Below are 144,179 nucleotides of genomic sequence, written 5' to 3'. Positions count from 1 at the left end.
CTTACAGCAAGGGGAACCGCCAACCTCCTATGGTCTCCTTCTGTAGACTCTGTAGGCTCCCTGTAGAGGAGACCACCTTCCCAATAAATCCTATGGTTCCCGGGAGGTTCACCCTCAGGCTGGGAGCAGGCCTGTCTCCTTAGGCCTTCCAGAGATTAACACTCACATTGGCCCTTACTGAATACATCCCTGTCAGGACCACCTTCTACTAACAAGTATTTTAGTTCAGGATGGTAATTTGGATCAACTTCTTCAGATAACACCTCTACCTCATCAGGTCCAGGTGTTTGACCAACTACCTCCATCTCAGTGGTAGGTGAGTTGGGAGAATGTTTTCTTTCCTTCTCTTGTCTTTTTGGAGTACTTTAGCGTTGGATGAGGAGGAGTCCGAGGTGGCCCATATCCTGGACATTAAACCTAGGAGGCTTTCACCTTATTATCACATAGAACGGAAGGGCTACATCCCCGAGGACAGAACCTGGGAGCCTTTAGTTCACATTCATTCCCTGGCCTTGCCGCATGCTTTTCATGCCTCCAGGGGGTTGCTGCTGTCTTTGGGGGTGAATGCTGTTAGAACTTATAGAAGGAGGAAGCCCGGTATACAATAGACTAAGGGTAGTTAGCAATGTATACTTTGTCTGTGCCGGGGAGGACAATGATCCATATTTATAGAATGAGACAAAGCTATAATATAGATGCCAGAAAGCACAGAACTCCCAGGTTTGGAGTACCACAAGGGGACCAGTCACAGTTAAAAGATAAGTATCAGGTATCTCTCTGTATTTTAACCAGAGATACAAATTTATGACACATTGACGCTAACTATTGTAGGGTATTACACCCTTGATTTGATATGTACCGTTCTGTGTTTTGTGTGTTTATTTTGATACACTGTTAACTAGCTAGCCAAGCTTGTCACGTAACTTCTGTTCGAGTTTGTTCTTTGTTATAAATTGTTTGTACTGTGGACCGCATTATTTAATTAGTTTTTACCTTTGTGACCTAATAAACCTGATACTTATCTTTTAACTGTGACTGGTCCCCTTGTGGTACTCCAATCCTGGGAGTTCTGTGTTTTCTAGCATCTATATTATAGCTTTGTCTCATTCTATAAATATGGGTGAATGCTGTTACATCTAGGGGGCATCGGACCCTCCACATCAGTCACACCAGTAGGCGCGCATTTCCATCTTCTCGCCGCATGGTTGTGCCCTTTTGGCAGCGTTGGCGTTTGGCATAGCGATGAGCTGCTGTGGCTGTCTCTGCTGTGCAACCGCAAAGGCTCCATCAACTATCCCTGTGTTGTAAGCATTAGTCTGGTCTAAGAATGCCTGAGCATAATCTGGAGCTCTCAGCACTAGAGCTGTACACAGGGCATCTTTCTGCCCCTGAAATGCTTTTTCACAGTCCTCATTCCACTTGACTTTTTAAGGTGAGTGGACGAGGACACAATATTCAGAGGAGAAGCTATGGTCTCATAGTACTCAATGAAGTTCCTGTAAAATCCTGTAAGTCCTAAAAGTCTCTTACTTGAGTTTGAGTAGTAGGGGTGGCCCAGTCCTGTACAGCTGGTACCTTGCTGGGTAAGGGCTTGATCTCACTTCCTCCTACCTCATGTCCTAGGTAGACCACTTTACTCTGACCAACATGGCACTTGCATGCCTTCATAGTTGTTAGGACTGATTTTCTAAACTCTGATCTGGTGGACTGATGTATAGAAGGACAACCTATATCATGACTGGGACAACTGTGGGAGGTGTAGCCAAACCAGTTAAAGGTAGCAGTGACAAGGGTGTAGGCTAAGTCTCAAGAGGTGGTGAGCTTGTAAAGAGTCCACAATGAGTACACACAATAGGAATCAAAGATTACACTTAGACAGTATGTATTAAAATACAGTTATTTATTTATGGCCAAACAACACTCAGAACGATGACTACTAACAGGTAGAAATATAATGCAACACTAATAATAGATCACATATATACAGTCACTGGTTGAGAGCGTAATAGAAATGAAACCCCTTTAAAATAAAGTACAGATTAGAATATGCACCACGGTCCACAGAAAGTTCCAACAACGTTTGTGAAGCTGGAAAAAATGAAGGTTGTGTCTCTGTTGTCCAGTGAACAGTTCCAAGAGTTAGAGGACAATGTAGTATAACTAATAGAAGTGTTGCCAACGTTCGGAATGCTTGCGCCAGCAACCTATGGTACAACCAAAGTATTGTAAAGTTTGTAAAAGTTAGGAAAACATTTAAAGGGAGTATATGGGCAGATAGGAACCACTGGAACCTATGCCCATACTCTGATTCTTCCCCAGACTTGGCAGGTATATGGACTCGTGTCAGGTAAGCTGTTTCGGATGGTGGTCACTGCAGCACGGCGATGCAAAGGGCCTCACTTGTCGCGGTCAGACATTCCCTACTATCTCGGGTCCGCTTGTAGCTAGGACACCAACATTTGCTGAGGTAAGTCTTGTAGAACAAGCTGAGGATCCCCCAAGTTCCAGGTCGAAACTCGGAACAGCGACTTTGGCAGCAGAGTAGCCCAACCTCAGACCTGGTCAGCCACAGGATGGTCCCGGGACACTTCTCACTTCCCTCCACTCCAACAGTCACAGCTCCCTCGCAGAAATGCTGAAGATCACAAGCAAGACAGGGCTCCACCAAGAGAGCAGCAGAACTTGGTCATCAGTCAGGTCGCTGGTCTCTTCACGGGTCTCACAGCTGGACAGGAGTCTTGGCTCCTTCAGGTTACTCCAGGATCTCTGAAGATGGGTGCAGAGGTCCACTTCTTATCCTAAAAGCCAGGTAAGCCTCCCACCAGCCAATAGCAGGGCTAGCCACACCCACACACCCCAGCAGTAGTCCAATCAGGAGCACTGATGGGAACACTCATGTATAACACTCAGACACACTGAAACCAGTTTGAGGATTGGGATCGGACAGTCCCAGCCCACATCCTGCCAGCAAACACACACAGCCCTCCGGTAGCCTGCCAAAACCTCCTGCTTTCCCGGGCACTGGAAGCCCTTATAAGGATGTTCCTGCCCTCACATGCCAGGAGAAAGACTAAGCTAAAGAACAAGATAGTATGAGTAGTGGTAAAGCAGTAAATCCCTATTTCTCATTGGGTTTCTAGGTGCTACTAGCACCGGCACAATTAGCACCACGCTAATAGTGCCGGAAATGGACAGAAAGTGGTCATTATTACCTCCAGAAAAAAGCTGGAGGTAAAGCTCCAACTTTCTGCCCAAATCGAGATTCAGCAGAGCAGTAAATGTGGCAGTAATAGCATTACCACCATATTTTAGCACTTTGCCCAACTTGTGATGAGGCCCTATGTGTCTTTTTAAAATCTGTTTGCCTCCAAGGGTAAGGCTATTACAAAGTGACCATTCACCCATAAGCACATATTTTACCCAGAGGTCAAATGAAAAAATAAATCTGCTAAGGAAGGACATTAGGGCTCTGGGATGATCAGATATTAAATTAAGAATAGAGCAATCAATAATTTTAAAATCAAGATTTAGGAATTGGGCAAGAGCACATAGATATAATTAAATGCAGCAGGATGCAGAAATAATGTTGAAAGCTATGGCCAGTAACAACTCTGCAGCTATTTGGGCGTTACTAAAAACAGCTGGTGGAAACCAGCAGTTGGCTCTACAGGTGAATTCTATCCCAGAAAAAATCTGGATGGGCTATTTCTCCAACCTGTTTGCTTCTGACTTAACCCAAGGCATATTAGACAAAAATGAAAATAAGCATGAATGGAAGTCTCTCATTTTTCATTGATCTTTGCTAATGAGGTTTTTAATTTTCTCAACAACTTTCTTGAGTCTTTGTTCTTAGGTTTATACCATTTTTTTAAAAATGTTTTCGATTTTTACCTGTAATTATCTACCTGTATGTTACCTTGCTTCACTCTTGGAGACGATACCCCTCTTGAAGTTATCATTATTTCAAACTGTAAAATAACATCTTCACATCTTAAGCGCCACTCTTCACTAAGAGTTCTGAGGGGTTTGTAGGGACTTCATACCAGACTGATTTAATATATTTATCATCGGCGGTCAAAGCGTCAGATAATCCGAGTAGGCTGAAGGTTCGAATAATATTGAGCTTTCTGACACATAAAATGCAGGGAAATGGGACAAGCGCAAAAAAGAGGGAGCATTACTTAAATAAGCATTGACTGTTACCCCCTTATGAATGGACCAGTTCTTGGCTGATATTTGATGATTAATAACTGCTGCTTCACCCTCCATGTGCACATTAAATCCACTCAGAGGCTCTCTTGGCATAGCCTCCACAATCAAATTATCGCTCAGCATATTAACAGCTTCCACAATCACACTTAACATCAAAGAAGTTTCATTCTGTTGATTATACCCTGGGCCACTGGTGGAATGTGCTTCAATTACTGCTATTGTCTCCTCTTTCTTTCCACTAGTTGCTAATAGATCAGCCGCCACCTGTGCCACTACTTGCACTTCCAAAAATGCACCAGGAAGCACTGGAAGCACTGGATTCACAGGAATGAATTCTCCAGAAGTTGCCACAGATCACTGCCACACGACCTTGCGAAAAGATTGGAAGACTAGAAGACTCCAAAGAGGGACGAAAATCTAAGAAGCTCAGAAAAAAGAGTGAAGCTCCCTGGTCCAAGAGAGCAGTCTCTGGACTGCTTCTGTCCAGCAGTTCCCCAAACTAGAAGAGTGGGCCTAGCGACAAACACGTACACCAGCGTCAAACCGCACTGATGGAAACGGTCAGAGGTTACATTGTTATTGTTACAGAAACAAATCAAAGTGTAGAATGCCTGAATATCCTCTGTATCCATGCTTTGAAATGAATGAGCCTTTATAAACCCTCTCACTTTAATGACTACAAGTTATAGCTGGCTGAAATGTGTGAAAGAGAAAACCCCATTCTTCAAGGAAAGGAAAAACTTGAGATACACGGGCAAGAAAAACGTAAAGGCAAAAAGAAGAGAAAATGCAATCTTTTTATTTTAGTTTCTGTAAATAAATTAAACAAACATTACAAATAAATTTCCATGTGGGAATATCGGCCTTATGAGGAGGGGAAATCTTCTGGGTTATTTAATGTTACTGAAACCTGCATTCACTAAATATGATATATTGTGCACGGCTGTTTCAACTCTATAATGTATTCTCGTAGAAATCGCCCTAAAGAAAAATGATAAATCCAAACTGTGCTCATTTGTGCAGCCAAGTTTTACAAAAATGAACTGAAAATATATTTCAAATGCCAAGAATGCAGAAGCTGTGTTTTAAAAGGAAATAAACAGTATACATTGAATGACATTACACTACCTTCTGCTTAATTAAGTAAAACTACAGCAATTACATATAGACTGGTTTTGCATTTTGTATGTCACGTTAAATAGAAACATGTTCAAATGCAGTTGAAAACCTGGCCTTTATTAACCAAAACAGTTCCCAAGATCAGAATTCAGAGTTCAGTTTTCTGGCAGAATAAAATCACACCATCAAACTAATCCATTAAGTTGAACTGGGCACAAGTATGAGGCATTCAGAGCAAATGCTAAGCTCAGAAAATATATAACATGTAAAGCCTTTGCATTTAAAAATCCTCACTTTTGCAGTGTCTGAAAGGTTGTATGATAGATCGAGATAATAATAAATGGATCTGTTTCTTAAGTCAAACAATGCATCAAAAGGCTAAGTTTCAAGGCAGATATAAACCTTTTTTCTGTTTAATGGCAAAGATACCAGGTGAATAAGTCAGCCTTTAAGTTAATATTTAGCTTGAATTAACACATATGAACATGGACAATAGAGAGAGCTGTTGGAGAAATCTGCAATTAAATGGAGTGTTGCTACAGGAGGAGTGCTCAGTGGGGTTCTACCTTGGATGTAGCTGATGGGAATCCCCTTGAGAATTAATTTTTGAGGGGGAGTCTGATGCAAAAACCTTGCCCCCCAAAGGACCAGATTTCCTGAGAAGGGTTTTGAAAGCAAGGGACAGTCTGGGAACAGTGCTTACCTGGCTGAACAGCCCATGGGCTATTTATGTCACTATCTGCCCAGTGCCTTTCAAGGACAAACCAAAATTGAGTATAACAATCCCGGTGCATTTAGATATATGTCCTATGAATTTTCTGAAACCCCTGTTAGAAATTGAAACCCATTCATGGGAATCTTTTACCAACTAAGCCTATCAATGGGTATTGGGCTGTATGGGAAATTTTGTGGCAGTGTATTTAAAATAGTGTGCCCCAAATTTCATGATTTTGCAGGGCACATAATATTCTTGGACAGTAGCCAAATAAATGAATGCCCAAGTTATCACAGGGATATTGTATGCCAAAGTTTGTGTAATTGTATCCACGTATTTGAAGGGATTGTTCAACTTTATGACCCGTGGAAACCATCATTTACATCAAAAATGAAATCCTGAGTCAAGCTCTAACCTTAACATAAAGTGGATGGAAGATTAGAGTGTCCACATTATTCCCCAGAAAATAATGTCAATTTAAATATCCAATGTATTTTTTTCCAAATAGCATTGCACAGAAAATAAAGGATTCTGCAGTAAGTGGATTCTACTGACCAGCAGAAATGAAGTGTTGAGTAATGTCCTATCAGTTAAATTCTCATTGTTGTGTGACACTGTAAATTACCATAGATTTTATGCTCTACAGAAATCATAGCTTCCATTCTAAACGAGAGCTTCTGGTCAAAACAGTGCAATTTTACGTCTCATCACATCGTGCATTTTACGTCTCTGTCTGAACTGGAAACCAACCGTACAGTGCAGTTAGAGTAGAGTTATCTCTAGAATAGGAAAGTTACATGTGAAACCAATGTATGTTCTTCTCTGATTCAAACACTTGTCTAAGGGGTTACGAAAACCTAAGTGATACACATATCGTAAAACTTCTCAATGCCAACATTTATCAATGCCGTTTGAAAAAATAAGTGAAATTCATGTTGTACATTGCTGATGAGACTATTAAAATATTTTCCATTGAAATATAATGCAGACAAGCAGCAGTAATGTGAAGGTTTATCTTGGAGATGATTACATACATTTGTCTATGATATTTATACAGACTTGTTTTACTTGAATGGATGTTTGTGTAAAATGTTAATAAAATGTCAGTGGAAAAACAGCAGACATTTGTAAATAATATTTTTGGTGACCTTCCTAGAATAAAGTTAGTGGACCACCTTTAATATTGATTAACTATTTCAAATCATGCTGAATATTCAGATCAGAAACAGCTTGTTTCTTGTCCCAGATTTTATTTTTGTGGGGGGTTCAGCAGGTTGTCGTGATAGGGGGTGTTAGATCAATAGGCATCTCTCCATATATTTGGAAATACTATATATATTTAATCAATTATAACACCCTGTGGAACAAATGGTGGAAACAGCTCTCAATATCACTTTTCATGTCTACAACCCCAAGTGTTATGGGTATTTGGATGGGGACTCCAGATCTGTACAGGCACCTTGGACCTCCTCATCCTCCTCCACCTCAAATTTTTGGAGTATCTTAAGTAATTCAGATTTTCTAATCTTACTAACACTGTGGAGTCCTCTTTCCTGACATAGCCCGCCAAGGGCACAGACCTTCAGTCTCTGCTGAAAGCTCATGTTCAACTGTATTGTATGACAATTAAAAAGGCCTGACAGTATTTCTTACTTTGACTGCACAGTATATCATTTTGGATGACTAAGCTTCAGGCAGAGTCTGTATCAAATCCAACTTCTGCCCGTCAGTTTGAATATATGACTATGGCTCTGCAGGAGTAGAGGGATGAGTAGTGGCTAAAACCATCTACTCAGCCCCCCACTACTATTAAAGTAGCATTGGAATCATTCATGAAGGTGGTAGAGACATAGGCCAAAGGTGTACCTCCTTCACCTTGTCTGGTAGTGCTGGCTGAAGGCAGGTTACATCTTTAGAAGGTTGTGATCTGATCAAAATGGCAACCCAAACAGCAATAGCATAAAGACTCCAAAACAAAACAATATTCTATCAATTCTATCAAGGTTCTAAGAAAATATAGACTTATAATTCTTCTATAAAGATGCAAATAACTAATTAACAACACAAGCTGCAAAAAACACCTTTCTAAATAAACACAGAACAATTAAGCAGTTGTATAATAGCACTCTGGGTAGATGAGGAGTGATATTTAAGGATCTCAATTTGCACAATGTCAATATTCAAGAATGTGTTTTGTTGTGCTATAACCCAAAATCGTTGCAGGGAAATATAAACACAGATGTTCTAAAACACATGTGCTTCTCCCAACTTAATCTTCTCTTATCAGTCGAAAATAAATAACACGCACATGGAAAAATTCCTACATGAGAAACGTTATCTATACATTTCTAGTCTTGAGCAAAATAATTATGAATCTTGATCAACAAAAAAAAACCTTTTTAACAAAGAATCAAAAAAATCTTTGTTTTGTTTATCTCCTGATCACCTTTATCTTTGCATCTTCTTTTTTTCATTGGTGATCTCTTTTTTATCTTCCTTTGAATTCGTTTTTTGTAATTTATTTCTTTTTAATTTTTGACTTTGTATCTTTCGTCCACCTTTATCTTTTTATCCTTTGTAATTGGTGATCCATTTTTTTTATCTTGTCTTTTTATTATTATCTTTTTTTTCCATTATCATTTTCAGAAACACACATCCTACAAAACTGTGTCATTGGCTTCAGTCAAAGGCAAAAATGAGCAAAAATAAAAACAAAAAACAAAACAAAAAAAAAACACTTTCGGATAAGAATCAATTTGTGATAAACATTGTCAGTGATAAAAATAGTCTTTGTAGATACAGTCTGTAGTAAATAATAGTTTGTGATAATAAAAAAGCACACAGGAAACTGTTCTTGGTGGTACTTCTCGATTCAGGGACTCCATGGGACTTCTTTCGGGGTCATCATCTCCACAACTTTTGGGTTTGTCAACTTCACATCTTTTGAAGTCCTCATCTTCACCCCTTTCTTCGTTCTAAGGGGCTTTCCAGGGGACTCCATCCAGTGGTATCCTCCAGGGACCAGCGCTCAAGGATCCAGCACTAACAGGGAAAAATATTATTTTTATAGAGTAAAACGAAAAGACAACTTAAGTATCAAGCACATCAAACCTTTTACTTTCCTTTCTCACTGGAGCATCTGAAACCAAATTTAATTATGCACATTCATGCAAATTATAGAAATAGTATGCCATGCATCCAAGACATTTTCTCACTAACTACTGAAAAATTAACATGAAGTAATCACACTACTATCACATGGTATTTTCAGATAACAACCTCAACACAACACTCCTTCCCTTATTTGATTATATATATCTCTTCTGGGCACTGATGAACGTCAGGCAGGGTGAGTACCACTCTTCACATCCATAGAGTAAAGGGATGCGGACACCAAAATAGTGGTAAAATACACGTCTTTATTAGTGCCTTGCAAGATGGCACAAAAGTTAAAAGGCCATCAAAATGTGGCACTCCCAAAGTGCATAATAAAAGTGCGCCTTGGGAACGTTAACGCGTTTCGCGGCTCTACTCGCCGCTTGATCACAACAATGGGTCCCCATACAACCAGTGAGTTATAAACATGGTGTAGAGCAGTTTCACCGAAATGGAAGAAAGACTACATCGATAGGTACACTCTCCATGCGGCAAAACAATGGTGGCCATCTTTGCCTGGAAAAACCAGACAAATGATAAAAGGAATGGGAATGGTAATCCCGACTGATCTACTTGAGACAGTCCATACCCTTGATAATTATTAGTAAGCTATCAACTGGTGCCTTGTGTATATATTACACGATTTAACCACCATACCCTGCCGCCGTTAGTGAGCGTACTCCGACGGAGTCCTTCTGTGCCGAATATATACTTGAATACATTACATAAATCTTTACATCTTAATTGTTTCCATGACAATTGCACAGGACAAACAGATCTCCTTTGTTTTACAAATGAATCACAACTTTTGGCATAGTGCACAAATCGTGAGAACGGCTATGCTTGTCCATGAATTCGGCTTCTGCCTCCTGATTACTTCAGGTTTTCTAAACATTTCTGCTCATGGCAAAAGAGAGCAGACCACATCACAATGCTTCTATACCAGCTACCTGGTGGGTCCCTGACATGAAGTGCATTATGCGCATTGGCGACAGTGATCAGCATTGTGCAATACGGACAGCATGATACTTAGGTACGATCATGCCTGGAAATCCTACATGCAAAATACAATGGCTGCGCAGCTGAAATACATGTATTGTATTTCAAACATACGTTTCATGATGTCATGCCTGAAAACCAATCCACAGTTTACTGCTGGATATATAATCATATAATAAAGTGCATAGATCACTGTAAAGTGCATAGTGCAAAAGACATACGCTAATATACATTAATCACTGTAGAGTGCATCAGTCAATTTACAGTGCATAATACAGAAGGCACATAGTAAAGTGCATCAGTAGTTATAAAGTGCAAAGTGCACAGGTCATCAAACTAAAGCATTCCTCTATTGATTCTAGTTCCAGCCGGATGGTCTCCTATGCATACCGACTCGGCCCCTATCACAACTGCTCTACACCGCATATTTAAAATCAGACTTTGATTCGGAAATGGAATCAAATATAACACATGTGTAAACATCTAATCTAAAAAGAAAATCACCTGGTGAGTAAAAAGTGCACAATAACAAGTTAAAAACAATGTTGAAAACAATGTTAAAACCAATGTTAAAAAAGAGATTGATTACAATACTCCTCTAAAACGTATCACACAGATAAAAAATGAGCATATTACAGTATTCTTTTGGACTCGACATCTGTGGATTAAGGTTGGATTATTCCGACTTTCCTTTAAGAAGAGAAAAAGAAAAGAAAAGAAGAGAAAAGAAACGGGGGAGCATGGAAAAGAAAAAGAGAGAGGGGATTTAGACAGCTATCAATCATTGGCCTAAGAATGTGTAGAGTTCCTCGTCTATGTTGTGTCCATTTGGAAATTTACTCTCAAAGTCCAATATGCAACAAGTCTCTTTTTGTCTCAGGATGTTTTCTTTATCTCCTCCTCTGGGTCCTGTCTCAATTTTGTGAATACCAAAAAACCCAAAGCTTCCCATATTCTTGTCATGGCATTCTGCGAAATGTTTAGCCATCGGGTAATTGACATCCCTGTTAAAAATTGCCAGTATATGTTGTTGGATACGTGTCTTTAATTTGCATTTGGTGCTGCCTATGTACCATTTGTCACATGCACATGTCAGCACATAGACAACGTATTCCGTTTCACAAGTGATCTTCCCCGATATGAGAACCGTTTGGCCAGTGATTGGATGTTTAAACGAGCCACGGGTTTTGGCATATTTGCAGATGTTGCAGCGGGTGCATTTAAAAAAGCCCTCTTTTTTGTTATTAGAAAGCCAACTCGTCTTGTTGCTGTCCTCTTCTTGAGTCATGTAGCTTTGAACCAAGACATCCCTTATCGATCGATTTCTTCTGAATGTTATCTGTGGGCTGCTCCTGAGGTTTCTGTTAAGATCCTGATCCACCATGAGGACTCTCCAATGATTGTTCAAAATTCTCCGGATCTGTGGTGCCTGGGTATCAAAAGTTAAAATTAGCAGAGTGCTGTCATTTTCGATGTTTCTTTTCTCGTTGTGCTCGGTTCCTGCTATAAGACACAAACGTTCTTTAGCTCTGGCTTTGAGATATGCTCTCTTGATGACTCTTCTTGGGTATTGTTGTCTGGCAAACCCATGAGCTGTGATTCTGCTCTCTGTGTCGTAGTATTTCAAGGTGCTGTTATTTCTCCTCAATCGGATAAATTCTCCGTAGGGAACGCTCCATATAAGATTTTTCGGGTGTCCACTATGTGCATGGAGCGGTGTGCTGGTCCCTGTGATTTTTCTATGCAGTTCACTGGTTACCTTATTGTGAACAATTCTCACATTCACGTCGATAAAGGTAATCAGAGTGTGACTGTGTGTTTCCGTAAACCGGAGATTATTGTCATTGAGATTTAGCCGGTTGACGAACTCCATCCATCCCTGCTCGGTACCGTTCCAGATTATGAAGAGATCATCCTATATCTCAGCCAGAGAATAATGTTGTTTGTGTATTCTTGATTCGTGTCTGTCCAAACCTCCCGTTCTTCCCATGCACCCATTGTGAGATTTGCATAGGACGGTGCAAACGTGGTGCCCATAGCAGTTCCTTGCAACTGTTTAAAATACTAGTTATTAAAGAGGAAAGTGTTGTTAGTCAGACATAAGTCTATCATAGAGAGTACCATTTGAGTATGATCTAGATAATTGAGAGATCTGGTCTGTAGAAAATGTTGACACGCCTGCTTCCCATATTTGTGGCCAATAGATGTGTACAGCGAAACCACATCCATGCTAGCTAGTAGATATTCTTTCTCCCACGGAATGCCTTCAATTCTTGATAGGAAGTCTGTCATGTCTCTTAGGTATGATGGTAATACCAAGACAAATGGAAAAAGAACTTCATCGATGTATTTTGACATATTTTCCAATAATGAACCTATCAAGCAGACAATAGGTCTTCCAGTGGGTATCTTCATATTTTTGTGGACCTTGGGGAGGAAATAAATAGTAGGCGTAATAGATTTAGTGGTCGATAAGAATTTGCGACTCTCTTCAGATAGAAGGTCTTTTGATTCCCATTCTGTGAGGAGCATGCTGATTTTACTTTCCAGTTCTTTAATTGGATTGTTTTTGATTCTCATAAAGCATTTGCTATCATTTAGCTGTTTGTAAGCTTCTCATATGTATTCCTTTCTGTTCTTTAGGACTATGTTCCGCCCCTTATCAGAGGGTTTGATAATGCAATTTTTGAGTTCATGCAACTCTTGTAGTGCCAGCCTGTCTGTGATAGAAAGATTGTCGTTCCAGATTCTTTTCTGTTCATTTCTTCTTAGTTTTTTCATATCTTCGATCACTAAACTTTGAAATGCCTCAATGTTGTTTCCAAGGTTTGCCACAGGATTGAACTTTGATTTACATTTCAATTGACTCTTCATAGTCCAATCTGTTCTGATGTCCAGTTCATTCAGGTCTATGGGTTCGCCTTGATCTCCTGCGGCTGTGCCTTTTTCCAGGTCAACCAAATCTTTTAATGTGCTTAGCTCCTACTTGGGCCCCCTGAGCGGCGCCGGGGAGTCGGTCTTCTGTACGCCACATTTCCCACGCGCGCCGCCGGACGGGGATTCGGCGCTGGGCTATACATATATTACATGGCTTGCGGTAGCGGCCACGTGGTTATGGTTAAGTTGCTGAACCCATAGGAAGAGCACTTTTTGGGTGGCTCATAACTTTTCTCCCCCTGGATGAATCCTCACCAAACTTTGCAAAAAATGAATATGACCCACTCTGAATTCTTTGCAAAGTTTGGCGAGGTTTGGTCAATGGGGGGCAAAGTTATAGGGGGGTCCCAAAATGTCTTTTTTTCCCATAGACATAATGGAAAAAAAATTCTGTCGCACCTATAGCCCAAACCGCTGGACGGATTTTCACCAAATTTGCAGCAGTAGTGGCGAATTGGTCCCGAAAGCGTGCTTTTGTTAATTTGGTGTAAATCCGCCCAGTATTTTTTTTAAACAACCAAAACATAAGGCAAAATAATTAGTGATGTCTATGTCTGCTCCACGGACTCACTTCCCTGTTCGGTCTGCGGACTGGCCCCTGATTGGCTGTTCTGTCTGTGAACTGGCCTCTGATTGGCCAGAAAACTTGCTGACCTTTCCAAGGTCCACGGACATCGGGACGCAGCCGCTGATTGGGTGGTGAGAAAATGTGAAATGTGTCAGCTTCCCCGAAACGCCCGCCATCTTGGATTCACAGACTTTTTTGGGGTTCGCGAACATCGCAGTGAAAACATTTTAAGAAAAGCAGCATTGGACTTGTCAAACTCAGCAAACAATCTCTGGGGATGTAGGGGGAGTGAGGATTGGATTGGATATGGCCATAAGAAGACAAAAAATGGGTTGTTTCACCCCCAAAAGTCCACAAACACTCCAGATGTCCTGGGCCAGTCCTCTGGTGTCTGCAGACACTTCAGATGTCCTAGGATATTTGTACCTATTTCTGCATTACAGGGTTGTGGAAAAGCAGTGATGGATGGCTTATATCTTTTGCGCCACTCAATGAAACTGGATGTAATTTTGCAATTCTATTCTAGAACTAATCCTGAATGGTTTTGCAAAGTTTTGTGGGATTCTGTCAAGAGGGGGTAAAATTAGAGAGGGGGTCACAAAATATTGTAAAGGCATATAAATGTGGTGTCATTTGACGAATCTTCTTAACATTTGGCAAAACGATTTTGGATCTATATACAAATGTTTTTCTAAAGTTTGGTGAGATTTTCTCAAGAGGGTTGAAATTAGATGGGGGGTCTCAACATTTTTAGATGGCTTATAAGTTTGTTGCTAATTGATGAATGTGGACAACGGTTTTGAGAAAGATTATAGACCCAACCTTCAATGTTTGTGTAAAGAATGAATGAATTCATGGATTTTGTCAAGTGGGGGCTAAGTTATATGACTATTGTATGTACATACATTTTGACACTTTTAAAAAAATTAAACATTGGCGGATTTCTAACAAACTCGTGACGAGCATTGGCAAGGACATTAAAGCATGGTTTTGCAAATGTTCCCGTGTTTTATTTTTTGACAAGTGTAATAATGTAGGTACAAAGAATAGTCATATACCTTTGGTGACTGAGGTAGAGCCTGTGGTCGTGGGCAGTAGCCAGATTGCCTGGGTCATGGCATAAGTTCATGACGTGGACAATCTGGATACTGGCCATGACCTCTAGGGATGAAAAATGGTGTTAAAGTGGCTATGTCTACCTGGGACCGGCTATGTGGTAAAGTTGTTTGAAGGTAGAATAGGTTTGAAAGATAAAAAAAGTGCTTGTGGTAATATGTTCATAGGGTTTTGCAGGCTGCCATGGCAAGGGAAGAGGGGCTGTGTACGTACCCCCACCATCTCTTTCCTTGTTGGCTGTCTTGGAAAATGATTTTCCTTCCTACAGTGGGATGTTGCAGGCATCCCGCTGTAGGAAGAATAATACTTCCTTCTTACAGAGGGACGCCGCAGGCGTCCCGCTATAGGAAAAAAAATCAAGGTTTTTTATTATTATTATTTTTATTTATTTGTTACAGTTGGCGAACCAACTTTTCAAATATTGAATAACAATGCAGTGTATCAACAAGTTACATAAATTAATGCAATGCATCCCAGGATGCACACAATCACAGTGCAAATTGCAATATCCTCATATTCATGATAAAATACATTTCATTTGTTTTGATTATTCTCACTTAGTCTCTTACATTCCTGGTAGTATTATTTCTAAAAATTGCACAATGGCAATCTGAACAGTTACTCTTGAGCTAGAAAACAGCATGTTCCAAATTTGATCATAATCTACATGATTCTGTACAATAAGTTTCTTCCCAAAACATTTGGCCCTTGTTGCTTCTAATGCAGTGCACTCGATTACCAGGTGCTGTAACGTTTCCCTCTGCTCCCTGAGTAAACAGAATCGCCAATAATTTTGCTCTCTTGGTATTAGTCACCTTCTACATAAGATATCTCTTGTTTCATGCTGATTCAATCTAAATTTTAACATTTTTCGGCAATGTGACTGCGATGGAGATTTTACCAAATAATCAGCTATCACACCATACTTTTTAAGGCAGAAAGTGCTAGAATTAAAATCCCTCAGTTTTGAACATAGTGCTAAGTTACCAACCCAGAAATATTCATAGATCTTTCTTTTTGCACGATCTGGGTTGGTTAATAGCAACTCAATTGTTACCGCGGCATCAGCTGCTGCATTTAGGGTATGGTGTCGCCACCTTCTCGATAAATCATCATTCAATGTGAGAATGTTTTGAGCTAAGATATTCGAGAAGGATGGTTACACTAACCCTTCTAATAGTTTTCGCAACAGGGCACACTGTTTCCATAATACTTGTGAATGCAGAGAGGCTAAACCTAGTTTGAATCACAGTAACTTCAAAGGTGTTCCGGGCGACAATGTTAAAACTGCTTTGCAGTATTTTGCTTCCCAAGCATCCCAAAAACAATGGTCTCACGGAGCAAAGGTCTCTACCCCATACAGTAGGATCAGAACTACCTTTGACCTATAAAAGGTTATAACATGTTTTAATGTGAACTTCCCAAATTTTCTTAGTAGTATCTTTGACTGCGAGATCAACGGTTCTAACTTAGCTTTGATTTCACAGATTTGGAATTTTAAATTTTTTTGGTGTTCAATGTGGACTCCCAGACACTTATATCTTGGAACCACTGAAAGTTCACATTGATGTAAAGACCACCTCAAATTGTGTTTCTTTGAGTTTTTGTTGCAAATTAAGATTTGCGATTTGGTGGTGTTCACAATTAAATTGTTGGCAATCGTATACATTTCTATTTGATTCAGCATATTTTGTAACCCACTAGGTGTCTGAGAGAGCAAGACTAAATCATCTGCATATAATAAATAGGCTATCTTTTGGTGACCAATGCGAGGGGCATCAGTAAAGCAATTCATCAAAGCCGGACCCAAATCTAGAATGAAGAAATTGAACAGAAATGACGCAAGGGCGCAGCCCTGCTTCACACCTCTGTGTGTTGCAATCCGGGGAGACATTTTGCCTTCCAAATTTAATTTGACTCGCATGGAGGTATTCATATGTAATTTCATCACCAAATTCACTAAAGATGGAGGACAATGATGTTGCTTAAGTTTGTCTACAAGTAATGATCTGTCAATCTAGTCAAACGCTGACTTAAAATCAATGAAGCCTAAATACAATGGGCTACCACCATCCATTTGTTTTGATTGTATTATAGAAAGGGCTATGATATTGGTGATCATTCCCATACCTTTTACAAATCCCAACTGGAGCGGATCTTTGAGTTGACTATCAGACACCCACTTATTGAGCTCCTTCAGAATGAGTCTGCAGAATATTTTACTCGGGGCATGTAACAAGGAAATCGGACGATAGCTCTCTGGTAATTTACGATCACCTTTTTTATAAATTGGAATTTCGATTGCTTCAGTCCAAGACTTTGGTAGTGTTTGCTGTTTATTAATGGCTGAAAATATTTTAAAGAGAATTGAACCCCAGATTTCGAAATGTTTTTTCATTATGAAGTTAGATATACCATCAGGGCCCACCGCTCGTGAGTTACTAGAGGACATGATTAATTGTTTTATCTCGACCAGATCTAATTGCAGATGAAACTTTAGGTCTCCCCGGGGCGATGCCAATGGTTGAGAATTAAGGGGTAGCGCATATAGCTGCTCAAAATGGTTCACCCACTGATGTACATCCACCACTGAAGATTGCATATTCATTTGATGATTATTGGTGGCCTGATTGAGTGATGTTTTAGCACTCTGAGTTCCCGCTTTGGATACCAGGGGTGCTAATGGCCTTTATCCCCCATTTCAGGGGCTGCAATGGACGATAATGGTCCGAAGCCCTCCTTATTTATTTATTTATTTATAATGCACCAATGCCCTCAGACATAAGGCTGTGTGGTTACAGTATTTGTTGAGGAAGATGAGGTGGAGGAAGACAGCTTACTACTTGCTGAGAAAGGAACAACCTTTCTGAGAGGATTGACGTCATTGGATTTGGTGTGGTGGCACATGGAGGTGGTCCCGTAGGTGTACTGTCCAGGTAGTCTGTGACTGAGTAAAAAAATGCACTCAGTGCATTTCACTCTGGTAGCTTTAGCCTTTGGTAAACGACCAACAATAGCAAAGAACTGGCACGTCCATGATTCTATCTTGGTGCTAGAAGTAGGCACTTCCTCTACCTGATCTTCTTGGTCCTCTTCATTGTCTTTGAAAGTACTGTGCTTTTTTTTGTTGTGAAGGTCCTCTAGCTGGTGGTGGCTCTTGGGGAGGAGGGATGGCAATAACTGATGCCATTTTTAAGATAAATAGCGGTTTTGATAAAATTCTTCCAAGTATGTACTATGTACTAGATTGGTAATGAATAATGAGTACGAAAAGGCGTAGGAGGTGTGCAAGGGAACCATTAAAGTTGAAAGTTCCTAGAACAGTAGAAAATGAAGTTCGGAACTGTCCGTGAAGCACGGATCTTATCGTGAAGTGCGGACAGGTTCTTGGACACGTCATCATGCCGCGCGCCAGCGTATGGTCATGTTGCACTGTCTGGAAGGTCCGCAAAGAAGTCAGATGTTCGTAGACGTCTACGGATGCAAAACTAGTTGAAATAGTTGCAAAAAGTGCATAGAAGTGTTAAAAATGATTCTAGAAGGTGCAAAATAGCAGCGTTTTAAGGTGACACTTTGTAAATTGGACACAAATATTGTTATATTCGTTAATTATGATATTCGTAAATTGTAGAAAAATAGCGTGCACTGGTAAAAACCTATGAAATTCACTGAAAAAACATTGTTAAAGGGGCATTATGGTTAAGTTGGACTAATAAAAACCTATGAAATTCAGTGAAAAAACTTTGTTAAAGGGACGTTTTGGTTAAGTTGCACTAATAAAAACCTATGAAATTCAATTAAAAAACGTTGTTAAAGGGATCTTATGGTTAAGTTGCACTAATAAACACCTATGAAATTCAGTAAAACAAATGTTGTTAAAAGGACGTTATGGTTACAAGTAAAATCACCACCATGCACTGCTAAGACTAACACCCACGACATCAAATATGACATCACAAATATCATTGATGACATCACTGATGACATCTCATGTGCATTTAATTTTCATACAAGGGGTTGTGAATGTAATGGTGGCAAAAAAGTATCAGGGATTATCGGGCGATGTGTAATAAACTACATACTTCATTACGCAGTGTAGTGTTCTAAAGAACATTCCATTGCAGTGTTCTTTCCAGTACAGGAACCTACTCATACAGAAATGTAGGTATTGGCTGCAGCATACACCACAGAGGTGGTATATTTGTAATTTTCCAAAGTTATATAATAAAACGGTGAATGCTTCTGTATTAGACTTTTTCATACTGTGAAACGTGAAAAGTAGCTAATAATGCATCACTTACTACATATTTCTATTAATACACACAATACATAAATAGACTACAATGCATACAAATATGGGGCTCATATATGGAGAGTAAATTAAGCAAACAAGAGGCAGTATCATTAGCAACTGTGTATAATCTACATGATTGTATTCATGCACACAAATGATTGCTGTGTTTCAGGCCTGCTTCTTCCCCTATATATCTACATCGTAAGATACGATTAAATTCTAAGGAAAGTAGTGTAAGAACATGGGAGAACAGCAATTTCTATACATGTAATACCTTTTGAAATGTAAGTTTCTGACTGTCAGTAAATAAAACCACCTGGCCTAGATATGGCAGTGAACAAAAAAGAAGGGGCTAGACATGTGATGTCATCAGTGATGTCATCAATGATGTTTGTGATGTCATCTTTGATGTCCTGGGTGTTAGTCTTAGCAGTGCACAGTGGTGGCACGAGTTATGGTTGCTTAGCTTACCATAAGTGGCGAATTTCCGTTTTTTTTTCGATTTTGCTTGTGACCATAATGTCCTTTTAAGAACTATTTTTACTGAATTTCATAGGTTTTCATTGGTGCAACTTAACCATAACATCCCTTTAACGAAGTTTTTTCATTGAATATGTATATATATATATACATATATATATATATATATATATATATATATATATATATATATATATATATATTCTCTTTACCACTTTCAACCTTCTTTTGATATCTTCACACCTACCCACTTGCTATTGCAATTCTATTTTTTATTTACTCTCTGTTAGTTTCCACTTGCTCAAGTCTTTCAATTCATGTTCCGGGTGAAAGGGTTTAATTGGATGAACATGGACAAACTGTTCCACTGTTAATTCTCCCTCCTTTTAGCGATCTGTTGACCAGACGTGAAACCTTATCTACAATTCTATATTGCCCTTGCCATGCTGCAAGAAATTTAGAGTTTTGATGTTTCCCCTTCCCGAGATTAAATTTGTAAATCTGGTCACCTATTTCATATTTTCTCACAGATGCCTTCCTATCATATTATGTCTTTGCACCATCAACGGCCTTTCCCAAATTTTGCTGCACAAATGCAAACACATATTGCAAGTGCTTTCTCAATTCTTCCACATATTCATGAATTCTGGACGCATTTACAAGCACGCATTCATTTGTTTTGTAATATAAGTGTTGTGGCAGAACCATTTTCCTTCCTGTCAATATTTCATTGGGGCTGAAATGTGTAGATTTAGAGGGAGTCAACCTGATAGCCATCAGTACCAATAGAATCCTCAAATCCCAACTAGATCCTGCTTCAGCTACAAACCTTTTCATCCTATCAGCTGTTGATCTTTTACACCGTTCTACTCCCCCTGAAGAGGAGGGCAAGTCAGAAATGTGTAGCTTTCTGTTCACACCCAAGGTTTGCCATATTTTTGTTATCAATGCACTAGTGAAATGACTTCCACGGTCTGATTACTTTCTTTGAGGTAAACCAAATCTTGAAAAAATATGATTTACAAGTAAAGTGGATGCCGTTTGTGCACTGCAGCCTGGAGCTGGAATGCACTCCACCCATTTGGACATTAGTCAAGTTACTGCCAGCATGTACCTGTTTCCCCTTACTGATCTTCTTACGGGCCCAACATAGTTGACTTGTAAATCAGACCATGCGAGTGTCAAGTGCCTTTTCATCAATGGTGCTCTATGAACCGGTGCAACATGTTGAAACTGTGTACACACCAAACACCTTCTGGTGTAGAGCTCAACATCTTGGGATATGTGTGGCCAATAGGCTTATAGGCTGATTCATGGAATAATTAGCGTGGCGCAAGTGGGCAAAAACGTGCAAATCGCAGTGGAATAGCGAAAATCGCAGTGCAATTGCGAAAATCGCACGAAAAGCAGCGCACGTCGATTCATGGAAGGCCGTGCGCGAGAAAACCAGCGCATGTGCGATAAAAAAGTGCGCGGCGCACGTTGGCGCACAGGCCATCTAACAGCGTGCGCCAGGTCACAGCGAAAATCGCACAGGCCACAGCGAAATTCGCACATAGCGCGGCGCACGCAACAAAAGTAGGCGGAACACGGGCGTAACACTCGGAATGGGGAACAACTTGCCAAAACGTGGGCGTCACGGGGGAAGTACAGGGCACAAGTGCGCGGAACGCCCACACGCTCGCCTACAACACGTATTCATGGAATAGAATAGGGCAAAAAAGCGCACGCTCAAACCAGCGCACAGGCACAAACACGACCGCCACAAGAAAGCAGGCGGTAGCGTCTCTGCGGCTGTAAGAAATGTGCGCCAAAAGGTGCGCCAACAAATAGCACCTATATACTGCCATGATGAATGTCCCATACTGTGGCCCTCCAGGAAAAATGACGTGCAAAGGGGTACCCACAAACACGGACACCCGCTGACAAAAAATACGTGTGCGTGTATACCGGGGTGCGCGGGAAGTCTAACACGCGATTTCAGCAGGGTACGTGCATCACAGGGGTTCGCGTGAAGTTATTCACGCGATCGGGCCTGGGGGAGCGGGCTACGTGTATTTCAGGGGTTCGCGTGAAGTTTCTCACGCGATCGGGCCTGGGGGAGCGTGCTACGTGTATTTCAGGGGTTCGCGTGAAGTTTCACACGCGATCGGGTCTGGGGGAGCGGGCTACGTGTATTACAGGGGTTCGCGTGAAGTCCCTCACGCGATCGGGCCTGGGGGAGCGTGCTACGTGTATTTCAGGGGTTCGCGTGAAGTTTCACACGCGATCGGGCCTGGGGGAGCGGGCTACGTGTATTACAGGGGTTCGCGTGAAGTTCCTCACGCAATCGGGCCTGGAAGAGCGGGCTATGTGTATTCCAGGGGTGCGCGGGAAGTTCCACACGCGAATAGCCTGGGCGCGTGTATTTGAGGGGTGCGCGGGAAGTTCCACACGCGAATAGCCTGGGCGCGTGTATTTGAGGGGTGCGTGGGAAGTTCCACACGCGAATAGCCTGGGCGCGTGTATTACAGGGGTGCGCGGAAATTTCCACACGCGAATAGCCTGGGTGCGCGTGTATTTCAGGGGTGCGCGGGGAGTTCCACACGCGAATAGCCTGGGTGCGTGTATTTCAGGGGTGCGCGTGAAGTTCCACACGCGAATAGCCTGGGCGCGTGTATTTCAGGGGTGCGCAGGAAGTTCCACACGCGAATATCCTGGGTGCGCGTGTATTTCAGGGGTGCGCGGGGAGTTCCACACGCGAATCGCCTGGGTGCGTGTATTTCAGGGGTGCGCGGGAAGTTCCACACGCGAATAGCCTGGGCGCGTGTATTTCAGGGGTGCGCGGGGAGTTCCACACGCGAATAGCCTGGGCACGTGTATTTCAGGGGTGCGCGGGAAGTTCCACATGTGATTTGACAGTGTGGGTCCTCCCAGGTGTACCCTGTACACCCTCCACGGCCCTTGCAGGCAGCCCACACCACAGGGGACTACCCTGCATCCCTGGTCATGTTCCGCAGGCAGCCCACCCAACATGGGCATGCCCCCCAGCAAAGGCACATGTCTCCTTGAACTAATGAACACCAACTCATGTCCCCTTGCACCCCCACCCCCCAGCACTGTTGGGCACCTGCCAGCAGGCCCCCACCCATGTCCAACTCATGTCTCCCACCACCCCCACACCCCAGCCACCAGGGGCACCCTCCACCAGGCCCCCACTCATGTCTCCCACCACCCCCACACCCCAGCAGTGCAGGGGCACCCTCCACCAGGCCCCCACTCATGTCACCCACCACCCCCACCCCCCAGCCACCAGGGGCACCCTCCACCAGGCCCCCACTCATGTCTCCCACCACCCCCACACCCCAGCAGTACAGGGTCACCCTCCACCAGGCCCCCACTCATGTCTCCCACCACCCCCACACCCCAGCAGTGCAGGGGCAGCCTCCACCAGGCCCCCACTCATGTCACCCACCACCCCCACCCCCCAGCACTGTGGGGCACCTGCCAGCAGGCCCCCACCCATGTCCAACTCATGTCTCCCACCACCCCCACACCCCAGCAGTGCAGGGGCAGCCTCCACCAGGCCCCCACTCATGTCACCCACCACCCCCACCCCCCAGCACTGTGGGGCACCTGCCAGCAGGCCCCCACACATGTCCAACTCATGTCTCCCACCACCCCCACACCCCAGCAGTGCAGGGGCAGCCTCCACCAGGCCCCCACTCATGTCACCCACCACCCCCAACCCCCAGCACTGTGGGGCACCTGCCAGCAGGCCCCCACCCATGTCCAACTCATGTCTCCCACCACCCCCACACCCCAGCCACCAGGGGCACCCTCCACCAGGCCCCCACTCATGTCTCCCACCACCCCCACACCCCAGCAGTGCAGGGGCACCGTCCACCAGGCCCCCACTCATGTCTCCCACCACCCCCACACCCCAGCCACCAGGGGCACCCTCCACCAGGCCCCCACTCATGTCTCCCACCACCCCCACACCCCAGCAGTGCAGGGGCACCGTCCACCATGCCCCCACTCATGTCTCCCACCACCCCCACCCCCCAGCACTGTGGGGCACCTGCCAGCAGGCCCCCACACATGTCCAACTCATGTCTCCCACCACCCCCACACCCCAGCAGTGCAGGGGCAGCCTCCACCAGGCCCCCACTCATGTCACCCACCACCCCCACCCCCAGCCACCAGGGGCACCCTCCACCAGGCCCCCACTCATGTCTCCCACCACCCCCACACCCCAGCCACCAGGGGCACCCTCCACCAAGCCCCCACTCATGTCTCCCACCACCCCCACACCCCAGCCACCAGTGGCACCCTCCACCAGGCCCCCAACTCATGTCTCCCACCACCCCCACACCCCAGCAGTGCAGGGGCACCGTCCACCAGGCCCCCACTCATGTCTCCCACCACCCCCACCCCCCAGCAGTGCAGGGTCACCCTCCACCAGGCCCCCACTCATGTCTCCCACCACCCCCACACCCCAGCAGTGCAGGGTCACCCTCCACCAGGCCCCCACTCATGTCTCCCACCACCCCCACCCCCCAGCAGTGCAGGGGCAGCCTCCACCAGGCCCCCACTCATGTCACCCACCACCCCCACCCCCCAGCACTGAGGGGCACCTGCCAGCAGGCCCCCACACATGTCCAACTCATGTCTCCCACCACCCCCACACCCCAGCAGTGCAGGGGCAGCCTCCACCAGGCCCCCACTCATGTCACCCACCACCCCCACCCCCCAGCAGTGCAGGGTCACCCTCCACCAGGCCCCCACTCATGTCTCCCACCACCCCCACACCCCAGCAGTGCAGGGTCACCCTCCACCAGGCCCCCACCCATGTCCCCCTGCCCCCAGGTCCTGACGATACACAATCATGGCAGTAATGGGCAGCATACCCAGCACAAACACCCAGGCAAGGATTGCATCCACCCACATAGTGAATGCAATTACATGACACAACCCCAATGGCAAGTATGTAAATGAACACATGTCCGTCACACACACATACACAATGGCTGCAAGTGAATGTCAAAACCCATATCATGACATGTATGAAACCAAAGACAAAATAAGACAAGTGGAAGTAAAAATAAAAAATGTATTAAAGATTAAAAATAAGTAAACAAATCAAACATACAACTATGTGGATAACAAAATAAATGGTCCATGTTGGAGAACAAAAGTAAAAATCAAAAAACGAAAAAGGAATAAAAAAACAAATGTTGACCAAAGCAATATCAAGTAGAAGCAAAAGAATGAAAAACCATTTCCACATGGTGAACACAATAATGAAAAAAAGAAAATTTTCCTTCAAAAAACAAACTAAATACAGGAATGTACCAGGGTCCATGAGCCCAACACCATAAAGGAAACCTACTACTACCTAATGAAAAAAATATATACACAAAAGTGGCCATTGTCCGAGCGGTCCAAAATAATAAAAACAAATAAAGGAAACCTAACACTAACTAACTATATAACTATATACAAAGGCAGCGGGCAAGTCCTGCGGCTCACTTGTTGATGTTGCTGGCCAGGGCATCATCGAACTCCATGTCGATGTCCTGGAGGCGGGACTCTGTCCTGGCCCCGAGGTCTCGCAGGGATAACCCCATGTTCAACTCAAACTCCCTGCGAGCTTCCTCGAGGCACTCAGCCCGCCTCAACGCCTGACGCATGGAGAACTCCGCCCTGACCATGGCGAGCCGCTCCTCTTCCGCCCGCTGCCGCTCCGCACCTATCCGCTGGACCAACTGCTCCCACACGGAAGACACCACCATCCCAGGGTTGCCCTGCCCTCCGGCCGATGCCTGCCCCTCTGATCTTGATGGCCCCGAGCCATGATGCCTCCCACGTCGAGCCCGCTGCTGCCTCCGACGCCACTGCCTCTGCCAGCACGACGGCATCCAGGCTGATGGAAACCACCGACGCCGTCGTGCATGTGCCCTGCCTGATGATGCTGTCACATCTTCCATCTGCTGGGGTCCAGTTGCTGTGTTGTCCACCCCTGCTGGACCTCCGACTCCCAACTGTGGCAGGGATGGGATCCCCACCGAGCTGGCTGCATTGGTCGGGGCAGGTCCACAGGGGGCCCTGGTGGCATCTGGGCTGGAAGACGGCAAGGGGAACGACTGGTGGATAGCCTGCACAGAGGAGGAGAGGGCCGCCACATTGGCCAACACATGCAGGAAACCCCCGAACATGGCCGATCCCAATTGGGCCACGTCGGCACGGTGCACTTCGTGATGACGTGCGTGCTCCTCCCGGGAAGCACGCACGGCATCACGAATCACAGCCGTGCGCATCGCAACCCCAATCAGGACCTTCTCCGCAAGGCCAGGGGTTCCCACGTCCGCAGGTGGAGGGGAGTCAGGTGACATGGACATCCCCTCTACCTGCGGACAGGCCTGGGACGGGGCATCCCTGCTGGTGCATGGTGGTGCACTCACAGGGTCAGGGACAGCGACATGCACAGGCCCCTCCACGGTGACCTGTGCTGCCTCCTGCCCCTGGCCCTGGACTGCACCACTTGCACCAGCAGGGATGCCCCCACCAGGCCCCATGTGTGCCCCAGTGGCGGCCTCCTCCTCCTCTGTGCAAACCACCAACCTGGATGGCTCCTCACCGTCTCCCACCGTAGCAGGCCCCTGTGGGGGCTCACCCACCCCTTCCGCTGCAGCCGTGGGGGCATCCCCGCCGCCTTGCTCCACAGCGCCGTCTCCGCCCTCTTCTTCACTAGCCGCTGCGTAGAGGGAGACAAAGAACACAAGCATCAGGGCACTGTACAATGGTCCCCTAGACAGGAAGCAATAGCAGATGAGCACCACTGTCAAAGTACACTTCCATCATGTCCCTCCACAACACATGGGTCAGTCCAGGCAAAACACACACAGTAACAGGCATGGTGCATGCCATGGACATTTCCATGCATGTCCAATGGACTCTTGAAACATTCAATGATATGTAACTCACATGCATCATGGCTCATGCCTATCACATGCACACACTTCACCTCAGTCACATCCATCTGGCCCCAAACACACCAAACACAGCGGATACAAGGGTAATTTGGCTGCTTCACTGAATCTGTGCATTGTCACACACATGTGTCATGCATCCATGGCATGCACAAGTCACAGACACGCAGGTCAGGCACACAGACATGGCTACCATATATGTACCTGGCATCAGCACCCATCTCTCACCCCCACCCATGTCCAGGTACAGAGACTGGCATGCTCTCATGTTCAAAATCTGCATAGGGCTCCCCATGCGGCATTTCAACACATGCAACAACCATGTGGATCACACATCACTGGTCGCACATGCATTACCATGATGTCCCTGCACACATACATGCATACATGGCCTATGGCACACATACAGGCAAGTATCATAGAACCAGCACACCGCAACATGCCCTGTCTCACACAGTAATGTTTGGACACTTACCGCTCAACTCCAGACGGGCCTCCCTCTCAAGGATCTGGGCGTGGAGCGCTGGGTGTACGCGTTCCAGGACCCTCATCTGGATGGAACTCATGCGGCCCCGGCCCCCCTCCACGAGGCGCCGGGCCTTCACAAGGGTCCTGGACCTCAAGTCCTCCCAGCGCTTCTTGATCTTCAGGACGTCGCGGGTTGCCACCCCCTCCGCGTTGATGGCAACCACACAGTCGGCCCAGATCCTCTGCCGTCCTTCCTTGCTGGCGCGGGACGATCCAAAGAGGGCATCATACTGCCCCAGGACATGCTCCACCAGGACGCCAACTTCGGTGACAGTGAAGCTGGTGCCCCTCTGCCCCTCTGGCCTGGGGTTGCCACTGGTGCCAGATGTGGAAGTGCCCGACATGGCAACCAAAGAGGCAGGTGTGGGTGGGCAACTGGGTCCTGGGGCTGGGCTGTGGAGCGATGTAATCCCAGTCGGGAGTCTTCAGTTCCAGCAGGGGTGGACACAGCAACTGGACCCCTGCAGATGGCTGATGTGCAGGCACCAAATGGCAGGGCACGGTGGCAGCAGGCAGGCAGGCAGCAGCAGATGGCACGTGGGAGGCTGCTCGGGGCACTGGGGGGCAGTAACTCGGCCTTCTGGGCAGGAGCGTGGTCTTCCGTGTGTTTTCGCGTGGCCAGCTTGATACGGAGTGATTTGGCACGTGAAAATCCTGCACGTCAGCGTGAAATCCGAGGAAAGGCCCTTAGCGCGTAAGCGCGTCAGCACGCATACGCGATTCTATTGGACCAGAGTCCCTCAGCGCGTAAGCGCGTCTGTGACGTGACCCGCACGGGTGTTCCCCACTCAGCACGTGATGACGGGGCACACGTGGAAATACTGCACGTCAGAGTGTCATCGCGTGTAATTGGACAAAAGTGCGCGTACACGCGATTGGCCTATGTACGTGTATTTAATGAGTGCGCGGGCACTTACACACGCAAGTACGTCAGCGAACCTGTATCCCGTGGTGCGTGTGAATTTCCACACGCTATTGGACTGGGAACTGGATTCCAGGGGTGCGCGGGTCACACGCTGTATCCCGTGGTGCGTGTGAATTTCCACACGCTATTGGACTGGGAACTGGATTCCAGGGGTGCGCGGGTCACACGCTCGCCAAGAACACGCGCAAAGCATAAATTTGCGGACTTTAACAATAACAAGCTCAGACGCCAGGATGAACATACCGTTCCTAGCAGCAGTGGCAGTGGGCTACCAAAGGAGGAGGAGGAGGATAGTCAGGGCCAGAATATTCACACCCAGAACCAGCCTTTTCGGGATGCCTGATGACCAGGTGTATGGGAGGTACAGGTTTCCACCACACATTATACTGGACCTGGTGAGTGAGTGGGAGGATGACCTCACATCACCCACCCTGTGCTCCCAAGCACTCAGCCCCCTGGAGAAGGTCCTCAATGTACTGCACTTCTTAGCCACTGGATCATTTCAGCGGACAAGTGCCATAGTGGGTGGGGTGTCACAGGCCACCCAGTCACGCTGCCTACACCAGGTCTTGAACATCATCACTGCACGCCCATCAGTCCGCAGGCACATATACCTGCCCAGAACACCTGCAGAAAGGCATGCTGCCGCCCTGGATTTTTACGCTGTGGCACGATTCCCCAAAGTGCTAGGTGCCATCGACTGCACCCATGTGGCTCTACGTCCCCCCAGGGCATCTGAGCACATCTATAGGAACCGCAAGCACTGGCATTCCATCAACGTGCAGGTAGCATGTAATGCCAAGGGAATCATCACCTCAGTATATGCCAACTATCCCGGCTCCACCCACGACAGCTTCATTTACCGAATGTCCACCCTAAGCCGGGACCTAGAAGCTGGGCGGCATGGCGATACATGGCTGCTTGGTGAGTATGTATGCCACTGCACATGCATGCATGTTGGCTACTGAGCAAGGTCACAACCCCACCAATGATACCAATCACCACCTCCACAGGGGACAGTGCCTACCCTCTCAGCCCACACATGATGACGCCAATTCGGAACCCCACCACGCCACCCCAGGTAAGATATAACACAGCCCACATTACAACCAGGGGCATAGTGGAGCGCACCTTCGGAGTGCTAAAGTCACGCTTTCGCTCCCTTGACCGTTCTGGCGGGCAGCTGTTATACGCTCCCCCAGTAGTGTGCAGGATCATAGTGGCAGCATGTGTCCTGCACAACGTTGCAACACGCCGGGGCCTGGCCGTGGACATGGTGGTGGCCCCACATCCCCAACCACATGCACAGCCGCTGCGCATGGGAGGGGAAAGGGCACGGGGGAGGCAGCCCGTACACAGCTAGTGGCTAATTACTTCACATAGAAATCACACCCCTGTGCAGTGCACACTGCCCTGCCACATTCCATCTGACAATCAATGATGACTCAACCTGACACTGATCCTGAATGTCTGGAGAATGAACCGGGAATACCATGTCAGCCTGAGATTGTTCACCTGGAAGTGTCACAATGTGTGCATCCCTACCCACACCGACACCACCAATGCAGTTTTGTGAAGTTACACATTGAAGCAGCTAAAATGAATACCCACTTGCAAAATGCAACAAGAGGACAGTGCCATGTCAGCCAACCCAACCCCAGCACCGCCACACGACACACCGTGCCATGTCATGCTAATTGCAGGTAAACAAAGTAATCCCCACAACATGACATCAGTCTCACTATGTACAGTGTCCCTATTAGAAACCTGCAACACCTGAAATGCTCACAGCAATGCCGGACCAACAACATACTTGAGCATGTACTACCATTAACATGACATCACAAATGTTACATATTAGTAGTCTCACCACCTGGAAATGCCTGCACTCCCACCACTACCAACTGTGCAGTGTTGTCGCCATGTAGAGTTGTAGGTGCACTGCTGCCAACATGGACCCCATCTCCAGACTAGAGGTCCTTGTGTGGACATGAGGAAGGGACCTGCAAATTGGGAGGTAGACACAGAAGAAGAGTTACACATCAATGCAACATGCAGTGTACAACACAACAGCAATATGCACTAGGAATGTATACACAGTATTGACTACAGACTGGCCACACAGCTCATGGGAGTCCAACGTCACTGTGTAATTCACTGTCACTTGGGCACACCCTTTGCAAGCCCATGGAAACGGGAAGCAGGAGGGGTGTGTGTGACTCAAACCCAAGCATCTGAACCAAATACATTACAAGCCTGCATGTGCCCAGCCACAATGCAGCGTATGCCCACAGGAACCACGGAAGCCAACAGATCGTCCCAAAAAAATTGGGAATAAAAGAAATCAAAATAAAAATAAAAATAAGAAACAATCAAAAATGGCCATTGATGGGCCCGGGGGGGTTGGGGAGGCCACCCAGGAGGTCCGAGGACAGGATGCACACCAGAACCCACCTGCGTGGATCCTGGGAAGATAACACACCTCCATGGGCTCATGGCCCACACGGCTACCCTATTGTGGGAGTATCACTGCTGTCGCTATTATCACCCTGTGCAGCTGCATCCGGAGGTAGTTGCACTATGGGAGGCAGCCCACGCAAGGCCCTAGTCTGCTCCTCCATGGCTGCAAGCATGCGGGTGTGGTAGGTCTGGTTCTGGAGGATGAGTGTGCGGAGGTCCCCATGCAACAACTCACGGGATGCCCGGACCTCCGCCCTCGTTGCCTGCATCTCAGCTGAGAGCGTACGGGTGAGACGCTCCAGCTGCTGTTCTGTCCTTTGGTGTGTTGAAGCCTCAAGCTCAACAAGAGTCGTCCTGAGGTGAAGGAGCTCCTTCCTCAGGGCTTCCCTGTGGCCCTGGGACTCAATGGAGATGGCCTCCTGCAGAGTCGCCAGTGCCGCCCGCCTGTCCCTGTTGGACCCCAACATGTCCTCCCTGTGTGACTGGCAGATGGAGTCGGTTGCCTGCTCTAGTCGCTCCATCAGCCTTTCTGGGGGGACAATGGAAGTGGCCACCCTATCCATGGCCTGAGCCATCATCTCGGATGATGCAGCCTGTTGGGTTGCCATACCGTAAATGGATTGCTCCCATGCGGTATTGCTGGGTGGCGTACGGCCACCACGTCGGCGGGCACCACACCTGTCTGGGGCAAGGCGAACTGCGCCTTGCTGTGCCGGCACTGCCTGAGGCTGCAGGACTGCATTCCCCCTCTGATCTGCTGGCCCAGGAACAGGATCAGATGTCGCGGAGTGTGACCCTGCATCCGTAACCACCGAAGGCATAGCTGCCAACACTGACATCCCCATGGAGGGTTCTGACCCTGGTGCAGGTGGGTGAGACAGAACAGAATCCCTCCCTGGAACACTCACCTGCGACGGCACGTAGGTCTCATCCGAATCAACACCTGAGTACAGCTCGGGGGAGGTGCAGCCAGAGACACCCCTTGAGAGCACGACCTGCAGCACTTGTGGGTTCTCCCCCACCACCACACCACGTCCCTCACTGGTGGTTGGTCGGCCCTCGGACCCCTCCTGGGTCTGCACCATCTCCACAACCCCAGCAGTATCAGGTGCGTCTTCCCCTGCAAAGACATGAAAACAAAGAAATGGAAACAGGCATTAGCACCATGGCACACAATGAGGGCTGAGAAGCAAGAGAAACAGTACTTGATTGACACATGTCCCACATGACTAAAACCCTCCCATGCATGCACCCTCACTGCGTATGAAGTGCAGGCAAATGGCACACACTGATGACACCAAGATGGAAGATGAACACATTTTCTGCATGCTGCCTGGCAGTGGCATCACACATTGGCCTGTGATTGCCAGGTGAAACACACATGCCATCACACAGATGGCATGTACCATTGCTATTGAGTGAAGATGGAGAGGAGGGCAGCACCTATTCATTCAGTCCAGTTCCCGCATGTAATTGCTTTTCTAATTCTAACAGGTCAGATTTTTCACCTGGAGCTGCCAGTCTGAAATGGTCCAATTGCACAGGGACATGTGTGTACAAATGATATCCAGGTAACAAAGTCACTCCACTTTACCATACCCATGTCAGACATGTGACTAGTGGACAGCGACATGCCTAGTGAAAGTGGTGGAATGCAAACAAACTGACTGAATGAACAGTGAAAAATAAGCAAATATGTTGTGGCAAGGTGACACTTCAAGGGCAACTGGCGTGCAGTTGGGCTAGATGTCTACTGTTGGCAGAAGGGATACTGCTATGGCCAAATGCAGCTGCGCAGGAAGTATTGCATGAAGCACATGGCTGACCCATACGACTCAGGCGCACACACTCTCACCTGGCACACAAACAGAAGCCCTCACACACACACCATGCACATGGATGACACACACATGCATGTGCACTCACCGGACAATGCCTCGTAATCAGCCAGATTTCCCACGCCTTGGATCTGTTCCTCCGTGACGTAGGTCCCAGCGACTGACTCATGTGGAGTGAGTTCCATGTCTACTACTGGAGACCCACCTCCAGTCACTAGAGTTGCGGCATGACTTGAGGCCAGCTTACTCTTTGCCCTGCGCTTTAGGTCATTCCAGCGCTTATAGCAATCATTGGCTGTGCGCCTCACAATTCCAAGGGCACTTACGATGTCCGCAACGGTCTGCCAGTGTGCCTGCCGTTGTGCAGGTGTGGTCTTGGATCCTGCAACAATGACCATCTCGTTGTCATGTCCGGACACATACTCGACAAGTGCATTCAGTTCGTCATCCGTGAAGCTGGGCTTCCTGGACGGGCCGGACTGTGTAGCCGTGTCTGGGGCATCAGCCTGTGCCGGACGAGCATTCTTCCTCTTCCGCTTGGAAGGTGGTGGTGATCCTGAGTGTCCTGCGCCGCTCTGGACACTAGGGGCAGGAGCCCTGGTGGACTCTGTATCAGGAGTGTGGGATTGCACACTCAGCATGGGAGTTGGTGCAGGCATTGGCTCTAGTGTGATGGTGTCAGGGGGAATGTCAGCAGCATGGACTAGGACCGACACTGTCCTGGCTGGGTGTGTGAGGGCTGGGGTGGATGGAGCCGCAGCTGCCCCTGCAGCCTCTCCATCCTGCCTCCTTGGTGCAGCAGATGACCTTGCTGCCCCAGATCCACGTGGCATGATGGCATCAATGTGCACCAGCGCACGTGTCGTAGCCCTGCTGACCTGGAAGTCAGCCATGGAGTCAGCCAGGTCTGGTGCCACAATGGGCTGGTCCAACAAGGGCTGAGCATGGATGGTGTCAGCCACATCAGCCTCAATGGGAGGGGGGCAGGGGGGGGATTATGGGTGCCCGTGACTGGTCCTCCACACATGGGGGGACAGGCTCACCCTGCAAGTTACGACCACGTCCCCTACCGGATCCACCACGGCCACCACTTGTGGCTCTTCCACCTTTGCCACCCTTACGGAATCCTCGCCTCCCAGCCATGGCACTGATGTTAATGTGCGTATGGGAGTGGATGTAGACTATTGTCCTGGGCAATTGGGGGTCAAAGGGGTTGGGTACCAGATGGTAATTGTACCCTAGTGCTCTAGCAAGGCTGAATGTAACCCCTGGGGAAAGATGACGGGTCACGCAACGCACAGGAGGCCCAAAAAAGGGAGATGACGTGCACGCAACCCCTCCTAGACCACGTGTGCAGAAAGAAAAACCTGCACTACGCTGTGGCACCCAGAAACACAAGAATGAACGTATGCGTGTCACACGCAGCCTAGAATGACCTCTGAAGGGGTAGGCTACACACGGGGCAAGCACAGATGTTAGATACGTGCGTGACTCACCGTCTGCCTGGTAAACGAGCGTGTAAAAGGAGCACGTTTGGTTGGCAACACCCCCGCCAAAAGAAGATTTGTACGCTGTCTGAGGAGACAGGACAACAGTAGAAGGGAACACTGTTTGAGGGAACAGGCCCAGGTAAACCAGTAAAAGCGAAAGAAGAGAAAAAGCTGTCAGAGGTAACAGGGAATACGAACTTGAAACGCCGTGAAGTAAATCGCTTGTGAAACGACAAGAAGTACAGAATGCACCCACTCGCTCTCCACGAAAAGCACGTACAAGGAAGTGGTGTTCTACGCGTACCTTTTATACAGGCCCACACGTCCAGCGTCACTTACGCGGCGTGTACGCGCTAGGGCCATTTCCACCAATTACACGCTTTGTCACTTCTGCGTGTAGGGACATTTCCTCCAATTACACGCTTTGTCACTTCTGCGTGTAGGGCCATTTCCACCAATTACACGCTTTGTCACTTCTGCGTGTAGGGCCATTTCCACCAATCACACGCGATGAGACTCTGACGTGCAGTCTTTCCACGTGTGCTCTGTCATCACGTGCTGTGTGGGAAACACCCGTGCGGGTCACGTCACAGACGCGCTTACGCGCTGAGGGCCTTTGGTCCAATAGAATCGCGTATGCGTGCTGACGCGCTTACGTGCTAAGGGCCTTTCCTCGATTTTCACGCTGACGTGCAGGATTTTCACGTGCCAAATCACTCCGTACCAAGCTGGCCACGCGTAAGCACACGGAAGACCACGCTCCTGCCCAGAAGGCCGAACTACTGCCCCCCAGAGCCCCGAGCACGCTCCCACCTACCATCTGCTGCTGCCTGACTGCCTGCTGCCCACGTGTACTGCCATTTGCTGCCTGCACATCAGCCAGGGGTGCTGTTGCTGTGACCACCCCTGCTGGTACCGAAGACTCCCGACTGGAATTCCATCACTCCACAGCCCAGCCCCAGGACCCAGTTGCCCACCCACTCCTGCCTCTGGGGTTGTCATGTCGGGGCAAACACCATCTGTGACCACTGACAACCCCCGGCCAGAGAGGCAGAGGGGCACCAGCTTCAGTGCCACCGAAGTTGGTGTCCTGGTGGAGCAAGTCCTGGGGCAGTATGATGCCCTCTTCGGAAGTTCCCGCGCCGACAAGGAAGGACGGACTCGGATCTGGACTGACATCGTGACTGCCATCAACGCGGAGGGGGTAGCAGTCCGGGACTTACAACATGTCAGGAACCGCTGGGAGGACTTCAGGTCCAGGACCCTGAACAAGGCCCGGCGCCTCTTGAAGGCAGCGGATGCCAAGGGGCGCCGGGGCCACTTGTCGGAAGAACAGATGGGGGTCCTGGAACGCATATCCCCAGCGCTCCACGTCCAGGTCCTGGAGAAGCAGACCCGTCTGGAGTCGAGCGGTGAGTGTACATGCATCCTGATTGTGAGCAGTGCGTGTGGTGATTATTCGGTATTGTGCAGGTTGCACATCTGTTTGTATGGGGTCGAGTATGGGTGGGGGTGTACATGGCCGTGGGGCTGACACATGCGAGGGCTGTAATGTGTGAGACATGGATGGTGCTTGTGTGTGTAGGCTTGCATGGCAAATGCAGTTGTGCGTGCACACATGTTTGTATGTATGTGTATGTAAGTAGACATGTCCGTGATGTCACGCATGTATGTTGTATTGGGCTGCATGTATGAGCACTGTGTACATGTGCATGTGTGTGTATTTGACAAGAGTGCAACAGTGATGCAACATGGATGCATGTGACTGCGGTATGTGTAAGCCTGATTGGCAGATGTGACATGGATGCCCGTCTGAACAGTGCGACACTTGGCAGAGGTGTAGACATGCATGCAAGTGTGGTGGTGTGTGTACATGTGTGGTGCACTTCCTGTGTTGCATGTGATGTCTGGGTCACCTTTGGCTGCTCATGCTGTTGTATGTGTATGGATGGTGGTGGCAGTTGCGATATGGCTGTGGTATGGCTCATGTGTGCGAGTTGCAATGACATGTGTGTTGGGGATTGTGATGACATGTCTGAGGTTTGCCAATGCCACTCATGTGCAACTGTCATGTGTGTATGTGTCCATTGTACAGTGCCCTGATGCCTGTGTTTTGTTTCTCCCTGTCTGCAGCGTCAACTGATGAAGAGGGCGGAGAAGGTGCTGTGGAGCACAGCGGCGGGGATCCGACCGCCAGCCGGAGACGCAAGGCCCGGCTCCCCTCTCGTGTTGTCATCTCGTCGGGGAGTGAGGAGTCCGGTGCCGCCTCCCAGGCCGCAGCTGCTGGGGGGATGTCCAAGAGGCGGAGGTTGGAGTTCGACTCCTCGGCAGCAGAAGGGGCAGCTGGGACCCCACAGGGCCCAACAGGGGAAGATGGCACGGAGTCATCCAGGTTGGTGGGGGGTCTGGTGGAGGAGGAGGCCGTGCAAGCACCAGAGACGGGGTCTGGAGGTGGGGATCCCACTGGTGCTAGTGGTGCAGTCCAGGACCAGGGACAGGAGGCAGCACAGGCCGCCGCGAAGGTGCCTGTGTGCAATCCTGTCCCCGATCCTGTCCCTGCATCATCTTGCACCAGCAGGGATGCCTACGTCCAGACCCGTTTCCAGGCAGGGGATGAGCTGATGTCAGCTGGCCTTCCTCTGCCTGCGGACGTGGCTATCCAGGTCCGGGTTGAGCATGTCCTGGCTGGTGTGGCGTTGCGTCAACGGGCCATGCGAGGTGACCTGCAGTCTTTTCATGGAGAGACTGCACGTCATCTCGAATGGCTTGTTGACCACGTCAGCCTGCTGGGACAGGTCACCCAGACCGGATTCCTCCGTCTGATGGGGCTTGTTCCGACCCCCTCCTCAACTGGACCCCCTACGCGCCAGTCGTCCTCTGTGCCATCTTCCCACCCATCAGTCACCTGGGTGCCCTGTGGAGCTGCCTCTGACAGTGCGGCCAGGCTGGTGGAGGAGGCATCCCTGCCACAGTCGGGAGTCGGACGTCCAGCAGGGGTTGCCACATCAACAACTGCACCCCAGCCGGCGGAGGATGTGCAGGCAGCAGGAGGCAGTGCACGGGCAGAGGCAGAGCAGCAGCAGCAACATGGTGGGAGCCATGAAGGCTCGGGGCCTTCGACATCGGAGGGGCAGGCATCGGCCGGAGGGCAGGAGGACCCAGGACAGAGAGTGTCTTCCGTGTGGCAGCGGTTGGGCTACGCCATAGGTGCGGAGCGGCGGCGGGCGGAAGAGGCGCGGCTCACAATGGTCAGGGCGGAGAACTCCATGCGGAGGGCCCTGAGGCGGGCCGAGTGCCTCGAGGCAATCCGCAGGGGGTTGGAGGAGGACACGGCGTCGTCCCTGCAGACCCTCTGGGCCATGGAACTGGACCGCCTCCGGAACATCAAACAGGATTTCGATGATGCCCTGGCCCGGAACACCACGGAGTGAGCCGCTGGACTTGCCCGCTGCCTTTGTATATAGTTCTTTAGTTTTAGGTTTCCTTTGTTTTTTCTTATGATTTGGAGTCGACGGACACTGCTCCACTTTTTGTATATAGTTGATATTTAGGTAGGTTTTTTAGGAGGTTTCCTTAGTTCAGTTGTGATGATGGACCCTTGTTATTTTTGTACATAGTTCTTTGTTGCATGGAGAGTTTTTACATTTCACTTTGGACAAAATTTTATGGATTTGATTTTCTACTTTTGTGTTTTTATGCGGACATGCAGCTTATTTTTTCACATTTACATTGTAGTTATTTTTCTTTCTTTACCATTCGTATTTTTGTCCAATACATTTTTTTTTCCATTGTTCACTGTGTGGTTTCATCTCATTGGTTTCATGCATGTCATGTTGTGTGTTTTCCCATTCAATTTGAAAATCTGTGTGTGACGGACATGGGTTCATTTGCTTCATGAACATTGGGGGTGTAAAATGTGTTTTCATTTCCATGTGGGTGAATGGGTTACTTGGTAGGGCTTTTTGGCTGTGGAGGCTGACCATTACGCACATGATTGGGGATTGTGAGGACCTGGTGGGGGCTGCACATGGTGGCAGGGGGGTGGGGGTGGTGGGAGACATGAGTGGGGGCCTGGTGGAGGGTGACCCTGCACTGCTGGGGGGTGGGGGTGCAGGGGGACATGAGTGGGGGCCTGGTGGAGGGTGACCCTGCACTGCTGGGGGATGGGGGTGGTGGGAGACATGAGTGGGGGCCTGGTGGAGGGTGCCCCTGAACTGCTGGGGGGTGGGGGTGGTGGGAGACATGAGTGGGGGCCTGGTGGAGGGTGACCCTGCACTGCTGGGGGGTGGGGGTGGTGGGAGACATGAGTGGGGGCCTGGTGGGGGCTGCCCATGGTGGCAGGGGGTTGGGGGTGCAGGGGGACATGAGTGGGGGCCTGGTGGAGGGTGACCCTGCACTGCTGGGGGTGGGGGTGGTGGGAGACATGAGTGGGGGCCTGGTGGAGGGTGACCCTGCACTGCTGGGGGGTGGGGGTGGTGGGAGACATGAGTGGGGGCCTGGTGGAGGGTGACCCTGCACTGCTGGGGGGTGGGGGTGCAGGGGGACATGAGTGGGGGCCTGGTGGAGGGTGACCCTGCACTGCTGGGGGGTGGGGGTGGTGGGAGACATGAGTGGGGGCCTGGTGGAGGGTGACCCTGCACTGCTGGGGGGTGGGGGTGGTGGGAGACATGAGTGGGGGCCTGGTGGGGGCTGCCCATGGTGGCAGGGGGTGGGGGTGGTGGGAGACATGAGTGGGGGCCTGGTGGAGTTTGACCCTGCACTGCTGGGGGGTGGGGGTGCAGGGGGACATGAGTGGGGGCCTGGTGGAGGGTGACTCCGCACTGCTGGGGGGTGGGGGTGCAGGGGGACATGAGTGGGGGCCTGGTGGAGGTTGACCCTGCACTGCTGGGGGGTGGGGGTGGTGGGAGACATGAGTGGGGGCCTGGTGGAGGGTGACCCTGCACTGCTGGGGGGTGGGGGTGCAGGGGGACATGAGTGGGGGCCTGGTGGAGGGTGACCCTGCACTGCTGGGGGGTGGGGGTGGTGGGAGACATGAGTGGGGGCCTGGTGGAGGGTGCCCCTGCACTGCTGGGGGGTGGGGGTGGTGGGAGACATGAGTGGGGGCCTGGTGGAGGGTGACCCTGCACTGCTGGGGGGTGGGGGTGCAGGGGGACATGAGTGGGGGCCTGGTGGAGGTTGACCCTGCACTGCTGGGGGGTGGGGGTGGTGGGAGACATGAGTGGGGGCCTGGTGGGGGCTGCCCATGGTGGCAGGGGGGGTGGGGGTGGTGGGAGACATGAGTGGGGGCCTGGTGGGGGCTGCCCATGGTGGCAGGGGGGTGGGGGTGGTGGGAGACATGAGTGGGGGCCTGGTGGAGGGTGCCCCTGCACTGCTGGGGGCTGGGGGTGCAGGGGGACATGAGCAGGTGTGCAGGGTAGTCCCCTGTTTTGTGGGCTGCCTGCTGGGGCCGTGGAGGGTGTACAGGGAACACCTGTGAGGACCCACCCAGCCTAATTGCGTGTGATAATTCCCGCACACCCCTGTAATACACGTACCTGGCCAAATCGCATGTGAGAATTCCCGCGCACCCCTGTAATACACGTACCCAGCCGAATCGCGTGTAGAACTTCCCGTGTACCCCTGTAATACACGTACCCAGCCAAATCGCGTGTGATAACTCCCACGTACCCCTGTAATACACGTACCCTGGCCAATCACGTGTAGAACTTCCCACGCACCCCTGTAATACACGTACCAAGCCAAATCGCGTCTGATCATTACCACGCACCCCTGTAATACACGTACCAAGCCAAATCGCGTGTGATCATTCCCGCGCACCCCTGTAATACACGTACCCAGCCGATTCGCGTGTAGAACTTCCTGTGTACCCCTGTAATACACGTACCCAGCCAAATCGCGTGTGATAATTCCCACGTACCCCTGTATTACACATGCCCTGGCTAATCGCATGTAAGACTTCCCGCGTACCCCTGTAATACACGTTCCCTGGACAATCCCGTGTTGAACTTCCCGCGTACCCCTGTAATACACGTTCCCTGGACAATCGCGTGTTGAACTTCCCGCATACCCCTGTAATACACGTTCCCTGGACTATCGCGTGTTGAACTTCCCGCGCACCCCTGAAATACACGTACCCTGGCAGCCTGGCTAATCGCGTGTATAACTTCACGCGTACCCCTGATATGCACGTTACCCGCTTTGCGTTCCTTGTTTGGCAGCCCTGTAAACTGGTCCAGGGTTAGCGCAGCCCTTTGCGATGATTTAGCGATTTTGATGGCTTTTCCTTGCGTGAGGGCGTTCTTGGGGGCGTTACTGGCGCTGCTGCAGGGTCGCTGCGATACTCTGCGCCACGGCTGGTTTGGGAGCCTAAAATCCATGAATACGCTGTGCGCGGAAATCGGTTTTAGCGCACGTGCCTGGCGCAGACAATCGCACGCGGACACTCTGCGCCAGCCGCTTGCGACACTTTTCTGCGAAATTCTATGAATTACCCTGTTAATCTTTTAAAATGTTCAAAGGTTTTTGTGGATCTCTGTGTCCTGCAGTTATGCCATTGTGGGAATGATTTAACATCAATCCCTGAAATGACAAAGGTACTATCCATTGTATTTGGCCTGTCACCGATTCTCTGATCATCAGTCCGTCTTGTAATCTAATTTTATTTTTGTTTTTAATAACACTATCGATTCCTATTTCCCTTTGCAGTCCTCTTGAGTCAGAGGATTTTGTTCTGTGTCTAGCAAATGTTTCTAAAATAGGCCTAGAATAAGGTCTTCCACTTTGATCAGGTCCTTCTCTGGAGTATCAAAATTCCATTGTGCCACAGGCTGCTCAACTGCTTTTGGAGTCTTGGAGCACGTTATCATATCTATCTGTATTTCACCAAGCAGGTGTTCAATAGGAAATATTTACCCCATTACAGCTCCAATTTTGGCTAACTGATCTGCTTTATCATTTCCCCCCCTTATCCTCACCTGGTGTTTTCAAATGACCACATATTTTCCTCCAATGGATTATCAGATCATTTTCTGATACAAGCTTGTCTATAGATTGAATCATCTTGCCATGTCACGACAGACCTAATTCCAGAGGAGGAGGTATCGCCATTATCTACAAATGCGGCCTTGCCATGAGACTAGCGACTCAGATCGACATCACTCTCTGTCAAAATGCCCTTAACTAAGGCCCGAACCCTGAACATACATTTGATGTACCGTCCTCCAGGTCCACCTGGAACCTTCGTGGATGACATTAACTCTATTCTAACTAACAAACTCAAAAGCTCCACCCAAGTACTCTTACTGGGAGACATGAATATGGGTTACAATGACCAATCTGACCAGCCTGCCATAATTACAGCCAACACCTTATCAGAATTTGAATTACCCAAAGATTTAACACTGCCCCTCATAACAAAGGCAGAATACTCGACTGGGTGGCAGACCACAACTGCCAGGCCAATATCCTTTCCACCATACCAGTAGCCTGAACGGACCATCATCTTGTGTCTTTTATGCTCTCTACCAATATACCTCCACCAAGTATGACGCTCAGGTCCCCACCTACATTAACCATAAATAACAAGAGTATTACTTTGGAAAGGCTTATCCTGATTTTACTCCCCACTCTTAAGTCACTCCCTGACAACACCAACCCTGAGAGTTTGGTTGAAGAATAAAATAAAATCTTGATCACCTCCTTGGACCAGTTCACCCCCGCCACATTAAGATGAAGCAAGCAGAAAACTCATCTGAACAAACGGCTCACACCTTTTCTAAAAAACTTAAGACAACAAAAAAGAAACTGTGAAACCACCTGGACAAAACATCCTTCTGAAGCCAATAAACTCAAACTTACCCAACTGTCTTCCCACTACAAAAAAGAAATATGCCAAGCTAAACGAATATCCTTTGACTCACGCATATCAAACGCCAAATCCAACACAAAGGAACTCTTCACTATTCTTAAAGAAATAAAGACTCTTATAGCACCACCTGACACATGCTTGAGAGATAAAAAATGGTGTGAAGATATCCAAAATGCCTTAGCCAACAAAAATATATTCTTTAAAAATATATACATACAATAACTACTTTGCAAAAGAAAATTTAATGTAAACGAACCACCTTAAATTACCCCCATTCCTCCATCGCTACGGATAAGGCCACCATAGACTAATCCACGCGATTCAACTTTACTAAGGTCTCTACTCTTGAAGTGGAAAGAATTATTCTCTCCCTTAAACCCTCAAATTGTCAGGGAGATCTTTGCCCGGCACAGCTTATCAAGGATGCTGCCCGTGACCTTCACCACTGGCAGCATTCCTACCTACCTTAAACAATCCTGGGTACTCCCATTATTAAAAAAAACGACCCTCGACCCTTCTATTCCAACCAACTATAAACCCATTACCATGGTGCCTTTCCTTCTAAAAATCCTGGATAAGGTAGCGTATACTCAAATTCAAAAACATCTCGAACAACAACACCTATTAGGAGCTAGGTAATCTGGCTTCCGCCCACAGCATGGCACAGAAACTGCCCTCATAGATCTGAAGACCCAAATCGATGAGCTCAAAGATAGTGGCAAATCAGCACTACTCCTCCTTCTAGACCTATCTGCTGCCTTCGACCTAGTCGACCATACTATCCTCTGCAACCATCTAAATACAGCAGCACATTTTTCTGATGACACTGTTATTTGGATTAGATCTTTCTTAAATGGCAGAACAATGAGGGTCTTATCGCCGCTAGCGGCTGCAGACCCCATACCTATCACTTGCGGTGTTCCTCAGGGTTCAAGTGTCTCGCCCACACTCTATAATATCTTCACCAAGCACCGTTTTGATGATCTGGACCATCTTGGTATCACCTACACTAACTATGCAGATGATACTCAGATCCTCCTCCCGCTTTGAGGGGATTATGAAAAGGATTTGGCCTTGGTGAATAGAGTGTATATCATTATCCAGGGATGGATGGCCAAACATGGTCTATGCCTGAATGATGATAAAACTGAACTCATCATCATGGGAACCCCATCTAATTTGAAAAAACTGGGCTCCAAATACTCATCATTCATTATCGATGGTAACACTATAAAAGTCGAACACAAGGTAAAAACACTTGGCCTTTACCTTGACTCAAACCTTTCTTTCACTAAACAGGTCAACTACCTAGCATCATTCACAGCCTACACGTGCAAACTTATACGCACCAGCAAACCGTTCCTCTCAGACCATAGCTGTATTACCCTAGCCAGAGCCCTTATCCTGTCACGCTTAGACTACTGCAATGCCCTCTACCTAGGATCCTCCAAAGACACCATAAAAAGAATTCAAATATTGCAAAATAATGCGTTAAGAGTGTCCCAAGGCATATCCAGAAGAGACCACATTTCAGAGATTTGTCGACAGAATAACTGGCTTCCAACCAATGATGAAATTCTCCTAAAAACCTTATCGCTCACTTATAAATCCCTTAACAATGCCGCACCCATATACCTGGCTGAGAGATTTCATAAGCAGACATCCTCGAGACCAGTAAGACTCATCAACAGAGATCGACTCTCCATACCTAGCTACAAACGCTCTACAATTGAAGGCAACAGCTTCCCGGTAAAAGCTGCCAAACTTTGGAACATGATGCCTCCCAGCCTAAGAATAGACCACACATACCACAAGTTCATATTGAATGCCATCACATGGCTAAAATCCAATAGCCAGCATCCATAACCACTACCCAGTGCTCTTACTGTTATAATAATATCTCCGCTAATAGCCGGACACTAGACTTATTCTTGTATATATTCTCTCAGGAACTTGTCCTCCTAATGTATATCATGCCTGTAAAATTGCCCTCTTTGTAAATATACCTGTAATCTATCTTTGTATGTATCTGATTACCTCTGTATAACTAAGCTTTGCATATAATTGTAACTGTTGCGCCCTGTTATCTCAGGGTATGAAGCGCATTATAAATAATAAACAAACAAACAAAGAAACAAGTGGCTTCTTGTTTTAGGTGAGCATGCCTTTCACTTTCCAGCCAGATAAATACTCTACAAAAATATTTTGTGCATAAACAGAATCAGTTACTAGAACTATTTCTTTGAATTTATTTTCTACTGCTGCCTTATAAATATCGGCCACTTGGCTACTTTTGGGACCTATCCTGATGCTTACTCTTAGAATGTTGTCACATTTAAACCATATGTTTCCCATTTCCGCTACTAGCTCTTTTTCTTTATAATTTTCTAAATGGTATGCGCATCCATCTACATACACAGTTGGTAAATCCTTACATGTTTCTTGGTTGAATGCTTTGTGTGGGTATTGCTCAAATTCATTCAAGCTTGTTTCTAGCTCAATATCATTAGGTGCACAATACGGCTGCACAATCCTGCAACTCTGCTAGTTCTTGAGCAACTGGGCTCTTTTTATTTTGTGCATATTTCACTTCACTGAACTGCTAATGTCCAGGAAGTAATTCTTGACCGGGCCAAATTCCCTGTTCCGAATCTCTTACTTTGCAGAAACTGCAGATGCTGGTGATTTGTTTCAATAATCACCCACTCCCCTTGAATTATGGGGTGGAAATGTTGTAACGCCCAGACAGTGGTCAGAAGTGCTTTTTAACATTGACTCTCCTCTGGGGTGCTGTAGCCCACCCTGCACATGGTGGCCCTCTGCCAACTATTATTTCATTTGTGCATTGTGTTTGTCGGTTATCTTCGCGGCACCGATGAAATCACCACACAGGCAGGGCCTTACATCATGGCCGCCCTGATTTCCTTCCCCAGCTGATGTTTGTGGCCTGAGCCTGTTCCCGGTCCCACTGGTGGCTATATCACTACCAGCCAAGCACTGGGAGGTGGGAGCCAGCTCTTGTGATCGAAGACCTGCTTCCAAGGCTCCTGTCTGCTCCCTGTCTGCTGCTGTTCATTGTGTGAGGACCCGTGTGTACCACCCATAGAAGCATTGAGGTTGCCCTTCCCTCACCTGCCAGCGGAGCCTGATGTACCATGCCTTTTCTGCCCCCTCCTTGGGTTAGGTCCCTCTGTTTACTCCCTCACCTCTCTCTATCCCTCCTGTTCTCTCACTGCACACCATGTTGCTGCACCGTGTCATACACCTCTTACTGTTAGTGCAAATTCAGCTTGTTCTAATTTACTTCTACCAACTTGAATTCTGCCTGTTCCCAATCACTGGTGCAAAGATGAATCTAGTCTACTCTAAATGCCTGTTGCCATCTTGAATTCAGCCTGCTCACAATCACTGGTGCAAAGTTGAATCTAGCCTACTCACAGTGCCTTTTGCCATCTCGAATTTAGCCTATTCTCAATCACTGGTGCAAAGTTGAATCTAGCCTACTCTCAGTACCTGTTGCCATCTCAAATTCAGCCTATTCTCATTCACTGGTGCAAAGTTGAATCTAGCCTACTCCCAGTGCCTGTTGCCATCTCAAATTCAACCTGTTCTCAATCACTGGTGCAAAGTTGAATTTAGATGGCTGTAGACTTGTTATAAACCCCCCTCGCACTACTTCACCCATGGCATGTTCTGGTTCTCCCATCTTCTCATTCTCTTATTATCTATCTCCACATGATCGAATGCAGCCGCCTTGTAACATGAGGTCAGGATTTCCCATATCATGTATCTGGACTTTACCATTTGTAACTCCATGCCTTGATGTAGCCGCCTTGCAACATGAGGTCAGGCTTTCCCATTTCATGTATCTGGACGATACCATTTGTAACTGCATGCCTTGATGTAGCCACCTTGCAATATGAGGTCACGCTTTCCCATTTCATGTACCTGGACTTTACCATTTGTAAATGTATGCCTCGATGTAGCCACCTTGCAACATGAGGTCAGGCTTTCCCATTTCATGTACCTGGACTTTATCATTTGTAACTGTATGCCTTGATGTTGCCGCCATGCAACATGAGGTCAGGCTTTCCCATTTCATCTACCTGGACATTCCCATTTCTAACTGCATGCCTTGATGTAGCCGCCGTACAACATGAGGTCAGGCTTTTCCAATGCATGTTCCTGGATATGACTGCACTTGTAATTTGTTTGTAACTACATTCTTAAGCTTAAACTGCCCAGGTGCCTCTGGGTTTGGTGTGCTATATAAATGTCTAAATAAATAAAATTTAAAAAAACTAAATGTGGTCTCTACCTGTGACAATGCTTTGCAAGCATATGCAGTAGTTTTGTTATTCACATCATGTTTTTGATATAACACTGCTGACATGCATTGATCGGTGAATCGTATTTCTACAGAGAAATCCTGGTTTTTCACTGGATATGACAAACATGGGGATTTCATTATTTCATTAGACATTTTTTAGCCTGGCTACTGCCTCATTTTGTTCTTTTTCCCATTTCCAGGGTATGCCCTGCTTCCATAATCTCGTTAAAGGATTGTGATCTCTGCATAATTCTCAATACATTCCCTGTTGTAAACTGTCATTCCTTACAAACTCTTTACACTTTTCAAATGAGTGTGATCTTTTACTTTATGAATCACCTGCACCTTTTTCCTTTGTGGGTTTAATCCATATTCTGTCACTTCATGACCTAGGAAGTTTACCCTTTTTTTACACCACTGTGCTTTCTGTAAAGATACTTTTGCCCCAGCCTTCTGTAGCTGACTAAGCACATTTCTAATCACACTGAAGTGGCTTTTCAGATCTTCATTTTTGATTAGCACATCATCCACATAAACTATTGCCCCTCTCTCAGCTGCATCCGGGAATGCCTTGCTTAGGAATGTCCCAAACTCAATCCCACTATTGACATACCCCAAAGGTGTCCGGGAACATGCATATTGTGATTTGTCAACAGAAAATTCAAACAAATTTTGAATATCAAGCTAGTGGCACACACCAGCTGTAAGCTCCAATGTGGTAAACACCTTTGACCCATGAAACGGTGCAAGATTCTGATCGATAAATGGAAGGGGCCACATTGAAACAGGCACCTTTTTGTTTAATTCTCATAGATCTGCACACAAGCGCATTGGACATTAGGTTTTAGCACACCTAATATAGAGGTATTTGATGTACTATGAATACGCCTAATGATTCCTCTAGATTCTACATGTTTGATCATCTCAGCTAGTGATTCCAAACAAGCCAAGTGTAATCTATATTGTCACACAAATACTGGCCCCCTACCATGTCTTTCTGGTAGTGTGGCAACATGCAAATCCGCTAACCCACAACCATATGCATCTTTGCCAAAAACTTGTTTGAATTCCAAAAATATTTTTCTCAATTGCTCTTTTTCTTCTTCATGTGTGCAAGCATCTTCAGCTACAGTTTGCTCCTCTACCATTTTAGAGAACTCTTGGAAGTCCTCCAAAGTAAGAACCCCTGTACTTTCCTCTAATTGTTTGGCAGTATCCCTTTGTAGGGTCGCTACACTTAAATATTTTGGAACATTGACCTCCATTTCAATATACTGCTTTTATCTTTTAGACTCACTTAATTTGATTAGAATACAATCATCTTGATGACAGCACACTGTTTCACTTGGCTCATAAGGGTACACAGAATGAACTTTAAAGATTCCTTTAGGCTTGGAATCCAAAGATTCTGGCAACTCACCCTGTGCTGTAAGTGGTTTCAACCCAGCACTGCACCTAAATCAATGCCTAGTGTGTGATGGCCATTCGAACACTTATTTATATATTTTTATGTCTAAAGTTATTTTATTTCTGAATGATGTACCCTTATATCACACCCCTCTCTTTGAATCCCCCCGGTCTCACTGAACCAAGGAGTAGGTTGTTTTGCAAAGTTAAAAGATTTATTGGATGGATTTGAACAAAATATATATCACACTTTTATGGATTTGAACAATATCTAGATATCACACTATTAATATTTATACAATGATCAGCAATGGGTGATATCACAACAATCAATAATCTCTTTAATCAGTAGGGGTATGGATGAGAAGAATAAGGTAGCATGGAATAAAACTTTGTGTGGGTTCAATGAAAGACAATGATAGGAAATTAATGCAGCACAAAAATAATACATTTGTGTGTCAATCAAATGCAATATAATCACTCTTTCCCCCTGATACTACTCAATCCACCCTAATATGCAATTTAGAGATGGAAGAAGAGAAAACAAGTTTCAGGAATATACAATCTCAAAAAATGCAGTTTCACTCCCAATTCCCCCCAGCAAGCTTAGAGAGAAACAGGAATGATTTCAAAACAGGTCAGATGCTTTTGAATGTGATTTTAAAGGATTGGGAAAAACACTAAAAATGGATCTAACTCTCTAAATTGGATTCAAAACTAGTGGGAGCCGCTTTGGATAGCTTCAAGTACACACTAGCAAGGATGGTTGGATGACTGGCAGATCAGAAACTGAATTGAGAGGTTGAATGCAAGAAATAGCTATTTTACATGTGGTGAAATTGAGCCAAATGCAGATTCGCTGCAAACTTTTCAGCACACGAGAAACGCGATTACAGAAAAACTGTAAGGAGTTGGAATGCGGTTTTAGATTAGTTTGAAAGCTGAGGGTGTTAGCTTCAATCTGACACTTATATGTACGGTTCAAAAATTACAGAGGTTTTAGAAAAGGACGATTTTTCTCAAAAAGAGTCAAGATTTTCAAAGGAAAGATGCGCTTTTGAATTACAAACAAGAATTTCTTAACAATAGGGGAAGCTACGAAGATGCAAAATACCCAACGGACAGCCACCAGAACAGCGGCGCCTCTGCTCTGACTTTTGCCCACCAAGACACTTGTCTTTCTTCAGCAAATACATTAGCGCAAAGATGAATTTATCACTACAATTAACAAAGGACTATATGGATGAGGGAAAGATTCAGAAAAGACAAAAGAGATTCTACAATGCAGTTCTGGATATGTTAGACTGGGTTGGATAGGATTACTTAAGGATAAGAGATTGGCTATGGACAATTCTATGCTAGATACTCACAACTATGGTTTTGGAATAGGCCCATCAGGATCTGGTCAAAGGTTTTACCGGACAGGATTCAGGCACCCGGTTCTGCACTCAGCACGGCACTCTGTTCTCTGCACGGCACTCTGGACTGGATATGATGGGTTTGTTCTGGGTTACAGCTCTGCTCTACTGGTTTGGATCTCTGGGTTCTGGCAAGAGTTCTTGGAAAGAAGCAGAAAACAGCACAGCCAGGCTGTTCAATTTTTGATGTGCCCCTTGGAAGTCTGGGGTTAAAATCAGGTTGTAAGATTTTAAAGGCCAGCTGAGAAGGGTTCAGCTTTGAAATTGGGTCTTCTGCTTTCAGAGTTCTGGGGTCTTTTATCTGGGTTCTCCTGCAGAGCGCTTCACCAGTAAATCAGTTGATGGGTGAATGTGTGTGTGTCTCTAGGTCCTAAACAGTCCCTATTTATGTATTGTCCAAAGGGGTAGGGAGGCTGATTATACTAAGCCCACCCTCTAGGGATCCGATTGGTCAAAGAATTTCTCCTTTCCTGATTCGAGAAGGAAATCTAGTGTCATAGTGATGCTGCAATTTACAATCCAGGGAAAAACCTCCCCTTTGTTTCTACACAGAAAACCTATTTTTCATAGAAAGCATATCTACAATATCACCAGCTTGCTAATAATACATATTTACATCACATATTTAATAAAGCACGTCTCTGTCTGTGTCCCATCTTCTTGACAGTTTTGGTTCAAAACTGACAGTTATTCGCGCTTTTGGTTGGTTACCCAGTGTCAGATCTTTACACATTTTTCCACATACATGCGCAAGACATCCAGGCATAATCCTGTAAACTTTCATATTCCTAGCATGATCACAAAATCTCTTTTCCTTTGGTTCCAACAATGGCAAAGTTCATCATCTTTTCTTCCATCATGGGTGGATCGACAAGTTCTCCTCGCCCAGTCCTGATGTGGGTATGGAGCGATACCCCAGGCCCCTTGGATATTTGTTTCCGGTCCCTGGGTGGTCCTCCTTGGTTTTAGTCTTCATGGTTTCCAATTCTCAGATGACAAAGCAAAAACATAGTTGTAAACATTTCCCCACCACTATTAATGTAGTGGGGCGGACACATACATTTTGACAAATCAGGACACATTTTTCGATTGTAATTTATGGACTATATATGGAATATTTTATAGTTGGAATTCTAGGGAGCTGGAGTGACCCAAGTATCTCCCACATCTTTGTCATTACTTCGTTGGTGAAGTGGCTACCTCGGTCTGACTCGATCCTTTGTGGTATTCCAAAACGCAAAAAAGATGTAGTTGATCATCAGGTCAGCTGCTGTTTCTGCCTTGCAGTTTGGGGCCGGGAGACATTCCACCCACTTAGTAAACAAGCATGTCACGGTCGACATGTACTTGTTTCCCCTAGAGGAGCGAATCATGGGCCCGATATAATCGACTTGTAAATCTGACCAAGGCAGTGTCATCCCCCCCTTTTGGAGAGGCGCATGGCGTGTGAGGGATATTGGCTGAAATTGTGCACACACAAGACACCCCTTCAAATATTGGTTGAGGTCCTGCCCCATGTGTGGCCAGTAAGCAACCTCTCTTAAGATTTCCAGTGTTGTATGAAACCCCCTATGACCGACTGTGGCCGCATCAGGTGCATGACTTAACATCAGGCTTCGGAATGAGGTAGGGACCACCCACTGATAATGGCCAGCTAGGGATCTCCTTACCAACAAACCGTCTTGGATTCGGAACATTTTTTGGACATTTCATCAACACTCTGAAGTCCTCTTTCCCTATGTAATCGGTATCCTTCAGGGAAAAGTTCTCAGGGTCCTCAATGTCTTGATAGAACTTACCAATTATTGGATCCCCTTTCTGAGCCGTAATCAAATCAGCATCTGGGGTCTCCTTACTCCATTGTGCAGTTGAGAGTTCATTGTGAGCATTTGTCTAGGACCTAGTGATAGCAGTAACCTGGATCTCCCCCAACAGGGACTCGATCTCAGGTAGATCCCCTTGGATGGCTCCGGTTTTGGCCAGCTAATCAGCTAAGTCATTTCCAGTATGTCTGGTCCCTCTACTTTAGAATGACCTTTAATCTTTTTCCAGTAGATGGTCATCCCATTCGAGGTGACCAGATCATCAATATGTTGGATTAATTTCCCATGTTTCAATGGTTTATTATTAGCACATAGCATGCCTCTGGTTTTCCAGTTATAATCCGAATCTGTGATTATGACCAGTTCGTGGAGTTGATGTTGGACAGCAGTCAGGATGGCTTGATGCACAGCCATCAACTCTGCCACTTGACTACTTCAGGGGGCCAATCTTGTACCCAGCGGAGGGTTCTGGTGTCTCATTCACCCATGCATTCCCTACGCCGGTCACACGTTCTTTTTCCCTGTTGTTGTCAACATGGTAAGAGCATCCATCCACATAGACAGTGGGCATTCCCTCACACTTGTCTTCTTCAAAGACTTGGTGTGGGGAATTGAGGTATGCTTCCATGTTGTCCTTAATTTTTAGACTCTCGTCCTCGAGACAGTTTTCTCTGGCACAATCATGCAAGTCAGCCAGACCTTGCGCGAAGGGACTCTTCTTGTTTTGGCCATATCTGACCTCCACAGGAAAGCCTTGCATTGACAGAATCCAGGAAGTAATTTGGGAATTACTTAAATTTCCAGCCAGGATTCTGTCACTTTGGAGATATTGCAGAGGCTGGTGTGGAGTCTCCACTGTGATGTGTTCCCCCTGGCTAAACGGGTGGTAAATCTTCAATGCCCACACCTTTGCCAGGAGTGCCTTCTCACAATAGTTGAATTTTTCCTCCACAGAGGATAAAGTTTTACTCGCATAGTGGATTACTTTATTGACCTGGTCATGCTTTTGATATAATACTGCAGTCAAGCATGTATTAGAGAACTATGTCTCCAAGAAGAACTCCTTGTTTTGGATATGGTAAGCTAGTTAAGGCACTTGTGAGAGGCTTCTTTTGAGTTGTCTTACTGCCTCGGCTTGTTCTGGACCCCACTCCCACTTGACCCCCCCTTCAATAGATGAATCAGGGGTCTTGTGATCTCTACGTAGTACTCAATGAACTTTCTGCTGTAATTAGTCAGTCCAAGGAGGTTGATTAGTTCCTGCAGAGTTGTAGGGTCTTTCAATTTCTGGAGTGCTTCCACTTTCTTTTCCTGGGGACAGAGACCCTGAGGAGTAATCTCATGCCCCAAGAAATTTACACGGGTTCTACACCACTGTGCCTTTTGAAAGGAAAGTTTTGCTCCGGCAGCCCTCAACTGTGTCAGAACATAACAGATCTCCGCTATGTGTTCCTCCACAGTTGAGCTTTTGATGAGAACATCATCTACATAAGCCAGGTTACCCCTCTCACCCAGGTCGGGCATGGCCTTATGTAGAAAAATGTTGAATTCATTGCCGGAGTTGATGTATCCGAAGGGAGTCCGGGTCCATGTGTACTGCTGCCCCCCGAAGGTAAAGGCCAGCTTGTATTGGTCCTCCCTACTGACAGGTACAGTCCAGTATCTATTGGTCAGGTCTATTGCAGCGAATACCAGCGACCCCTGGATCTGGGCCTGCCCTTGGTCAATGTAGGGAAGAGGCCATCGGGAAGTATGGACCCGTTTGTTCAGCTGCCTAAGGTTGGCACAGAGTCTCCACTGGCCGTTAGACTTCAATATCCCCAGCACTGGATTATTGAAGGTGCTGTATACTGGACGGATTATTCCACCGGACTCAAGGTTCTTAATTATTTCAGTAAGAGACTCCATTGATGCGAGAGGCAAGCGATATTGCTTCACAAACACTGGAGTCCTGCCAGGGTCCGTGGGAAATGTTGTTGTGTGGATGTCGGTGCGACCACAGTCATATGAGTCCACCGCAAAGAGATCTTGAAAATCCAAGAAAACTTGTTTCACTTTTTGCTTTTGCTCCAGAGTCTCACAGGCATCAGCTAGATTGACTCTCTCTTCAACCATCTGCCTGAAGCCTGGAAAGACTTCCGGTTTTGCTATCTCAGCGGCCTTCTCCAGCTGGATGGAGAAGTCCCTGGTCAAAGTGATGATTTGGACCGGTGGCTTTGGGTGGGGAAGGCAGTCCTCGCGGACCTGGAAAATCACCTCATCCCTCCTGAAGTCACAAGTCACATCTTCCTTACCATAAGGGCAGGAAGTGTACACCAGGAAGTTCACCCCATGACGGGTAAACATCCTGTCTGGTGTTGTGTTGTCATCACTATCACTGTCAAAACAGTCCTTGGGGATTGGTCCTAACAGTTCATTACCTAAATCTATGGAAAAATGACAGTCATCAACTGCCATTCCAGTAATGGTGCCTGCGGCTAGAGTGATACTCTTTAAGTCGCTGTTATCCACCTCTATTGGAATGTGTCATGTTCTATATTGACTAGTGGTGTTGAGTTTACCCCCAACTGTTGCTGTTTGAAATAAGCATTTAGATGAATATAGGCATCAGGGTTTTTCAATTTCTGTTCTCTTTTAACTTTCACTTCCAGGGAGAATTGTCGGGTTCTTTCTGGGATGGGGACTTCCTCTCCAATCTGACTTTCAACTGCATAAGGCAGCAGTTGAGCTGTCCTAAATGCTTTCTCTGGGTCATGAAAGCCCATGGGATTATCCGGTAATGGGGACCAAGCTTTGAAGTTTATTAGGTCCAAACTAATGGCAAAGCGATTGAGAATGTCACTGCCTAAGTAAAAGGCATCAGTGACATCTCGCGCGACACAACAATTATGGACTATGCTCTTGTTGCCTATGGAGATTTTGAGCATACACCTGCTTGGCAGGAGATGTTTGGAATTGGGTGTTTCCAGATCCATTTCCCATTTATCTATAAGTTTGAATATGGGAATGGCTGGATCTTTTGGGAGTTTGCGGAACAAGGCCTCGCTGATGAAGCTCTTACCATTGTTCACACACACCCGGGTGAGAACAGAGTCCTTCCCTTCATTTAACTGAACAGGGATGAACAACTTCTCTCCAATTTGCTGAATATCAGCCAGGCTCTGAGCTGATTTCACATCTTTCTGGACTAGTGGAGTGGGAATGTCTGATTGTGGATTGGTAAAGAATTTCAGAGTGTTTCTTTCCAGTGTGGAATGCCACCTTAAACTGGAAGGAAGGTTGATTTTCAGAAATAGAGAGGACCCCCCATCACCAGTTTGTTGTCCTACTGCTATTACTGTCATGTCTGGGATTTGGTTGTTCTGGAAGTGAAATTCTACTTGGTCAGATTTTTGTTCAACCATGTGGCAGGTGCCGTTTAAACTAACATGGTTGACACTCTGTTTTAATTTTATTGGTCGGCTAGTCTGGGTCCAGAGGTCCTTGTTTACACAATCTATTAGGGGTGACAACCTTCGCAGGAGGTCATTCCCTTGTAAACTGGGGGTGCCCTCTGGAGTTACAACTATGACCGGGTGCTTCACCTTGTGTCGCCCAATTTTAATACCAAATCCGCAGTCCCCTTGACGGGAATTTCCTTCCCGTCAAAGTTCTGAAGTTGTCCAGGAAGAAGGGTGAGAGGAATTTGGTAATTCTCCCCCCCTTCTCGAATTCAGTTTATCAAAGGCTTTTTTGGACAGAAGGGTATCTTGGCATCCAGTGTCCACCAGTGCCAAAATTGTACCCTGCCCCTGTATTTGGACCCGGACATAGAATCTTCCCTCCTTCTTCGCAAGGGGGCACAGATAATGTACATTTTTCAACAACTGGTGGGTTAGTTTTCTAGTTTTGGACACTGATAGAGAAGAGATTTGGGTAGAATTCTGTTGGGAGTCTTGGGAATCTGAAAAGAAAAGGTGACAACTAGATATGGGAGAAGTTTTGGGTTCCCCTGGTTCTGGTTCTGGGCTGCCCACCCCTTTTTGGAGGCAGTCACCAGGATGGGTTTGAACCATGGGATTTTCTTGCTGTTGGTTCTGGGGGTGGATGATGGCCGGCGCTAGCTCAGTCCCCACATCTCCCCAGTCTGGATTTGGATCTTTTGGGACCCATTTTTCTTTGGGAGGAGTTCCGAGTTCCCCCATCTCTAAAGGAGAAGATCCTTTTCCCAGGATCCTCTGAGGATCCCTCTCCTTCAATTTGGAAGATTTGTACCTCCTCCTCAAAATGGGTCTGTTTGGGTTCTTTGTTTCTCCTACCCCCCTCCGTTCCTTCGGTGGCAGACTTTCAGGGGCAGGAGATTTTGGTTCTGGTTCCTGGGTTTCCAGGGGCTTTTTACAAGTGGGGAAGGAAGCTTCCTCCAAGGCTTTACTGTCATGATGCCTGCTCCCGGGGAGCCGGTTCAAGCCCTGCGTCCCCGAAAGCGGACATCCAGTCCCCAAGGAAGGACCCAGCAACCCCATATAGGGGCCCTTTGGACAGTGTCCTGGCGCCTATGGCGCCAGGCTCATAAAAGACATCAGTCCTGGCGCCATAGGCACCAGGCTCATTATGGGAGTGCTTGGGTGCACTTACCTGATGCAGACCATGCTGCAGGATCCCGGCCTCCTTGAGGCCTGAAAGGAACTATTTTACCTGTGGGACTAATTTACCATCCGGGCGTGGTCGGGGAAGGATACATACCTGATTGGAGGAAGGATACATACCTGGAACTTCTTCCAAGGCTATTTAAACCCCACCCGAACAGCCACACGTGCTTCGCGTTGTTCTGCATCTAGCAGCTGGACGCTCACCGTGTCTGCTCCTGCATCCTGACTTCTGCCACGCCTGCCAGCATCCTGGATCACCTGCAAAGGAAGAGAAGAAGAGAACAGAAAAAGGAAAAGTCCTTACCTGCTAAATCCGCATCCCAGAGACATCTCGCCGACAATCCTGAAAAGGAAGACTTTTATTTAAAAGCTCATCGCGTCGATCGCTGCAGCGCTGCATTCCACTCACCTTTACAGGGCGCCTCCATGTTCAGCAGCGATCATCCGGATTCGCAGTCACGCCCCAGTGCCTAGGGAGAAAAAGACCAGAACAAAAGGTGAGAGAGAGAAGGGAATAAGGAAAGCCAAATCTCCATGTTAAGACTTACCTGTTGATTCATTCCCTCTTCATTTCGGGTCCGCGCCGCATCCTGGCATTTCCGGACCCCGGCCCCTAAGGGGAAAAAGAGACATCAGCGTTAATGAGCGAATGAAAAGACATTACCAAAAAATGCTCATTAAAGACTTACCTGATTTCTACAAGGATTTCACCTCTCATCTCGGGCCGGTGCCTGTTCCCCAGCATTCCGTACCCTGGCCCCTATGGGGAAAAAGACACTAGCATTAGTACATTAATGCATGGAAACAAGGGGAACCTCTTATCAAAGAACTTACCTGGAAGCCAAGCAAGTTTGGTTCTCACCAATCCGAAAATCCAGTGAAGTAACTGGATACCAACGTGCCCCTGCATCAGAAGCAGGATGGAGAGCTCGTCCTTCTAGACCCTAAGGTGAGGCGCTACGAGGAATCACAGAAAGGTTTCGAGGAGGGTGAGAGGGGAAAGTGGGAGGCCGATTGCATTACCCCGCAGACAGTTAATCCCCTATTTTCGCCTACAGAAGGATACTTCTGCGAGCCAGATAAGCCAGATTTGGGGGCCTGGTCCAGTCCGTCTTCCGAACCCTGCGCATCACCTTAGAAGAGGTCACAGCAGCGCGAACCAGGCCAGCGCCTCCATGGGAGTCAGGTGAGCGTTACAGACCGCGAAGCCTTCCTACAAATTCCCACCCAGGCGCTATGGAAAGTTCTGAGACTGATCAATTAGCCCAATTACTGGGGGAATTACGGGCCGAAGTACATGCCGTTCGTCAAAAGACTAATGCCCTCAGAAGGGAATTAATAATGTCAAAGGAAAGACCTGATGACCTGGCCAGACAGCTTTTGCAAGGTCAAGCTGGGCAAACTCCTCTACCCGGTTCCGGAGGGAACCCCGCTCCTGTGGTTTCCAGTAACCCTGTGCAGATTAATCTACCTGGAAACATGCCGCTGGCCCCACCCGAACGCTTTGCTGGGGACCCCAAACGATTCGCCATATTTATGAATCAGTGTCATTTGCACTTCCTATGCAGACCTGGGGCCTTCCCTAATGATCAGACCAAGGTAGCCTTTGTATTGTCATATCTCAGCGGCTGCGCTGCCGATTGGTCAGTTCCACTGGTTACTCAAGATGACCCGATTCTCCGTGATTTTCAAAGGTTTCAAGCAAGCATGGAAAGGTTATTTGCTCGACACTCTCAGGGGCAGGCTCTGGATGACGAACTTCTATCCCTGCGACAGGGCAATCAGGACCTCCTATCCTATATTGCAACCTTTAATAGACTAATTGTGGAAACGGGATGGCCAGAGGATAAAAGAGTCACATTGTTTTATCGAGGCCTACGCAGAGAACTTAAAGATGTCTTGGCCCAAGTTGTAAATCCGCCTCAAGAATGCACAGAGTATATAGACTTAGTGGTCCAATTGGATCACAGACTTCAAAACAGAAAAGCAGATTGGTCCAGGTTTGAGACCCGGGTGTTGGTCAAGACCCATGCTAATCTCAAGGGAGTTGATGTCTCTGAGCCTATGCAAATTGGAGGGGTTAAAGGACCCTTAACTCAAAAGGAACGTGAAAGGAGGCGGCAGTAAAATTATGTCTTTATTGTGGGAATTCTGGACACTTTCTACGTGATTGCCCGGCAAAACCGCCCCGAAAGGCGGTAGGAGCCGCTGATAAAAACCATGAAGACTCTGTTTCGGGAAACGACTCCGCCCGACAAGTGTAGGGGTCCGCTTGCCGAGCTTGAAAACTAACTCTCAGACCTCGCATTTCATTGTGCCAATGGTTCTCGTAGATCCAGAACAGCCTAAGCGGTTGCATGCAATAAAGGCATACATCGATAGTGGGGCTATTGGAAACTATGTGGATCGTGAATTGGTCTCTAGGATTAACCTCCCTCTCAGTCCTAAAACCAGCAAAGATGTCATCACCACAGTCGATGGAACTGAAATTGCCTCTGGACCGGTAACACATTCCACTACTGAGGTGACTCTTATTGGTCCCGATGGCCATCAGGAGGGTGTTGTGTTTGATGTAATCAAGGCTCCACAGTTTCAGGTTATTCTTGGAATCCCTTGGTTAGAGACACATAATCCTCAAATTGATTGGCGAGCTAAGAGAATAACCTTCCCGGATTGTACACAAACCTGCTACCCAGAAAACCTGAAGATTAATCTAGCATCTGTAACCTCTGCCTCCATGAAACTACCTCCGTTATACCAAGACTTTCAGGACGTCTTCCAAAAGGAACAGGCCAACACGTTACCTCCTCACAGATCGTACCATTGCCAAATCGATCTGGTGCCCGGTGCACAACCCCCTTGTAGCAGGATTTATGCCCTTACCGAACCTGAGAACCTGCATTTGAGACAATATTTGGATCAATACCTAGCTAATGGTTTTATTCGCCCGTCAAAGTCCCCGGCATCCTCGGCTTTGTTCTTCGTGCCCAAAAAAGAAGGTGACCTTAGAACTTGTATTGATTACCGTGCATTGAACCAGATAACGGTTAAAAACCGTCATCCTCTGCCTCTGATCCCTGAACTCCTTGACCAGGTGAAGGACGCTTGCATATACACCACGTTAGATCTCTGGGGGGCTTATCATCTGGTACGAGTTAAAGAAGGCGACAAATGGAAAACTGCCTTCCGTACTAAATACGGATTATTCGAGTACCAGGTGATGCCTTTCGGATTGTGTAACGCGCCGGCTGCCTTCCAATACTTCATGAATGATGTCCTTCGGGAACTCATCGATGTTTGTGTTGTCGCATATATCGATGACATTCTGGTGTACTCCTCTTCGGAATCTGATCACAGAAAACACATCAGGACAGTACTTGAAAAACTGCGCCAACACAAACTATTTGCTAAATTGGAGAAATGTGTTTTCAATACCACAGAAGTCGAATTTCTAGGTTTCATCCTGACACCCAAAGGAGTCCGAATGGACTCAAGAAAAGTGTATGCCATCCTCAAATGGCCATCACCTAGCTCTGTAAAAGGGGTTCAAAGCATGCTCGGCTTTGCCAATTTCTATCGCAGGTTTATCCCGGAATTTTCACGCGTGGTACAACCCATTACTGCACTCTTGAGGAAAAATAAACGTTTTGAATGGTCTGAAGAAGCCGACCATGCCTTTCAGGATTTAAAAGCTAAGTTTACCTCTGCACCTATATTGAAACACCCGCATCCAGATCTCCCTTATGTCGTCGACACTGACGCATCCAGCCTAGCCATGGGAGCTGCCCTGTCCCAAAGAGATCCCGAAACCAACCAACTGAATCCCGTAGCATTTTGGTCCAGAAAATTCTCAGCACCCGAGTTTAATTATGCAATCACGGACAAAGAACTGTTAGCCATTAAGTCCGCTTTCAAAGCCTGGCGGCATTATCTGCTTGGCGCTCGACATACCATCACAGTGATCACTGATAACCGGAATTTACAGTATTTGAAAACCGCCAAGGCTCAGTCATCACGGCAGCTCCGATGGGCTTTGTTTTTCGCTGAATTTGATTTTGTGATTACCTATCGACCTGGCTGCAAAAATGGCAAAGCAGACGCCTTATCCCGAATTGGAATGGGAGAATCTGATACAAACTCAGAACCAGTACCAATAATTCCCGAACAGAGGATTCTAGGCATGACTTCGTTACAGACGCTTGAAGACATTCAAGCCAGAGTGAAACTACTCCTGGACCCTACAACCTTACAGGATTGGATACAAAAGGAAACAGATTTTACCATAGATAATGGTTTACCTTATTTCCAAGGACGCTTATTCCTGCCACATAAGGAATTACACAAACTAGTTATTTCTGGTTATCATGATACATTAATAGAGGGACACCCCGGTATTGCCAAGACAGAGGAAAAGGTGAAACGACAATTTTGGTGGCCCTCTTGGCGAAAAGATGTTAAATCTTTTGTGATGTCCTGTGGTGTTTGCGCCCAAAATAAAAGTCAAAAGAAAAGACCAGCCGGTCTTCTTCAACCTCTAGACATACCGCCAGCACCCTGGCACACCCTATCAATGGATTTTATTACGGACCTGCCTCCTTGTTCGGGGTACAATACTATTCTGGTAATTGTGGATTTGTTTCCAAAATGGCCCACTTTATTCCTTTGAAAGGTTTACCTTCAGCTTCTGTCCTAGCCAAAGAATTCCTCGAAAATATTGTTCGGTTACATGGATTCCCATCTATACTAATCTCTGACCGGGGAAGCCAATTAATTTCCCACTTCTGGCGCAAATGTTGTCAAATGGCGCAGATCGACGTAAGATTATCGACCAGCCACCGCCCTCAGACCGATGGTCAGACCGAGAGGACACATCAGACCCTTGAGCAGTACTTACGGTGTATGTTACAGCAATCTGAAAGCAACTGGAAAGACATTCTTTGGATAGCCGAATACGCATATAATAATTCGGTACACTCTGGAACTGGCCACAGTCCTTTTTATACTTTGTTTGGGCATCACCCTCGAACTTCAAACCTTGACTCACCTCAGAACCTCGGAATGCCTGCAGTAGAACATCTGCATTCTACAATTACCCAAGCCTTCAAAGAGGCAACTACGCATTTACAATAAGCCAAGAGAAAATACAAGGAGAATGCTGATCTACATCGGAGTGAAGCACCTCCGTATCAGATTGGGGATCAAGTGTGGTTAGCTACCAGACATTTACCACTCAAAGGGCCTCGAACTTTTAACCCAAAATATCTGGGACCTTATTCTATTACGGCAATAATTAACCCAGTGGCTGTTAAACTTGATTTACCAGCTAGTATGCAAATTCACCCTGTTTTTCATGTGTCACTTCTGAAACCAGTGGTACCCGGAACCCGACTACTCAAACCTCCAGAACCTATTCTAATAGATGGGGAGCCCGAATTCGAAGTGAAGAACATTTTAGACTCAAAAATGTTTAGGTCAAAACTGTTTTACCTAATTGATTGGAAGGGATACGGACCTCAGGAGAGGTCGTGGGAACCCAGCGACCATGTGCATGCACCTCGATTAGTCAGGACATTCCACCGACTCTTCCCAGACAAACCAAAGCCCCCGGAGGGACCAACCTTGGAAGGGGCCTTGGGGGGGAGTGCTGTCATGATGCCCGCTCCCGGGGGAGCCGGTTCAAGCCCTGCGTCCCCGAAAGCGAACATCCAGTCCCCAAGGAAGGACCCAGCAACCCCATATAGGGGCCCTTTGGAAAGTGTCCTGGCGCCTATCGTGCCAGGCTCATAAAAGACATCAGTCCTGGCGCCATAGGCGCCAGGCTCATTATGGGAGTGCTTGGGTGCACTTACCTGATGCAGACCATGCTGCAGGATCCCGGCCTCCTTGAGGCCTGAAAGGAACTATTTTACCTGTGGGACTAATTTACCATCCGGGCGTGGTCGGGGAAGGATACATACCTGATTGGAGGAAGGATACATACCTGGAACTTCTTCCAAGGCTATTTAAACCCCACCCGAACAGCCACACGTGCTTCGCGTTGTTCTGCATCTAGCAGCTGGACTCTCACCGTGTCTGCTCCTGCATCCTGACTTCTGCCACGCCTGCCAGCATCCTGGATCACCTGCAAAGGAAGAGAAGAAGAGAACAGAAGAAGGAAAAGTCCTTACCTGCTAAATCCGCATCCCGGAGACATCCCTCCGACAATCCTGAAAAGGAAGACTTTTATTTAAAAGCTCATCGCGTCGATCGCTGCAGCGCTGCATTCCACTCACCTTTACAGGGCGCCTCCATGTTCAGCAGCGATCATCCGGATTCGCAGTCACGCCCCAGAGTCTAGGGAGAAAAAGACCAGAACAAAAGGTGAGAGAGAGAAGGGAATAAGGAAAGCCAAATCTCCATGTTAAGACTTACCTGTTGATTCATTCCCTCTTCATTTCGGGTCCGCGCCGCATCCTGGCATTTCCGGACCCCGGCCCCTAAGGGGAAAAAGAGACATCAGCGTTAATGAGCGAATGAAAAGACATTACCAAAAAATGCTCATTAAAGACTTACCTGATTTCTACAAGGATTTCACCTCTCATCTCGGGCCGGTGCCTGTTCCCCGGCATTCCGTACCCTGGCCCCTATGGGGAAAAAGACACTAGCATTAGTACATTAATGCATGGAAACAAGGGGAACCTCTTATCAAAGAACTTACCTGGAAGCCAAGCAAGTTTGGTTCTCACCAATCCGAAAATCCAGTGAAGTAACTGGATACCAACGGGCCCCTGCATCAGAAGCAGGATGGAGAGCTCCTCCTTCCAGACCCTAAGGTGAGGCGCTACGAGGAATCACAGAAGGGTTTCGAGGAGGGTGAGAGGGGAAAGTGGGAGGCCGATTGCATTACCCCGCAGACAGTTAATCCCCTATTTTCGCCTATAGAAGGATACTTCTGCGAGCCAGATAAGCCAGATTTGGGGGCCCGGTCCAGTCCGTCTTCCGAACCCTGCGCATCACCTTAGAAGAGTTCACAGCAGCGCGAACCAGGACAGTGCCTCCGTGGGAGTCAGGTGAGCGTTACATTTACACCCCCCCCTTCCCCTTGTGCCTCCTCCCTGGGAACCGGTGGGTTGTCGGGTTTCTGCCCCCGTCATTGTTCTGGAGCACCAGGTCCAGAGTTTGAGGCAATCTGCGCCGGCATGCTCATATGAGGGTTCTGTTGAGCCCTCAGCATGCGACCCAGATCCTGTGCCATGTTTTGTTCCTGGCGCTCTAACTGTGACACCCGCTCAGGCTGATAAGGGGTTCTCATTTCTCCCCTGGCCTGATCCCGGATTGGGTTGTCTGGGCTCAGGAAAGTGGGGAAAGAAGGATGGATTGTTCTGGGGTTGAAAGTTTTGTGGGTACCTGGGGAAAAAGTTCTGTCCAGGATTTGGGGAATTTCTGCCCTCCTGGGGGAAGTGAGGAGGGAAGTTCCCTGGGTTACCTGCTGTTTGGTTGGATCCCCCCACTTGGGCTGGAGGAGTCCACACATAACCCAGGAATGGTCTGTTCCCCTTGTAGTGGGGACCTATGTAGTCAGGGGAGTGAGGGATCCCATTTGTGGGACTACCTCCTTGGCTCCCTGTCTGTGACCGGCCCGAGGGCCTTCTGGGCTTGGGATTATTCTGCTGTGCCGGCTGGTTTATAATCCCCCCATCTCCAAATCTAAAATGGGGGCAACCTTTACCTCTGCCACCTTAGCAGCAGCAGGGGTGTTGATTGTTTTGGGGCTTTTAGCATTATTCTTGTTTTCTATGGGCTTTTGCAGCTCATAATTTCGGGTGGCCTGTTCAATGACCCAGTCTAGTGATCTTTTCTCATGAAAATCTCTCACTAGCTGGGTCATGATGTACTTTGGTAGAGCGTGGAAAAAAGTATTGACAAATTCTTTGCTGTCCATGTGCACCCTTCTGGTGGTCTGCGCAAAGGCATGCTTTAATTCCTGCACACATTCTTGTGGGGTCTGATCCTCCCGACATTGCAAGTTGTAGGCTGCTTTGCAAAGCTCCTGAGGATTTCTATGCACAGAAAAATACTTCAAGATGGCTGCTCTATAGGTGGACCATCTAGAATGATTTTGGTCCTCCAGCCCTGCAAAGAAGCTGGAGAATTCTGGTGAGATGGTCCATTTCAAATATTGAATACAGCTTTGGCTGTCCTTCAAATGGAAAGTTTCCATCATCTGCTCAAATAGCTCTAAGTGCTCCCAAAGAAAATACTTAGCGTTCTTATGATAGGGCGTGATGACACTCCTTATCGCCTTGATTTGCTTTAAGGGGTCCTTAAGCAAGACCCTTTTTTGCCTTATTGGCCTTCTTCGTTCGGGTAACCATGGTCCACTCCTCCTCTGACTCAAAGGCACTGCTCCCAGAGGTCCCCGCCTGGTCTTCTAGGTTTTCCTGGATTCTGCGAGCCTGGGAATGGCTGGCAGAATGTGGGGACCTAGTCTCCTGTGTCCTGGGGCGCTCAGAGGAGTCTTCTGATTCCTCCTTCCTCCCAGGATCTGCTGAGTACTCCCCCACTGCCCTAGCTGGCCAGAGGTTTTCAGGATGCCCTTAGTGGGCCTACTCTCATGGAGTTCCCCACTAAATTTCACAGTACTTGGGTACCCATACCCAAATGCCCGCCCATCCATTCCTGGTAGGTGCTCTTCTATGAGCCCCATATTTCTGATTGGATTGAAATCTGCCATCCCCATGGCCCTTGGCTCATGTGCGCCAGTGGACATGGGGGTGGCAGAGTCCAGGGATTGAAAGAGGTGAAGGCCTCTGGTACTAGGGTTCCTGAGGTTATGCTCAGGTGTTTTGCTTTCCCAGCGAACCTCATCTCTATCAGCCCCTGCTCCCTGTTGCCATGCAAGAACCTGAGCTTTCTTTTCCTCAATCAAGGCCTTGCTCGTTTCTATCAATCACTCTTGCATAGCTACCTGCCTGTGGAGCCTGTCATTGTTCTCACAGAGAGCCTCATTTTCTCTCTGTGCTTCCTGGGTTGTGTTTGAGTTCTGGGCCAGTCTTTGCTGCAGGAGGGTTACCTCCTGAGTTCTGTCCATACTGGCCTGGTCCTGCCTTGCTAGAGCCTCTTCCACCCTCCTGGTGTGCTCTAACAATCTTTCATGCTCTTCCTGGAGGTCACCCAGTCCCTGAAGGTCCAGGTGATTTTCTTCCAGTTTCTCTTTTAAATAGCAGACTTCCTGGCCTAAGGGGTTCCTTTCCTGAGCAAGAGCCTGTCTCTGTGCCGCCAGGTCGTCCCTCTGTCTTTGAAGCGCAACAGCTTTCTGGCGCTCTTCATCAAATTCTGCCTGGGTGTCCAGGTCTTTCAGGATTAATTTATTGACCTCCTATTTCTCTCTATCTAGTTGTCTTTGCAGGGTGGCTATCTGCTCTGTGCATGCCCTGTTGAAATGTATTTGTTGCTCCAGCTTTTTCTGGCTCTGCAGTAGAGAGTCCAAACTTTCTTGGTACTCCTTCTGCAAGGCCAGAATTCTGGTATCCTGTTCTGCCTTTTCCTGCTGCAGGATACCCATGTCCTCTTTTATTTTGATTATATACTGCCTACTTTAATTTTCGGACTCCTGGCTCCTCTGTAGCCTCTGCTCAGCAGAGTCCAGGTCAGTTTGGGCCTTTCCTAATGCCTGCATTTGCTTACTTGCCAGATCTTGGCCATCGGCATATTTATCCTGTATTGCTCCAATATACAGGTATAGATATGCCGCTATTTTGGCAATCTTGCTTTGTTCTTCCTTTGCCTTAGGGGCCATATACAGTTCACTCAGGGCCATATGTAAGGGACCCTGATCTTGCCATGTATCTAATCCTGTTACAATGATCTGTTCTGTGATTGTCTTTAACCACACATTCTGATCCTGCTCTGTCAATTTACCTCTCACAAATAACTTATGCAAAAGGTGTTCTCTGGGCATATTGATCTCTACCAATGTTGCCATTCTGGAAATATTAATTTCCTTCCTGATTTACAGAAGTTTTATTTTATGTTTGCAAAACAGACAGTTTCCTTAGAGCGTTCCCTTTTGAGGGGTGCTTTTCACAGTGTAACACAGAGTGGTAGCCCAATAGGATTTATGTACCCTGTCAGTTAGCACACTGTATTAGACTGTCACAAGTGGTATATCTAATTCAGAAATCCCTCGACGAGTCCCCAACCTGTAAGTGGTTTCAACCCAGCACTCCACCTAAGCCAATGCCTAGCGTGTGATGCCCAGCTGGAAACCTTATTTATATATTCTTATGTCTGAAGTTCTTTTATTTCTGAATGATGTGCCCTTATATCACGCCCCTCTCTTTGAATCCCCCGCTGGTCTCACTGCACCAAGAAGTAGGTTGTTTTGCAAAGTTAAGAGATTTATTGGATGGATTTGAACAAAATATATATCACACTTTTATGGATTTGAACAATATCTAGATATCACACTATTAATATGTATACAATGATCAGCAATGGGTGATATCACAACAATCAACAATCTCTTTAATCAGTAGGAGTATGGATGAGAAGAATAAGGTAGCATGGAATAAAACTGTGTGGGTTCAATGAAAGGCAATGATAGGAAATTAATGCAGCACAGAAATAATACTTTTGTGTGTCAATCAAATGCAATATAATCACTCTTTCCCCCTGATACTACTCAATCCCCCCTAATATGCAATATAGAGATGGAATGAGAGAAAACAGGTTTCAGGAATAAACAATCTCAACAAATGCAGTTTCACTCCCAATTCCCCCCAGCAAGCTTAGAGAGAAACAGGAATGATTTCAAAACAGGTCTGATGCTTTTGAATGTGATTTTAAAGGATTGGGAAAAACACTAAAAATTGATCTAACTCTCTAAATTGGATTCAAAACTAGTGGGAGCCGCTTTGGATAGCTTCAAGTACACACTAGCAAGGATGGTTGGATGACTGGCAGATCGGAAACTGAATTGAGAGGTTGAATGCAAGAAATAGCTATTTTACATGTGGTGAAATTGAGCCAAATGCAGATTTGCGGCAAACATTTCAGCGCACGAGAAATGCAATTACAGAAAAACTGTAAGGTTTTAGATTCGTTTGAAAGCTGAGGATGTTAGCTTTATTCTGACACTTAATGTAGAGTTCAAAAGTTACACAGGTTTTAGAAAAGGACGATTTTTCTCAAAAAGAGTCAAGATTTTCAAAGGAAAGATGCGCTTTTGAATTACAAACAAGAATTTCTTAACACCAGGGGAAGTTACGAAGATGCAAAATACCCAACGGACAGCCACCAGAACAGCGGTGCCTCCGCTCTGACTTTTGCCCACCAAGACACTTATCTTTCTTCAGCAAATATATTAGCGCAAAGATGAATTTATCACTACAATTAACAAAGGACTATATGGATGAGGGAAAGATTCAGAAAAGACAAAAGAGATTCTACAATGCAGTTCTGGATATGTTAGACTGGGTTGGATAGGATTACTTAAGGATAAGAGATTGGCTAAGGACAATTCTATGCTAGATACTCACAACTATGGTTTTGGAATAGGCCCATCAGGATCTGGTCAAAGGTTTTACCGGACAGGATTCAGGCACCCGGTTCTGCACTCAGCACGGCACTCTGTTCTCTGCACGGCACTCTGGACTGGATATGATGGGTTGGTTCTGGGTTACAGCTCTGCTCTACTGGTTTGGATCTCTGGGTTCTGGCAAGAGTTCTTGGAAAGAAGCAGAAAACAGCACAGCCAGGCTGTTCAATTTTTGATGTGCCCCTTGGAAGTCTGGGGTTAAAATCAGGTTGTAAGATTTTAAAGGCCAGCTGAGAAGGGTTCAGCTTTGAAATTGGGCCTTCTGCTTTCAGAGTTCTGGGGTCTTTTATCTGGGTTCTCCTGCAGAGCGCTTCACCAGTAAATCAGTTGATGGGTGAATGTGTGTGTGTCTCTAGGTCCCAAACAGTCCCTATTTATGTATTGTCCAAAGGGGTAGGGAGGCTGATTATACTAAGCCCACCCTCTAGGGATCCGATTGGTCAAAGAATTTCTCCTTTCCTGATTCGAGAAGGAAATCTAGTGTCATAGTGATGCTGCAATTTACAATCCAGGGAAAAACCTCCCCTTTGTTTCTACACAGAAAACCTATTTTTCATAGAAAGCATATCTACAATATCACCAACTTGATAACAATACATATTTAATAAAGCATGTCTCCATCCGAGTCCCATCTTCTTGAGAGTTTTGGTTCAAAACTGACAGTTTTTGCACTTTTGGTTGGTTACCCAGTGTCAGATCTGTACACATCTTTCCACATACATGCGCAAGACATCCGGGCATAATCATGTAAACTTTTATATTTCTAGCATGATCACAATTGTTACAATATCAACATTTTTGTAGTCCGTTCTCTGAATATCGCACAGGGTTCAGAGTAGTTTCAAATTGTGAGTGGCCTTTTCATATTTACAACCTATAAAATACAGATTTTTCTAAATTCCTAGGTCTCAATGTTTTTTTTTAGCTATGTACCACAATACACCATTTACCCTATCAATCAGGGGCGACAACTTCTTCAGGCAATTCGTCCCTATGAGAAATGGTATTTCATTAATAGGTGCGATCAACACTTCCTGTCTAATCCGATGGTTCCCTATCTTTATGTCAGCCTCAGTGACACCTTCAATAGGTATTTCTTCCCCATTGAAGTTGTGCACAGGGGCTTCATTTTGCCTCACCTTTATGTGATTTTGTGGGGATCTCCCTTCATTGAACCTTTTGACATTATTGTTGCTTGGGCACCTGTATCAAACATTGCAAATGCATTACTTTTTTCTTCAATAGTTATAGGAGCAAAGAACCTATCTTCAACCTCTTATAATACACATAAAAAGTGTGAATTTCTGCTGATTTCAGGACTTACTTTCTTTGGCTCATTTTTACTCTTCACTAGGCAATTGGGCATATGAAATGACATCTTTCCCTCCTTTCTGCTCACTACAGTTTGAATTTTGTTGTCTGTTCTCTTGGGCTCAGAACCCATTTGCAGTGTAGCCACTGACTGCCCCTCTGACTTGGGACCATTAGTGTTCACACCCCAATCTCTTATTGTACTTTTCTCAATGTCTGGATTCTCTACACTACAACCTTTTGATGGGATATTTTCACAAGTGTCATGTGACAGCCTGTCAACTTCTGGCGCTTGACACTTATCTGTGTTTTGCATGGAGCCTGTCATTTCTGTCCCTTGGAATATCTGTGGCTCAAAATACTCATCAGGTGACTGGCCTGCACCCTCCTTTTGAGGTACTGTTTCCTCTGTATGGATATCAACAGTATTCTGACTATCAAGTGAGGATAATCTATCCATTGATTCTAAATCCTCACGTTGTGTTTTTGTTTCACATTGGATGCTCTTTTTAAATCTGCTTCTCTGTTCATTGGGTTTTTCTTGTTCATTTCCCCCTTTTGTTCTTCATTTTCACACAACTCAACAGTCTGGTTCAACTTATTTTTAAATCAGCAAGCAATTCAGAATAGTTATTCAAAGTTGATTCACAGGCATCTGCGTTTTCATCAGTGCAGAGATTATTAACCAGTCACTCATTGTCAGAACGCACAAGATCACTCCTATGACATTCTGCACCTTCAAATGGCTGTTGCTTTTGACCTGCACATAACTTTCCTTTCTGTTCAGACAACATTTTAACTTGTGCCTCAAAGAATTGAAATCTGTCCATGTCTCTGAATTCTTCTCTTTGGGGCCTGGTCCGGTAGTGATTAAACTCCCTGATTAAGCCTATTCTGGTACCTCTCAGGAGATTGATTTATATGTGTGTTACCTCTGAATTCATGTGACACAGGAGGTGGAGAACACGGAGTGACCATCCTTTGACCATGGTCGACTGGTGGTGGCAATTGGTTATATTGGAAAGGGACATCATTCATATTTTGTCCTTTATTTGGTGGGAATGGTCCCCTATGAAGGTTTCCATTTTCAATGATTCTATCCACATATCTTGGTCTTTATTGGTTGCCATATACCATTGAATTAGGGTATAATCTTACCTGGGCTCCTAGCGTCTGGTATAGGCCATTGTACATTTGATTTTGATTGTTATTTAGACCTGACATATCGTGGTGAAATCCCACTCTGGGAGAATTACCCAAATATCTAGGGCTAATGTAAGAATCCCTATTTCTGGGATCAATCAATTGGAAGATAGGAGTTTGGGGTGATGTCCTCTGTGGAGGCATGCCCCTTTGGCTAGGACTCATGATATTTCTTGCCTGAGTTTAAGTGGATTCAAGTGGCATCTTTACAGATTTTACCCCCAGAATCGCTGGCGCTGGTTCTTTAGACTTTGTTTTTGTCTCCTTATTTTAGGTCCTTCCTCTCTCTGACCAAATATCACTTCATATAGTTTGGTACCCTGTTCTATTAACCATTCTAGTGGTTTTTCCCTGTCAAATTTACAAATTAACTGTGATACAATTTCTTTTTGGAGTCCATAAAAGTATGCAGTATTAAATTCTACAGAGTTAGGGTTAAAGGCCACATCAAAGCGTGAAAATGCTCTTTTCAAATTTTGAAGGTATTGACGAGGGGACATATCTGTCTTCGCTGTCATAGTATAAGCTGCTTTTTTGGCATCCTGTATAGACTGATAAGGTGAGAGCTGATGTCTAACCTCTTTCTCAAAGCCTGCCCATGTCACATTTTACTATTCATTGAGACCACCAATGACACTAGCAGCTGCTGAATCTAGGGTTAGGTGAAAGTACTGTGTATATTGTTCCTTAGGTATCTGGAGGGCTTTATATTTTGTGCACGGTTTCTAAATGGTTTTCCATGCAACAATCACCTCCATTTTTGAATGGTTTAATTAAAGACTTGATAGATTTCATAATTTTGATAGGACTACATGGTGCATTCTGGTGTGTCATTCTGTCGCTCATTTCTATGCTCTTGTGGGCGGAATGATTGTGAATATATGCTGGTCATTCAGAGCCCACTATTGGGTTATAAACAGGTCTGGCCACAGAAATAGCTGTTGATACATTGTTTCCTTGGCCAGAGCTGTAAATTAATTCCATTCCATTGAATGTAGCGCCTTGTCGGCTTTCCTGAGAGTTGAGACTAAATATTTGCTGTTCTAAGTTCTTGCACTGTCCACCAAGCTGTTCTGCCTCATGACAGAGATTCTCCTCCCTGATCTTATTGATTATTGCTTGCAATTCATTGATTTGTGTCTGCCACTGATTAAGCGCTTTGTCTTTTTTGTCATTTCCTTCCAGTAATTTGAATATCTCCTGTTCCATACCATGGAATTCTCTGTCTTTCTCCCTGTTTCCCTCTCTAAGTGTTTGTATTTCTGAAATAGCAGTATCTTTGTCTTGACTTATTTCATCTAAAATTGCATTTAGATGCATTAGTTCTTGCTCACTCTCATTAAATTGTTTCTCTCTCTGAGCCAATTGAGTAGCCATATTGTTGCATTTAGCTTGCAATGCTGTGTCTAGCTCCCACTGTTTTAATTCTGCTTTTAACTGTTGCACCTGATTATAGTCATTGTCCAAACTGCATTGTAACTTGCTAATAACTTCACTGTCATTCCCTTGCATCTGTATGGACCTATGCAGCAAAAACCACAATTGTGTGCATAATCTGATGATGCAGATTTTCTCCTCCATGCGTTCTGGTACTTGGAAGAGCATAAGGAGGCACCCTGCACAATGCTCCCTTCATCAAACATGTTTTCAAATGCTTCCAGTTCTACCTCTGTGGTAATTCTGTTTCCATATTGTCGCATTTTCTGAGGTCCAAACTGCATGGGCATAAAACTTTGCCTCAAGATGGTTTGCCAATTCAGAAAACTCAGTCTGGATTTGGGACATGGTGACACTGCTGTGTGAATCCAATGAGTGCACAGTACTGCACTACCTCACAGCACTAATTCAATTAATGAGTACACAATATAGTTATGCTTTAGATTGCAAGGCCACGCCCAGTAACTGAAAGATTTCCAATGGCCAACGCACAAAATATGTAGGGTTTATTTTGGGTTTATATCTATCACTTTGTGGTATTAATTTACGGTGGTATTTTACAATGCTTGGTAATATATTGTGGTAACTCATTGGGGTATTTCTATAGTGGTGAGACTAAATTCAGAATATTACCTAATAATCATTTTTACCAGGGTCACAAACAACAAGCAAAATGCTATGCCCTTTTGGCTGAATTTCAACAAGTGTGAAACATGCCATTGAAATAACATTCAATCTCTTTGGCTAAACAGCTCACAACAGCTATTTTGTTGTGAGACATCTCTTATCACACTTCTTTCTTTTGATGCATATCCCATAAAGAGACTAAATGCAGCATGAATGCAATAAGACTAATAGTAACTTTGAAATTTGATTTTTATCATAAAATAGAAATATGCAAGTTACACAGAGTGAGTGTTATGCCCGTTTCATAGTTCACAATGCAAATACATTGCAATAGCTTTGTGTTTTTATCTGTGCCAAGTCTTGCCAATTGTCCTTGGCAACGTGGCACTTGGCAAGAGACATACATTTTGGAAAAATAAAACACAGCAACATTTTTCAACACATACATGCAGGATTACATACATGTTAAAAATAGACATACCTACTGTGAAGTGAATCTAAACTACCTGACCTCATTCAAAACAGCAGCCCCTTACTTAAACTGATACTTACCTAGACATGTTGCAGATGTTTCTTAATCAGTTTAGCATGGTAATCTTCATCAATCTGTCCGCCTGCCTCACCCAGGGTCACTTAGATAAGACTGCTGCAGCATTAGACAGCCTGCCAGCACTGTATTACGTCTGCTAAGTCAGCCTCTGTTACTTTGTCTCCCAGTGCCCGAAGATGACTGAAAGCTACTCCCTCTCAAAACCCTTTTTATTAAATCCCCCTGCCACTCAAGGGAAATACTTCCCCTTGAGCAGATCATTCCACTGAAACAGCACATGATTTCCTTGCTGGAGAACAAAAGATACATCTCTCCATGAGCTTCCTGCTCAATACAATGCCCTGTTTTCAGAGGAACTGATCTTCACATTTTTTTATCACCCAGTGCAAATTCAGCCTGCATGTTTAATTTCCAATTTAAAGAGCATCATGCATTTTCCAAATCTACCTCCAGCCTATTTCAACATAGACCAATTTGCACTAAATGTTATTAAGGGATTCAGTTACATGTTAACTGTGGTTGGGTTAGTTTGTTAATTTATATTAGTATTATGTTTAATGCAGCTCAGTCCATTGAAATATCATCCTGAAGCAACGTGCAATTTCAAACACGTGCTCTGTGCAATTTCAATCAAGCGCTCTGTGCATTGGAATCTATTTAATTCTGCCTGAGACTCACACTCTTGAGTCCATAAATGAGCTTCACCCCCCGTACCCGTATTGCAGTTCAGACCCACGCTAACATGTGCATTCTAAAATGATGAACCATTGAAATGTAGAGTTTCACCTATAAAATTCAAAGCCTCTACTCCTACAGGATCCTGTTTGGATATTATTTTTTCCTCTGTTCCCTGTGACACAACAGTTTCTTCTTGCTCCAGTTATTCTTATTTCTTTCCGTCCTCCTTTGCCCCAAAATTCTTCCATATTTTTACATTGTGATCTTCGCTCCTTTGATATCTCTACTTTCGTATCCTCTATAGCACTCCCCTTCCTTGCTACATTCATGTTTTCAACTTTTTGCCAACTCAGCAAGTATCTGTCTTCAATATTCTCTTACTTCTCCTCTACACTCTCTATATCCTGCTAGCCCTTTCACCCCTTTCCATAACCCTCCAAAGCAATGGCTCACTCTGGGTCCTGTCTGGAGTGCTGATGGAAAAGGATTCAATCACTCCAGATCTTGCTTTGTTTCCCTCTCTCCACTCCTCCTGTGATTCCATTCTTCTTGTTCCCCAAAACACTCCTCTTTCTCTATGTCATCACCTGCATCATCTTTTTCAGCTCCTTAACAACATTCTCTCTCCACTTCCACCTGACCCCTCTCTCTCCTCCTCGTTGTCCACTTTCGACCTATCTGATTATTTCACATCTAAGGTTACTATTCTCTGTTCGGATTTTGTTACCCTTCCTTCATCCTCCCCCATACATTCCCATTCTTACCTTTCTTCCCCCTCCTCTTTCTCTATCTTTTACCCTCTTATGGATCTTGATATCACACAGTTTCATTCACGTACCCATCCCCACTCCTCCCCAACTGACTAAGGTCCATCCACACTTATCCCCTCTGTTTACCCCCATATTCCTCCTTACCTCTCTGCTCTCATCAGTCTTTCTCTTCCTCTATTTTTCCTTTTGCTTTAAGCATGCCACTAGTGTCCCAAACTGAAAAAAATCTTCTCTCGATCCCCCTCTTCTCTCCAACTTCCATCCTATTTCCCTTCTGTCCTTCTATCAAAACTTTTGCAGCCATTTTGTTACACGAAACTATCTTCCTATATACATATTCACTCTCTTCTTCCACCGCTTAACTCTGGCTTCCAACCTGCACGCTCCACTGAAAATGTAATTCTACACGTCTTCTAATTCACTTATTTCTGCACGTCACAACACACCTTCTGCAATACTAGTTATTCTCGACATCTTGGCAGCTTTTGACACCATTGACCACCCTACTCTCCTTTCCACTCTCTCTTTCATGGGCATTTCTGGACCAGCTCTCATCTGATTTGCATAATATTCTTCTGATATAGTGTCCTGGGCTGTCTGTCTCTCTTCCCCTTGTGCCTTCTACATGGTGTTCCCCAAGGTTATGTTCTTTGCTCCTGGTTGTTCTTCCTCTACACTATTCCTCTCTCCTCACTTATTTAATCCTTCAATCTATCCTGTCACTTTTATGCTGATGATTCCAAAATCTTCTTTTACTTTTCTGAATTCTGTGTTGCTCTTCTTGCCTGAGTCACTGTTTGTCATTCTGCCATCCTATCTTGGATGTTGTCCCATTTTCTTCACTTAAACCCTGTCAAAAATAGAAGTTCTCTTCTTTCCCCCATCTTTTCATTCTCCTTGTCACTCACCTCCTTTCCTTTCTTTTCTTTTCCTTTCCTTTCCTTTCCTTTCCTTTCCTTTCCTTTCCTTTCCTTTCCTTTCCTTTGCTTTCCTTGCTCTTTTTCTCTCCCTCCCTCTTAATCTCAATGCTTTCTTTGTTTCTTTTCCTGTGTACCCCATTATAATTTACACTCATATCAAATTGTGCTTGGGGGTGGGGGTGATATTGGAGATGGCCTATTGTAAAGGGATTTCAATCAGGCACACACCCAAGTCTCGCCGTAGTGCCCAAATTAAACCTTTATTAATTTGTGTCTAGAAGTTCAATATTCTGAATGATATACCACTCATATCACTCCCTTTTCAAAATACCCCCCCACCCCCGGTCACACTGAACCAGGAATCAGGCTAGTTTGCACCAGTAAATATTTATTTATTTATTTAGAATTTAAAATCACAATATATTTTTAATAGGTAACAACAATCACCAAGGGGTGACAAGAACAATGAATGATATGTTTAATGCACTGGGAATCAGGTCATGAACACGAAAAGAATGCAGCAAAGAAACAATACTTTTGGGTTGGTTTGGAACAGATAGCACTGTGGTTAGAAGTTCCCCCTGCAACACCCCTCAACCCACCAATAGGCAATTTAAATAGATGTGAGTAGAGAGCAGGTACTCAGGAATAATGCAGACCAAACAGAATATCACTCCCATCTTCCCCTCTTAAACACAAGAGAAAAACATATTTGACTTTTAAACTGTCAGAGTGGCTTTGAAAGTGGCTGAGCAAAACACTAAATGTGGTCAAAAATGCTTAAATTATTATACATTTCTATGGGAGCCGCTTTGAACAGGTGCAATCAACCAAAAGCAATGATTTAATCAAAAGAAAGCAATTGCAATCTCAAAGGCAAAGTGGGAAATAATTTAAAGGCAATGCACACGTGTAAAACTTTTTTTAAATGTAAATTCGTGGCAAACTTTTACTATGCGGTTTTTGATAAAAAACAGGTCACATACACTGTTCTGCGTTGCAATTTTTAGTTGTGGATGTAGCTATGGATCTTAGGTATTAGTGGGAAAAATGTTTTTCTATCTTTAAAACTGAGGGAGTTATGGAGGTTTTAGTGAGAGGTGTTTTTCGAAAATAAAGACACGAATTTGGACAAGAACTTCAGTCTAAAAGCAGGAAATATGGGTGGGACAAGATAATGCAAGGTATACAATAGTTCTCTGGCTTCCTATTAATCCACTGGGATTTAAGATTTTTGGCCGTCAAGATTCTGGTCAATGGATCAGTTCTATCAGGAAGGACAGCACATCAGGCGCGCGACAGGATCAGCTAGGCTGGTCACCGGAACTGCACGGGATATGCCCTTCTTGTTTCTGGATATTTCAGATCAGTGGAATTGCGAGTTCATCAGGCAAGCATTATGATAGCAAGCCAGATAGTTTCAGGATGCTTCTCCACACCACAGCGCTCCACTGGGTTGTAAGGATTAGTTAAGGATTAATGGAGGATTAAGGCCTAGCTGAAAATGGTTCAGCTACTGCTTGGCCTGGTGATTGGCATCTGTATCTGGAAGGATGTTAATGGCTGGATGTTGAATGCTGTATCGAGTGCTTCGCTGCAATCAGAAGAGAGAGTCTCTATGTGTTGTCAGTTGTCTCTATTTATCCATTCCAATGACATCACAAAAATGGGTGTATGGGCCTAACTTAACTTGCCCCTGTGAACTGGGATTGGATCAGAGCCTCATCTCAGATGATGTCAAGTTTATGGTTTGGTTTTTACAATGCTTAGAAACCTCCCCTAGTCACTAGTATCAAAATCTAATTTTGGCCTAAATACATATTTACACATGTGTAACCTCTACGAAAATTACATACACGGATTACATATGTTATGGAGTATCTGTGCATCAAAATCCCACATCTGTGAGACCCTGTTTCGCCTTTTTGCAGCATTTTGTCCATTTTACCATAAACATATTTTCCATACTTTCTCCCATTTGCACAAATATGCGTGTTTAGCAAAGTTTAACAATTCTAGCATAAATACAGTTCCCATAACACCACATATATTGCCATTCCTGTTCAGAATATGCTACCCAGTTCCACCACGTTTTGAAATGTAGGGCCAAAAATTAGATCAACAAATCGGCCCTTTTTATATTTTTCACCACTTCTGACAGCGAGTTATAAGTCTATAAGTCTCTACAAATTGTTCATTACATATTCTTTGCAGCAAATGGTCAGCCTTTTGTCCGTCTTTGGAAGCAAGGCACAGCCCCCACCTTTGGGATTTCCTTCTGCAAGTGTAGTTTACGACCTTTTCACACGTCCGTTTCCTGGCCTGGAGAATCTGCCATTTTTCAGTCCTTGGGAGCAGACAAAAGTCTGGTCTACCCCACAATTATCATGTGTCAGTGAACATCTGCTGAGAGGAATGTCCTCTCCTTGTGTGGAAACCTGTTTTTCGATCTCTTGCTTGCCCAGCCAGCCTAAGTTAATTCTTAATTTCTTGACATAAAATCCAGCATAAAACAAATTTGTGGCATCAGATGACATAGATTAATTACATTCTTACCTGTGGGATCAAAACAACTGAGATCAGTGTTCCTTTCAGCAACCATCCTTTTATATTTGCTAATCTGGCAGATCTTTAGTTGTAGACAACTTTAACGTTTAATCAGGAGAACCCATTTGACAGGGTCTGTCACTCACAGGTAGCCCAGTGTGGCTGCACACAGATTTTTGACAGGAATTATCACTCACAGGCAATCCAGTTTTGCTGAGAAAATGTTTTGCTCTTAACATTTCAGGACCTTGTAAATTCACAGTGCTTCATTAGATTAACTGAATTTTAGCACCAAGCAAGATTTTGAGTGTTGGAAAGTGTTATGTACAGGCATTTTGAAGTTCAGCAGCAAAGTAAATGTCATTTACAGGCAAATTTTGGAGTTTCAAAAGCGCTGTTGCTCCCTCTGCACTCTATGTTTACATGTCATGGAGCCCACTGGCACTTTTTCTGCAGCGTGTGCTCTGTTCCATCACACATGCACCATGGGTGGCAGGTTGTGCAGCTGTCTTTTTGTGTGTTGAAAAACGTGGTTTTGGAGGTTTTGGCGCACACAAGGGTTTGCTGCCATTTTACTGTTTATCGCACCATAGATAGTAGAGTGAGGCTGCATAGTATAGCAGAGTGGGTTAATACATCCCACACTATTCACTATGGAATTTAGAGAGCTGTGCCCCATATGTGCTTGCATTCTTTTACTGACATGCATCATGTACTGGCAACAGTTTGGCGGGCCATGCATGATGTGCATGGCAATACACCTGTACCCCCAGCTTACCTCCCTTTCATTCTTTGCTCCACATGTGCATTGTATTGTCAGGCTTTCTGCTTATCAGATTTCCATGTATGTTGCCCTCTCTGGGAGTACATGGATCCTGGTGGGCTGGCTAAGCAGTGGCTCACCATCAGATCGGCATCACATGTCATTTGCACATTCACTGAATGGTATGCTTCCTGTTGTGGAAAACTTCCTATTGTGCCTGGGATGGAACCAAAGTCACATGAGTTACAATCCAGTGCAGCAATCACATTAGGTAAATGGGCTGTTTCATAGAAACATGCCTTGATAGCTTTACACCTGGTTCGGGGTTTCGGGCATTTGCAATGTGATTTGGTGCATATTACATTAGTGCATTACACTTATGCTCCTATTTGGCATACATTATTTTCTTTGCCCTAGAAGAAAAAACAAGTGTCATCATAGTAACTTCCTGCATCATCCAGAGAAGAGGTCCTTGCATTTTCAATTGGTCACTAGAACTCTGTAACTCTTACAATCAGTATTTCTTTGGCACGTCTAAGCATGAAGGCAAACAGTTAATGGTAAACGTGCCCCAATGCTCCAATCACAAGAATATCACCCTAGGTGGCATTGATGATCCCCAATAAGGGTGCAATCAGTATGTGGTTGGTTGTTGCTTCTTAGAGATGTCCGCCTTGGGTTGATAAATCTATGTTTAAAATAGCACTGCTACTATAAGACAATGACTATATCCTCATATGGAGCACAGAAGCAAAATAATGTGCATACCTATAGTGGATTGTTGTATAGATCTGATCTAGAGGTGCAATTCCAGTGATGGCTACAAGGTGGCAAAGCACGTGTGTGGCTTTTAGCTGAAATGCTCTATTCTACTCTCAAATTACAGGCAGAAGGTTTTTTCTCACTTATTTTTAAACTGATAATTTTACAAATGGTGAACAGGAAAGCTTGAACATGGTTTTTCTCAGTCATTTATTTTGGTGAATGAGTTAAGCCCCATTGACCATGATGTGTCTCTGCAAGCTGGTTCATCAGGATGAATGCCTTAGTCCTGGACCAGCCTGCAAGTAGTTTTATGCTAGATTGTAGCCGTATTCTCCTTCTTTGAAAAATGTGTCATCAGAAATGTGTAAAAGGGATTCCTTCCATTAAAGTATAACTGTGTAGTGGGAAAAATGGGGAAGCATGTGAGTGCCCAAGTTTTCAATCAGTGACCACCACAGCAGGCAAGTGTAAGGACAAAAATGGGAATCTCTGATTATCAGTGGCAATGTCCATTACCCCATGTCCTTGGCCTAGAATGTGACTGAAAGTACTACAAGCTATCAACTGTGCTCAGGTAATATTGGTTCCATAATTAGTAGACTATTGAATGCAGCTGCCATCTCCAGATGCGGTAGTGTTTTCACTTATTCAATTCCCAGAAGATTGTATTTGTATTTGACTTTAAATAAATTTCATCTAATGTACAGTTATAGTCTAAAAACATTAAACAATGCATAGAATTAGGTAAGTACACACACATGCTTTAGGTTATAGCTATAGGATCAATCAAATAATGTGCAATCATAATTCAGCAAATTGGCAGCTTCATTGGCAGCAGGAATCAGGCAAATATGGGAAATGTTGACCACAGTCAAGTTTCATATGCAAGGTCTCCGCAATAGAGGTCACTTTGAGCATACTGATGAGGCAGCACACCAAGATCTAAACGCTCCATGGTGATTCGCAGTGAAAGACTGTGCAGCTCAGTTGCACAATGCATTGAATATTTCTGGGTAGCATGCTTTCCTGCATCATGGTCATCTACATTAAGATCATCATATTGTTTGTTACGGTCCCCTAGAGCATAAAACTATGTCATGTTATCTGATAATGAATGGACCAATTGCAGGCAGAGAAACACTACTCAAATGAAAGGGTTGAGAAAAAACCAATTGAGAGCATCCTCCCTTATTATTCATTCAAGATTTAGCACATTGATGTGTAAAAAATCTCACCTAGATTTACACAAACTTGTTTTTATATAGTTTTTGGTATCTGCTTTTTTTGTAGTTTAAAATATACTTCTGAACATCATTGATTATGACAAAACAAGCAACCACAGTTTGCACAATCGGAACAAAACAAAAGCAAGTTGGTACTCTTGCACACGGTTCTATATAGAGAACATAATACAATTACTACTGTCGCTATCCAAAGGGGGCAACAGAGGTCAAAATTTGATAAACAAATGAACAACATGTATATAATACATATATTAGTGTAAAACAGTAAACATTGGTAACACTGTGTTTAGAGGGAAAAATGCGTCTACACCCGGTGTTTCAGCCCTATAATGGGGCTATGCGGGTCAATTTCTTCCTAGGACCTTCGTCAGGACAGAGGAGTACTATGCAGTCTGGATGTTCAGGAGGCGCAGTAGGATGAATGAGGGATAATGAGGGGAAGCTCCAAGCATAACAGCAAGAAAACATGTGAAATACATCCCTAGATGTGTATCATGTCTTAATGGACATCACTTACCTGTGGGAACAAGAGTCTAGCCACAGGTGTAAATGTAGAAGGTAATCCCAAGACCCAAGTCGCCTCTGGGTAATGGTCACAGTGGACACCTAATTAGAAAAATGGGGGAGGATTTCAGGTTACTAAATGTATTAGTGTAATTTAGTTCTGGGTGGAGTGTGTTAATAGCAGTGATTCTAAAACACACTACAAAAACAGTCTTACCTATTTTAAGGCAGCCGTAAAGTCGATTGAATCGAATGCTTCAGCATAATAGTCATGGCGGTGCCATAAATGCAGAGCTGGAGGAACAAAGAACACACAACAGCATCAGCGTGTATGCTGGTGTGGACTAAACTTGAAAACATCATGTCAATGTATATATTCATCTACTGGGAGTGCAGTATATGTCATTTTGAAACAACTGAAAAAACTAAAAAACAGGCTTACCTATATTAAGTAAGCCGCTTGGTTAATGGATCGCTGATGGCACCATAGTATTCAAAAAGTGTCTGCATCTATAGTGGGGCAAGCCCTGAGTGCTGCAAAACACATGTAGACACAGGTTTAAAAAATGCCTATAGCAGCGTGTCTACGAGGTGCACAACTCGTAATGATCTAGGAATGCATTCTCGTCATACCTTGATGGAGGGAGTGTTAGTCCCTGTGGTGGATCGAAGCAACTGCAGCGTGTTGCAGAAGCACTAGCGCGAGGATTTCAAAGGGCTGCTGTTGAGCCAGCTTCCACAGAGAAGAACAGCGGTTAGGACGCCGTTGCTAGGCGCCAGAGCTACATATAGCAGGGGCCATTTTGGAATGGTGTCCGCGTAAAAGGATATTATGATGAATATCCGAATACGTAGTCACAAAATAAGCACGACCAAGAATTGTCATGGGACACATTGGAGTCTAGGTAATTTTTGTGTTATTGCCATTCCGTGTTTGTGTCCGTTCCCATGGCAACCGTACACATGGAAGAACGAAACATTCAAACCAAAAACACTCTCTAATTGGTACTCAATCCAGCGTGTGGTGCGATAATTGAATGAGTATCAGAATAAAAGAATCATAGGGGAAAAGCTGAAATGGTGCCAACCCCATGTCGGTGTCCATAACCATGGTAACGGTACACAACATAGAGAGCCATTCACGTGTGTACTCACACGATGTTGTATAAGTGCGTTGGACTGTTAGCACACAAAGTCGAACAGTCACTGAGACACCGGTGCTAAAGGAACGGTGTACCAATTCGAAAACGATCGCAAGTGATCGGTCGGTACTGGAGCACATGTCTTAAGGACGTCAGTCACATGTGCCAAAATATTAAGTATTGTCACATCTAGTGTGGGGGAAAAAAACGTGCATGAGTTCATCCTAAGGAGTTATATGGGCGTGGATTGGTAAGGCTTTGCAATGTTTAGTGGAATTCTGTAAAGAGGGGGCAAAATTAGAGGGGGGTCCCAAAATATTGTAAAGGCTTATAAATATGGTGCCATTTGACGAATCTGCACAAAAGTTTCCAAAACAATTTTAAATCTAGATTTAAATGTTTTTGTAAAGTTTGGTGGTATTTTCTCAAAAGGGGGCTAAATTAGAAGGGCGTCTAAAAATATTTAGATAGCTTATAACCTTGTTGCCATTCGGCGAATGTAGACAAATGTTTTCAGAAACATTATAGACCCAACATTGAATGTTTGTGTAATGTCTGAATGGATTTTGTCAAGTTGGGGGCTAAGTTATATGACTATTGTATGTACATACATTTTGACACTTTTGAAAAAATAAAGCATGGGACGATTTCATGCAAACTCGTGTAAGGAGCATTGGCAAGGACCTTTAAGCATGGGTTTTCAAATGTGCCTGTGTTTTGTTTTTTGACAAGTGCCAAAATGTAGGTACAACAAATTGTTATATACCTTTAGTGACTGAGGTATAGCCTGTGGCCATGGCCAGTGGCCAAATTGTCCGGGTCATGTTATAAGGTCATGAACCAGATAATCTGGCTACTGACCATGACTGCAAGGACATAAAATGGGGTTAAAAGTTAAAGTCTCCATGTCCACCTGGGACCAGCTATGTGTTAGAGTTATTCGAAAGTGGGATAGGATTGAAAGGGAAAAAATGTGCTTGTGGTAATATGGTCATAGGGTTCTGTCTTTGCCTTCTGCAGGTTGCCATAGAAAGGGAAGCAGGGCTTTGTATCAAGCCCTGCCTTCCCTTTCCATGGTGGCTATCTTGGAAAAGGATTTTCCTTCCTACCTCAGGACATCGCAGGCGTCCCGCTGTAGAAAGAAAAGTCTATTTTTTAGCACCCCCGGTTCCCGCTTTGGGAATCCGGGGTGCTAATGACCTTTATCACCCATTGCCGGGCCTGGAATGGAGGATAATGGTCCGGAGCCCTCGTTATTTCTTTATTTATTTATTTATTTTGCACTGAAGCCCGCTAGCATGCAGCGCACACAGACACAGTTCGCTTGGGCTGATTACTTGGGCTGCTGGGTCATATCCCCCACTCCAGTGCCTGGAACGGGGGATGAACGCCACATTATTCCCGTTAGCATAACACAAATTGCTCATGGAAATGTTGGAAAAAAACATATTGAGTCTATCTACTTTACTGATATATGTAAAGTAGATGGAGTCTATGAGATTTTTTTATTTCTATTTTTTATCTGTGAAAGGTGGTTCCTAAGGGGACCTTTCTTTTGTTTTTAAAAAAAAAAATGTTTTCAGGAGAGGATAGAACATAAGGTGAGCAGGAAAATGCGCAAAGAGGCAAAAGCACTAATTTGGAGGGGTAGGTGGACAGGGGAAGATGTTCCATGTGTGTTACTTCTAAGGTAGCGGGCCGTGCTCCTTTATTACAGGTTCAAAAGTATTTAGAAATGTCTTCCCCCTGCAGAGTGGTATGTTGCAGTACATACAGAGGACTGCTGTCTTCAAAAGATATGGATCAACAGCTTATTTTATTACTTGCAAGGTAGCTGATGGGATTTTGTGTCCCACAGAAGTAGGCTGTGTGGTTACATGATTAGTTGAGGAAGATGTTGTGGAGGAAGACAGCCTACTACTTGCTAAGAAAGGAAAAATCTTTTTGAGAGTATTGCGGTGGTTGGATTTGGTGTGGCGGCACATGGAGGTGGTCCCATAAGAGTAATGTCCAGGTAGTCCGCGACTGAGTACAGTGCATTTCACTTTTGTAGCTTTAGCCTTTGGTACATTGCCAACTGTGGTAAAGAACTGCCACACCCATGATTCTCTCTGGGTACTAGATGTAGGCACTTCCTCTACCTCATCTTGGTTCTCTTTATTTTCTTTGGAAATACTGCTCTTTTTTGTTATGTGGGTCCTTCCAGCTGGTGGTGGTGGTAGCTCTTGGAGAGAAGGGATGGCAATAGCTGATGGCATTTTTTAAGAAAAATAGCAGTTTTGCTACTATTCTTCCAAGTATGTGTTTTGTACTAGATTGCTAATGGATAATGAATAAGAATAGGTGTAGGAGTTGTCCAAGGGAACATTTTGAGCTTGAAAACTCCTAGATCAGTAGAAAATGCAGTTCCGAACTGTTCTCGAAGCAAGGACCCGAACACAAAGTGCAAATGCGTTCATTGATACGTCATCATGCCGCACGCGAGCGCATGGTCACGTGGCACTGTCTGAAAGGTCTGTGATGATGTCAGATGTTCTTGGACGTCAACGGAAGCAACAACAGTGGAAAAAGTATAGAAGTGTTCAAAATGATGCTACAAGGTGAGAAATGGCAGAGTTTTAAGGGGAAACTTTGTAAACTGGACAAAACGTTGCTATATTGGTATGATATTAGTAAGTTTTAGGAAAATAGCATGCACTGGTAAAAACCCATGAAATTCCCTGAAAAAAAACGTTGTTAAAGAGATTATGATTAAGTTGCACCAATAAAAACCTATAAAATTCACTGACAAAACTTTGTGAAAGTGACGTTATGGTAAAGTTGCACTAATAAAAACCTATGAAATTCAATGAAAAAACATTGCTACAGGGATCTTATGGTTAAGTTGCACTAATAGAAACCTATTAAATTCAATGAAAAAACATTATGGTTAAGTTGCACCAATACAAACCCATATAATTCACTGAAAAAAACGTTAAAGGGACGTTATGTTTAAGTTGCACTAATAAAAACCTATGAAATTCAATGACAAAACTTTGGTAAAGGGATGTTATGGTTAAGTTGCATAAATAAAAATCAATGAAATTCAATGAAGAAATGTTGTTAAAGGGATGTTATGGTTACAAGTAAAACCAAAAAAACTCAGAAATTCACCAGTTATGGTAAGATAAGCAGCCATAACTCAGGCCACCACTATGCACTGCTAACACTAACACCCAGGACACCAAAGATGACATCATAAATGTCATTGATGACATCACTGATCACATCACATATCTGGCCTACTTATTTTTGTTCACTGACATATCTAGGCCAGTTGGTTTTTTTCACTGACAGCCAGAATATAAAAATTCAAAAGGTGCTGTAATCTAGATGTTAACCTTGTCATATGTTCTTAAAGTACTTTCCTTAGGGTTTGGTCTCAGCTCATGGTGCACGTACATGGGGCAATAGGCATGCCTCAAACACCGAATTCATGTGTATACGTGAAAATAAACTTTAATGCTATTAGCATTTTCTGATGGTGTTGTTTATTTCTTTCTTACTTTAGCTTCCCTGTATGTGCCTCTAATGTGTATGCATTGTGGCTCTTCATATGTATTGTTATTACTAGTACAAGTGTCTATTAAGTTTTGAATTGTTAGCTAGTTATAACATGTTTAACATTACACAATCACCCCTGACATCTTCTCACCAACATTATAAACACAACCCCTTGTAGGGACTTTTCATCCAAATTAATTTCACATGTGATGTCATCAGTGATGTCATCAATGACATTGGTGATGCCATCTTTGATGTCCTGGGTAGCAGTGCACAGTGGTGGTGCAAGTTATGGTTGCTTAGCTTACCATAACTGGCGGATTTCAGAGGTTTGTAAGTTTTACTTGTAACCATAACGTCCCTTTAACAACGTTTTTTCATTGAATTTCATAGGTTTTTATTAGTGCAACTTAACCATAATGTCCCTTTAAACAAGTTTTTTCAGTGAATTCATAAAGATACTTACGTGCCCAACATCGGGTACATCTGTAATAGGAGAGATTGGAAAAGCATTGGGTGAATTTACTCTGCTCTTTCAAGTTATCGGTTATCCCAATGGCACTCAATATTCCAGACTGGCAGAACTCCTGCTCAAGTGGTTGCCATTGTTTTCTTCCTCATCCAGGCATGCCTGGGCAAGCTGAAGCTAAATGACGCTGGCTGCAACCTTTTACCTACACGAGTGCACATGCACTGAGATTTGCTCACAAATTGGGGGTGTTTGTCTCAAATACACAGCGAAAAAAGGACGCCTGACTTTAAAAAAAAAGATTTTAGTGTGGCAAATGTCGCATGGAATATAAAATATGCTCTTAACAGGAAAAAACAAAGTATATTTAATTATAATATACGTGCTCTCACCGAACAATATCAGCGTTACATTCCTGACTGATTTTTTTTAACACCGATTTAGTCACCACCCACCGTAACTTCCATTAACAACATGCTGTCAACAAGCCTCAGCCTCCGGCCACATGTGCTCTCGAGTCTGCTTCCCACAGATATTATATAGTCCATTTATGAGAGCCGTCTAATGAGGAGTCTTCGTTAGTGAAAAACGCCTGCTTGCTGAAAAATCCTTAATTAATATGCTTCCAATTAATAGCCAATTAATAGCAGGTGGCGCACATAAAAAAACATTCTTTCGTACATTATCCAGATTCATCTGCTTGCGCTGATCAGAGTCCGGTACTGCAAGTACGTCCAACAAAGTCAGAGAGTATTTCGATTTAGTTCTGTGGTCTCTTTATTCCACATTTCACAGATTTTCGTTTCTGAAAGTACAGGTCTTGGACCATGCGACTCTACCCAGTATACCTCTCTGTTTCGTAATTGGACCCCTACTCTTCATAACCCCACTTTCGGTTGTTAAATCTGCCAGACAAAATACTGCATCCTGGCCAAGTTCACGGTTGTGCAGTGAGTCAAGCATGGCGTCTCCATCCCAGCCAACAATAAGCAGCCCAGACGAAGTTGAGCGGTCAACATAACGCTGCAACGATCTGTCGGAAACGGTGGCAGTCCTTGCATTTCTAACTGTTTGAGCACCAAAGCCTTCTTCGCAGGGTGATCAATCTGTCATCTACGTTACACTGCAAGCAGTTAAAAAGTAACTCTAGGGAAATTGGAGCCATTTAAAATAATTGAAATGTTTTGATTATTGTTTAAATGATTAGGATAATGCTGCCTCTTAAACATCCCTTCGTTAATCAGGCTCTCTTTCATACATACTCCATGCCAAAACGTACAGTGCACAAATGTACCTGGCAGTGGCTGTCTACTGACACTCTAGAGCAGCTCTGCTGTAGTGTCAATGGGACAGTTTTAAAAGGCACACTGCATTCCTGAACGCATCTACTGGAACCCAAAGGTAGGGTGGCTTGTTTACTGTAGCACCTCTGAATCAGAATATCATGATTGTATGCCCTAAGAAACCTGATGGCAGTTGATTAATACATACATATATGCCATTTCTAGTTATGACATGGTGTCTACTGCAATCACATAATTATTTATTTGTATTCATTTATTTATTGTGCATTTGTAAGGCACTTATATATTGTAAAGGGATTTCAATTAGGCACAAACCCAAGTCTCACCCAGCATGTAGTGCGCAAATTAAACCCTTATTTATTTTTGTCTATACGTTCAATATTCTGAATGATATACCACTCATATCACACCCTTCTCAAAATACCCCCCGTCACACTGAACAGGAATCAGGCTAGTTTGGAACTGTAAATGTTTATTTATTTATTTAGAATTTAAATCGCAATATATTTTAATAAATAACAATCACCAATGGGGTGACAGAACACTGAATAATATCTTTAATGTACTGGGAATCAGGTAATGGACACAAAAAGAATGCAGCACAGAAAAGGATAATTTTGGGATGGTTTGGAACAGATAGCGCTATGGTTAGAGGTTCCCCTACAACACCCCTCAACCCACCAATAGGCAATTTAAATAGATGTGAGGAGAGAGCAGGTACTCAGGAATAATACAGACCAAACAGAAGGTCACTCCAACCTCCCCCCCTTAAACACAAGAGAAAAACGGATTTGACTTTTCAACTGTCAGCCTGGATTTGAAACTGGCTGAGCAAAACACTAAATATGTTCAAAAATGCTTAAATTCTTATACCGCTTTGAACGGATGCGAGCAAGCAAAACCAATGATCTAATCAAACGAAAACATTTGAAATCTCCAAGGAAAAGTGGGAAATAATTTAAAGACAATTCACACATGTAAAACTTTCGCAAAATGTAAATTTGCAGAAAACCTTTACTACGCAATTTCTGATAAAAACGGGTTTGGGTTGTGGAGATAACTAAGGATGTTAGGTATCAGTGGGAATTGAAATTTCATTTCTTTAAAACTGAGGGTGTTATAGAGGTTTTAGTAAGAGGTGTTTTTCAAAAATAAAGACATGAATTTGGACAAGAACTTCAGTTTATAACCAGAAAATATGGATTATTCTTTTACTCAAGACTAGAGCATGCAGGCTAGACAACCAGTTTAGGACGAAGTAAGCTTTGAGACTGAGTCATGACTTCAGTAACAGATCCCCAGCACCTTCCCTGGAGGAACCAGTCCAAACACTCGAAGTGGGATTTATGGATAAAAATGACTATGAAAATGACGCTTTAGCAAATAGACAGGGTAGATAGCACTAAAGATTTTGACACTGTGACTGGTTATGAAATTAAGGATAGTTCAGGGATTTGGGGTGGGACAAGATAATGCAAGGTATACAATAGTTCTCTAGCGTCCTATTTATACTCACAATCCACTGGGATTTAAGATTTTTGGCCCATCAAGATTCTGGTCAATGGATCAGTCTATCAAGGAAGGACAGCACATCAGCTAGGATCAGCTAGGACGGTCACTGGAACTGCACAGAATCTGCCCTTCTTGTTTCTGGATATTTCAGATCAGCGGGATGGCAAGTTCATCAGGCAAGCCTTATGGTAGCAAGCCAGATAGTTTCAGGATGCTTCCCTACACCACAGCGCTTCACTGGGTTGTAAGGATTAGTTAAGGATGAGGCCTAGCTGAAAATGGTTCAGCTACTGCTTGGCCTGATCATTGGCTTCTGGATCTGGAAGGATGTTGAAGGCTGGATGTTGAATACTGGAACAAAGTGCTTCGCTGGAATCAGAAGAGAGAGTTTGTCCTATGTGTTGTCAGATGTCTCTATTTATCCTATCAAATGACATCACAAAATGGGTGCATGGGCTGGCTTACCTAAACTTGCCCCTGTGAACTGGGATTGGATCAGAGCCTCATCTCCACCCTGCATCCGAGTGATTGGATCAAAACCAGATGATGCAACGTTTATGGTTTGGTGTTTACAATCCTTAGAAACCTCCCCTATCCACTAGTATCAAAATCGAATTGTGTCCTAAATACATATTTATACATTTGTAACCTCTATGAAAATCACATACAAGGATTACATATTTTATCGAGTATCTGTTCATCAAAATCCCACACCTGTGAGACATTGTTTCGCCTTTTTGCAGCATTTTGTCCATTTCGCCATGAAAATATTTTCCACACTTTCTCCAACTTTCCACAAATATGCGTGTTTACCATAGGAATGTGTGTGCAAAGTTTAACAATTCTAGCATAAATACAGTTGCCATAAAACCACATATATTGCCATTCCTGTTTAGAATATGCTACACAGTGCCACCATGTTTTGAAATGTAGGGCCAAAAATTAGCTTAACAACTCCCTTGAAATTCTTAAAGAATATGTTTTTCTGTATAATAAATTTATTTTCATGTACTCCTAGGTTTTTCCATTGGATTTGTTGTCTCTGTGACTTCCTTTGAAAGTACATACCTTATAATAATATGGAGATTTAACCTTAAATCATTGACAGCATTCAGGACTGTCTCTGGCATGGGTTCCTTTCTTAGGTGCCTTGTTTTGAATGTATATACTGCCCCCACCCAGGCATGCACACCGGGGCAACCTATTGTTTGTATACATGTCTTCAGCATCATAAGCAGGAGGTGCGTATATTGGATGAAAATACCCTGCTGCTGCCTATAATTCCTTTAAAGGACACATTCCCTGCTTAGCTTCCCTTGTGCTATCATTTTTGGGAGGAGTAAGAGGAGCTGGGGATGTTATGTCCTCCTCTTCATGCTGATTAAGCATCCACTCCTTCTCGGGCGGGTCTTCGTTCTTGTTTGGTACATCCTGCACAATTCTAGAATAGCTAATTTTATTGTGCTTCTTCCCTGTGTATGGAGCATACAAATAAGTTGTTATATGTCGCAATACCGTTTTTGACAACAAACCTTCTAGAGGCCATTGCATCAGTGTTTTATTAGTTGTGCCCTTCACCCCTTCCGCGTGGTACTGCCTTATTTTAGGTGTGTATACTGCATAGATGTAAAAGAGGAGTGTCACCCATGAAGACAAGTCATTCTTGACTACCAATAAGTACGGGTTCTTAAATCACATTTACCAATAAAGATTAACCAATTTTAAAGTCTTTATGGTATTGTTTCTCTATATTTCATCGTTTATAGTTCTATCGACTCTTGCTGGCCTGTTCTATTATTGCCACTGCAAGAACTTTTACTATGCTTTCTCAGCTTTTATCCTTCCCTGATTGATGTCAATCGCTTGATTTTAAGGTCTAATATTCAACTGATTTTATTACTATTGTTTTATATTTCTTAGTTTATACACAATAGATGTTTTACACTAACATATGTATACCCCAAATAAACATGCACTTTTCTTTTTTTCTGTGATCACCTTCCTGTACTTGTCCTTAGTAAATGTATCTCATCTCACTTGTTACTTCATTTTGGAGTTTAATATACATTGTATTGTTCTTAATTGGCACTTTGCCTCAGTAATCCCTATTAAATACTCTTTATAATGTTAATGTATATTGTTTGGTCCCCTTGAAACATGAAATCGATGTATCTATCTCTTTAAACACATATCCTGTTAACATATGTTTACACTTAGGCTATAGACCTCCCATTTATTTGCCACTTTCAGTGCTCTAGTTACATCCGTGGCTCAGGTGGAGTCCCTCGGCATTGACTCTTCCCCAATCGTCCAGTTTGCCTTCAGTCGGCTGGGCACCTGCAGGGATCAGAATGGAATTTCTTTAAAGGGGCACCTGCCAACCGATTCTTTCCACACGTGTGTATTGCACACCAATCTCCACAGGAAGCTCCACGATCTTTGTGCTAATGGCGAAAGTCGTCGATAGTCCGAGAGTCTAGATCTGGGCCTAAGTAACTGGATCTTTGACCATCCACACCACTACCAAAATGTTCAGTAGGTCTTTGGAGCATATTTCAAGCGCAGAATGGAATTACCATAGTAAATGATCTCGGACCCAAATAACCCCACAGACTCACAGAATATGGCAAAGTACTACTTTATTGTCATCTCAAATGGAGTAGGGAAATCTGGTGACCATACGAAATGCAGCTCACACACTCTCAGTTACTTTTCTCTTACACAAAGACTTTATCCTTCGATGTGCGTCAGCTATGATGTCATCCTACATGGCAAACAGTAAAACCTATCGAGGGGTGGGATTGCTTAAGGTAACATATATACATAGTAAATCGGTTATCGCAAGACTCTGATGGGGTGTGTTTTCTTCATTGTTACCAATTAGTATGTCTCCAAGCAACTTTGGCAACTCAACCTCTTGTGGTGCAGAGCTTCAAGTCTCACAGCATAAACGCGTGCAAAGACCTGAGAGGTAGGCCCAAATGTCGGCCCAAAGGAGGACTAGCCATTTTAGTTGGGCCTGATTTTGATGTGCTCTCTGAGATGATTCCCACTGGGACTGAGGACCTTATGTGTCTAAAACGGACCAGCAGTAATGAGGCATGCTTGCTGTTATTTCAAATCTTTAACAGAGTTGGAGGTAAAGATCATCTAGCAGGCCTGAAGGCTATGAGTCAACTGGTCAACTGGTTAAGGGGTTGGAGTGTTCACCCAGTAATCCCCCCCATTTTACTGGTAATGGGGTTTTTTAATGTTTAGTGTGAACCTGTGGAGGCTCTTGATGGCCTTTGGGATGATCAAGATATATTATATGGGACTGCTAGACCTGCAAAAATACACCTGGCTGCTGTTGAAGTAGCTAAGATAATGTTTGAGCTTGGCTTCAGGTGTCCTTGCAGCATGTAGCATGTAGATACATCAACATATTGCCGTATAGCACTACTGGGGGAGATAGAGCAGTTTCAACCTCCTTCTCGATAAAGAAAGTCAAGGAGGCACTGGAGTGTCTATGTTGAGGCAAATCCCCGGGTCCAGACGGGCTGCCGATCGATCGGTTTAGGGATGAGCCCGATGTATGGGCACCCATTTTAAAGCAGGTGTATTGCCATGATGGGGAATGTGCCGTAATCTTGGCATAGTGCAATAATAGTACCTATCTATAAAAAGGGGGACCATTACCTGCCATGCAATTAACAACCAATATCTTTACTTGATGCCCCAGGTAAAGTTTACGCAAATGTACTAACTACACTGTTTCAAAAAATGGTCCTCCGAGAATGGCATATTGTATCACCTTCAAGCAGGGTTCCTCCCAGGTATTAGCACCTTAGATCAGTGCGTACGCTTGAATACTATCATGTAATGGCAAAAGAACTCAGGGTTTACCAGTTTTTGTTGACTTACAAACAGCTTTTGATAGTGTAAGTCGTATCAAGCTATGGCACGTTCTGAGAGAAAAAGGAATCCCTGTGGCTCTTTTAGAAAACATTCAAGCTCTATATTGTCACAACAGGGCAGCTGTGAAGTGGGGGGTGGACAGTGAGATTACGGACTACTTTTCTGTAGAGAACGGGGTTTGGCAGGGGTGTGTGCTGGCCCCCATCATTTTTGTGTATACATCAACATCATTATAGAGACACTGCTGGTGGCATGTCTTGACCCTCCAAGGCTGGGAGGGAACAGATTCCCAGTGCCCTTCTATGCTGATGATACAGCTCTTATCCACAACCCCGAGGGGGCTAAAACATAACTTAAATATTTTAATGGAGAAGTGCTAAGAATTGTCTATTGTCATGTAACCTTGATGAGACCAAAGTGATGGTCTTCGGTAGATGGAACCAGACGAAAATCAAACTAACCATCTCTGTAGGTGAATATGTGCTAGAGCAGGTGTAGAGGTATGACTATCTGGGGGTTATATTTGCCAAGGATCTCACATGGGCAGCTCCTCTTGTTAAAGCTGCAGCTACCCTGGAAAAATATAGTTGGGGAATACGCTGCCTTTATAACAAAATGGGAAGGGGTGCAGTTACCCCTGCTATCAAACTGTATCAAGAGCAGGGGACGGTTGCGGCTTTGTATGGAGCAGAAAGCTGGGGCGGAACTGAGTCTGTTGGACAATGGCTTCCTAAGCAACCTTCTTATGCAATCCAATGGACTGCCTTTGGCAAGTCTAAGGTATTAGTGTACCCTTAAAACCATTTGTGAAATCAAAGCCATAACGCCTCTAACGTACTGGGCAAGGCTCTGGAGTACTCCGGAACTCGCTAAATATTGTGAAGCAATGGCAAACTTGAGAGGCACAGAGGGTTTGGGACCTATGCCTTGGCTGCGATTTGCCAAGAGTGGCTTTGAGAAGTTGGGTATCGGGCTTCTCTGTACAAGCCCAGAGAGTTTAACCCAGAGGTATAATGCTGGGCTGAGGAGTAATTGCCACAATGCCATGCAAAATCAGATGAGAATTTCTATTGAGGCCTTAAGTACTTGGGTGTGCTACATAATGTTGAAACAGGACTATGGCTTTGAACTTTATCTTGATTTGGTAGTGCCTGCTTATGCCCGGTGCTTATATATACATTTACGCACCAACACTCTTAAACTGGAAAGCTATAAGGCAGGGTGGTCTTCTACACCGGAGTTGGGCTGTAAGGTTTGTGGCAACCCTCTTGGAGTCTATCAGGCATTTCTTACTATTCTGTCCAGGATATTTACAGCTGAGAAAGTGTTATCTGCTACCAGTACTATGCTTAAAGAATGTCAGATCGTCTACTGAGGCTGTGACCATGTGTAAGAACACCACAGACCTGAATTTGATGTGCTATATTGCTAAATTTGTACACAGAGCTTGGCTGCATCGGGCTCACTATTGAATACTGACTATCCAATGGGACTGGATAGTGAAGATCTGTGCTCATGTAACTGATGAATCTTATATTCTTCTGGATCATGGCTTTGATTAATTGAAATTTTGCTCATTTTGATTACTGTGATTCAATGAATTTGCATATGATCATATGTATGTGATTGTTTTTATGCTTTTATGGCTTTTTGCCAAATAAAGTTATGATCAACACACATATACCTATATTATGTATAAGTGTTAATAACATAAGTGGCTGCCCCATATCTAGTAGGCACGCCTCAAACTATCTCTAAATAGATATCATACTGATAATGAAAATTAATAACAGAGGATTGGCTATTTCAACACTGTAGAGCATGCCATTACATAGCATACTATCCCGACCTTGGACATTCAGCTCACTAGCAGCATGTGAACAGAACGAAACCCAGGTTCAGAGAACAACCTCAGACCACTGCCCACTTTGGTCAATAAGCCTACTATCTCTCATCAGTTAGATCATGAGCCAAGGCTTCTCCTTTGTAGTTGACCTTGCTGCCTATTTTCTTCTCTGGGACTTTTAAGGGAGTTTAGGTACATCGCTATCTTCATCTGAGGCTTATTGAATAGACCTTTTTTCCGAATCTTGCACCACACGTCAGTAGACCACAAATGTGTCCATTTCGACCTGAAATTTACTGCTATTTGATTTCATTATGCTGGGTGCTATCACTCCTCGTGGCCTCTGGAGACTTAGGGGGTCATTACGAGTGCAGCAGTAAGGGGTTAACGGCACCAGTAAGGATGCTGGTGCCGTTAACCCCTTACCGCCGCATTCCGAGGTCCCTTAGCGGGTCCCCCTAAGGCCAGCTGGTAAAACCAGCCGTCTTTAGCGGGGGCCGCTAAGGGACCAGGGAGCTAATAACGGCCCGTAATATACGGGCCCATTATTAGCTGCCTCCCCATTCCCATTGAGCCCTATGGGGGCTCGAATGGGAATGGGAATGGTTTTCTGAATGGTGACTTACTGGGGCTCCAAGGTTGGAATGACCCGGGAAGTCCCTATTCGGAAAACCCGGACCCGGACACAGACACGAGTTTGGAGGCAGCCATGGCGCTAATACCGCCATAGCTTCCTCCGAACTCGTAATGACCCCCTTAGTGTCTCTGTTTTACATGTGTTTTCTTCATTGTTGATTGTCCAATACTTAGCAGGCCATTGGTAGCTAGTGAATTTTGGAAGTGGAGCGATGTCAATGTTGTCCCTGAACCTTCCTCAGCAAATGAGATTAGCGATCAAACCAGAATCAATTAAGAGATGTTCATGGAGTTCACCAAAAAAGCTTTCAAAATACAGCACAGATTTTAGAAAAATTGGGGAAAGAAAACATACAGTTTATAATCAATTCTGCAAGAGAATTAACCAACTCAAGATATGACAAGTCAATAAAAGTACAAAGAAATATTTTACAGTTCATGTTTTCAGCGGCTTTGCTCATAATATAGGCCAACAATGACACTTAAAAACACCTTTTCATGGTGCCTGTACCTGCAATCTATGCCAGCACAGACACTATAAAACACATTCATGTTACCTGTAACCACAAAATAGCCAGCATTGAAACTTTAAAACTCTTTCAATATGGCTGTACCTAAGATATATGCCAGCATTGCCACTTTAAGAACATTTTCAAAATGCATGTGTAAACAAAATTTCATAGCAGTTGCACTGTAAAGTACCTATTACTGAAGCCTGTGCCCATACTATATTCCAGTATTTCTTGTAAAACACGTTTTCAAGCTAGAATTAGTGCCAACACAGGTTAACGTTGCCTAGTAAAACACATTATTATGTTCAAGGTGTCCTCTGACTCCTACTTTCAGTACACCCACATGTGCTAAAACATACACACACATGCACCTTCTTTCTGTCTGTCTCTCTCTCTCTCTCTCTTACCCCTCTCTCACAAACACCTGCTACAGTCTCTTCCACACTTCAGTTCTCCTCGTTAGCATGACAGCAGTTACAAAAACTCATGCATGCTGTTATAGGCCTCTCTGATTATGGAAAGGGCAAGAAAACCAGAAAAGAGTAGACTACCTATGACAAAGTTAGTACTGCTCTGCAGGAGTACAGGGAAAAGTGGCTCAACCGCATACTCAGACACACACTGCTATAAAACCAGCAATGTCCCCAATGCTGAAGATGACATAGACACAACCTCCCAGACCTCATTTGTATTTTTTAGCAGCACAGGACAAGGGCAGGCTGTACTCTTAAAGATTGGTTATAATTTGTACTAATAGAAACCCAAACAGCTGAAGTACAGTGGTGTACAATGAAAGAATGTCCAATCAAGGTTCTAAGAAAATATATACTTTTAATTCAACAATAAAAATGCAATCAACTAACTAAAATGATCGAAAAACCGACCCCTGCAACAAACAAAAAGAGAACATATACTTTTATGAAAGGGGCACTCTGGGTATATACCTAGGTTTTTTAAGGCACAAGATTGGGAAAATGACACTATTTAAAGGATATGTCTTTAAGGACGAGGCAGAAAATGAAGTTTACAAGTCACTGTGCTCCCAAAAAGTGGACAGGGCCTCTTCATAGTGCCTTATTCTATTGTTTTCTGGTCAGTAATGAGCCAGCCATTTCGACATTGAACTGGGAGTCTGTGTGCTTTTGGCACTGGGCCGGTATCGAGTTGGGGAGGGACAGTACAGAGTCCAATGATACAGTACTGTTCAGCAGTGGGGACAGAAGTAAGACGCGAGTGGAACTCAGGTGCAGAGAATAGGAGAATGGTCTTTGGCAGTGATCAGTCTCAGCTGGCTCCACACGTTGTTGAGGTACTGCAATGGTGCCCAGCTTGGAGCTTGAAGAAGCTGGTGACCAGGCTGCAGTGTTCAGTGGTGGATGCTGGAAGACTTGTCAGGTCTCAGACAGGAACGTCATTTAGGGGTTGACAGAGGTCGCAACTGCGCCCTCTGAGGTCTCCCTTGCGACCTCTGTGGTCTCTCTTGCAACCTCTAAAATAAAAACCAAAAAACAACTTTTTTTTTATTGCAAGCTCCTGCGCTGTGGCCAGCACCATGTGGCTTTTTGGTTCTGGAGTGCTGACTTTCTTGTTCAGGCCCCTTAAAAAAAACGAAGAAAAATAAGAACCCGAGTGCCACAAGTCTAACACTTTCAGCACTAACCCTAAATCAGAAAGAATAGGAATACCAAATAATGTGACTTTCTGGCATTCTATACAATAATTGCTAGACTCATTAAAGGTTTATTTCAGGCACACTACAGGGGGTGAGTCACTGATTTAGTCTGTTCTTAAATGCCTCAACTCAGCCTTTCATCCTTCTGAGGTCGATAAATGAGTACCAACACAGGTTGGGTGATATTGTGTGTATATTTTTTCTATATAAAGCGATTAAGCGCAAATGCTATATAACAACACATCATTATCATTTGGTCATGGACGCCTGCTTGCATTTACAGTAATTTGGTAATATGGGCCTATGAACACTGATCTTAACGATACATATGGCGATCCATTCTTTTATGAAATGTACATCACATTATAGTGATATCGTAAACAATGTTTTCATAGTGTACAATGCTATGTGATGCCACTTCCTGTTTTGTCAATGGTTGAAAGGTTGTGTTTCCATCGCTTCCCGCGATATCACTTTGAGGTAGGGTCAAATGACATCACTTCCTGTGATGTCATCGGGGGTAAAGGGTCATGTGATGTCACTTCCGCTACCCCTGGCATTTTGGTGAAATGACATCCCTGGTCTCAGATACAGAGACAGCAGAGCTTCAGCATTGGAGATGAGTATAACACTGAGATGCAGATGTGGTTGAGCTTTGAGGTTAGAGAGGTCTCAGGCAGTTCCTGTGCAGAAGCTTGGATGGATTTACTGTGACAAAACTAGGATTGATGCATTTTGGAAATACAAGATCTAGAGGTCACTTCCTTGTGGTGATGTGGTGGACAATCATTGGGTTTCAGGAAAGTTCAGTCTTTCTGTGCTCCCACCCGAGGGATCTTGGATGACCCCTACAGGGTATCCTTCACCTCTAGCGAACCGAAGACTGCTTGGAGTACACTTAGCTGGGGGCATTAGTCCCACAAAAGTCACACCCACTTTCCCCAGTGGCGTCGCCAGGAATAAAATTTAGGAGGGGCACAGAGGGGGCACAGACAAAAGTAAAGGGAGAACATGATCACTGCTCATTTTAGGTAGGGGGGGCGCAAGGGGGGGCACAGGGTTTCACAGGGGGGGCCCCGGGCCCCCCCAGTTCCTCTCCCCTAGCGATGCCACTGACTTTCCCTGGGGATGGTTAGAGGGGATGGTTAGGGGACAGAGCTCTCATATGCCTTGGATCAATTTTGTCTTCACTTCTATGGCAGTGGGCTTTGAAATGGACTGCACTTCCAGTGAATCATTCGTCTTCTCTTGATGATCCAAAGATGAAACAAAGAATTTTCAGGAGACCATTAAAAAAGCATTTCTGAAATAAATGCATGACATCACCGACTGCACACAAAGGTGGACATGAACATTTAAAATACAAGGTTTCACTGCTCTAAATTTGAAGAGATGACAATTTGCCATTTTCCTTGAGGTTTTAATAAATGGCACAAGGAATAATTTAGAATCCAGCACGAAGCACAAATATTTTACTTTATCTCTAAAGTCCACCTTCTGAATTTCCATCGCCTTTAAATTGCAGTGGCTGTATAATTATATGCTCCTTGAAGTCACCAGGGCACAACTAGGCATGACATATAGTTACAGATTTAGTTTCCACCAGACTGCTTAAGGCATACAATGTCTATAATGTACCCTGAAGTGCTGAATATTGAAAAATCCCTCTCTCTGCAGGGATATTGTGTGACAGCAGCAGTCAGGTACGCACATTCACCTTTGAACACGGCTTGCTGCCACTGCAGAGCTGGGGCTGAAGATGCCCGGACACTAGTTACAGCAAAGGCACATGTGTACTATAATGTTGCCATCAAGCATTTATGAAAGGGGGGTCTGATTAGCAGAACTCCTTTCCAAAGACATACTTACCTGTATCATTTTATGTTAACAAACATTTAAAAAAGCTCATGCTACCCTGCCCTCACCAGATGGCCATTCCATCACGTTTGCTTCTCTTTATCCCTCCCACTCCCTGCTCCTGCAGAGGAATATGTGAGGTTAGAATTCTGACCCCACCATCACCCTGGGTGAGAAACTGGGTGTGAAAGGGTATCAAACTCTTCGATTGCCAATGGGGGCAGGATAATTTGTGGGCTACCATGCTACCTTGTGACCCAGGCTGATGGAGCAGTTCTTCACCAGCCTGGCACAAACATATAATGCAAATGGCAAATGTGTGTTGGGGTTGGCTCAACCAGTCACCCCCCTGCATATTAACAGTCTAGAGTAGGGGTCTCCAACCTTTAGGTTGGCAAGAGCTACTTGCAGTTAAGGGCCAATAGGCAGAAGCTACTGGTGACAGCTACTGGGTGGAGATTTCCATGAGTATGAAAATGTGTACCAAGATGTTTTTGCGCGGTTTATTTGCTCTTTATATAAAGGAATAACATATGTATTTACCATGATATTGATATATTAATACCTTCCAAAACATGTTTATTTCATTATTTATTATTAGAAACTGCCTCCTAAAAATTGTCAAGCCTATCAGAATTTAGGAAACCAAACGGCATATTCAATGTGAAGGCTGACACTGCATGCTATCCATGAGTGCTCAGTAATGATATGATATGGCATTTATAACGCGCCTATACACAAGTGTTTCAATGCGCGACGTGGCAAGGGAGGGGGAACTGAGGGAAGACAGAGACAACGATCCTACTAGGTCGGGTGACAGTCAGATAGCGCAAGCGCATGGGAAGGGGAAAGGGGGAAAGTGCACGGAAGAAGGGGGGGATAGTGCAGTACATTGGATAATAGAATAAATAACAGCAAGTAAAAGTACAGCCAGCTGATGGTAAGTGCAGTACATGAGATAATAGAATAAATAACAATGATTAAAAGTATGTCCAGCTGGTGGCAAGTGCAGACAACCGGTGTCAAGTGCTGGTAGTGGGACTGTAGGGATACAGAACCAGTCCCCAAGTGCAGGGGTTGCGAGGAAAGCAGGGCAGGGGCACGACTGGTGGGGGAGTGGAGGTGGGCCCAAGATCAGAGAGTGGCCAGGTAAGCAGTGCAATTATAGCCAGAAATTCAGCAGGGGAGAGGAGGAGAAAAAGCAGAAGCAAAGAGAAAGGCTTTGAGGTGCTTCCGGAACCGAAGATGATTCTCCTCAAGTTTCAGTGAGGCAGGGAGGCTGTTTCAGAGGCAGGTCCCAGCCGAAGAAAGAGATCTACCACCAACACGTTGCTTGGAGAAGCGACTGACCCTGAGGGAGGTGGATCAGCGAAGTGCTTGAGAAGGAAGATATTTAGGAAGAGAGAGTTGAAGGTATTGAGGCCCCAGGCCCCAGAAGGCCTTGTGGACAATGCAGAGGGTTTTGAACTTAATTCTCGCAGCCACTGGAAGCCAGTGCAGAGATTTCTGTCCTGGAGAGATACGATCCCTGGGCTTGAGGCCAAGGACAAGTCTCGCAGTCCTGTTCTGGATGAGTTGCAGAGGGCGGAGAGTAGAAGCAGGTAGATTTAGAAAGAGGCTGTTGTAGTAGACCAGCCTAGAGAGAACCAGAGTTCTAGAGACAGTGAGCTTCTGCGGGAAGGAGAGGAAAGGAAGAATACCTCTGAGGAGGTTTAGCTGGTAGTGTGTCTTCTTAGAGACATCAGAGATGTGAGGAGAGAAGGAGAGTGTGGAGTCGAAGATGACCCCACGGTTTTTAGCCTCACAGGTGGGAGCAGGAAGAGGGTCAAGAGAGGCTGGAGTGACAGGAAAGGAGGGAGTGGGTGTGCCAATGAGGAGAATCTCAGTCTTACTGGCATTAAGGTAGATATCATTGGCTGCACACCACTCCTGGATGGCGGACAGTCATAGATGAGACAGGGGGGCTGAGGGTAGCCTGAAAATGAGCTGAGTGTCATCCTCATAGCACTGGATGTTGGGGCAGAGAGCGGAAATGCGGTGGGCAAGAAGTGACAGGTATTGGTTGAACAGCCAGGGAGAGAGGTTAGACCCCTGTGTAACACCACAGGTAGAGATAGAGATAGAGGAGAGGAAGGACCCAAGTTGAACCTGGGAGGGTCGATCAGACAGGATAGAAGTCAACCATGCCAGGGCCTGACCCGTGATCCCCAGGTTATCACGGAGACAATTGAGCAGTCTGGCATGTAGCTTGAAACAGCAACAGCACTCTGATGCTCGCAGATGGTATCAAAGTTCTGATTACAGGAAGTTTGTCTGAAAAAGGCAGATTCACAGAGATAGGCAATCACATTGGCTGATGGTGCCGATACCTTTCTTGTCCTATTGTTTGCACCTAACCGCACACCTGATATGACAGACATTAATTTAGCACGGTTTTTAAAATCACTTATAATAGGCTGAGCCATGGGAGTCACTGTTCCCTTCACAATTTCACCATCTATAAAAGTACATTTGTTTTTCATCAAATAATTAGCAACTTTGAAGGGTACCTCTGTAACAACAGCATTTGCATTGCAGCATTTAATTCATCTACTTTTTAGGATCACAGAAAGATTCTTATTTTCGCAATGTGTGTGTATTATTGCAAAATTCCTATTAGTGTTGCTATTTTTTTCACACTGTAAATTGGACACTGTATATTAAAGATACACATTTTATTTTTACACTGGAAGAAAACAAATTGGATTTCCTACTCTGGATGGGAATGGTACATCTTTTTCCTTTTGTTGGATGGTGTGTCTGAATCCAGGATTTCAACAAGGGTAGTTTATTTGGTTCTTTTGGGGCTGCATGTGCAGAAACAATCTGGAGCTTTTCAATGTGGTATACGGTTTAAAAACAAAAAAACAGGATACACAACATTCTGCTTTGTGAACAACAACAAAATCCACTGCCAGTTAAGCATATCCCCAATTCAGGGACATTGCTCACATGCCAGGTCATAGAATGCAGCCAAGGAAAAGTAGGCCATTGCCTACTTTGTTGATTGCCATTAAAGTTGTATGTCAAAATAATTTGCAAGATTGAAAAAGAAAATATGAACATGTGCTGCCTCTCCCTGCAGGAACCATGCAGGGTATTCTGGTGCATGACCAATGGGCTGCTCTTGGCCTGCACATGCAGCTCTCTCAGACATGTTGGAATGTTCCATGTATTAGAGAATTTCTTGCACATTTTATGGCGTTTTGCCGAATTCTTTGAAAGAAAACAGTGCTCAAATTGAATAATTTCAGCCCAGTATTGAAAAGCTGTAAATCCCCTGCCAGAATTTGGACACATGCAAACAGGTTCCCTATAGATCTCTCAAGATCTCCCGGTTTCTGTACATAACCAGAGGGGATCAACCAAGTTAATTGTTCTTCCATCCCATGTCTCTCCACAATTTTCTCTCCTTGTATTCACCACCCTGTTTTGAACAGTGCTCTTTTACTTGCTAACTAGGTTTAAGTTATATTACATATCAAAATATATACATGCAAACCACTGCTCACTTGTCCCACCTAACTTGCTTATTCCTACCATTGTTTAGTAAAACATGCGCTGAAACAGAACTCTTACACTATGTTTTTTAAGTGCTGGAAATGATAGCACATGTCATTTTACATTTCTGTTTAGTTTTATAAATGTAAGTGAACTAGCATGAGAATACATTGCAGCTAGTACAAGGACATCATTTGGGGGTCGCCAGGGGATGCAACTGAGACCCTGGGGGCCACAGTAGCAACCCCTGGGGGCCACAGTAGCAACCCCTGTGACTTTTTTGCGACCCCACATTTAAAAAGAAAGAAAAGAAAATTTGAACAATACATTCTTTTTTTGCCTAACAAACAGGGCTTCCTGGTGTAGCGGGCCCTCCGCGGCAAGGAGGGATCCGCCACACCAGGTCTGGAGGGTCCCCAGTCCAGTCCTTACCCATCAGGGTGAAGGCTGGGCTGGGGATGCACTCAGTAGGGGTTGGAGCTGACCGTGACATGTGGCACATGTCACATGTCACATTCCACGTTCAGCTCCAACCCCTTCTCCGTCGACTTACTTGCAGCTCACATACAGGAACCAGGAAGTTCTCGCAGCTTTCTGCTTCCTGTTTGTGAGCAACACAGAGGAGCTGAGGGTGCCTGGAAGGATGGAAAGAAGCTGCAAGAAAAAGGTAAGAAGGATTCTTTTTGTAATATGATGTGTGTTTTGCATGTGTGAAGTGCGTGTCAGATGTATGTATGTGAATGGTGGGGGAATGTGAAGTGATGTGATGTGTGTTTTTGAATGTTATGGGTGGGTGGTGGGTGTGTGCCTGTGCAGAGAATGCAATGAGCGGATGGAAGATAAGGTGTGAGTGACTGGTGGGTGAATGAGAAGTGATGTGATGTAATGTGTGTTTTTGAAGGTTCTGGGTGGGTGGGTATGTGCCTGTGTAGATAATGTAATGAGTGGATGTAATAGAAGGTGTGAGTGACTGGTGGGTAAATGAGAAGTGATGTGATGCATGTTTTTGAATTTTCTCAGTGGTGGTGCTTGCCTTTGCAGAGAATGCCTGTTTTGCCTGTGTAGAGAATGCAACAAGTGTGAGTGACTGGTGGGTGAATGAGCATGCATGTGGTAGTGTGTGTTTGAATGTTCTGGCGAGTGCGAGAGGAGATGTATGGAAGAGTGACCGGGGCTTTAAGGGGATGCATGTGTGTGTAAAGCCCTGGGAGACTGGGGATCGCTGGACCATTTTGACACATCCTTTATTGTCTTTGCATGTTTTACTGATATTTTTGGGCAAAGGCAAGTTTATGTGTGCCATTCCCTGGCTAGACTGGCATTTTGGTGCAGTCAGTCTAGCCATTGCTTACTGCGGCATGACATTTATTGCTCAGCATCTTTAAAAAAGCAAAAATCTTCCAACTGCAACTGGCGGCCCTTATGGTCGCCCTGTTTAACTCCTTCAGGGACTCGGGCATGGGCACTCCCTTGATGGCAGAATCCAACACAATCTTGTTGCCCAAGTAAGGGAAAGACCCAAAAAACCCAGCCTCATACCGACCGATTGCCCTAATGAACATTGACGCTAACATTTATTCGAAAATCCTAACCAACCGCCTTGCAGCCATCCTGCCCGATGTAACCCACCCAGACCAATCGGGCTTCATCGTCAAGCGATCCACGGGAGATAACGTCCACAGAGCCCTAACCTGATTGATCTTACATCCCGGAAATCGCAGAAACTAGGCCTGGTGGCCCTGGATGCTGTCAAAGCGTTCGACAGAGTGGACTGGACCTTCATGAGCCAAACCATGGAAGCCTTTCACATCGGACCCATGTTGCAAAAGATGGTCCTAGCAAACTATCAAGCTCCAAAAACCCTCCTTCGAGTCAATGGCTCCCTCTCCACCCCAATACCGCTTGGCTGCGGGACCAGGCAGGGATGCCCGCTATCCCCATTACTCTTTGCCATGGTGATGGAGCCATTCGCCAGGGGATGAGAGCCAATCCTAACATCAAAGGCCCTCAGATCGGCCTCACCCATCACAAAATAGCCCTCTATGCAGATAACGTCCTGCTTACTCTCACGGAACCCGCTCGCTCCCTCCGCCATGCCCTGACAGAAATAGACAACTATGGGAAAGTCACAGGCTTCTCCATCAACTACCACAAATCAGTAGCCTGGGGGTCTGGTCTGTCACCGAGCGACCGGGAAGCCCTCTCCTCACTATGCCTTACACAATGGAGTGAAAACGCTATCCCCTACCTGGGAGTCCAGATCCCGGCGGATCCTAAAGCAGTTTATCAAGCAACTTCCCCCTGCTCTTTCAAAAATTAGAAAAGACCTAAAGAGATGGGTGACGCAGGAGATCTCCCTAATGGGACGCATCACAGCAAGCAAGATGAACCTCCTTCCTAGACTCCTATATGCATGCTCCGCTCTCCCCGCAACAATTCTGCCAGCCGCCCTCCAACTTCTCCCGAGGAAACTGCTCCAATTTATCTGGAAAGGCAAAAAGGCCCGAATCCCTGGTAAACACTCGCCTCAGAGAACTGTAAGTCCCCGATCATCAGAACGATCAAATAGTGGCCCAACTAGCCCACATTTAAGCCAGACAACTGTCTTCGGGGCGCCCCTGATGGGTGAAAATAGAACAATCCCGGGTGCCTCTTCCTCTACGTTTCCTAACACATATCCCACCCCATCTCCGACAAAACAGAGAGGAACTCCTACTTTCCACCAAACACACCTTAAAAGCATGGGACTGGGCACGGCGGTGACAAAAGATCCTGAAGGGCTTTATCCCCTACTCCCCGGTCTTTATGAACCCCTCTTTTGCCCCCGGAACCAATCCCCATAACTTTAAGAACCGGGTAAGGGGAGGCTTAGAGTCACTGGGCCAACTTTTCACGGAAGGTCATCCGCGAACATTTGAACAATGTGAAGAGGCCTTTTGACTGAAAGAAACAGACAGGTTTACATATATTCAGCTTCGACACTGGTGCTCCCACCCACAAACCCGGGAAGCAGCAACGCACACGCCAATGCCACTTGAACTAACGCTGCGAGATCTCCCGACCCGGGGAAAGATCTCAGCCCTATATAAACGCTTTTCAGGAGACTTCCTCAGCTCCAAAACTTGAGCAATGGCCCAGTGGGAGGCAGACCTAGGGCAACTGTTAACTGACCAGAAACTGGGTGGATATTTGGTCACAAACTCATTCATCATCCTCCTGCATCACAAACTGAGAATGTGCGTACAAACTCCTATTACAGTGGCATTACTCCCCCTAAGATTCCATCACATAAATCAGGCCTTGAGCCTCGCCTGCTGGAGACAATGTGGACAGCCAGGTTCCTTCTACCATATGTGGTGGTCGTGTCCGAAGGTGCAACTTTTTGCAGACATCACCTAGAAGGCAATCCCACTGGAACCTGAAACCATCCTTCTGGGGGCCCCAATCCCGGGATGCTATCCAAGATCAGGAAGAAAGGCCACACTCCTGACTCAATGCCTCCTGGCAGCATGGATCGTGGTGGCTCGTACCTGGAAGACTGATGATGGACCACTGATGGTGCTGTGGTGGGGAAAATGTGGGACATTCTGATCACAGAAAAGATAACAGTGGCCAGAGCCAGAAATCTGCACCGATTCCAGGACACCTGGGCCCCATTTCTAGACTGTAACCGGAGGTTCCGGGCCATAACCCTCCTACCCCAGAACACCGCGAGAGTTCTGGAAGGGACAGAAACAAAGCAAGCGGGAGAAGAAGAGACATAGGGGGGCCAGGCAGGTGAGAGAGCGGGAGGGGTTGGAGGCCGGCTGCCATGTGCTGATTTTGTTTGTGATGTTTTCACTCTGCTCTGTTGCAAAAATAAACACAGTTTAAAAAAAAAAGCAAGCATAATAAGTAATGTTACCTTGCTAGACTGATGCTTTGGTGTAGCGGCCTGTATATTCTTCACTGTAGCATGTCTTTTTATTAACTGAGCATCTATGATGAGTCAGGCAAGATACATGTTCATATTGGTCTAGACTGGCTTACATTGGAACCAGTTTGGACAGGTTTTCCTATTGTCACATGTCACTTTTAATGGCCAAACCAATGGTACATAGAAGTACTGACATATATTGGCAGAGCCAGCTTTGTGCCCAGTGGCAGTAATGACACTATACAAAAACGTCTTAAAGCGAACATAAGTATTGTCTTATATGGGAATACCAGCATGTGTTGGTGGAGCCAGCATCATAGAAATGTATGGGCACAGTCAGCATACACATGTTTTTATACTGGCATATATTGCAGGGACCGGCATGATAATGCATTGGGAAATACCCTTTGCACTTTTGGTGACTCGCATCTATTGTACTTTTTTCATGATTTACCCTACACCATACAAAACCACATTGTTTGCCTTTTACCCACATTGTTGGCCTTTTGCCCAAATGTACCCAGAAAGTGTTCTTTGTAATGCACCCTTTTTAACCCATTATTCAAAACATTTACTCTGGGGAAGAATACACCCGGGAACCCCCAAACCATTTTCGTTAGTTTGTGCTCCCTCGCTATGCTCAGTCGCAATCACATACTTGTGGCAACTATTTACACCCTTCAAAAAAACAACTCACCAGCCACAAGACTCTAGAGTAACAGCGAACACGAGGGTGGGAGGCCATGTTAGGCTGCGTTTCACAAATGGACATTGTCGTTCACATTGGTGGTTGAAAGAAGATGGGGCAATAATCACCCTTCCTATCAGCACAGCAGTAAATAATAATCATCTGTGAACAAAATGTATTGTTGATGAAATATTTAATTGGACTGTTTTCATCTGCATCTGCAATTAACAAACATGGGCGACATTATCCCTCACATTTAACCAGTACAAAGGGGTGCAACATTAGCCCGAAGGTCTAATATTTTCTGCTAGATTCACTTGCATGGACTTTTTTTGATATTTTAGACGAAACTTCGTACAGATTGTTGACGCACGAGATGCTAAGAGCTGGTTAAATTGCGGCGTTTAAAGAGAAGCACAGTTTTGTTTTGCCAAACATAGAAATACAATAGTTGTTAACGCTCTTATCAGCGCCTGTATTTCCTGAGGCAGATCATTAAAGAGCAATTCAAATCTTTTCAGCACAATTATTCATGCTCTCATCATTGGGGTCTCTTAAGCTGCTGTTCTAATGTAATGATGTACAACGTTCTAGTCTTCCATAATTGGCAACACGTTAATATAAACATAATTTATAACTCTGAAATGATTTCTTAAGTCAGGAACAACCAAGCCATTTCGGAGCTCGTATTGAAACCACCGCAAGAAGTGAAAGCAAAGCAAACATTAGGCCCTTCATCAGCAAAGGACTGAGTACCAACTTGAAATTGAACTCTTCTGGCAGCTACCACAAATTACACATGATGAAGGCACATTGGGAGATGCATATGGACTGTTTATCTTTTCGGTCTAGACAGCAATTATGCTGATAACTTCTCCTTTATTAGTGCTTTGTCTTTTTACGGAATCTGAGGGCCATTGGCCGCCAGCATTAATCGCCTGCTTTCTGCAAGTTTAAGTTCTGGCTCAGATGCATGCTGACTGCATCAAATAAAATGAACCATGTCCACATCAACCGTTTTCCCCAGATTTTCGGAATTCTAGATTACCCCACACTTTCAGCTTCAACATTTCACTTTCTCAAAACTCTAGAATTTCTTTGCCTTCCATTTTGCATTTTTTATATCCTTACACCATTCTATTCTGTCCACTGACAGCATCAGGCACACTGAAGCACCTGTGTTTTATTTTCTGATTCCTCCTGTAATTACTATTATCTATGGAATATATTTACATCCCCAACGTTTGATTCATTGACAGGCACATGTTCCTGACCCAATTCCCCTCTTCATGACAATCCCACCCCAAAATCTGGGACAAGAAAGAAGCTTGTTCTTGCTCTGAATAGTCTTATTCAAACAGAATAAGAAATCAAGAAATTAAAGGCGATTCCCTAACCTTTAATGTTGGGGAAGTGACCCACAATATTCCACATGAAAACAGGAAAGAAAACATAGCTTGCCTGCTTTAGCCTCATTTATATTCCCATTAACAATGTCATACCAAACTGATTGGAATACAAATTGTACAATTTGGAGGATTCTATGTGGACAATTCACCTTGGTTTTTAGCAGTAATGGTTGTCTGTTTTAAACTGGATTGTGTTAAACGTTTGTTTGTAAACTAATACACAATAAAAATAAAAAAAAGTAAGCATAATCACACCAACATCAATACATATGGGGAAATTAATATAAATGACTATTTCGAATAACATGAATTACCGGTTCTGAATAGTTTATTTATCTCCCTAAGACATTCATTCCTAAGGTATTCCTGGAAAACATCTCTTGCATGAAAGATTATCTGTAATTATTTATATAACTGTATTTTACCTTTATTGTCTTAAACTTTGTATTTTGTATTTTTTGTATTTTTATTTTACTTTATGTGGCACCTTTAACCAAAGCGCTTTACATAGGACAGTTCATGGTACTTAAAATCAGCAGTGAAAATGAGTGTTCGGAGTCAGCCAATATCAATCAATCAGACGACTGAACCAAATGAATTAGAAGAAGAAGGTTCCAGTGAAGATGAGCAAGAAGCTGAAAGCAGCGAAAGCGGGATGAGCACAGGGATTACGAGGGACGTTAAATCTAAAAAGACCGGCAGAGCGGAGGGGACGAGAAGGAGAATAGAATGAAAGGAGAGCAAGACCATAGAGAGATTTGAAAACTAGACAGAGGAAATTATATTTGAGCTGGGATTAGGATAGCCATCCAAGTGAAGCAAGAGAGGAAGAAATTGAGTCACGATAAGAGAGAAGGAAAAGTGAGCGAATAGAAGAATGATAGATTGTTTTAAGAGGAACAAGACGGGAGCAGTGAAGAAAACTAGCCAGGATACAAGGAGCGCAACGTTGTACTCAGTCGCTCCTACAGGACCACCTCCATGCGTCACCACACTAAATCCAACCACTGGGATGCTCTGAGAAAGTCTGTTGTTTTCTCAGGAAGTACTCGGCTGTCTTCCTCTACCTCATTTTCCTCAACCAATACTACCACCACACAGGCTTATCCTGTGGGGCAGAAAATCCGACCAGCTACCTTGCAAACCATAAAGAAGCTGTTGATGCATATCTTTCCAAATCAACAGTGTTGTGTATATACTGCAGCACACCACTCTGCAGAGGGGAGCAATTTTGAAGTGCTTTCGAGGCTGTAACCAAGAAGCATGACAAACACTGCCCCCTACCTTACTTATTTCCCTCCCCACCTTACTTCCTAACCTCTCTGCAAAAAAATAACAAAATAAACACTAAATGGAAAAAAAAGGTTCCTTTAGGAACCACCTTTCACAGTTCAAAAATAGAAATAAAAAAAAATAAGCTGATAGAGTCCATCTACTTTAAATTTTTCAATAAAGTAGTTCGACTCAATAAGATTCTCCAACATTTCCAATGCAATATATACTATGCTAATGGAAGTAATGGACAATGGTATACTAGAGAAAAAGAACAAAAGCACAAACAATGTTCTGTCCCAAATACTTTTCTCTACCATGCAAAAATGACCATAATCAATGAACCTTCATAATTATCCACGGTCTCCACAGTCCCCTTTCCAGACCAGGCATCATTGAAACACCCGGATAGCACGTGCACACCATCGCACAAGACAGCCCTTCTACCCTTTTCACTTTCATGTTTGCAACACTCCCTCATTGCCTCCTTTCGAAAGTCACAGATCCATCCAACAATGACTTCCAAAAAACTCTACATGTAACCCTATGAATGTATTAAAATTCCACCCACCAACTGTAACTTAACAATGTTCTACACATATTTTCCATCTGAATTTCCTTTACTTGTAGAAAATAATTCTACGCAGTACTGCTTTAAATGCACATATGCATTTCACAGTAAGAGTAGGGGAGTACAGATCACTAGAAAGTACCTCTTTCTAGTGATTGCAGCCTATAACTCTGTCAGGATCAGAGGATCTGCCTTCTCAAACTTGGCCCCAACTCTGTGGAACTCACTCCCCCCACATTTATGACACACCCAAGACTACAGGGCCTTCCTCAAAGCTCTAAAAATGTGGCTCTTTCCATAATGCCGATCAAGACATCTAAGGCTGCTGAGAGCTAGCAACCTGCCGACAAATGTTCAAGAGTTCCGGGAACATTGACACCACTGAATGTGACTATTATGTCACTAATAAGTTTACTCTGAACACAGCAATCGAAAACGTGCAATTGAAATCCGGAATAGTGAGCTTGTTAGTTCAAAACCTCCACCCAGACACTCACCTCTCCTATTACTATGCTCACTCTCTACTCTACACCAACACACAACAGAGCGCAGCTACACCCCTTGATCAATTGTGGCCTAGCTGCTCACATACAAACAATACTTCATGAGCACCTCAACATTCTGATAAAATGCAGCTATACCCCACGAAAATCAGCCTAGCTGCACCCATAAGCACACTACACAGGCATAACGAAGCCAGAACCCAGTCTTGGTGCCCAACCTCCAGAGTGCACACATTCAACTGATATCAAATACCACCACACCTTACGCTAGGATGCAGCTAGCATCAGGTAATCGCATTTGCTGCACACATTATCGGTGCACCCAAGCGCCCTATGACTGCTTACTCTTGCGACTGAACTAGACTACAGTCCCCGAGGGCGTTCAACCCACTAGAGCTTGGAGGTTATACCAATGATATAGAGTGCTATATAAATGCAAAATAACATAAAATAACATCGAAAGTACTGATGGAAGGCCAGGATGGAAGTGCCAATGGGTGCCAATTTGGGAGGCCACTACCTAACTGCTTGGCCAGAAGAGTCCCAAGGGTAGAGTGTGCAGCCTCCAGACAGTTCACCCGCAAGGCGAGTTCTGAAGAGAGCGTGAGGGGGGTACTGGTCTCATCTAGGTGTAGTGCCTTGAACCTATAAAGAAATGCTGAATTCCTGCAAAGAGGTAAAGCTCAGAATGGACCTCCTTCAAAAGGTGCAACATGTGAGGAGTCAAGGAAATAGATCATTTAAACCCCAACGTTTTTGGCCTCACAGAATGGTGAGTATATAGAGCCCAAGGACAGTGCATTCACACAGAGATTGTTAGCCACACACCATGCCTGGATAGGGATAGACAATCGGGGATCAGTGACGCAGATTAGAAAGTAGTAGAGGAACGTTTTAAGCAAAGTTGTGTATCATCACCATAAAATTGCAAATTAGGAGAGAAGGAGCAGATGAGGTGAGAGGGACGACATATATATTAAAGAAGCATACCGATAGAATAGAACCCTGGGAGATGCTGCAGGTAGAAAGAGAGGTGGTGCAGGACAAACGGCCCAGTTGCAGCAGGAAAGGGTAGTTAATCGGGAAAGATGTCAGCCAGTCCGGTGGCCAGTCTGTGTTTCCAAAGGTATCATGGAGGCCTTCAATAAAGAGATAATGGTTCACTTTGTCAAAGGCGGAGTACAGATCAATGAGCACTATCCTCAATTGTACTGCAATCAAAAATACCACTTCAATTACATAATTACACCATACTGCAAATACTGTGTACTCCCCTCATACTACCTATAATAACTATACACATATAACTATATTACATGTGGCCAGATATTTGGGGGCACGGCCTATGGCCATGCCCCTTGAATCTGGCCACTTGCCACAACCACCACAAAAGAATTAAACCATATAACAAGTATGTACAATATCCCATTCAAACCTAGTGCTTTGGCCATGCCGCATGCTGCATGCACCAGTAAGCAAATCAGAGTACACATTTGTCCTTTCTCAGGGCCAGGCCCATTGGCCAGGGTCCAACGTTATATCACCATTTCCTGTACTTACATTTAACACTTTAGACAAAATAAAGTACAGGACAGATTAGCAAAACTATGCTTTGAAGTCCTTGCTGATGCTTTTCGCAAATGTTGCTGCAATCATATCCAGCACTTCGGGCTGCATCCACAAGCAGAATTTTCTTTCACATTGCAACCTATGCCAATTTCAAAGGACCTTAATACATGGTCTCATGGTCATGGCCAGTAGCCAGATTGTCCAGGTCATTGTCTTTGGCCATAACTCGGACAATCTGGCCACTGGCCTTGTCCACATGCTATATCTCAGTCACCTAAGGTATATCACTATTTTTTGTACCTACATTATGACACTTACAAAATAAAACACAGACACATTTGCAAATAATGCTTTCAGGTCCTTTGCAATACTCCTCGCACAAGTTGGCTACCAATCCATCCATGTTTTATTTTTTCAAAAGTGTGAAAATGTACATAGATAAAATAGTAATATAATTTAACTCCCACTTAACAAAATCAATTTAGACTTTCCACAAACATTCATGGTTGGGTCTATAATGTTTCTGAAAACCGTTGTCCAGATTCGTCAAACGGCAACAAAGTTATAAGCCATCTAAAAATGTTCAAACCCCCCCTCTAATTTTGGCCCTTCTTGCCAAAATCCCAACAAACCTTCCAAAAACATTAAAATTTGGGTCAAAAATCATTTTGCAAAGGTTTGTGCAGATTCATCAAACAGCACCACATTTGTAAGCCTTTCAACTCTTTTGAGAACCCACTCTAATTTCCCTCCCTCTTGGTGAAGCAGCAGCAAACTTTCCAAAACCACTCAGGGTCAGGTCCAAAATGATGTTGCAAAGTTTCATGCAGTTTCAATGAGTGGAGCCAAAGTTACAAGCCATCCAAAACTGCTTTTCACCAACCCTGCAATGCAGAAATGTGTATATGTGCCCCCAAACATCTGAGATGTCTGTGGACATCGCAGGGCTGTCCTGGACAACCAAACTGTTTGCGGACTTCGGAAAGGGCAAAACACCTGTTTTTTTGGCTTATAATAGCCATATCCCATCCCATCCTCATCACCCCTCACCTTCCCAGAGATTGTTTCATTAGTTTAACAAGTGCAATGTTGTGTTTTTCAATATGTTTTCATCGCACTATCCGCGATCACCGTTGTATGTTCACGAATCCAACATGGCATCCATTTCCGACAATATGAAGCACCTCATGTTTTTTATTGACCAATGTCCTCACGCCACCCTCTGGAGCAATCGGAGGCCTGTCCGCGGACCAACAGGGAAGTGAGTCTGTGGACCGAACCCAGATATCACACTTTTTGTTTACTTAATTTTTTGGATGTTTTAAAAAAAAATACTGGACGGATTTACACCAAATTTACAGAAGCACACTTTGTAGACCAAGCAGCCACTGCTGCCGCAAACTTTGTGAAAATCCATCCAGTGGTTTGTGCTATAGGCATGAGTAATTTCTTTTCCAAATTGCGTCTATGAGAAAGCCACACGTTTTGGGACCCCCCGATAACCTTGCCCCCCTTTGACGAAACCTCACCAAACTTCGCAGAATCAATTTCAAGAGGCCATATACTTTGTTTGTACAGTTTAGTGAGGATTTGTCAAGGGAGGTGTGAAGATATAAGCCACCCAAAAAGTGCTCATTTGGACACCTAGTCCCCTATTAGATCACCAGAATATGTGACACAATGTACACCCCACACCTCCCTCTCCCCACCTCACATCTACTCTGCTCTCTCCACACTATCTCACTTCTTTTCTACCTACCCTACCAAAGCCATACCCATCCGTCACTCTGCCAACCAATTCTGTGCTTATCTTGATCCTTTTGTACCACAAACCACCAAAGAACACACACCTGTCACCTCCTCTCAACTTGTTGTCCTATTCAACCTTTCTCTCTACTGGCATCTCCCAGCTTTCTACAACTTAGCCACAGCCCTACAAATACTTAAAACAAACAGCTGACCCACAATCCCTTATTTTACAGACCTGATTCCCTTCTACCCTATTACTTTAAAATCCTTATATAATCATATAGTCAACTATCTTGAGGTACAGTACTTCAGTGAACCCTCTAATCTGGATTCTGCATGAAACATTGCACTAACGCCTCTGTGACACATGTCATCATCTTCCTTACAACTCTCACTTCTGCTCCATCCTCATCCTACTTGACCTCTGTGCAGGTCTCAACCCTGTGACCCATCCCTTCCACATCCGAATGTTGTCCTTCATTGTCTTTAAAGACACTGTACATGACTGGGGAGTGGGGGGGGGGGCAGTCTATCTCTATAACTTAACTGCTTTCTCTCCAACTCTCGGAACTCCATCAACTCTTCTTACACAACCCATCCCAAGCATAAGTATAAGTTCTCCATATATTTAACACCTTGTTCAGTCAGGGTATCTTCCAAAGCTGCCAATAAACAAGAATGATCTGCCTGCTTTTTAAAAAAACTGACATGCACCCAGAGGACCTCACCAAATACCAACCAATTACCAGACTCCCGTTGATAGATAAAATAATTGAGAATGTAGTAACCAATCAACTCCATAAGGAGATCATCTGTCATGAGCTGCTCCAGGATGACCAGAAATAGCTACTACCCAAAGGATTCATGATACTCTCCAGACCATGCACTGAGGGGGCACTTCTGGCCCTTTCCTCCACCTCTGATACAGTCAACTACCACACTCCTTGCACACTTAATTGGCTTCTTAGGCACAGTTATCAATTGGTTCTTCTCTTACCTATCAGGCAGACCCCAATCTGTTCAAATGGGCGCCTTCAGATCTGACCACTACTTAGTTACCTGTGGACACAGGGCTCAATACTCTCTCCATCGGTGTTCAACATTTACATAGAACCACTAAGTTAAATCCTCGATTATCCGAACATCTCTCTACACCAATATGTGGTTGATACCCAGTTATACCTCAGAGTGAATTGCTTTTACAGCATAAAACACAACTAAAATTGCCTTGCCAACATTGAAATCTGGATGGCAAGTGCACATCTAAATCGCAACCAAACCAAAATGCAATTTTCTCTCTAGGACACTCATCCAGTCAGGACATCATCCAAGGATGGCTGGATGACATGTACTTGATGGGTTCATTCCTAAACTGGTCCCCTCAACCAAATACCTCGGGTTCATCATATATAGTAAGACATTCTTTAAGCATATTAACATAAAAGACCAGGCTGCTTGCTATCAGCTCATTTTGCTCTGCAAGATTAAGCCCTTCCTCCCATCACATGACTTCCAGACCTCGCAATTGCACACATTGATGGGAGAAGTGCACTCCTTGCTCGTCTACCTGCCACAAACCGGCCCCTCTTAAGGCAGTCCATCACACTGAGGCAAACTTCATGACAGGTTCCAGAGAATGTTGACTGATGTTGGTCTTTTAAAGCGCTTAGAATTCTGTACTCAGTCATGTTTTATATTTCTTTTTTTCTAGATTTTGAATGATGAATTATTGATTAATTTATATGTATGTGTATATTTTATTATATGTGAAAAGTCAAATGTTCGACTGTGGCACATTATAAATGAAAATAAAGATGAGGGACACAAACAATCTGCCTCCACCAGCAGATGATGCTGCTGAAGTTGTTGCAGGGATTGATGGCGATGGGGATGTTTCTGGGGTTGATGGGGGTAATGGTGGTAAGGGGTTAGGAGGAGAGGCAATACTGCAGTGGCTAGGAAGTGGAGAAACACTACTGCGGGAGTCAGGAGAAAAGCCAGTACTGCTGGGACTAGGAGGAAGCACAAAGTCCGCTGAGAGTTAAAAGAAGACCCAGGAGTTCCTCCAAATTTACAGGGAGGCCAGCAAGATAGGCCACTGTCGCCACTATCCTCTTGGGCTTGGGAAAAATGTAGGGGCCTTAGGGCGTTTCAGTATCAGAGGCTGAATCCATTGTGTGCACTTTCGCCTGGAGTCAAAGGCCATCGGAGGGGGAAGATATCTGTTCCCGATTCACTGGGTGTCATGGCCCTCCTGAACTACTTTCAGCTCTAGTACTGGGAAGTGTACGACAAGTTCTACCCAATCCATACTCATGCAAGTGATGATGATGGAACTGCAGCAGAAACCTCCCAAGATGTCACATAGGAGCAATGACTACATCATCACAAGTGCAGATGTGTCCCAACAGTGATAAGGTCCTTCTCATGCAGTGAACAGTGAGTGCCTACCCACAAACTGGCCAGGCCAACCCCAGATGTCATTAGAGGAAATGTGGAAGACAGGGTTGATGTCCCTTATGGCAGTGCAATGGACAACATTAACCAGCAGCTGTGGAGAATTGGTACATGAGGCAGTAATGGCACATAGGTACTTTGTAAATAACTTTTTGTTTTGTTTCTGTGGTGGGGGTTATATATCTTTTGTTTTATTTTCTTATTCCCTCTTTAAAAGAAAATTAACAAAACATTAGAAAGCAGCCACATTTTCAAAACTAATAGCAAAAAACAAAAACACAGAAAATACCCCATAACATTAGATTTTGGGCCTCATCACGAGTTTGGCGGTAACCCTTAAATCCGGCGGTAGCACTAGTACCGCCAGATTTAAGCATCCGCCAAATCAGGGCTTTGCGCATTTCTCCCCAGCTCTGAGCTGGGGGGAAATCCGCCAAAAATGTGCGCTCATACCGCCGGCGGGAAATCTGCTTGCGGTATGAGCGTGAAATTTCCCCATTGAGCCCAATGGAGAATGGCGCATTCCCGAATGGGCTCAATGGGGATTTCCAAATCCGCCAAACCCGGTGGGTTTGGCGGTAGGGCAGATAGCATAAGCGCTATTAGCGCTGGTGTTACCGCCCAACTCGTGATGAGGCCCTTTATCTTTTGTTTAATTTAGTTTGTTTAATGTTTTGGGTGTTGAAGAATGAACATTTAATTGAGGGTTGAAATTTGAAAAGCAGGTGTCCCATTTCAGGATTCAGTATCCTCTTTTCGATAGGTGGTGCACCATTCACTTTTCTAGGAAGTGAGCCTGTAAATATGAACAATAAATTATGAATGTGTGGGGTAAAAAACGTGAGGTTGTGCGCGATAGCCATCTACTAATACTATGTGGTATGCTGCAGCGACAGCACTTAGAGGGGTTCCCCTTAATCTCTTCTTCGAAAGTATACAGTCAGAATGCTTGTGCTGGCGACTTGCGCCTAATCACTAGGAGATTGGTACACAAGGTTGGTAAGTGTATCCCACAACATTACAGTATTCGAAAATGACATTACATGTTAGGTGAAACAATACATATTCAATAAAGAGCTTGTTACATACCCCAATTGAGCAGGTAGTTAGGGCAGAGAAGAAGAAACAGACAAGGTATAATCTCATTAGGTAATAAAAAAACTTTCTGTAAATTGCTTCATTATCACACTTAAGATCAAGCAGTGCTCATTAACCCTTGCTCAAACGCCTCAGTGATTATAATTGGACTGAGTGCTTTAATACCATTTGAGTGATTGCATGGCACCTCATAAAGTCGTTGCCAGTCCATATTGAGTGTGATTCAGTCACCTGTTGTTATATATAGAGAATAAAGTATTGGGCCAGTGAGTAGGCTCGTCAGTGATGTTCCTGGGGGTTAGATGTGGTTAGTCATGATTTGGAGCTTTGCTTTAGGTGTCGCCCATTTGCCCAGTAATTAGACAAATTCTTACCAACTGTTTCTGGTTGTAAAGATCTGTTGGTATAAATGAAAAGAGGCATAGGTCCTTATTGGGATTTGTGGAGTTTGTGATCTGGGGAGTTTGTGATCTGCCAAATGCCATCAGGGGTTCACTTACCCCCATTTGGTGATGTTCTAATGTTTTATGATGCCAATTGATTCATGCGTACATTAATAAAAATTAATTCGATAAGATCCACTCTAAATGATACAAGTAAAATAGACCCAACTCGATATATTTTTTACCAACTTTGCCGACGACACCCATTTGGTGTTTGAACTAAGTGGGGATTATGAACAGGATAGCGAAAAACTCTCGATGATATACAACACCATCGAAAGTTGGATGAAGACTAATTGGATGTGCCTTAATGCCACCAAAACAGAGCTTATGATCTTCGGATCACCCTATGCCAGAAAAAAACTAAGCCCATTATACACCACATTCAATATCAAAGAGACACAGATCAAAATATCAGAAAAAGTCAAAACACTAGGTCTATATTTACAAGCATCCTTGGGAGCAGAAACCCACACAGCCTACCTTAAAAAGAACTTCCAATACCACCAGAAATTACTGAAAAAAAATCAGACCCCGGCTAAATCAACAAAATAGTACAACCATTGCTAGAGCCACAATCCTCTCCCGGTTAGACTATGGTAATTCCCTACTACTGGGCGCCAGCAGCAAATGCCTCAAACAATGCCAAGTGATCCAGAACAACGGCATAAGAAAAATCACCAGCAAACCCAAAAGAGAGCATGTCACAAATGACAGATAGGATCTACACTGGCTAGCTATTCAGGAACGCATCACATTTAAAACTATTACTCTGGTGCATCGATGCTTATTTTGTAAAGTGCTGATATACTTAAAAAAACAATTCAAGTGGCATGAATCATGTCGTAACCTAAGATCAAACAACACAGGCCTACTACAAGTAATACCAGCTAAAAAACCTGAGGGACTAGGCAGGGCTTTTACAACAAAAGCAGTCCCAAAATGGAATGAACTGCCCCCCGCACTGAGACTGGAAACTAACCATATATGTTTCAGAAAAAAAACTAAAGACACTCCTGTTCAAATAAGATACCAACTTCGAGACATACCAGTAACCCTTATGCATCACCAGTAAAGTGATTTATTGTGTGTGGCACATGCCATTGTCCTGTTATCTGAATAACCATGTCTGTCTATTTGTAATGCGCTCTGATGCCCACGGTCTGCAGCTCTATATAAATAAATGAATTAATAATATTGTACTGAACATTCTGATAACTATAAACTTTACCAGTGTATTTGTCATGGCAGCACAATCAGAATAAGTTGGTGCTTATCTATTGTCTTGTGAAGTACAGCGCCAATCAAAATATTGTGTTTCAAAGAATCCTCATTATCCGGTCTTAATCATGTAATGAATAATACCACATTGGTATTCTCCATTGTTTCACTGTAGTACTATTCGTTTGACACTTAGATATCACATATTCAAAATAATACTCCTCCTGTTTAGTGAGACCCATAACCTGAATAAAAGAAGGTAGTCCTCCCCCTGATTTGCTGCCATCGTAGGACGACTATTAACAACATAACGATGGATGAGTTCTACAGAGCACGCCGGAATTGTAGTGAGCAACACACTTTCACTAAAGAATGTAGCCTACTGACTGACAGATTCCACGAGAGGGGGACATAATTATGGACACTTATCTTTCCTAAAATACAACACTAATAAGCCAGGGTTCTTGAGAGTCTACCATGTGCCAACAGTGTAGAATGCCTTGTTAAGATTTAGTAACAATGTTCTGCAATGAGTCTCACCACGAGAAGGTATATTGCTCATACTTGAGAGTGGTTCATCAAGCACTCCTCTCTAATCAGGTTCATGTCTCCTGAGGGAGATGTATACATTCAGATGCAGGCTATGCTACCACTCCCACATGGCAGGACGGATTTATAAATTGTGTGTTTTTCCCTACTCCTGCAAGACAGGGGTGCCAAAGGGAATCAGGCTATGCCCCCCCCCCTTGCGAGACAGTGGAAATGAACACATTCAGGGTGTCCCAGCAAAACTGGAGAGATGCAAACATTGACTGTGTGCCCACAGATCCGCAATGCAGAACAGATGTAAACATTGAATATGTGTCATTACCCCTACAAGACAATAGAGATGTACAAACAAAGTGTGTGCCCTCACCCCTGTCAGACAGGAAAGACATATACATTGGAGATTGTGCCCTCACCTCTCTGAGAAGGAGAGATTTACAAATTCACAGGGTGACCCACCTCTATCAGACAGAAGAGATGTAACAATTGGGTAAGTGCCCTCACACCTATAATACAGATGAGATATACACATTGAGTGTGAGTCCCCACCACTGAAAGCCAGGAAAGATGAAATTGAGTGTGTGCCCTCACCCTAGCGAGCCAGGAGAGAAATGCAGGTTCAGGCTGTTCCCTCACACCTGTGAGACTGGAGAAATGTATACATTCAGATTGTGCATCCAAAACTGCAAGACATGAGAGAGGTACAAATTGAGTGTATCCACAGCCATGTGAGGCAGGAGATATTTAAACATTCAGGTTACTCACCCATCCCTGATAGTCGAGGGAAATGCACAAAATGAGTGTGTGCACCACTCAAATGACAGACGGAATTCAATCATATAGTGTGTGTCCTCTTCCGTGTGAGACAGGACCTAAGTAAAAATGTATTCTGTTCCATCAGAAGTGCAAGACAGGAGGGACAAACCATTGAGTGTGTTCCTTTACCCGTACCAGACAGAAGGGATGTTAAATAGTAGGCTGTACCCCCGTGCTTGCGAGATCTGAGGAATGTGTAAATTGAGTATGTGCCCTCAACCCTGCGAGACAGTAGAGATGTAAGAATTCAGGCTGTGCACACCACTGCTGTAAGATAAGCAAGACGTTTAAATTGAGTGTGTGAAATTACCAATACAATACATTTTAATCTCTAGAGCATGAGCTAGAAGTGTCAATGGAAAACACAGTAGCCACCTGCCCCCTCACTTTCTAGGCTGCCATGTCCACTGGGGCACAGTGGGTCATCCTCCGACTCAACACTGATCTGCTGCTGACTTTGAGTATTCTTTCGATGTACTTGTGAAAGCAATCGTATCTTGCCAATGTCGACAGGCAAAAGGTGCTCATTCATTTTAATGAACGTAAATTGTTCTAAATTATCCTCTTGGAGCCTTCTCCTGTGGTTCGGGAAAATAGCACCAGCAACAACAAATAAGTGCCATCAGTATACACTAGCAGAGGAGGCAGCCTAGGATGTCAATGGCCACATGGAAAGTGGTGCTGGCCACACAGACTCTTTGAAGAACCAACCGTTCAGTGGGTCATCATCCTTGCCAGGCTGGCATGTGTTGCTCAAATATCCATCCACTACCTGAGTTGCTGTGGGCCAACTATTGCTACTTGTTGATTTCCTAGGTCCATCCATATTGAATAATGATGATTCTGGAAGCGAGTCGCACATGGTTGTATGTGTGAGAGCTGCGCACCTTAGATGGCCTTTTCCCACAACTGATACAGGTGCAGTGGAGAGGGCAGTACCAGATGAAGAAATACAACTTATTGGCCACTGGAAATGCTCAGTTTCTGTTTCTGTTATACCCTGTTCTTCAAGTCTCTGCTCTGCAAGCAATGCTTCTCAAGTGCAGTCTTGCACATTTCAACTGTCTTCTATGTGCGTTATCCTAATGCTCACATTCTGGAATGCAACCATTTTGACATTAGAAAATGGGTCAAAGAATGACACCATAAAATACTCAATGTGTTTATTCATGCATTTAATTCTTGGGTCATTCTGAAAGACTGCTAGTTTGCCAGCAGATCTCTCAACAGCTGCACAATGGGCCTCATTACGAGGTTGGAGGTAACCATGGTGCTATTAGCGCCATGGCTGCCTCCAAAACCTTACCGACTCCGCCCTGGTGAATGGAGCTATTATCGCCCCATTCCAAGGTTGGCAGGGCCGGTAATTCCCCATTCACCAGGGCTATTCCCCATTCCCATTTCAGCCCCCATAGGGTACCGCTATTAGCGCTAAAGTCCCTTTGCGGGTCCTGTAAAACCAGGCGTTAAGGGAGGACCCACAAAGGGAACTCGTAGTAGGGTGGTAAGGGATTACCGGCACCGGTACCCTTACCGTTGCCGGTAATCCCTTACCGCTCACCTTGTAATGAGGCCCAATGTCTCTCTCATTAGTGTTAGCATGTTCTGTTGCTCTTCTGGACAGGTTTGTTTTGCAAAAGTAGGTCAATGGAAGATCCTCACTCAGTGACACATGGCTTTAGCTCACGTGCTGTGTGCCTTCCTCAAAGCGCCATAGCAAACAGCTGTCATTGCACACGAGCTGTCACTGAGTTAGGATGAAGAAGGCCCATCCAATGTTCAACTGTGAAATGTATGCAGTGTTCAATTCCATTGGGGTAGAACAGACATTTCTAGCTATTGGTGTGCAGGTGTGGGCTGCATATGCAACACACTGAAATCATTTCTGGCACCGGACGGCCTGCTGAACTGAAAACAGATTTAGGCCACAGCAAGCATCTCAGAGATTGGGCAACAATCGCTGACAAATCGTGTCACCACAATGTGGATAGCATTTGCAAATCATGGCGCATGTATTGCGTTCCAGAGCCTTAGTGCAGTAATGACATTGGGGCCATTGTTTGCTGCCACAAAGTCTAATGGTTGATGCCGAGGAGTTAACCTCTCTGCGACCACCTACTCAATGTTACGTCTGATGTCTGCTCCTGTGTGGCTTGTAACATCAAACGCGTGCACACTTACAGTGGTGTGTTGATGGACAGCATCCAGCTGAACGGATTACTTTCCTTGCTTGTCACTAGAGAGGAAGGTGACCCAATATGATGTTCCAGCCATTGAATCAGTGGTTCGCCCTCTTGCCCACATATCCAATGTAAAGTGAACATGTCTACACTTTAACTTGTCGAAGTGTAGCCTCACTGTACGAACTACTGCATCATAAAACACAGCTACAGTCTTTCATCAAAAGAAAGTCTGGCTATGAATTTGCTATCAGGCATCAGCACATGCCATCAGTTTCCTTACACCGTTTCAACAAAACCATGTGACAGAAGGTTTGCTACCAGCATTACTATCAATTTGGCATTGTATAGCTGTACTTTTGGATGGTTTCAATAACATTTCTGACTATGCTGAAATGACTCTCTGGGGCTCATCTGGCATATATACATACTTTTCCAACTGCTACTTTGTGTGTTGGTGCTGCTGATGGCATCGGCAGACACAATGCTTTGCTGCAGAGCTGTCACACCTCAGTTCTTGATTTAAAGGCTCGGCTGTGCCAGCATGCTGCTGACTGCTTGTTGGCTCATGGGGGTCTGCTTTGTAATATGTTGGTACAACTCCTGTGCATTATGAAACTTCATATAATTCAGCAATGATGACATGCCTGGATTGGTCCCTGCCTTCTCACAGTACTTTTCTGCACAGATTATAGATGGTAAGATGCTGCTCTTGATTGTGTACAAAGAAATTCCACACAATAGATATGCACTGTGGAATGGCAGTAGATGTTTTTGGCTGTTGAGCAGAGGAAGAAGAACAAGAGGGAACATGGTGCTCCATAGGGTGTAAGAGGTGGCAGTGGTTGCTTTAATAGTCCGGTAGGTGCTGTTGTGGAATGATGTACACCAAAGTCACCTCAGAATCATTCAGGTGTTGCAAAAACAGTATAGACAGGACAAGTACCTTGTGGTATTTATTCTACAGTCTGATATAATATGAGGGTTGTTGTAGTAGCAGGTTCCCTTTCAGGCTGTGTGTGTTCCTTCATTTCTCCCTCTGGGGCACTGCGGGGGCTGAAAGACAATACACTCTCTGTGTTCTCTTATGAGAAGAGGGAGTGTAGTAAATGTTCTGATCACCATCATCAACTTTATCATCAACCCATTGGCATCATCAAAATCATGGTGTAAAAGAGTGGAAGGGATCGGAGATGTAGTGGTGGGCCAGGCAGAGAAACATTCTGCTCCTCTAACATGAGCAATTCGTCATAGCCCTCCTGAACCTGACCTCTCCAGTCCCTGACCTACTGTTGAGAGTAGCAGATACAACACCCCCTCAAGAATATCTGCCCCTTCTTCCACAGATTCACTGGCAGTCTCTTCAGCTGGAACCTCAACAGATCCCTGCTGAAATGTAACTGATTGTTTGTGTCTGAGTGCATCCGTTGAAAAAAGCTAGCCCAGTGCAAATTCTTCCGCCAGCCTACTGTTCAGTATGCTCAGGTCTATTTCGCAGCCTATCAAATTACCCGTAAAGCCCACCATATCCCCAAAAGTTTCTGGGACCTCCCAGATATTATTTACCCCAGAATATTGAACTGCTTGTTTTGTGTGCAAATGTGCCCGCTCAAACAAGCTGTGCCAGCGCAAATTCCTCATCCTGTCCACTGCTCAGTGTGATAAGCAGGTGTTGTGCTGCATGCCACAGACTATAATTCTGACAATTTTGCCGACTATGCCCAATCATTTTATCATCACCCGCAAAATCTTCTCTTCTCCCAAAATAATTAAACTGCTTGTTTTGAGTGTGTGTGTGTGTGTGCACATTCAAACGAGCTAGTCCAGTACAAATTCCTCCTTGGCATACTGTTCATTGTTCAGTTCATGCAAGTGACATGTTGCATTACACATCCAACCAAACTGACACAATGCTCACTGCTCCCAACAATGTTTCCAGTGCCCCCACATTATGTCTGTCCCCTGAAGTTGCGGCACATGATTGCAGTTCAACTGCGTGCGTGTGTTTTCAATAAATCAATTAAGCAGTGCCAGTGCATATGTGCAAACTTAATTGTGTATGCCCCTGGCAAAGTCCATTAACTAGGAAAGTCTCACATTTCTCCCTGCCATTAGGGACCTTTCAAGGTCTTTACAGATCCCTCACAGTCTTTGGGTAAGTTGGAATTCTCTAGTACTTGCTTTTGAGAACGAGGCTTGGTGGCTTGGGAGTGGCTGGGATGCATTCTCCCATGCTCTCTGGTTCAAGGAATTGGTCCTACACTGGAATGTGCAAGATATTTAGTCTGGGTCTGCTCCCTTCGAAAAGACACATGGTACTGAGCAGGAGGAAGGTTAACTAACGGTTTCCATGGATTTTACATTAGGCCTGTCACCACTTCCCTAGTACTAGGTACTGGCTCTAGCCCCCATCAATAAACTCTCTGTAACTTGCAATATCTTGTCACATGCTCATACCTGGAGGGTCTTCAATACCACCTCCTGGCTACCCACTGGCTTAAACATCCTCAATGATTCCCCATGTGCTTGTTCATCTACCGACCCAGAGCTCACTCTGTTTGACATACGGTTTGCCACACACTCTCCTTCACTGGTATCTGATGGTGGTCTTCTAATCTCTCTCTATCTGTATTTATAAATATGACATGGCCTGCGGTAGCGGCCCTGTAGTTATGGTTAAGATGCTCAACCCATAGGTACAGCAGTTTTTGGGCGGCTTATAACTCCCCCCTGGACAAATCTTCACAAACCTTTGCAAAAAAAAGTATTTGGCCCGTCATATTGTTTCTGGTGAGTTTTTGTGCATAGGGAAAGGTTATAGGGGGGCCCCAAAATGGGTGGTTTTTCCCATAGATGCAATGGAAAACATTTTTTTGCTCATGCTTACAGCCCAAACCGCTGGACGGATTGTCCCCAAATTTGTGTCAGGGGTGGCGGCTTGGTCCCAAAAGCGTGCTTTTGTAAATTTGGTTTATTCTGTCAAGAAATTATTTTTAAAATGACCAAAAAGTAGGTAAAAAAATAGTGATATCTGGGTTCGGTCTGCAGACTCACTTCCCTGTTCGGTCTGTGGACGGGCCTCTGATTGGTCAAGAGGGCAGCGTGATGTCCGTGGACATCCGACGCACCCACTGATCGGATGGTGCATCATATTTTTGGAAATGCCCACCATGTTGGATTCACGGACAGCTGCCGTTGTCCTCGAACAGTGCAGTGAAAACATGTTAAAAAAACACACACATTGTACTTGTAAAACTAATGAAACAATGTCTGGGGAGGTGAGTGGTGATGAGGGTGTTTGTGAACAGTGTGGATGTCTGGGCCAGTCCTGTGATCTTTGTGGAAATCCCAGATGTTCGGGGACATCTATGCCTATTTCTGCATTACATTGTTGGATGGCTTATAACTTTGGCGTCACTCAATGAAACTGCATGGAATATTGGAATTTCTATTTTAGACCTGACTGAATGGTTTTGCAAAGTGTGGTGCTGTTTTGCCAAGAGGAAACCAAATTAGAGGGGGTCCGAAAATATTTTAAAGGCTTATAAATGTGGTGCCATTTGACAAATATGCACAAAATAATTGCAATTTTTTTTAGACCTACATATGACCTAGATATGAATCTGTTTGCAAAGTTTGGTGGAATTTTGCCAAGAAGGGGCAAAATTAGATAGGGGGTCTCAACATTTAAATGGGGCTTATAATTTTGTTGACGTTTGAGGAATGTGGACGAATGTGGACAGAAAGATTATAGACCCAACCTTGAATGTTTGTGCAAATTCTGAATAGATTTTGCCAAGTGGGGCTGTTACTTATATGACTAATTTATGTACATACATTTTGACACATTTAAAAAATAAACATGCACGGATTTGCAGCAAACACGTGTACAGAACATTGGCAAGGACCTGAAATGATGGTTTTACAAATGTGTCTGTGATTTATTTTTTGAAAAATGACATGACGTAGGTACAATAGATAGTGATATACTTGTGGTGGCTGAGGTATAGCCTGTGGCCATGGGCAGTGGCCATATTGTCCGGGTCATGGCCACCAGGGACCTTCTATATGGTCAGGTTTTATTGAAATTGGGATAGGTTTGAACGGGAAAACAAAATCTGCTCGTGGGTACAGGTTGAAGTGAAGGATGTTGTTGCAGCAAATATGCACGATCAGGGTCAGCAAGAACTTCAAAGCATGGTTTTGCAAATATGTCTTGTGTTTTATTTTTCTGAAAGAGTGAAACACACTGATATCACATTGGTGTCTAGGCAATGAGCCTTGCAGTCAGCAAGGAGAAATGTGTATTGTAATTTGCTTATTGGGGCCTGCAGCATGGCCGAAGCGGTAGATTTGAATGGGAAAAAATATTGTGCTTGCGGTCACAACGTGAAGTGGTGGACTAGATTACAACAAATTTGGGCGACGAGCATTAGCAAGGACCTGAAAGCATTTTTTGGGAAATATGTGTTGTGTTTTATTTTTCCAAAGTGTAAGAAGTAGAAAAACTAGTGATATACAGTTGGTGTCTGGGTAGTGGGCCTGGCCCTCGGTAAATGCAAATGTGTACTTCGATTTGCTTTTTGGGGGAATGTGGCGTGGCCGAAGCCCATGCCCTATGGATATGGAGACTGGCCATGACTGCAAGCCATGAACACTGGTCATTGGTTACATTATTAGGGTATAGTGGACACTGAGCTAGGATGCCGGGTAGGTGCAGTGAACAATAGGGGCAGTTTGATTTAGCTGGGGCTATGGTGGAGCCTTATGCCATAGGCAATTGAACAATGGTTTGCACCCCCCCATTCACTGCGGATAATGACTAACATAAGTATGTGTTGAAAAAAATATGTTTCTTCAAGGAGGTGTATAGTTCCTTCATATATATGAAAAGAGGAATTATTAATACCTTATATACAGTGCTGTAACTCCATGAAACATTTTCTCTTATAAAAACTATGAAATAGACAGAATAAAACATATGTTAAAGGGAAGTTACACTTAAGATCCATCCCTGCCTTTGGACTCCTCTGCTCCAATTGTTAGCCAGTGGTGTCCCAACGGTTCTATGTCATATAATCGACGGTTGGAATTTTGATGTTTATTTTATGAGTATATTTTAATGAAAAAACTCATCAAAATTGACCCCAATCCCCCAATCCCCTATTGTTTTATGATTTATCCTGAACCCCCAACCTCTTAAATACATTTTCTCAAACTCCACTATATACTTCGATTCGTTTTTTCAGTAAAAAATACTTGTAAAAAACCCATTGATATTCCGACTGTCGATGAAAGCACGTTATACAGTCCGAACTTGGCATCCGTTGACACTTTCCTCCTGCATTCTCATGAGCAATTGCCCCTTCTATTCATGCACGTCTCTCACTGCACAATGCTTATGTACATTAATTGGAGCACTGTGTACAATTATTTTTTATAAGCAAGGGAAATGCAGATCCAAAAGATTTGTAGAAGATTGTTAAGTTGCAGTTGGTGTGTGGAAGCTTAATATGTTGGTAGGGTTATACATACAGTTTTTGGAAGTGATTGGTGGATGGATGCGTGACCGATTGAAAGCAGGCATTGAGGGAGTGTTACAAATATAAAATAAAAAAGGGTACAAGGGCTACCCTGTGCAATGGTGTGCACATGCTATCTGGGTCTTTTAATGATCCATGGCCTGGAAAGGGGACTGTGGAGACTTTGGATAGTTATAAAGGTCCATCAATTATGGTGTTTATTGTGTGCTACAGAAATGTATTTGGGACAGAACATTTTTCTGTCCTTCTATATGTTTCTGTAGCACACAATTGTGCATTATTCCCATTAGGATAACACAAAATGCTAATGGAAATGTTGTAGAATCTTATTGAGTCTATCTACGTTATTGAGAAATATAAAGACTCCCTCACCAACTTTCCGCAAAACACTGAAAACTACCCTCTTCACATAAGGACCGACACATCAGCACAAATACTTATCATTTAGGTTTGTAATTATAGCCCAAATGCTATATTTGTAACAACAGTATGATTTCCTGTACTACTCATAATGTGTCAACAATCGCTATCATATGTACCATGTAACTAAGTTATTGCAAGTAACAGCGCCTCAATGCCCCTGGGCTGCTTGCGCGCTATATAAATTTAAATAAATAAATAAATAAATAAAAAGTAGATGGAGTCTATACAATTATTTTTTTAGTTTGATTTTTTAATGTCTAATGTGGTTCCTAAAATAATCTTTTTTTTAATGTTTGTTTTTTTGTGGTTTTATTTGCAGGAGTGGTCAGAAAGTAAGGTGGGGAGGGTAATGAGGGTAGAGGCACCAACCACAAATGTGGAGAGGCAGGTGGACAGGGGAAGATTTGCCTGCATGTTACATAAGCAGTGTTTCTCATGCTTTTTGATCACAGCTTCAAAATCACTTTGAAATTGCTCACCCCTGCAGTGTAGTGTGTTGCAATATATACAGAGTACTGTTGTCTTCAAAAGATATCGATCAACAGCTTCTTTTATCGCTTGCAGGGAAGCTGGTGGAATTTTGTGTCCTACAGAAGTAGGCTGTGTGGTTAGAGTATTGGTTGAGGAAGATGAGGTAGAGGAAGGCAGCCTACTACTTGCTACGAAATGAACAACCTTCTGAGAGCATTGCAGTGTTTGGATTTGGTGTGGCAGCGCATGGAGGCTGTCCCGTAGGAATACTGTCCAGTTAGTCCACGACTGAGTACAATGTACTCAGTGCATTTCACTTTGGTAGCTTTAGGCTTTGGTACATTCCCAACAGTGTTAAAGAACTGCTACACCCATGATTCTCTCTTGGTGCTAGAGGTAGGCACCTCCTCTACATCATATTCTGCATCTTTGGAAGTACTGTGCTTTTGTTGTTGTGTAGGACCTCCAGCTGGTGGTGGTGGTGGCTCTTGGGGAGGAGGGATGGCATTAGCTGATGCCATTTTTAAGATAAATAGCAGTCTTGCTAAAATGCTTGCAAGTATGTTCTCTGTACTAGATTGTTTATGGATCATGAGTAAGAATAGGTCTAGGAGCGGTGCAAGGGGAACATTTTGAACTGGAAAGTTCCTAGATCAGTAGTAAATGCAGTTTCAAACTGTTAGCGAAGCACAGACCTGATCGTGAAGTGCATACACGTTATGCGAACACGTCCTCATGCCGCGCTCGAGTGCATGGTCACGTGAGTGACACTGTCCGGAAAGTCCACAATGAGGTCAGACGTTCCCGAATGTCGACAGACAAATAAATAGTAGAAAGAGTTTCAAAAAGTGTATAGAAGTGTTCAAAATGATGCTAGAAGGTTGGAAATGGCAGCGTTTTAAGGTGATACATTGTAAATTGGACAAAACTGTTGCTATATTGGGGTAAGTATGATATTAATAAGTTATAGGAAATTAGCATGCACTGGTAAAAACCCATGTTATTCATTAATAAAACTTTGTTAAAGGTACGTTATGGTTAAGTTGCACTAATAAAAACCTATACATTCAAAGAAAAAACGTTGTTAAAGGGATGTTATGATTACAATTAAAAAACAAAAAACCTCAGAAATCTGTCAGTTTTGGTAAGTGTGTGGGAGTCAATGGCCATTTTGGCACCTCTCGTACATTCCACATGAAGGAAATCACTTGTTCACGCAATAGCGGGGGATTCCCCCATTGCCATTATGCTAAAATCAGCATAGGTGGGGCTATAGCGGGATACACTCGGCTTCCATTTTGTGTGCCCCTGACTCCGTCTTTGGACTAAGCCTCACTCCGATACTACGAAAAGGCTTCTCTCCCCTCTGCAGCACCGCGCACAGCGTGCTCATGGCCCCCACCTTTTCTTCCATTGTCTGAAAGCGTCACAAATCCCTTTCTCATGAATGCGCCGAGGATAATTGAAAAGTATCAGCTCACTCTTCCTCTGTGATCACTGTCCTGTGTGTGAACCGGCTCGAACCATGACTTGTAGCTCATCCATCTCCACAAACCCGTTCCTGCCCTCTCACCCCTCCTGTTGGAAAATTACTGCCAATATAACCCTGTGCCCTCCTAAGGTATTCCCTTGATGTACCAGAAGTGTGACCCTGCTGTGAAGCCCACCCTAGAGTGCCCCCACTAAATCTAGACCCCTGTTGCAGTATATTGTGTCCTAAAACTAACATATGTCATTACACTCCCCACTTGCTTTGATGTGCTAAAACCCACAAAGTCACCCAGGTTATCACATAGGACAAGACACCTAAACCCTGTATCTCATAAAAGTCCCAATGAAAGAAGATGTAATCATGCAAATGAAATTTATAAGTTTGCAAAGATTTATTCAAAGGTGTATTAATGATTGTCATTTATTATATGTCTAATGGTAGTTTCTCATGCCAGCTTAGTTAGTGTCAACTCTATCTCGTCCTGACCTAACCCTCAACCCTCCTAAACACAGGCAGCTGGACCTCGTGACGATCCGCCTCCCACCAACTGGGCAGCCTATCCGGAAGAACCAGCACCTACAACGATATATGTAACATCGCTCCCCACCCAATCCTGCAATGTTGTAGTACCCTATGTTAGTGACGTCACCAATGATGCTGTTTTATTTAATAATTCCATGTACGTGTATTGTTTGCCAGAGTGCTCTTGAGGCAGCAGAGTTCCCTGGTTGCCAATTTTACATAAAGACTTATTAATCTTGCAACCTGTTCTCTTAGTCTCATTCCCTACTGGGATTTGTTATATTGTATGAGTTTGTATTGGTAGTCTGGGGAATGAGCCTTTACATAAACTAAGCAACCATAATGCACACCACCACTCTGCACTGCTAAAACTAGCACCCAGGACATCAAAGATGACATCATAAACATCATTGATGACATCACTGTTGATATCACATATGAAATTACATTTGATGAAAAGTCCCTACAAGGGGTTGTGTTTAGAATGTTGGTAACACGATGTAAGGTGATTGGGAGACCTATCATGTAGTACCTAATCTTTTAAATAATGTACTCATCCAAACAAAATATTACATTGGAGTGTTGTTGTTAATACAGGAACCTAATCGTACAAAAACATAGGCAATGGCTGCTGCATGCACCATACCAGTACAAGATTTATAATCTTGTTATATTGTATAGTAAAATAATGAATGCTACCTTATCAGAGTTTTGAGTAATTTTAAACGTGTAATAACTAGCTAACTATTCAAGACTTAATACACACTTATGCTAGTACACTGGTAGTATCACTGTCCTTCTTGTACCTGTCCCCCTTGTCCGCAGTAATCATCCCCAGAAAATTCTGAACATTTTAATGAAATACACTTCGATGAAACCTCACTCCCTTCCTCCCCTCATAATTATTCTACACACAAATCCTAATTCTCCCATTTATGCTTCCCATTCTGATATCCCATCCATTTTTCTTCAATAAATATATTTTTGTTCTATAAACATTTTGTTTATTATTGTGTAATGTTTCCTATTTTTTTTTAAACTCCCATTATTGTTAATCAATAATGTGATACAGATTAGAATATAAACTTTACAAATATGTATATTAAAGAATAAAATACAGATATATAACATCAATAAAAAGAAATCAAACAATATAAAATAAACAAAAATAAACAAGCCAAAATCAAACGGGACAAGGGGAGACATATGTTTCGAGTTCAAGACAAGTTGTTCTTATGATCAAGTTATCAATGATGTATCTAGTTAATTTATCATCATGTAGTCATTTTACACTAATCAGTGTCTCCCCTTTCCTGGTCTAAAGAGCTGTATATACTTTCAGCTAGTTTCATTAGATTGAAAGATAAAAATTCATAGACCTAATAAAAGGAAGCAGTCTTTTAGGACTTGTGATATATACTTTAGGTCTGCCTAGTCCTATTTGCATTAGCGTAATTTAACTGTTATAGGACCCAACGCTTATCGCCAAAGATTTCCCGATATTCAGCCATATGCTATACATCGCTGTTTCAGTTTTTATAGACGTCGAATTTAAGCTATAATGCCAAAACCATGGCTCTTCTATGTGGGCAGGATTATGGACAACTTTCCCATAACATTGTTCGTATATTTCGAGCATTGTAGGGCAGTCTGTTAAAAGGTACATAGCTGTTTCGTTGATGGAAGAGTTCTTGCACATACGACAGTATCTTTCGTGTGGTAATATATGTTTCTCTACCCACTTATTGGCTAATACCGGAAGACAATCCAGGCGCAGCAAGAGAAGGAAGCGTCTAAGCTTACTAGAGGGACTCAGGTTTAGGTACAAATGTGGTTTCAGGTAGATGTAAAGTCTGTACTGCACAAATTTGTACTTTGTAAGTTTTCTTAAATGGTCATAATTTTCGAGCCAGTCACATAAAATAATACGTTTAGATAGGGCCTTCTTAGTTGTGGTATGTATATCCTTAGATACAGGGAACCAACCTATCTCTTTATGCAACTTTTCCATGTTTGTTTTTAGATGGTAAGAAGTTGTTCCCTTGGAGATTTCTTGATTTAGTAAGTTTAAGAGAGGATTCGTAGATTGGTTAGTCATCTTATGATGAATCTCAGCTCTTCTTTTAAGTACCGTAGCTTTAAGGGAAGTTAGCCCTAGTTCCAGTCTTAATATGGCAATTGAATGCAATGGGCAAGACCCAGTATCCGCCTCCAAAATTACCTTCTATAACTTGGAGCCAGCTCAGGTTAATATGCAATAATGCCTCCAGGCCATATATGACCATGGCAACCAAGATCTGAAGGTAAAGCTGGCGCACACCCCACAGAGTGTAGCCGCCGTTTTTTATAGCAAAGCTGTGTATTAACGCTGTTAGTTGTGCAGCTCTGGTGGTGCGCGTTCGTATGCAGTTAGTGTATTCACCCATGACATCGACCTCAACCCCTAGATATTTATATGAGGGGGTGTATTTTATCTCTGTCCCCAGGATAACTCATTTTGGTCTGGAATTTTTTTTTGCAGAGATTACCATTAACTGAGTTTTTTCTGTGTTAATGGCCAGATCATTCTTGAGGGCGTAATCCCAAAGTGCGTTGGCCGATCTCGAGAGGCCGCTGAATGTATGGTCCATTATAATCAAATCGTCAGCGTATGCAAGTACTGGGCATTGCTCCGAGCCAATTCGAGGAGGACAATTGTGGACTGCTGATACCGCTATGGGGATATCATACGTGAATACGTTATATAGGAAAGGAGCTGTAACACAGCCTTATTTTACTCCACAATTTTGGGGAACTGGTGGGGTAATGTGGCCTTGGACATCCAACCTGAGCTTGGCCGTTGTGTTTTGATGGAGGGCTCTTAAATAATAGAGAAGTTCTTCTGGGCAACCCAATAGTTTCAATTTAGACCATAATTTGTCTCGAGGGACAGTATCCCAACAAGGCCGCACGGAAATCTATAAAGAGGGCATAAAGAGGGGGTTTTCCACTGAGCTTTGCTCGGGTCCTCAATAAATCGAAGGTCATTAAATTCATAGAGGTCGTGTGCCCTTTTCTAAATCCACTTTGAAACTGGTTGAAAATTCCAGTTTTGTCTGCCCAGGTTTCCAATTTGTCAAGAAGCATTGATGCAAATAGCTTCCCTGTACAATCCAACATGGATAACAACCTATAATTTCCTGGTTCAAGTCTGTTTCCTCTCTTAAAGACTGGTATTAATATGGAGGATTGCCATGATATCGGAATGTTGCCAGTTTCCAATATGTTGTCGAATTGGATCTTAATCAGACTGGCCCAGAAATCAGGGTTGCTTTTAAGCACCACATTCGCAAGGCCATTAGGGCCAGGGGCTCTAGATGATTTTAATGATTTAATTTTGATGAGCAATTGCTCAATAGTTACTATGAAATGTTTTTCATAAGGGACCTTTTTGCAAATGTCGTGTTGAGCCGATGTTGTTAGGGAATTTCGGGCAGACAAAAATTTAGACCATTCCAGGGTACCTATCGGGTTAACCATAGTATGTTCAGTAGGACCCCTCATTTCATTTAATAGGCCCCAGATGTTTTTTGTTTTTTTGGAACATACTACTTGTACCATTTGTTGCCAGCGATTTAACTTCTCTGTTCTTCTCTTGGTCTTAATCCAAGCATGATATTTGTTTTTAAGCATTCTACTCAGAACAGAGAAAGAATCTGGTGAAGCGGCAGTAGTTCGTGCTTTACGGATGGAGGCCCTTAATATTCGTTTGGCATCACAAATAGATTTATCAAATGGTAAGATCTTCTTTCCATCTCGAATCATCGTACTAAGAGATGTAGTGGCATGGAATGCTGAAAAGGCCGCAATCCATATCTCTATATCATTGGCAGTCAGTTCAGTGAAGGTTTGAATATCATAGTGTAACAGAGCATGTGTTGTACAAGCCGCATTTTCAATATTTTTAGGGTGCCAGCGTATGCACGTACCAGTTTGGTTCATTACCATATTGCCCATAGGGCAAATGTTCGTCTTTAGCTGGTCAGCCGCAAAGATAAGGTTTAGGAGGCTGTGGTCACTCCAAGTGTTCCGACTGATCTTCATATCTTTAATTTTGCTGGCTATATTAGGGCTGACCAAGATGTAGTCCAGGGTACTACTAGTAGAGGCATTATGCCATGTAGGTTTTCCAGGATAGTTGCTTACAGTTCTTCCATTGATAAGTTCCAAATCCCATTCAGAGAACATTTTTTGCCAATTTGTGCCTTCTGGATCTTCTTTGCAATGGGACATATGTCCCTTTGGATGTAATAGAGGGTTGAGGGTGGTGCCTTTGGAGCCCTTCATGTGACAATTGAAGTCGCCTGTGAATATTACTGACTTGTTCCCTGATTTCATAGTCCATTCACCAAGTAGGTTGTGTATTGCCTCTTGTAGTACTTCTCTAGAGGCAGCACCAACTGGATTGTATAAGGTTACCAGTAATATTCTTACCAAGGTTTTTTCGTTAGGGACTACCATTTCCACAGCTAAGATGTTATCAGGTTGGCTTGTATTAATTTGGCATGATTGGACAGAATGTCTGACACCCACTATCAAACCTCCAAAGGGTCTACCTCTGGGGCCCTTCTTGGCTAAGGATTGGTAGAGTGTATATCCGTTAAGTATCACCGGAGTGATCAGCCACGTTTCCTGTAGACATATGCTCAGATGATCTGCTAGAATATCTGCCGATCCTTGTGATGATAATAGATGGCTGAAACCTCTACAATTCCAGGAGACAATACTGTAATCTCATTGCTTGTTTATAATTTGAGGTAGAGAGTCAGCCAGCCAGCTTAAGACTCTCTGTATATCCTCAATCTCAGCTTTGTCTGCCTTGGGTAGATCTGTGTTCAGGGAGACTTTTTTCAGTGGAGGAGCCACGTTACGCGGACAACTGGGATCTTCCATTTCAGGGTCAGCATCTATTTCAATGTCCACAGTCCAAAGACTTTTTTTTAAAACTTCGCATTAGCTGAGCTGTTGCAAGGAATTTGCAGTGTATAGCAGAAACGTTCGGATTGATCACATAGAGAGGCTCCACATATTCAAAGTCCGCAGAGCTAAGGACACGAAGCTGAGGTACTGAGTGGAGCCTAGTCATGAAAGCTGATCTTGTGAGCCAATTTCGTTCATGCTGCTGATACAAGTTTTTAATAATGCATATGCGATTGTTGATTTGATCAGACGGAGGAGGCTCATTAGAACTGAGAGGATTGGGGATATTTATAGCCACAGGACCTCAACTAGAACTTTTATTGGGAGTGGATGAGATCTTCTCGACATCGTTGTTTAGCTGAGTTGTTTCGAGGTCAAGCACATTTGACTCCATACATATGGAATCAACTGCAGTGTCAGGGATTTGCCAGCTTGTAAGAGAGCCTGAACCCTTCGCTTTGCGTTTCAATGCCCTGGTAGCTCTCTTTTTGACTTTTTTTGACGGTTTTCCTGGCAAGGCCGTCGCGGGCAATGGTGAGGCGATTGTGCACGGCTTTTTCTTCATGGCTGCTCTTCTAGCCAATCTTCTTTGGTTTCGAGAGAAGAATATTTCTGACTCATCAGGTGGTTCAGAGGCGGGTATTGAGTCAATAAGAGGCGCCTCTAGGGCTTTGTCCATAGGGCTGGGATCCAAATTTTCTTTTGACCCAGAAGGGTTTTTCGTTCCTTCTTTCGCTGCGATTATAAGGGTAGTCTCTAGAAAGCGGCCACACAGTTTCAGTAAAATTTTCAAAGCAAACTGAAGGGAGGCCACTGAGGACTGTAGTTCGGCAAAGGCCGGAGTGTTCAAGGTAGAAACCCTACTAGATTCGGTATTACTTCTGAGGACTGAGGGCTCTTGAAAAGGGGCCAAATTGGGAGGTGCAGATAACCTTATGCCGTGGGCCCCCTGTAAGGATGGAGCACTTGGGGAAGGAGTCTGTGAAGTGTTGCATGATTGGCGCGGGTGAGCTGGTGTCATAGCCCGCTGCATTGATAAACATAGATCAAGTAATGAATTGTTATCTATGTCACCGTAGTTAGTGACTTCATGCAATATTTCAACAGGGTTGTTTGCTGGATCTACTCCTTCGATGACTGTGGAATTTTTCTCAAGAGGAATGTTTGTTGGAAAGAAATCTGTGATGGTTCCTTTTACAGGGAGTTCTTTCTTTTTAGATTTCACTTTAGTCATTATACTGTTTCTTCGAGCATCAGAGAACTTGCTATTGCGTTCACGAAGATTGTAATTAGATTGTGCACCTTGCCTATGATACGGCATATGGGTTACAAAGAGAAAAGAAAAAGATAAAAAACTTTGGAGTTGTTCTGTCAAGAAACGACGTGTCCTCCTTATCTTCTCCGTATGAGTGTAAGACATAGAGTTCTAGCCTCAAGGCTGCTCATAACCGACCAAATGGCTAACTAGTATCACTTTGGGGGTGTGGACGCGATCAAAGGGCAAGCCCCACAGTCTCGCGGCTGATCCATCAAAGCGGTCAGAGAGAAAATGGTTTTAAATTCAGCAGGCAATTATGTTGCATTTAGGTAGACTTGTGCATAGTCAAAGATAAGAATTTCCAGTTTCAGAATCGTATTCAAGAGTGCATTGCTCCTCATACTCTCCCGTTCGTAAGATGGTATACTGTAAGTAATGCCTGAAGGATCCTACCTGAATTGTCCAGCCAGACAGCCTAACAGCACAACAGCGGCTCCAGCCCTTACTGCCTCCAGGGCTAAACGCTGCAAGGGTTCACGGCTGAAGATAAGGCCAGGTGGTGTCACGTGATCAGTCACGTGTCGCGCGCTTTGCTCCGCCTCCTCCAGGAAGCAACAGGAGCACAGCAAAAGCCACACTCTGCTCGCAGTGCTGTGCTGTGAAAGGCAGGTAAATGTTCTTTTTTTTAAAAAAAACTCCCATTATGGACATGTCTTTTTTCGTGCAACACACTTTTAATTAGTCCCTGGACACCGCGCCTGTTCTACGGACATCGAGCACATGCGCCCTGTGATTCCCACCTGGAGGGTCTCAGCAGACTGGCCTGGATGTCATCATGTGACCGCACCCGTGCATCGTGATAGTGGTGTTCACAAATACTATCTGTGACCGTGGACAGTTTAAAAGCACTTGGCCAGCCAATCTAGGGTTTTTCAAGCAGAAACATTACCCTTGCACAGCTCCCAGACCCATTCTACATTGATCTTAACATCTTTTTTACGACTCAGTAGTCTGAGGACAGTACGACTGTCCATGGACGGTTCCTCTAAAGGGACACCCCCATTACTTTTCCTCATTCTCAATCTGGCTATCCAGGAGAGAGCACCTGCTTTGCAGATCTTTTTTGCAGAACTTCTTAGAGACCATCATGGCATCTGTTATGGCCAACCCTCCTTCACAGTCAACCCCCACCACAACCACCACCTCAACAACCTGGAGGGTCTGGAAAGGGGAACATGTGCGGTGATACAGAAGAGGAGAATCAAGAAGGAGATGATTAAGTGGTGGAAGTCCCTGTCAATGTTTTACGACAGTTGGAAATGTCCCAAAGGCTTCTGCAAGCAAGGTTTGATGCAATGAGTGCAAAGTTGTACTCAGTCATGGGAAACCAGGATTATATTCTTATGAGGCTACTTCCATGGGGTGCCACACCAAATCGACACAGCAGAGTGCTCTGAGAAAGGTGATACCTTTCTCAGGTAAGAGCAGGTTGACTTCCTCCACCACATCATCTTCATCTGCTCATGTCACCAGAAAGGATACTCCTTTCGGACAGAGGATACCAGCGGCGGGTTCACAGACCATACAGAACACTGTTGACCCTTAACATTCGAGGGTCAAAGTGCTATGCATGTACTGTGAAGCACTGATCTGCAGGGGGAGCAGTTTCAGAGTGCTTTCGAGGCTGCAGTCAAGGAGCACGAGAAACACTGCTACCTCCCTGATTATGGCCCACCCAACATCTTCCTCTCTCCACCTGCCCCATCGTCCCTGTGGTTGGTGCCCCTCCCCTCCCCTGCTTTGCCTCTCCTGAGAATAAATGGCAAATAAAATACAAAATTGAAAAAATAAAAAAAAAGTTCCTTTGGCAGCCTCCTTTCACAGTTAAATTTATAGAAATGTGAAAAAAGTCATAGGCCCCTGTTCATCCTGCAAAGTCCACAGACAGCACGATAGTCCACAGACATCTGCACATTTCAGGGTGTGGGACAATTGAAATGATTTTCATTGTTTTGCACTCAAAAAATGTGGCCCTTAAAATAACCGTTTTTGTATTTTTTTGGCTATTATATTTTTGAGTGGATTTTACAAACTAAACTAAGAAAACATTTCACTGAGTTTCATTATTTCTTCTCACTTTCACAAAACTGCTTCATAGCATTTTGAATGTTTTCCACAATAATCTGACTACCCACATCAATTAGATGAACTCCATGTTGCCAAAAAATGTTGGCCCAATTAAATGTAATGTTCACATTATGGAACAATGTCATGCCAACATCGTAAACAAAAGCACACACAGCTGTGTTGACGTTGCACCTTGCTTTTTCTATTTGTGGACCAATTGAACTGGAATGCATCCACATCAGTTTTTGAATTAGGTAATATTTCCTTCAACTTTCCCAATTGTGTCCTTCATTGCAAACTTCAATGACATTCCAGTCACATCCTCCAAACTGTTCCCACCACAATGATTGATAATAATATCCGGATGTTTCAATTGAACCATATTTCCACAAAATGGGAGCAAGTCAACCCACTTCATACTTCACACTCTACACCAGAACACTTCCAATTCAGGGAATCCAAAAATGTTTGCTATTTCACAATGCTCAGCATATACCTTCACCCAGTGGACCCAAGAGTAGCCCGCAATCCAAACACTCTGCCTGTTGAAACACATTGCCATTGCCATTTTTGCTTGTATGTTCAGTAGTAATGTAAACTCTACAGTGTCCCTTACAATTTCCTAACAGGAACATTTTCAATGCATTCCTAAGATTTTAAAGGAAAATTGCATTTCCGACATCTGGATAAGTGAACTCCATCTTGACCAAAATAATTCACACCATGAGAACTTACATTATCATTCTCAAAATATGACATTCCTGCAGCATGCAAAAAAGCAGATACACTATTGACAAATGCCTTGATTCTTCAACTTGAGCACTGACAAAGTTTGTTGGACATCTCCATGTGCACCTCTGACTTATTTCCGAAAAATTAATCTGAGCAGCAGGAAACAGTTGCTTTAGGATTTTAAAGAAATGCTTCAGCTCAACTTGATACCCTCTCTTCCTGTACACCACACCCAGCAAACATGATTGGCTAACCCCCCAGTCCCCTTTCCATGCCATGCAGTCGTCCTCAAAAGACCCGGATGTGGCATGTGTCGTCCGCGGACTACCGTGATAACGGTGGACCTCGTAGCACATGGGCAGCCCTTCTACCATTTCCACTTTCATGTTTTAAACACTCCCTCATTGGTTTCTTACAACGAGTCACACATCTATCCACCAATCACATCCAAAACCTTTACACCTAACCCTGTCATCTCACTTCAGCTCTTCAGATGCAAACTGGAACTCTCAGAGTACATATCTCCTATTAATGAAGGACATCTGCATTTAAAAAAGTACTCTACAGCCGTCCAAGATTTGTATTTCCAAATTTATGAAGAACTGCATCTTACAGAGCATAATACAGGTATGCTTATATTTAAAAACATGTTTTCTTCAATGCTTTTACACATATATGCATATATAAAGGGTTCCTGCTACTTACCCTGCAATGAGCTTCTCAATAAGCATATTCTCTTTTTTAACCAGTCTAGCAGATGCCTTGCATTCCATCATTCATTACCGGCTCACATGAAGCAGTAAACAATTGCAATGCTCTGCGCTTCAAACCTTTTCTATTTACAATCCTTGTGATGAAAGTTAAAGAATGAATATGTGCATATATAGTAGCACTGTGTAACTGTTTCATCAAATAAGGGAAACACACATGAAATACATCTGTACACCATTTCTAAATGGCACTTAGTTAGTGTCTGCCAGTTTAACACGTTAGCAGCACATGCATGCATCCTAACATTACCCATTCCAATGTATTGGTGCTTCTTACGTCTTTTGTTGTTCCTTTGCATTCTGTCACTTCCAATTCCACTTCCCCCATAATAAAACACAAACAAAAAGTCCCAGAATGCAAAGAATAAATCATAGAAACATATTTAAGAAAGTAAAACAATGCATGTCTGCATTTACAGCAGCACTGTCACTTTTTCATAAAACAAGTAAAAGCAGATAAAAAAGATTTGTACACCATTTGAAATTGGCACTCAGTGTGTGCAAGTTAAATATATTGACAGTACCTCAAAAGAAGCCATTGGAGTGAAATAACACAGTCCAATGTTGAAATACAAGGGGGTTCAACCATTGGCTTAATGAGGGTGGGTCACAAGAATTATTAATGTCATGTGAAGTTTTCATGTTCCAAGAGTCCTGGGTCAATGTTGATATAGAGTTTGATGGTTTTGTTATTTTCCGGTCCCAGGCTTCTAAGGGAGAGGATGGTCGCCCCTCAGTTGATTTACTGTTGGTGCTAAAAATTGTCTCAACCCTAGAATAACACACCAGAGTACCACGGGAGGCAACATATTAGCTATTGAAATATCTCCCCCTGGGAGATGGGCGTTCACAAGGATATATTGATAGTCAATGTATATGACCCTCATGGAGCTGATATATGATGAACTTGATACCATCTTTGCTTTATTGAATTCCTAGGCAGAGGGTACTGCAGTGATCCTCTGTGGAGAATGGAATGCAAAATGTGCTGATACGGTGGGTTGTGGGTCATATGGAAATGTGTATGGCCAGTGTGCTATGTTAATGGGTAAATCCAATGTCAAGGGAAGGCGGTGGTTGGATGTCCTGAAAGAATGGAATTGTACGCTACTAAATGGCCAACAACTCGGGATCAACCAGGCCAGATGTCTTGGGCGTTGGGTAAAAAATGTGCAACCTTAGACTACATGGCAGTGATTGAGTTTTTATTGGAAGAAGTAATCCAACTGCAGGTCTCCCTTAATGACTTCAGTGACCACACTGCCCTAACTCTGTCAATTGGTGGGGGCACGGAGGGTGACAGGAATGGTGTATGTAGGGAGGTGATCTCTAATCATTCGGGGAATAGGATCTGAAGGACGCAGAAAAATATTGAAAGGATGAGCTCTATTACCTTTCACCCAGGTTTTAGGGCAGATAGGCACTACAGGGCAAAAACCCTAAGGGAATTGAAGAATGGATACAACATTTAACCCATTTAGTCTTTAAAGGTAAGACTACGCCTAGTATAAGGTAGAAAACAGGGGGAGGCAATCAAAAACGCTCCATGCAATGTGAGATTAGAGCTGTTAGGGCAGTTGCCATTAATCCTGAAGATGACTTTAAGTCTGTATGCAGCATAATAGCCATAAAACAGAAATTTCACTCTTGGCTGAAATATTATCATCTAAATCAGCAAAGAGTAGCTTGTCAGCAGTTCGTACAGATGATGTGCAGCAAAGACAGCCGTAAAATGTTAAATTTGCCAGCCAAAGCTAGGGGTGAACAGATGTTGAGAATCCTGAACCCCATATCTAGGGAACAATGGGTTACATTCATAACGGCCAAATTGCATGCGGTCCAGTCTCATCCCACACTAGCAATTTCTCCTACTGAGGCTTGATCACTACGACAGTTACAGAATTGTGAAGAATGCAATACTGAAACTTAAACCCTCCAATGCCCTTGGCGAAAATGACTTAGCAAATACAGTGCTAAAAAAGGACCCGGACAACTGGTCCCAAGTATTGCTAACTCTTTATTCCCGAGTCTGTAGATCCCACTCCATACCATCTACATGGCAACGGTCGGTTCTTATTCCGGTACACAAAAAGGGGGACCGGACTAAAGCGGCTAATTACTGACTTTTGTCCATGTTAGATGCTACGGGCAAAATGTTTATGTCATTAGTCCTCAGGGAATTAAAATCCTGGGTCACGTCCAATCGGATCCTAAGCTTTGCCCAGACAGGCTTTAGACCTGGTTCAGGTACTACTCACAATATCAGAGTTTTAGATCAACTGATTAAACACTCGCATAGTAGAAAGGAGAACACCCTTTACATTGTCTTCATTGATTTTCAAAGGGCTTTCAACCACGTAAATCGGGAGACCTTATGGGCAAAGCTCAGAGCTTTAAATTGCCCAAACTGGATATTACAAATTCTAATTCTGTTGCAGTTACAACTTAGCCAGCGTTACATTGAACAATGAGAGGGAAACATCTGATTCTGTCCACATAAATTTGGGCATTAAGTAACGGTGTGTGGCGGCCCCTATATTGTACAATTTATATATTGCTGACCTTCTTCCCTGCATGGCTGTAAAATCTAATTGTCCTCATGAGATAGGAAATTCTGCTGTCATAGGAATATTAAATACGCTGATGATTTGATACTATTCAATCGGACCATTTTGGGGCTAAGTAATATGATCAATGAGCTGGCTATCTATGCTTCCCAGTTTGGTCTGACAATTAATCTGGGAAAAACAACATAATCCTGATTGCTAATAAAAAGGTTAGTAGGGCCAGGATTGACACCTCAATTGGCACTATAGATTATTGCCTTTCCTACCCTCATTTAGTCCTGGAGTTCGACACCTGGACCAATTAAGGGTTGATAATTACCCACAATAAGAGGCGAGCCAAACTTTTTACCTTACAAGCATGGAATTCCTCCGTCTAGAGCTAGGCCTAATATCATTAAGGGGCATGGCCCTGCAGGCTAGGGGGTGCTTCTATTTAAAATCTTGTGCCGAACCAGCTTGCAAATTGCTCGCATTGGTAGGAGGCAATTATGATTCTGAGAAGGTCCCACGAGGCGCTACAGTACTATGTATCATAGGATCTCATGACGCACAACACAAATTAGACTGAAAAGTCGTTAACCTGGGAAATTGGAGGCCCTCCATGGATTGTTTTCACTCTACATACACCTAAAATTTGCAGTTACACAAATTATTATTATTATGTTGACAGTACATGTATACTTCCTAACATAAACTGCTCAAATCTTCAGCTGCTTATGCAGTACTTTTTTTATCTCTACATTCTGTGACATGTACTCCAACTTTCACA

This window comes from Ambystoma mexicanum, chromosome 5q (genome assembly GCF_040938575.1).
Source record: "Ambystoma mexicanum isolate Mex_15411 chromosome 5q, UKY_AmexF1_1, whole genome shotgun sequence".
Taxonomy (NCBI): Eukaryota; Metazoa; Chordata; class Amphibia; order Caudata; family Ambystomatidae; genus Ambystoma; species Ambystoma mexicanum.
The sequence above is the reverse complement of the archived record's forward strand: the minus strand, read 5'-3'. Positions refer to the sequence as shown.